The 144,179-nt window shown below is 42.1% G+C and overlaps 1 protein-coding gene across 1 annotated transcript; it reads right to left on the reverse strand.

Moving 5' to 3' along the window:
• Positions 1 to 858: 858 nt before the first annotated feature.
• LOC128323965 (mucin-5AC-like) lies at positions 859 to 71,520 on the reverse strand. The gene is made up of 49 exons (XM_053248022.1): positions 71,502 to 71,520; positions 70,473 to 70,616; positions 68,856 to 68,915; positions 64,392 to 64,653; positions 63,997 to 64,111; positions 63,278 to 63,368; positions 58,570 to 58,679; positions 58,137 to 58,353; positions 57,535 to 57,660; positions 56,995 to 57,112; positions 55,263 to 55,401; positions 53,090 to 53,204; positions 52,493 to 52,558; positions 50,789 to 50,926; positions 50,513 to 50,677; positions 49,471 to 49,565; positions 48,036 to 48,162; positions 46,786 to 47,038; positions 45,542 to 45,591; positions 43,851 to 43,951; positions 42,502 to 42,653; positions 42,221 to 42,359; positions 42,011 to 42,124; positions 41,157 to 41,336; positions 39,288 to 39,527; positions 37,677 to 37,833; positions 36,321 to 36,449; positions 35,718 to 35,865; positions 32,900 to 32,946; positions 32,596 to 32,799; positions 23,986 to 31,110; positions 23,587 to 23,786; positions 22,115 to 22,286; positions 21,705 to 21,955; positions 20,239 to 20,422; positions 18,667 to 18,859; positions 17,336 to 17,514; positions 16,451 to 16,520; positions 15,627 to 15,727; positions 14,482 to 14,513; positions 12,028 to 12,196; positions 11,556 to 11,660; positions 11,076 to 11,116; positions 8,738 to 8,860; positions 8,515 to 8,613; positions 7,124 to 7,252; positions 5,393 to 5,444; positions 3,286 to 3,403; positions 859 to 1,069 (listed from the first exon to the last, which is right to left on the reverse strand). The coding sequence occupies exons 1-49, from the start codon at positions 71,518 to 71,520 to the stop codon at positions 859 to 861; spliced, it is 13,575 nt and encodes a 4,524-aa protein (XP_053103997.1).
• Between the last annotated feature and the right edge of the window lie 72,659 nt (positions 71,521 to 144,179).

Here is a 144,179-nt window from a genome sequence, read left to right on the forward strand (position 1 = left end):
TATTACTGTGGTTTACAAAAGTTCTTTATATGACTGTTTGGCAAATATATATATCTATATATCTATATCCATTCTGTAAACAGTTATAATTCCCCCCTCACTCCAAAGTCCAAATCTTCATTCAATAACTATGCTGACAATAGCATGTAAACAGGGAGTCTTCTTCAGCAGCAGCATACTTCTTGGGGTATTTCTTTTACACGAGAATACATCTGCAAATAATCTCCTAGTATTATAGCCCCACAACCTTTGAAAGACTGAAGTATGTAGAAGGAGGAATTCAAAAAGAAAATTATGGATAGGACATTTACTACTGTGTGGTATTTGAATAAACAACCTTGCCAAATGAAGCTCAAGTGAAATTGAATGGGTCTTTACTAAAAGCTATTTTGCTCGAAAACAAAATAATGACTGGCCTGTGCCAACTGGTTGGGGAAGCTCTTGTGCCTGTGTAGAAATGTTACTGTCTAGTTAATATTGGAGCCATCACATCACGAGAGGAAAATCCAAGCCAAGTGCTTTTATATTGCAATCCTTTATTATTTAATCCAAGGCCCTCTTTCCGCAAGTTATCTGTAACTGGATAGTGTATTCTTGCTCAAGCCTAGCCCTAAGAAAGGTCATTTAAAGTAAGCTTCAGAATTTTGTTCTGTTTGACACCCAAAAAGAAAAGATATTTCTGCTGAGAGTAGATTTGGAATTAAAAGGGGGAGGGGGAATTCATCTGTATGTTCCAAGATGCTGCCTTTTCTATTTAAAACAAGATTTATTTTAATTTATTATCTGTTCATTCTTGATTTTGAACATTTTAAAAAACAAACTTTAGGCTTCGGTTTGCTGCTGCTGTTCATTCACTTGCTATTCTTCCTGCTGCTGCTCCTGCTGTTGGGAGGGGGGAGTAGGCGGGAGAACACATGGGTTGCCCACACAACCGCACTGGTCCACAGAGATGTAAGAATAATTGATAGTGGAGCCATCAGGACATGTTAGGACCACTTGCTTCTTGCTGGTCTTGATTTCCTTACAGCACTGGCATTCATGATTGATCATGTTATTCTCATAAGAATACCTGAGGGGTCACAAAGAGAAAATAAAAAACGGTTTAGAATGGTTACTACAAAATCAAGTCTACCACTCACACTCACTTTCTTCAAATCTCGGTCTTGAATGGAAGCAACCAGTTTGACTTTTTTTTAAAAAAAAACAATAGTATGGTTGAAGCTGTGAGTATGTTTTGACACTTCAGTAGCACAACACTGGTGTAGAATGTAGTGTTCTGAGAATTCCAGTTTCTAGTCCTTGTGATCATGAAAATATGTTTGGAAGTGTGTGGGTTATGTCTGCTGAAATGTCAGAAGCCGGAGTGGTGACTGAAAATTTCCACTAGTTTATAGTTTAGGAGAGGAGAGCTGGTCTTGTGGTAGCAAGCATGACTTGTCCCCATAGCTAAGCAGGGTCTGCCCTGGTTGCATATGAATGGGAGACTTGATGTGTGAGCACTGCAAGATATTCCCCCCAGGGGATGAAGCCGCTCTGGGAAGAGCAGAAGGTTCCAAGTTCCCTCCCTGGCTTCTCCAAGATAGGGCTGAGAGAGATTCCTGCCTGCAACCTTGGAGAAGCCTCTGCCAGGCTGTGAAGACAATACTGAGCTAGATAGACCAATGGTCTGACTCAGTATATGGCAGTTTCCTATGTTCCTATGTTCCTATAGTAAGACTTCAATGCCTTGCATCGTCCCATGTCCCTCTCTATGACTAGCAAAATCAGAATACATTATGCAAAATGAGATAAACTATGCACATTTGAATAATCTATGTAGGTTGTGGAATCTAGCTTTTCTTGCTGTAGAATTTTATTAATGATTTTAGAGCACAGTATTCACAGGCTTGACTGGGATGTGGCAAGGTTGGAAGCAGCCCTGGTGGAGGATTTAAGAATGGCTGGTTCCTCCTGCCTTCCCACTTGCTGCCTTCTTTGCCATCAGCCAGCTGGCCAACTGCCACCCCCATTGCTACTACCACTCATTATACTGGCAGCTTTTGTTGCCACCACACCTATGCATTGGCATGGCCTGCTGACATCCCTGAGCCGGCATGATGTGCAGTGACAAAATCAGGCTGTGTCGGTACATAGGCACAGCTGGGGTGAAGGTGGCCGGGTGGGCAGTGGTGGCAGTGAAGGCTGCCAGAACTGCAGGTGGTGGAACGTCTGATGTGGGCGGAGGTGTGCAAGGGAGGTGGCTGGTGGCCCCTAGGCTGTGGGCAGTGGGCATTGTTTCTATGACAATGCTGAAGTGGGAATTCAAAGACCACATTGGATTATTTAATGAGAGGCAAAATGTTCTTTCCTAATCTTCTTCAGCAATGGCTAACTATGTCAGGAAGAAGCATGATCCACTTTGGAGGGCCAAAAACCTAGTGTTGTGATCCAGCAAAGTGGTCCATATATTCAAATAGAAATTATCTACTATAGTTATGGAAAGAGAAAATGTTCTCTATGCTAGTAGAGTGCCACTGGGAAACAATGCAGGTTTGGGATTCTGGCTAATGGTCTTAAATTACAGAATGGTACTGTAAATTTGGGTCCTTGAAGAGGTTCAGGTGTGTGGAAGACAGGCAAGTGACAGGAATGCTTCAGGGTGCTTTATCCTGTTTTAGGGTAAGGGGTTAAACTAGATAACCTTTGGAATACCTTTCAACTACATATTCTGGAAGCACAAATATGCTGGAATCTGATATTGGATAAATCCAACATTATATTGGGTTCTATTTATATAAAGGTAAAGTGTGCCATCAAGTCGATTTCGACTCCTGGCGCCCACAGAGCCCTGTGGTTTTCTTTTGGTTGAATACAGGAGGGGTTTACCACTATCTCCTCCCATGCAGTATGAGATGATGCCTTTCAGCATCTTCCTATATCACTGCTGCCCGATATAGTACCAGCGGGGATTCGAACCGGCAACCTTCTGCTTGTTAGTCAAGCATATCTCCACTGCACCATTATGTGTCTGTTTATATAGTATGACTCTATTATCTTTGCAGTTTTTTTGGGCATACAACTACAGAGATGTTAAGTCAATTGCCTAAAGTCAACTGTCAAACCAGCACATCAATGAATTGCTCTGCTCCCACAACATAGTCCCCCACCATCATGCTAGTCTCAAATTTAACTGAAGGACTACTGGACTACTACTAGGTGCCAGTCATTAGAAACAAATAGGACTAAAGAGCCCATGAACGAAAGTCATGTACAAGGGAAACGAGTACTAATTTTGCCTCTACTTACTTGGAAGAACTTTCACAGCTGCCTTTACAGTATGTGAGCTGTACAGGTGAAGAAGCTTCACAGCCATTGTGTCTGATGACTTCTGATATATTATCTGGCTTGCAGTCTGGTACTATCACTATGAGCGGTAAAACAGAAACAAAACAGCATGATTATGTGATCACAAACATTATTTAATGGGTTGCTGAAGGAGGTGGTGTGTGCGTGTGCGTGTGTGCGCGCGCTTGTATGTATGTATGTGCAGAGTGCCAAGGGGAGGGGAATGGAAAGCCCATTGGTTTTAATTATTATTGTTTTATTATTTATTATTTAGAATAGTTATATACTACTCTTCAGCAAAAAACCATTATCAAAATGGTTTACATGGGAAAAAAGAGCAAGAAGATAGTTCCATGTCTCAAAGTGGTTCACAATCTAAAAACTGAATTATAGTCAGGCATATGCTTGATGTTTATGGATGAAAGAGAGGGAAAGACTACTTTGTTCTCTTTAGAAAAGAACCAGGCATACTTCCTAAGTGCAGTGATGGGACGTTTATTCTGACTGATGTCATTGGTGCTAAAGTTAGCATGTTCAGGAAAGCTGCTGGGCCCTGTCTTACTTGCAGGCCTGTTGATAACAACTAGGGATGTGCAAAACATTCCAACAGCATACTGTTCCAACTCTAAATGGGCTGTTTTGAGTGTTTCAAGCTCGAAACAGAACACCCTTTAAATAAAGGGCCTGTTTTGAGCTCGGAGAAGAACAACCCCCATTTAGATGTTTTAATGTTCTGTAGAATGTTTTAATGTTCTGAGTGACATTTTGTATGCCTGTTTCCACTTGCGGATTGGTTTTCTGGCACTGGCTTCCGATTGGCTTGTGATCCCCTTGCTTCGTTTGTCATCATATAAATCAAGTGTTGTGATGGGCAATTGTGTCCCCATTGGCTGGGGGGAGGGAGGGGGGAACACAAAAGGAGGGAATTTCAAAATGTATTCAAAGGGACTGGGAGGCAGAGAGAGCCCTTATGCCTCTCTTGAAGAGGATACATCAAGAGAGGAGGAAGGTAGCTTTGATTTTATGGTGGGTTTTTTTCTCAGCACTGAGTATAAGATGCTATTGCTGCTATAACTATCTGTTTTTGCTGGAGCTCAGATTGACAAAGGCAGACCTTGGATGCCTGCCTTGAACCTTGCTTAGGTTATGGTTTGTTTTGTTTGTGAGATAGTGTTGTGGTGAAAAATGGACATGATGGGCTCCGTCTTGAGACTAACGTGCATCTGCTCTGCAATCTGCATTGCAAGGTGTACTCCATCAAAATGTGGCTGAAGTTGCCCTAGTTGAGCTTATGGCTTTGCTTGCTGCTAAGTAAGGGTGCTGCTGTGGCAGCTGTTGCAATGCTAGGAAGTAATGTAAGGAGTCATAATTATGTGTGACTAGACTGCCCCACACATCAGGACTACACGACAGGCACCTGAGAATGATGTCAGGCAGGTGACGCCATCAGATGATGGGGATAGAAAGGATTGGGAAGTCAAGCAAGGAGGGGAAGGAGAGGAAGGAGAAAGGGATTGGGCAGTACAGGATGTTAAAACCTGATGTTGTTAAAAACTGCCTGCTTGCCCATTTCTTTTGTGGTGGGGTGATAGTTAGGAACCATCATGCCCTACTACTCAACCCACTTTGGTGTCCCTGGGAGCTACCCATAGGGCATAACGGGGTGTTTCAAATTCCCCATTGTTCTCTATGGCTGAAACACTCAAAAGCTTTTGAGTTGCTCTGTTGAAACAGCCGGCTCAACCACTGTTTTGATAGAACATTTCAGCCATTGTGTGTTTTGTTTCAAGCTTGAAACAGAATGCAAAATCTGTTCCGTGCACATCCCTAATAACAACTGGCAGTAGAGACAGGGATACCTGTGAATATATTTGAGCATGAGAACATATCTTTTCACAGTATTAGTTCAACTGCTCGCACCTATGCTGCTAAGGCACAGTGCTTCATGCATCCTCATTGTTCATCCTCTTTGTTCATCTTCATGTTATTTCCTCACTGCCTGCCCAAATGTGGCCAATAAGGTCAAAGGAATGTTTAATGCTTTATACTATTTTTGTATATGACTTACCGGGTGCGTTACATGATTTGCAGCAGCCATCTTTAGTTGTTATGATATATTCCTTAAAAAATAGAAAGTGATTTAGAATTGATTTACAAATGCCCAAACTATCACTTTTTCTGTTAGTAAACACTTTTTTTTTTTTTTTTTGGCTAGCGAGAGATCTACACTGGAGTCAGGATTCTTCAGCAGGACTGCACAAAGATCACCCAGTGCCCAGGGTAAAACATAGGTTTTTTTTACCCTGCTCCCCAGTAGATAACAATAGGTCTTGGGGCCTCAGTCTTGTAGAGCCCTAAGGCAGTGTGTGCCAAGATAAAACAACAACAACAATTTATATACTGCTTTTCAACAAACGTTTCCAAAGCAGTTTACATAGAGAAATAATAAATAAACAAATAAAAGATAGGAGTTCTTTTTTGCAGAGAGATGGAACCCAGAAACCAGCCAGATTTTCTAGAAGTCAACTTGGAAAAAGGGAGAGATGCAGACCGGAGTGGGGGGAAAAGATCCTGCTGACATGATCCTAAATTTACTCATGAGCAGCCAATTGGACTAACTTGCCCCATTAATTTCAGTGGAGCTACTCATGGGTAATATAGTTTGGATGTCAGCCCCTGTTCTTGCTGGAGTGTTCTGTCTCTTCCAGCCCTCCCCTGCAGTCTACCAGCAGGCAGTTCCTTGAGAAACACCAAGCTTCAATGCCAGGCTCAGCCCTTCCATGAGGTGAGGTGATGCAGTCACCTCAGGCCCACCCCACCCCACCTATCTGTATGGCTGCTGTCACTTCTCCTCTCATTCAACCCCCCTCTCCGTTTTCTCTATCCATTTTTCCTCCCCACCCTCACAATTGCCTGCCAGCAGCAGACCCACTGCTACTGTTCCTTGCCTCCTCCTCCTGAGTACTGAAGGGAGTGGAGAGCAAGTTCTGTCACCAGGGTCTTGGGTGGGCTGCACCAGTTCAGGTGCCAGGAGGGCTTGAGCTGGCCCTGTTCAAGTGTACCTGGAAATTAGCTTCTGACTTGGCTGGAGTTTTGTACCCCTTCATAAATATATAATGATAATTCCAAACTACGTAAGTAGCCTTGCTGGATCAGGCGCAAGGCCTATCTAATCCAGCATCCTGTTTCACACAGTGGCCCACCAATGCCTCTGAGAAGCCCACAGGCGAGGGCATGCCCTCTCTTCTACTGTTGATCCCCTGCAACTGGTATTGAGAGGCATCTTGCCTCTGAGGCTGGAGGTGGCCTACAACCACCAGACTTGTAGCCATTGATAGACCTGTTCTCCTAGCTAATCAATCAATCCCAAGTATGATTCACCCAGCATTTAAAATAAAAACTGATCTCACTTAACAATCTAAGAACAGCCCTGCTGGATCAGGCCCAAGGCCCATCTAGTCCGGCATCCTGTTTCACACAGCGGCCCACCAGATGCCACTGGAAGCCACAGGCAAGAGTTGAGGGCATGCCCCCTCTCTTGCTGTTACTCTCCTGCAACTGGTACTCAGAGGCATCCTGCCTTTGAAGCTGGAGGTGGCCTATAGCCCTCAGACTAGTAGCCGTTGATAGACCTCTCCTCCATGAAGTTATCCAAACCCCTCTTAAAGCCATCCAGGTTGTTGGCTGTCTCCACATCTTGTGGCAGTGAATTCCACAAGTTGATTATGCATTGTTTGAAAAAGTACTTGGTATCTAATTAGTCAGACAACAAGATGTACATTTGTTTGGGTAAACTTACAGGTGGGCAGTCAGGTGGGTATAGTTCAGAACAAGTTTTCTTGACAGTGACAAGAACAAACTGATCTTCAACAGCATCACACTGGTAGTAGGAACAGTTGTTTCCTGGAAGATGCCAGGTCTTTCCAGGCTGAAAACAGTTACAGTTGTAATCATATTGTTAGAAACTGACATCTGTTTGTGTTAAAGGACTTTAATCATATCACTAAGACAGTTTGGTTAAAGTGAAAAGGTGAGGGAAATATTTGAAAGATAAGTATAGAAAGTATTGTGGAGAACTTTTGAACAGTTAGAAATAGAGTTATCACAATATTCGCTGCATAGTTCTTTGTATTAAGAAAATGGGCGTGAGACGGTTCTTCTGCCTACATTTTCTAACGTTCCTAACTATAATGCACTTGCTGGTCTCCACTCAGTTCTTCTGAACTACCAACTACCATACTATAAAAGAGTATGTCTTTTGTTTTTGCCATCAGTATTCATTATTGTGCATTTCATGTCAGACAGAGGAAACAAACATGGCATTGAAATTGAGATCATTTCTTCTTTGCTTCTTGCTCTCCTTCTCAAAATCACATACCGGCCCTCACATATGTATTCTCCTTGCCTCCCCCCACTCACTCTATCTCTTGACAGTTTGCATTGAGAGACATATCTTAGACATTGTCAAATAATACAATTTCATGGGCTTCATAAACACAAGGATTTAGCCTTGTTAAGCTTTAGTTTACTTAGGAGCATACGTGTTGAGATCGAATTCTGCCCTCCAGCACATAAGAAGTTAGCCCACAGAGAGCAGTAGGCTCTGTGTTAGCATATCTGAAGGCAGAACCTGAGGACATGTGGCACCTGCATCATCTTTTTAACTTTTATTTGTGGCATGGGATGGGCCACAACAGTGTGGTTCAACCACTTGGAAAGTTTAAACTGCAAGGCTGGGATCTCTGGGATTTTAAGTTGCAGGGCTGGGGAGGACCTCCATTTGAGAATCTGTGAAGTCCCTGCCCATCAGAATAGGCAATACAGGGCTGGATGGACCAATGGTCTGATAAGGTAGCTTCATATGTTTATTTATTATTTATTCAGCACCATTAGTGCACACTGTGCTTTTCAGAATGACATAAACAAAGCACAGACCAGTTGCTGCCCCCAAGAAGTTTATATTCTAGACAATGAATGAAAGAAGGTGAAGGTTGAGAGGCAAGGATGGATGAATACAAGCATTCGTGCAGGACTATTATTTGTAGCTTCAGTTAAAACCTATACACTCTTGTGATCTGTAGTCTCTTTCCTAGTAAATGTCCATTCTAGCAAGATACATGAGTATGATAAAACATGAAGGAAGCAAGCATGAAGGCTGATGGTATTCACAAAACATCAGATGTTAGTTACCTGGATAACATGGACACCACTGGGTTCCAGTTTCAGAACACAAGCTGTTTGGATGCATTCACCACAACAATGTCCAGATTTTTCCTTGTAAGCATAGCCCTGTGATTGAGAAAATGCATAAGGCCATTCATAAGGTCATTTCCCCCTTTTATTGGAAAGCAAAATAAGTGGGTGGCTGGATGGCTGAAAAGCTGGGAAATTTCAAAAATGGTATGAAACTTACTGCTGTGCAATTTGTGTCACATGTTTCTGGCACACAGTTCACCTTGTGTGATTTAATTTCTGGATCTTCTTCGACAGAGCATTTGCATTTTTCACAGAGGCTTTTTGGAATGATATCTCCAGGCTAAAGAAGGATGAAGGAGAAATGGGGGAAAAATTCAACCCAATTCTACAAAATCAGAAATTACTATTCCAAATTATCTGATAATGCAGCTCCATTAAGGTGATTTATTTATTTATTTTGTATACCACCCCGAACCTACATCCCTGGGCAATTTACAACATAAAACAAATTCAAATTAAGACAAACATTAAAACAATTAAAAACCACAATTCTAGTGAAAAACTTGGGTGAACAAATGCACCTTTAAAGAATTTTTAAAAGCTGTCAGAGATGAGGAGGCTATTATTTCAACAGGGAGCACGTTCCAAAGTCTCAGGGTGGTAACAGAGAAGGTCTGTCCCTGAATAGCTACCAGATGAGCCAGTGGCAACCCCAGATGGAGCTCTCTGGATGATCTCAATCAGGGGCGGAGCCATCATTGAGGGAATGGGTTCAAAGAACCTGGGCCGCTGCCAATCAGGGGCTGTGCCTGACACCCCAGCCACATCCCCTGTGTCTGACATCAGATGCAGGAGGCACGGCTTTGCTTGCAAATGGGGCTGCACCATTTGGGAGCAAATATCAGCCAGTGCCATGTTCATAGCACAGCCAGGAATGCTCTCCCTGCCTTTAAATGAAGGCTTCCACCAGCTGGCTTCCTCCACCACTGATCTCAATGGGCAATGGGGCACATAATGAAGAAGAAATTCTCTCAGATATAATCATTCCAGAGTACTGGAATTCAAAATGAGAGTTGTCATCAAAATTTTGCCTAAAGAGCAATCCAAAGTGAATTTTAGGGATTCCTGTGCCAAAACATATGAAGAAGTCAAAAGAGTTTTGGTAAGACAACAACATGTCCTAGGGAGGAGTTCAGCACATCCCTAACTTATCCCCAGGTTTTGCAAAAAATGAAAACCAAAGTTTCCTTCTCAGGCAAAACATCTGAGGAATTCTGAGGATAGCCCAAAGAGTTTTGATAAAATTAGAAAATGTTTCATTGGTAGAAGGTGGCGGTGGAGAGCTGCAGAAACCTTAGTCCAAATATTTTACTTTTGGTCAGAAAACACACCTGTTGTTTAGAAGCAAAAGTGAAGAATGTTTAATGCTAGTGGATGTTATTAAATAAAGTCCTACATCAGAGGTGGATTGGTGTCTGTCTTGCATGGTCTTTAAAAAAAAATCCACGATCCATTGGAATGTTTTACATTTATCATTAAAGCAAGGATCTCATAACATTTGAGGAAAATCTGGCTCCAGATCTGAGGAGTTCCTCTACAAGAGGCCCTCTGAGGGCCCCCTTCCTCTGTGGGTGAGCCCCCTAAGGTACATGGGGGAACTTAAGTGGACAGTAGTAGAAACGGTAAATATTTTTTTAACCCTTTCAGCGTCTGCAGGATGCCCCTGATGTAAACATCATTCTAGGGCTTCTAGAGAAAAATGGTGGCTGACAGGAAAATGGCAGCTTGGCCCATTCCTCTCAGGGGTGACCAACGTGCCCTGCCAAAGTGGCAGTCATGACAGCTGCCAGAGGGTGCTGTGTGCTGGTATGGGTCCTGAGCTGAAGCATAACTAACCTGTTTTAAATTATTCTAATATTACCAGAGGTTCATGTTGCTGATGGACATAAGAATTGCCTGGCTGGATCAGAAGGTTAATCTAGCTGTGCATTCTTAGCAATCATAATACTAATCCTAGTGACCAGCAGGTACTAGGTGATCCGCTGGAAGTTGGTCATTGGTCCACTGATGGACCAAGGTCTACCTTCTTCCCAACCCTTTCTGCAATGATATAGTGATGTTTGCATAAAGAAGCGATGTTTTTCTATGGGCTGTGGAATGGGTTTTATATTGTTCATCTGAGATGAAAATCAATAAATAACTTTTAGTGCACTATCATGTTTGCAACTGAGAGCCCATTTAAAATAAACAGCACTGTATCTTTCTTACGATGGCTTCTGAGAATATGAGACCAACCTAACTATTTCCTGGGTAAACAAAACACTTTTGTTGGGATAGTTAGCTTACACTGCATAGTTTGAATCGACTGAAATTATGCAACATTTTATAGTAACATTATCATGAGGGATGGGTTGTGAAACATGCATGCACATTTTAAATCTTTACTTAAGTTAATTATAAAGTTAATTATACATTTGATTAATCAACCTTGGACAGCTGATTAGTCCTTCTAGCACTCAATTATTGTGATATTACTTATTAGCGAATGCACTTACTTTGTAAAATGTCTCTCCGAAAACACAGCCTGGTTTTTTCACTATGAAACAGAAAGATAATATATTGTGATCAATTTTTAACTTTCTCTTGAATGATCAGTAAAAAAAAATAGGAAGGCAAACAACAAAGACTAATAACATTTGCTATTCAAATGGGTTTTTTTAAAAATGTGTGCAATGGGCTTGGCAATAAATATTGTTTTGAATCTCTATACTGTCCGTGACTTGTCAGAACCATGCATGCACACAAGCAGTGAGGGTATTTCTTGGGGTTTAAAGTGGACCACTTGAGTCTTCTAGCAAACTTCACATTATGAAAATATGTTCTCCCTGAAGAAACTCCTTCTGACTTGCCAGCAAGCTAACATCAGACCTGGCACAGACCAAATTATGTTCTGCTTCAGTGCAAGCTCAGTGGTCTTATACCACCAAACAACTCTGTTAAATTTCATGGTTCTCTACTCATGGTTCTGTACTTACCACAAGTGGAGCTAGTGCAGCAATCTCCTGGTAGTTTTTGCTGTTTTAATTCATATCCTAGTGCACAGCTCTCAATGGATTTGGGACAATAAGTAGTGTTGCATCCTATATAAGACACGAAGACAAAAAAGAGAGAGCTCCAAATGAAGGTAAATTCAGAATATTTGGATTTTAAAAAAGAATCTGCAGTGAGTTATGCAATATTGGGACTCCCTGGTATAGAGAATGACTGAAACCCGTATTGCTGCTACTGTGCCTTTAGCACAGTTGTAGCAAAGGATAGATGAACCACTGTGCTAAATGTTTTACAGCACAGGACCGCATTCAAACTGGAGGACTTTTTGTAGTGTAATTAACTGGAATTTCTCAAAATGAAAAGGGTACCATTTTGAAAAGGTTGCTGAAAGTTTCTGAAACTATTCATAATACAGTGTATCACTTTTGTTTCAAGTATACAAGGGATTTTACTTACTGCATTCTTGATAAGGACAGCATCCTGAGGTCACTGTGACAGGTACAAAGCCTACAAACTGACAGTGCATGGGGACAGGGGCTGTACATGGCTTTGGTGTACACTGCACTGTAAGGGAATATGGCTCACAAGTACAATCCTGGCAGTTGCTGGTCCAGGTTGCCCCAGGCTGCGAAAAGAGATATAGAGAAGAAAATCACTCACCATCCCTAAAAGTCACAGATCATCTTAGAAAGAGCTGGACCAATATACATTAGGGCTACAATGTTTAGTCAGCTACCAGTTACATTAACTGATCAAAAACATCTTGATTAATTAAAAAGGCACTCCTGATTAATCGTCAGCAGAGATTTTATTATTAATAATAATTATTATTATTATTTAAATATCTTAAAAAAGGCACTCCCTGTAACAGGGACTTCCAGATATTGTTGACTACAACTCCCAGCATCCCAAACTGCAGTGGCCTTTGGCTGGAGATTATAGGAGTTTGAGGTCAACAACAGCTCTGAGAATGGTCTTCTGCAGCACATCTATGCATAATCTAAAAACAAAGAAAATGAATCTTTTTCTTAAGATCTATTGTGTGCATTATAAATATAATATTTAGTTACTGATTGACTAAAATGCAGTTAATCTTATAAGACTGGGTGACAGTATATATATATATGAAATATTACATTCTATGAAAGACAATTTATTTAATTTATTTATTTTTACATTTATACCCCACTCCCCCGAGGAGCTCAGAGTGGTGTACATGGTTATTTTTATCCTTGGTTGAATTGGGATTCGAACTCGGGTCTTCCCAGTCCTAGTCCAACACTCTAACCACTACGTTGTGCTGGTGCTCTGTTGTTGGTTTGCAATGTAGCTTCAGACATTCCCTGTTGTATTGCCCAATACAAGAGCCCTGTTCAAACATGAAAAAAGGGGGCACGGTAGAAGCAGCAAGAGTGTGGGAAGGGTGATGTTTCTTGACATGTCAGTGCCAGGGCGGGACTTCTGGGCATGCTCTGGTGGTGCTGTACACAAATACAGCATCCGCTTTTTTCATGCCTGAACTGGGCTCTTGTGTTGGGAAGTACAAGTCATGTTGTATTGTTTTGGTTTTTGCTTCTTTGTTAAAATCCACAGAATAAGTGCACATCATGCTGTGCATCATCATATCTTCAGAATCTAACAAAGTTTGTCTGATATTCAGGGACTTGCACAGAGCTCTGTGCAAGAACTCATCGCATAGTTGGGATGGGGTTGTAGCTCTGTCGTAGAAAACGTGCTTTGCATGCAGAAGGTCCCTCCTCCACGTGGGGCTGGGGAAAATCCTGTCTGAAACCCTGAAGAGTCAATGCCAATCCATGTAAACCAGGGCTGCTCAACTTCGGCCCTCCTACAGATGTTGGCCTACAACTCCCATAATCTCTGGCTATTGGCCACTGTGGCTGGGGATTATGGGAGTTGCAGTCCAAAAACAGCTTGGGGGGGGGCTAAGTTGAACAGGCCTGGTGTAGACAGTAACTAGATAGCCCAATAGTCTGACTCAGTATAAGGCAGCTTCCTTTGTTCCTATGAAGTTCCACAGAGCTTTGTTTCACAGGTGATCACCATAGCGGAGATGCATTATTTCCAGGCATGGGAATAGCTCATGCATCTCTCCACAGAGCAGATGGGATGCCTGTTTCAGAAGCATAATTCACCTATGCTTCCTGATCCCCTGCTTAAGATGTAATGCACAAAGCTACTCTGAACATGAGAGAATTTCCCACCACCACGACTGCTGCAGAAGGAGCTCCATGCAAATCCCTAGCATGGTGGCATCATCCTTCAAAGAAATGTTCAAGCTTCCCACATTTAATTATGTGGCAAACATATCTCATGTGACAGCATGGTGTGCACATATCATTACCACAATGGCATCCTCTGAGAGGCAAGTGAAGAGTGTCTTGTGCTGCTGCATATTCAGTCCAACAGTATTAAACCATGTTACATGTCCACCTACTGTATCTATATAAAAGCTACGTACTGTTGATCTAGTCAAGATAATTTTGTGACAAGTCTTTAGTACTGTGCATACCCGATGGAGCCTTGAACATATTGCCAGACTCTTGACATTGTTTTGATGTTGTTTTTATTAATCTGAAGTACAAATGTCTCAGAAGATCATATCCTACAGCTTCTTGACTTCCAAATCTAGACAACTGTGGATCAACATCTTACCTACACTCACACGTTACCCTCTCCCCTTTAATTTCTGTGCTGTATAAATGTGCAGCAAGTGGATTCTGATGGTGGCAGTGGCGGCTGTTAGTGTCCCAAAGGCATCCACCCTCCCCCCAGTCTCAAAAATCCCACCCAAAGTTGTAAAATGCTTGAAGAAGCCAGCACCCACCATGCTCAGCCTCTGAGATATTTTAACACATAGATATTTCACAACATAATTATGTTGATACTTACCATTTTGGGCAGCCCATCTGGTCCTGTGCAACCTGAAAAAAGCACAAAGATGAAGATTTTGCACTCATTCTACCAAAGAGAAGAGTCCGAGAGCTTAATATAGCAAGCTTAAGAGAATGGAACATTGGAATTATGGGGACACTGTAAAAATTGGCAGAGCTTTCATTATTTTGTAAGACAAAGGGCAGTGTAAAGGTACCAGAGCATGGAGTGCTGCTGAGATTCACAGCAATACAAGGAAGGTGAGTAAGGTAGTAGTATAGTCATGTTTGAGAGTTTCATGCTTTTGTAACAACGGAAGGTAATCCACCTATAAAGACCCCAATCCATTGCCTACTGACATGTGTGAAAAGATTACCATAAGCTATACAGTATTCTCCTGGAGCCCTGCCAGACTGCAGTTTTACTTTGGAATGGTAGGTGTGCGTTCACATGTCATTCAGATTTATGTCAAATTCCCTGTGAATTATCAGGGAGCACTCCATAAATGATTCAGATTTTTCATTGTGCATAGGAGCTTAACCTGATTTATGTCCAGGGTGAAAAATCCCACTTTTTGGTCAGGTTTTTAGGCAAATCCAAAATATGCGATATGCCCCGTAACTCACAGTATTTCACCCCTCTTGATCCCACAGTAAAGCCTGCTGTCTGGGAAAAAGCCCAGGTAAGAGAACACTTTGTAGAAGACTTCTATGAAGAAATGCCTCTGCGTTGAACAACACACTATTTGCTTATAACAACTCTATGTTGGCAGCTCTTACGTGTTATTCATGCTGTCTGGTTACAAACATGCCCTACTTGAAACCTCAAACGCATTCTTTAGCACTTGTCCCCTTCTGAGAGCTGAGAGCCACCAGCAGCTTATTTTAATTGTTTCATTGTGCAGGCCAGTAACTGATGTCAAGTATTATTTACTCGTGTAGAATTCTGCAAGCTATTACTTAGGTGATACTTGCAGTTTAATGAATAACTCATGGTGTTCTTGGTTGCTGGAAATCACTTCCCCTTTGTTTCTAAGTGTGTTTCCACAGCACTGCTGCAACTAAGATCAGGCTGAACTTGGCTGCAGCCTATTCTGCTGACTGTTCAGAAATCTTCTATACCATTCAATGTTGCCACAGTATCCTTAAAGTAAGAATACTTACCACAGTCAGTGACACAGATATCACTGTGGGAGTTGAAGAGTTGGGTTCCCTTACGACAGAAGCAGCCTTCAGTTATACCATTGCCACTATGTTGAATAGCTCTACAGTGGAAAAGAAGCATGGGTTACTGTGGTACTAGACCCTTGCAACGTGAAAATTCAGACTGTATCTTGGATCTTATCATTCTAATAATGGCTAAAGGGAGAGGGATATGGACTATATCAAAGTCTGTTAGTAACCTGTTTGCTCAAGAATAAAATCACTTGTATCCATCTTGACTTCAATTTTATGGTTTCATTTCAGTCAAGGGAAGGATGTGCCCGGCCCTGTTGTGTGGGAATTTCAGTTGTTGCAGCCTGAGGAAGTGGACAAGGTGTTTGCAGGGGTGTGGTCTACCACGCGGCAACTTGACCCCTGGCCATTTTAGCCTACAACATTGCTACCCTTCCTTCATGTAGCTCAGGATATTGTATATATGCTTAGTTCAGGATTATTAAGCATACTGCATTTACAGTATTCTGAGCGACATGAAGGAAGTATAGAGATGTAAATGTGATACATGAATACGGAGTGCCCGTAGCTACATGAAGAAAGGATAGAGATGTAAATGTAATAAATGAATAAGTTGTAATGTTGTGACATGCTCTCTAAGATATCGTATCCTTGCAACAGCCCTGGGAAGTAGGAACCACTGAGAGATGCTGACTAACAATGTCATCGAGTACATTTCCCCAGTCTAAATCCAGCATGCTACCTACTACACCACACTGGTTCTATCTAGTAGAATGAAACAGACCTAAGCTGCTTTTGTGCTCTTTCCTTACCTTGTATCACATGTGGGAGGGTTGAGAGGGCCGCATGGATCATATACTTTGCCATCAGTACAGCTGAATGCTGTAAGTGACATGAACCAAGGTAAACATAAAGATGCATTTCCATACATATTCATTACACTTTCAGATTGCTTCAGCATAATCATCCCCCCCCCCCGTTACTGAAGGAGTAATTGATTATATGGGGAGAATGAGTTTGCCAGCGCTCACTTCTGTGTACTAATTCACTGAAAATTGTTTGTAGGTTAAGTGGAAAACGTTACCAGGAAGTAGGAACGAACAAAAGAAATCTAAAATTCATAACCATCTGACATCTGCAGTGAAAAAAGTTTAGTTCAAATATATGTAATGTACAGGCTGATTTTTCACATAATTGTTATATTAATATTTTTTCAATGAATGTAGAAGTATCATGGCATACTCTGGTGATTAGTTTAAAAAGACTTGATAGTTAAACCAAACAGGTATTTTCTTTTCTAGTGACGCAAGCTCTGGTTATTATTTGCACATGTGCCATAGTAAGATCTCACTGAATTTGCACTTGAAAAGGCTATCAGCTGTGAGAATGTCTCCTCTGTGATGCTACACATTGCCACCAGTAGATGGGTGGAAGATCTCCTGTCTAATCTTGCCATATTTTATTCAGTAAACCGGTAACTATAAATATTCGGTAAACTGGTTAATATTTATGGGGTGTGAGTTTGTGTGTGTGTGTATATATATATAATCTCCCCTATTAGTATTTGTATTCATAACTATGCTGATAGAGTTGTCTGCTTCAAAAACATGAAATTGACAAGACTCAAGACATCTCATGAAGAAAGCTCCCATTATCCCATAACAGACAGTGGCACTGATTGATGTGCCAGTACTTACGGCATGAACCCTGGGTCTTCGCTCTCCAGTCAACACAAATGCCTCTGGAGGCACAGAGAGAAGCATATATCTCTAGGCCAGAACACTGCATAGAGATATTGGAGATGTGGCAAGCATCAAAGACACAACCTTGGAAGAAGGGTCTTGGGGGTATGATCTTATGGCACTCAGAGAAGATGCTGTAAAAACACCAGAAATGTTAGACATGAAAATCCATTTTTAATGAGTGTACATCCTTCTCATTTCATGAGCATTTCCTTGGGATTGTTGGGCTATTGTGAATGGACCCAAAATGAAGAGACTAGGAAGACAAGGAAACTGGAAATTGTCAGGATCGTATTCAATGCTCATATTATAGAATATCAGCAGAGTGAATATCAACTTCCACTAAGGCAAGGATACTTCAATATATTAAATACATTATGAAATATATTATTCCTTGCAAATACCCCTGCAGCAGTTTTGCACATTCTACAAAAACACTACAGAACAGACCATTAAGAAGACTCAGTTCAATATTTATTTTGTGGAGTGAAAGTGTGCAATAATAATTGACAATGTAATGAAACATGGGTTTATTTTTATTTTTTGTTTGTAAAATGAGAATTCTTTAATCACTTTTTTAAAAAGTGCTGCTTTCTGGAGGAAAGATATATTGTGTTAGCACAAATATGTTGGCATTTCTGCAACAAGATGTGCAACCATATTTTGCAGGGTAATTTTGCACAGTAGTGCACTTCCAAAAATCCCTGTTTCAGCGCAGTTACACAGTCTTCTTGCACTAGTGCAACTCTGTTTGCCTGCCAACATGTCCCTATTTTTCCATTCACCTGAATGGGAAAATAGGGACATGTTGGCAGGTATGTGTTTGCTGTGTAAGCATAGCATTAGTCAGAATGTTGGCCAATATGAAGGATAACAATAGGCAACAGACTTCTGACTTTCTTTCTCCTGCTTCTGTTTTTGTTGCCTAGATGTTCAACATGCAGATTTGAAAGAAAGGAAGAAATGTGACCCTAGTTTTCTTCATGTTAACTTTCTCTCCTTGATACTGGCCTTTGAAATTATAGTTAGGAGTATTCAGAGCCTGAGATTCAGAAGGTTATTTTTAAAACAGCTGTGCTCCTTTAGATTCCCTTGGGTTGACAACACAGAGTAAGACTCATAATGTAATTTCATCTATAGATCTGAGGTTCATGCAATTTCAGTACTACTTTACACAACACCTGACACTAAGTTGCCTTACCAAGATTAGAACTTTCTGCAAAACCTACAGAATTTTAACTCCCTCTTAGGCAGGAAAAATAAATTAAATTTGTTTTCCATCTTACTCGCTCATGATCATCTTGCAAAGAGAGGTCGGTTCACAGTGTGGTGGTGGAGTTGGTGTAGTCGAGACATTTGTTTGTGGTAGGCAGTGCTGCTTCTTGTCATGAACTCTCCAAAAGGGGGCCATGTGAGGACAATCAGTTATCTGGCCACTTGGCATGCGGCATTCATCTGATTTATTGTTTGTACATGTACCTGGATGAGACAATCGGAATGAGAGAACTCTGACATTTGCTTGTAATAGAATATTTCTTGCCAGCTCTAAATAAAATAGTTAAAATGTTCCATATGACTGTGATTCCTGCTCTACATTTGATCTGAACATATTTAATGTTGCATATTTTGTTATTCGTGGAAATAAATGCTTTTATTAATAATACTTTTATTAATAATACTTTTATTAATAATACTTACTATTTGTATAGTCCTTTTGAGTGTGCACAATGCTTCACATGTATTATAAGCAGCTGACCGGGCGCATAGTGTCTGCGCCATTAGTTCGACTCCCCCCCCCACTTCAGCCCCTTCTCCTTGACTCTGTCTTTGGGCGGGTGTCTCTGACACCCACCCAGCCCACTTCTCTCCCCACCCTCCGCCCATGGTTTCTCCTGCCTCCTGCTGGTTTCTCTGTCCCCTCCAGCCACCGCCTCCTCTTCCTGGCAGCCCAGCCGCCTCCTGACCCCAGTGGGCATGCAGGCCACCGCCTCACCACAGCTGGGGCTGCCTCCTCCTCCTCGCTGCTGCCACCATTCCCCCGCCCCTGGCAGCAGCTCAACGGCCTCCTGCCGCACGTGAGCCCCTGCCACCCATCTAATCCAGTGCCTCCGCCGCCCAGCCAATCTGCTGGGTGCCAGGATGCATCCCCATGGGCACGTTGCAAGGATTAATTATATAGATGCTGACAACAACCCTGTATATATCATTATTACCATACTGCAGATGTGGTGGGAGTGGGGTTTAGGTTGTGAAGGAGTGCATGCCTAAGGCTGTCTAGTGAATGCATGGCAGCATTAAGATTTAAACCATTCGGTTGTATTCTTCATATTATACAGCTCTGTTCTCATGTCAGAACAATTGCAGTTAAAGAGTTAACCACAATTGGCCAGCTCTGTACACTCCCATGAAACGTACTGTGAGAACCTGGAATTCCTGTGCAATCCCAGTTAAATTGCTGCAGTTAATCAGCACTCAACTGGGATTGCTAAGCAAAAGCTGATTCTGGTTCATGATCCTGCTTAAATGATAGTTAACCACAGTGATCTAACCAGGATTGCCTGGAAATTCTAGGTTCTCACAACATGCTCCGTGGGAGTGCACAAGGATCACCAATTGCAGTTAATGCTTTAACTGTGGTTGTTCTGGTTGTTAGAATGCAACCTGTAGAGGACAACTGTCTAGGACATGGATGAAAAAGAGAAATTTTGAGTAGGAAGTTTATAGCACACAACAGTACAAGTGTTTTCAATAATAAGAGTAAAAATAAAATTGAAAAGATTGTCATCTTAGCTTTAATAGCAGTAACTGTTTTGTTCCAAAGTCCGAAGAAATGTTTGATAGAACTACATTCTTCTTACCACATTGTCCTTCGGTATTGTTGCCAAATTTGCTATATGGAAGTTTCATTGAGAAGATTAAACCACTGAAGGTAATGGTAGCTCCAATTTCAGGTATTTCAACCACCATATTGACGCCAAGCATGGAGACAGAAATGCCATCTTTCTGGAAACCTGGGTTGACAACCCCACCATTGAAGTAAATCTGCATATGAGATGAATGTTGCATCAATGAGGAATTCCTTTTTATTTGATGTATACCTTTGTCTCTGCTACCCAAGCATCCGGTCTATGCTATAACCCCGCCTCAGAATGGGAGGTCGGTGAAGAGAAAGGCTTTTTTTGATGCCTGCCTTTTCCTCTTCTGCCACCTTCTATCAATTGTTTCCCCAGTTTTCTCCTCTCTTGGAAGACAGATCCATCAGTTTGTCAAGCCTCTCCTATCTGTCTTATTAAACAGCTGCTGATAGCATTGGAAGTCATGTACTGAGATGAGTGCAACTGTGTTGAGGTCTTGCAAGACCTCTCTGGGCTGCATTTCTAGATCCTTTGCCATGGCAACCTGGTTTCTCTTGTCTATGCTGCAAGAATATTATTATTCTCTATTCATCCGGCCCCACCTTCCAGCTCCAGCCTGAATCGATCTCCCTGCTCTGACCTGGCCATGATTGCAGCATTGGGTAAGTTGGGGACATCCCCAAAATGCAGTTTAAAAACACATATAATTATTTAAAAATATTTGTATACATTACCTGTACCTACACAATAATATCTACTGCACACACACAACCAGGGTGCATAGTGCCAATTTCCCCCTTCCAGCAATAGCCCCTTGTTCCCCATGGACTTTCTCTGCAAAGTGTCCCCTAGTAATCTGGGATGGCTTTTGGAGGAGAAATGGGACTATGGTAGGAAGGATGTGGATAAAAATCCCCTTTGGATCCTGGCCTTGCTATTTAATATATACATTGCTGCTTGTCATATCTGGCACTTGGATTCCTCACAATATGTGTTGATCATCTTTTAATTACCTCCTTGTGTCCCTGAGTTGAAAAGCAAGTGCAACATTATTATTATTTTAGTTGGCCATAACTATGCTGAACAAATTCTGTGCAAAAATGCATGGAGCTAAAGAGAAATAGTAAGGGCAATGACAATACTTACTTTATATATAGCTGCATTTCCTAATGAAAACAATAGGGCAGTGTTCTAACTTAAAAATATACATTTCTTATTTATTTAGCAATAATTTTATCTTTTCTCAGATTATATCATAAACTCAGGATGAGTTTGATGTCCCGGTCATCATGTAACCTCTGGGGCATGCATAAACAAGCTTTCTTGTTTGTGGGTCTCATCTTATATCTCTCTTTACATCCTAAAGTAAACTTGGTTCTTTTATTTCTCTCTCTCTCCGGCATAGATTTGCTAGACATCACTGTGCTAAGAGAAGTACTTTAAACATTGTATATACGTTTGGTTTTTACCTTATTGGCCTCAACCCCATTGAAGAGTTCACGGGTTAGCACTATTTTTGCAGAGTTATAGTTAATTATAATAGACTTGGGACAGGATAGTCCATCTTCTGCATCACAGAAGTAATTATCAATATGAACACTGAAGTTGCCGTATCTTGGGATGATCTGCTGCACCAGCACATAGGTGCAATTGTCCAAGAAGGTGTAGTAGGTTCCATCAAATGTGATATAGTGAGGATCGCCCCAACCGCTACAAACACCTGATAAATCAGAAGAAAAATGTTGACTGTTTAGACTCTATGGAAAATTTAGTCCGAGGATCAAAGAACAATACTGAGTCAAGTCTTGCTCTATGAAAAACTAATCCACATGTGATAATATTTTTATGCAGGCCACTGTAGGGATTCTTGTTCACTTACATTCACATTCATAGTGGTAACAACAGCCATCTTCACTTAAGACTTTTACTGGTGGGTATCCATTTGCACAGACAAGATTCTGCACTGGAGGGCACTTCACCTGGCTTATGACAATTTTGTTATTTCCCTCACAAGTTGATATGGTGCAGTTTGATATCCATTGCTCTCCTACCTGTGAAGAAAAGGGCATGGGATGGGTGCACAGAATCACAGACAGAGAGCCATCTTATTTATGTATTTATTTTTCTATGTAAAGTGCTTTGAGAATTTTGTTGAAGAGAGGTATATGAATATTCGTCGACATCATCATCGTAGTAGTAATAGAGGCAAGTTGCAACTCTTGCTGTTACATAAACATTTCTGCAAGAAATGTTATTATTATTACAGTATTATAACAGCTCAGTTCTATCGTCATTCTCATAGTTTCATTTGTGCAAGTCACAGAGACTCTTGTGTAACCTCTTGCACACACAAAAGAACACATTTGGATTAAATTCCATATTTCTTGCATAATGATCTAGTATGGGGTGTAAAACAATCCTTGAGCAGAAGACGCCATCTGATTGGAGGAAGACAGCTTTGGCTCCAACCCATCATTGCTGCAAAAGTTTTCAATTAGGCCACAGCTTTATGTACTTCCTTGTTGCATTACAACGTGATAAATATGTGCTATGACCAAAAGGAGGATAGTTTCATATCTGTACTTTCTAATAACAGATGCTTGGCTTTGAGATTTTGGGCCCCTGATTTTTTTCAGAAAAATGCTCCAGCTGCCTGCAGACAGCCCAGGACCTGGGTACTCAGGGGGAGGCGGAGCTGAGCTTGGCCCCAATCCCTGCGCTTCACACAAGCAGCCCTACCCAGTAGGGCTGGCCAAGCCTGGGTATGACCGCTTGTGTGGAGAGCCTCATTATGTAGCATTGCATGACATATATCAAATGCTGCCAAATACCAAGAATAATTCAGTGTCAATGATCAAATATGCTTCTCAATCTCGCTGTAAGTTTTGTTTTATTTCTTAAGAATCTCTGTGTTGAGGCTTTTATTATCTTTGTTCACTCGAGCAGATTCTACCTTTCTTAAATGTGCTGTATGTATCAGACAGGTTATGGGGGGGGAAGAGGAGGCAGATTTCAAAAAGGTGCAGAACACTTAAAAATATGATCTCCAAATGACAAATCCTTTTGCAAAAAGCCTTCTTCTAGGGAACAAACACAATTTATTTGGATGGCAGAGAATCCCACAAACAAGAATGGTGCTAGAACACACACAGTTGAAGAAGCTGTTGCAGTTTTGGGTACCTGTCTTCTTCCTTTGCTCCCAAAAGATTTTGCTAGATTCTTTAACAAGCACGGAGTGGTGAAGGGAGGCTGCACCTTACCACGCCGTGTACTTTTTTCCTCTCAACTTCTTACGATAAGGTATTTCCAGGGGAAAGAGCATTTCAAAGACAGATTAAAATAAAGCAGTACCTTCCGGGGTGGTGTAGCATCAGGACAACCAGATACTGGTGTTGTGCCAACTGTGGTGGGAGTAGTAATTGCATGAGTTGTCGTTGGTTTTGTTGTTGATGATGGGCAGGGCCCTTTCGATCTTTCAACAAAACAGGTTGCATTACACTTGGCAAAGAAAAGGCAGCCATCATGGTCTGTTGTGTTGTAAATTGTGTCACCTACAAAAATAAGCAATAAACATTTTATTTGAAATAGCATTAGGGTAAGATTTGGGCTAACACGTTAATAACAAAACGTAAAGAAATGTTGAAGAATATGGAGTCATGACATCAATAAATATTTACAAACAGGGAGGAAAATATCCCACAATGATCCCCTCCAGAACTGTTTAAGAACAATAAAAGGAAGAATGCATACCGGGTTGGTAAAGAATTTTTCCAATTTGGCAGAAACAAGGAGCAGTGCTTGATCCCAAGGAAGTTGCTGCTGTTATCGTGGTAGGACCAGGTAAAGTAGTAGTAATTGTTGTACTGGTAATTGGTATTGTAGTTGTTGGTTTACTAGTGGTGGTTGTTTGGGTGACTGTAGTTGGGCAGTTAAGATTTTCTTCACAGCACAACACCCGTATCTCATAATTGAAACACAGCTTGAATTTGCCAATTTGATCCTCGTTCTTGCAGACAAATCCATAGTTGATGTCACACTCTACGATCTGACCAACCTGGTGAATAGTCAGCTCAGGGTGATTTTCAGCTCTGCACTGGATATTTGCTGGCTTCCCGCAGATTTTGCCTCCTGCAGCCCGGATGTTGTTATACGTTTCTATATCTCCTCCCTTAGGTCCAGAAGTCGGGAAGTCAAAATCAAACCACTCTGTCCACTTGCAAATGGGAGCACAAGATGTTACTACAGAAGTGCTGGTTTGCTGTGTACTTGCAGTGGTTGGTGGCAACTGTGTAGTAGTAGTAGTAGTAGTAGTAGTAGTAGTAGTAGGCACGGTGGTTTTTATTTTGGGACTTGGGCTGGGGATTTTAGCAGTCGTGGCAGGAGTGGTTGTTTCAGTGGTAGTACTGGTGGTAGTTGCAGTTGTCTGTGGAGTGGTGGTTTGGGGGACTGGAGTGGTTGTTGGTGCAGTAGTTGTTGTGGTGACTGTCGTGGTGGGTTCTGTTACTGTAGAGCTTGGTTTACTAGTGGTGGTTGTTTGGGCGACTGGAGTTGGGCAGTTAAGATTTTCTTCACAGCACAACACCCGTATCTCATAATTGAAACACAGCTTGAATTTGCCAATTTGATCCTCGTTCTTGCAGACAAATCCATAGTTGATGTCACACTCTACGATCTGACCAACCTGGTGAATAGTCAGCCCAGGGTGATTTTCAGCTCTGCACTGGATATTTGCTGGCTTCCCACAGATTTTGCCTCCTGCAGCCCGGATGTTGTTATACGTTTCTATATCGCCTCCCTTAGGTCCAGAAGTCGGGAAGTCAACATCAAACCACTCCGTCCACTTGCAAATGGGAGCGCAAGTTGTTACTACAGAAGTGGTGGTTTGTGGTGTACTTGCAGTGGTTGGTGGCAACTGTGTAGTAGTAGTAGTAGTAGTAGTAGTAGTAGGCACAGTGGTTCTTATTTTGGGACTTGGGCTGGGGATTTTAGCAGTCGTAGCAGGAGTGGTTGTTTCAGTGGTGGTACTGGTGGTTGTTGCAGTTGTCCTTGGAGTGGTGGTTTGGGGTACTGGAGTGGTTGTTGGTGCAGTAGTTGTGGTGATTGTCGTGGTGGGTTCTGTTACTGTAGAGGTTGGTTTACTAGTGGTTTGCTGTGTACTTGTGGTTGTTGTTGGCAACTGTGTAGTAGTAGTAGTAGTAGTAGTAGTAGTAGGCACGGTGGTTTTTATTTTGGGACTTGGGCTGGGGATTTTAGCAGTCGTGGCAGGAGTGGTTGTTTCAATGGTGGTACTGGTGGTAGTTGCAGTTGTCCTTGGAGTGGTGGTTCTGGGTACTGGAGTGGTTGTTGGTGCAGTAGTTGTTGTGGTGACTGTCGTGGTGGGTTCTGTTACAGTAGAGCTTGGTTTACTAGTGGTGGTTATTTGGGCGACTGGAGTTGGGCAGTTAAGATTTTCTTCACAACACAACACCCGTATCTCATAATTGAAACATAGCTTGAATTTGCCAATTTGATCCTCGTTCTTGCAGACAAATCCATAGTTGATGTCACACTCTACGATCTGACCAACCTGGTGAATAGTCAGCCCAGGGTGATTTTCAGCTCTGCACTGGATATTTGCTGGCTTCCCACAGATTTTGCCTCCTGCAGCCCGGATGTTGTTATACGTTTCAATATCTCCTCCCTTAGGTCCAGAAGTCGGGAAGTCAACATCAAACCACTCCGTCCACTTGCAAATGGGAGCGCAAGATGTTACTACAGAAGTGCTGGTTTGCTGTGTACTTGCAGTTGTTGGTGACAACTGTGTAGTAGTAGTAGTAGTAGTAGTAGTAGGCACAGTGGTTCTTATTTTGGGACTTGGGCTGGGGATTTTAGCAGTCGTAGCAGGAGTGGTTGTTTCAGTGGTGGTACTGGTGGTTGTTCCAGTTGTCCTTGGAGTGGTGGTTTGGGGTACTGGAGTGGTTGTTGGTGCAGTAGTTGTGGTGATTGCCGTGGTTGGTTCTGTTACTGTAGAGGTTGGTTTACTAGTGGTTTGCTGTGTACTTGTGGTTGTTGTTGGCAACTGTGTAGTAGTAGTAGTAGTAGTAGGCACGGTGGTTTTTATTTTGGGACTTGGGCTGGGGATTTTAGCAGTCGTGGCAGGAGTGGTTGTTTCAGTGGTGGTACTGGTGGTAGTTGCAGTTGTTTGTGGAGTGGTGGTTTGGGGGCCTGGAGTAGTTGTTGGTGCAGTAGTTGTTGTGGTGACTGTCGTGGTGGGTTCTGTTACTGTAGAGGTTGGTTTACTAGTGGTGGTTGTTTGGGCGACTGGAGTTGGGCAGTTAAGATTTTCTTCACAGCACAACACCCGTATCTCATAATTGAAACACAGCTTGAATTTGCCAATTTGATCCTCGTTCTTGCAGACAAGTCCATAGTTGATGTTGCACTCTACGATCTGACCAACCTGGTAAATAGTCAGTCCAGGGTGATTTTCAGCTCTGCACTGGATATTTGCTGGCTTCCCACAGATTTTGCCTCCTGCAGCCCGGATGTTGTTATACGTTTCAATATCTCCTCCCTTAGGTCCAGAAGTCGGGAAGTCAACATCAAACCACTCCGTCCACTTGCAAATGGGAGCGCAAGATGTTACTACAGTAGTGCTGGTTTGTGCTGTACTTGCAGTGGTTGGTGGCAACTGTGTAGTAGTAGTAGTAGTAGTGGGCACCGTGGTTTTTATTGTGGGACTCGGACTGGGGATTGTAGTAGTTGTGGCAGGAGTGGTTGTTTCAGTGGTGGTACTGGTGGTTGTTGCAGTTGTCCTTGGAGTTGTGGTTTGGGGGACTGGAGTGGTTGTTGGTGCAGTAGTTGTGGTGATTGTCGTGGTCGGTTCTGTTACTGTAGAGGTTGGTTTACTAGTGGTTTGCTGTGTACTTGTGGTTGTTGTTGGCAACTGTGTAGTAGTAGTAGTAGTAGTAGTAGTAGTAGTAGGCACGGTGGTTTTTATTTTGGGACTTGGGCTGGGGATTTTAGCAGTCGTGGCAGGAGTGGTTGTTTCAGTGGTGGTACTGGTGGTAGTTGCAGTTGTTTGTGGAGTGGTGGTTTGGGGGCCTGGAGTAGTTGTTGGTGCAGTAGTTGTTGTGGTGACTGTCGTGGTGGGTTCTGTTACTGTAGAGGTTGGTTTACTAGTGGTGGTTGTTTGGGCGACTGGAGTTGGGCAGTTAAGATTTTCTTCACAGCACAACACCCGTATCTCATAATTGAAACACAGCTTGAATTTGCCAATTTGATCCTCGTTCTTGCAGACAAGTCCATAGTTGATGTTGCACTCTACGATCTGACCAACCTGGTAAATAGTCAGTCCAGGGTGATTTTCAGCTCTGCACTGGATATTTGCTGGCTTCCCACAGATTTTGCCTCCTGCAGCCCGGATGTTGTTATACGTTTCAATATCTCCTCCCTTAGGTCCAGAAGTCGGGAAGTCAACATCAAACCACTCCGTCCACTTGCAAATGGGAGCGCAAGTTGTTACTACAGTAGTGCTGGTTTGTGCTGTACTTGCAGTGGTTGGTGGCAACTGTGTAGTAGTAGTAGTAGTAGTAGTGGGCGCCGTGGTTTTTATTGTGGGACTCGGACTGGGGATTGTAGTAGTTGTGGCAGGAGTGGTTGTTTCAGTGGTGGTACTGGTGGTTGTTGCAGTTGTCTTTGGAGTTGTGGTTTGGGGGACTGGAGTGGTTGTTGGTGCAGTAGTTGTTGTGGTGATTGTCGTGGTGGGTTCTGTTCCTGTTGAGGTTGGTTTACTAGTGGTTTGCTGTGTACTTGCAGTGGTTGGTGGCAACTGTGTAGTAGTAGTAGTAGTAGTAGTAGTAGTAGGCACGGTGGTTTTTATTTTGGGACTTGGGCTGGGGATTTTAGCAGTCGTGGCAGGAGTGGTTGTTTCAATGGTGGTACTGGTGGTAGTTGCAGTTGTCCTTGGAGTGGTGATTTGGGGACCTGGAGTGGTTGTTGGTGCAGTAGTTGTTGTGGTGACTGTCGTGGTGGGTTCTGTTACTGTAGAGGTTGGTTTACTAGTGGTGGTTGTTTGGGCGACTGGAGTTGGGCAGTTAAGATTTTCTTCACAGCACAACACCCGTATCTCATAATTGAAACACAGCTTGAATTTGCCAATTTGATCCTCGTTCTTGCAGACAAATCCATAGTTGATGTCACACTCTACGATCTGACCAACCTGGTGAATAGTCAGCCCAGGGTGATTTTCAGCTCTGCACTGGATATTTGCTGGCTTCCCACAGATTTTGCCTCCTGCAGCCCGGATGTTGTTATACGTTTCGATATCTCCTCCCTTAGGCCCGGAAGTCGGGAAGTCGACATCAAACCACTCTGTCCACTTGCAAATGGGAGCGCAAGATGTTACTACAGAAGTGCTGGTTTGTGGTGTACTTGCAGTGGTTGGTGGCAACTGTGTAGTAGTAGTAGTAGTAGTGGGCGCTGTGGTTTTTATTGTGGGACTTGGACTGGGGATTGTAGTAGTTGTGGCAGGAGTGGTTGTTTCAGTGGTGGTACTGGTGGTAGTTGCAGTTGTCCTTGGAGTGGTGGTTCTGGGTACTGGAGTGGTTGTTGGTGCAGTAGTTCTTGTGGTGATTGTCGTGGTGGGTTCTGTTACTGTAGAGGTTGGTTTACTAGTGGTTTGCTGTGTACTTGCGGTTGTTGTTGGCAACTGTGTAGTAGTAGTAGTAGTAGTAGTAGTAGTAGTGGGCCCCGTGGTTTTTATTCTGGGACTCGGACTGGGGATTGTAGTAGTCGTGGCAGGAGCGGTTGTTTCAGTGGTGGTACTGGTGGTAGTTGTGGTTGTCTCTGGGCTGGTGGTTTTGGGTACTGGTGTGGTTGTTGGTTCACCAATCGTGGTGACTGTTGTAGCTGGTTTTGTGGTAGTTGGTTTACTAGTGGTGGTTGTACTTGATGTTGGTAACTGTGTGGTTGTAGTACTAAGAACAGGCATAGTAGTTTCTTTTTCTGGAGTTGTGGTGGGGGTAAGTTTAGTTGTTGTCGTGAGTGTGGTTTCTTCGACACTAGTACTTGTGGTAGCTGTAATTCCAGCTGTAGTTTCTAGATGTTTAGTTGTTTTGGCAGGTGTGGTTGTTTCAGTGGTGGTACTGGTGGTCGTTGTGGTTTTCTCTGTAGTTGTTGGCACGCTGGTTGTTTGTGCAGCTTTAGTGGTGACAGTGGTTGTGGCATTTAATTGTGCTGTGGGTAGTACTTGTGTTTTAGTTGTTTCTATTTTTGTAACAATAGTTTTTGCTGTAGTCGTTGCAGTTGTGATTTGTTCTGGGACCGTAGTTTTTGATGGTCTTATGGTGATTTTTTGGGTTGTAGTCAAAGGTTTTGTAGTAATTTGTGGTCTAGTTGTTGGGCATGGCACACTTATTCTTTTGCAGCATTCAATTCTTATCTCATAATTGTAACAAATTGGTGGAAGTTGATCTTTGTTATAACATATAAGTCCTTCTGTTTTACTGCATGTAACAGTTTGTTCTAATGCACTTAATGGTGTATTCGGATATCTTTCGGCTCTGCATTCAACAGCCTTTGGTGTTTTACAGACTTTATATCCTTTTGCTCTTATATTCTCAAATGTATCAAAATCACCATCATTAGGTGCAGGTCCTGGATAACTTATATCATACCATTCTGACCATTCACAAACTTCCTTAGTGCAGGATATGCCTGTTGAAGAAACTGTTGTTAAAGGTGTTGGTGTTTCTAAAGTTTTAGTTGTTGTTGAAGTAGTTGTTACTGTTGTTGTTGGATGAGTTACTATAGTTGGAGAAGGTGTTGTGGTTTCATGTTCAGTAGTAGAAGACATAATTGTTTGTGGAATGGTTTTTAGAGGGGTTGTAACTGGAATGGTTGTTAGTTTTGTAGTTTCTGGAAGAGAAGTTGTGGTTCTTGTTGTAGTGGTTTTTGGTTTAGTTGTAACTATTGATGTTGATGTTGTTTCAGAAGTTGTACTAGTAAGGGTCGAAGTTGCTGAAACCGTAGTTGGGCTCACAGTTGTAGTTCCTGGGGTTGTGGTCTTGCAGTTATCATCACAGCAATAGACTTTTATTTGATAGTTAAAGCACATTTGCAGCTCTCCCGACTGATCTTCATTTTTGCAGACAAAGCCAAATGACACGTTGCACTGGACAATCTGACCAATTTCATTGATTGATTTATCTGGGAATTTCTCAGCCCTGCATTCTATACGTTCAGGTTTTTGGCAGATATCTTTTCCTGCACTCTTAATAATATCATATGTTTCAAAATCCCCCTTATTGCCCAGTGTGGGAAAATGTACATCATACCATTCAGTCCATATGCATTTGGGTGTACAAGGAGTTGGGCTTGTGATTTCTGTTGTAGGAGATATGGTTTCTGTGGTAGAGCTGATAGTTGTTCTAGTGGATGAAGAAGTGGTCTCTGGAGTTGTACTTAAGGTGGTAGTTTTTTCTGAAACTGTAGTTGTGGAAGTAAGTGTAGTACTTAATGTGGTAGTTGGTTTTTCTGTAGTTGTGGGAGCTAGAGAGACTGTGGTAGTTTCATGGCATGGTACAAAGCTGCAGCATTGGATTCTGATTTGATAATTGTGGCAGCTCATTGGATGCTGGTCCTTATTGTAACAGATAAGTCCAACAGTTTTACTGCATTCCACGTTTTGGCCCAGTTCACTTAATGAAGTATTGGGGAATTTCTCTGCTCTGCACTCAACAGCCTTTGGAGCTTTGCAAACTTTATAACCCTCAATCCTTAGATTATCAAAAGTGTCGAAATCTCCATCGTCGCTTCCAGAACCAGGCTTACTCACATCATACCATTGTGACCAGTGGCATATTTCTTGAACACAAAGGGATGTAGATATTGGCACTATGGGGAAAATAAAACAGAAAAGGATAACTTAGTATAATTTGGACTTCCAATGAGAATTTATTTTTAATGAAGCTGAGCTTGTAAAATAGATGCCAGCTCTAAAAAGAAAGGTTTCAGAACATTTAACTAGATTAGACTAACTTCTTTTAAAAAGGGGGGGGGGAATGAACCACCCTGAATACTGCTATAATGTAAAAGGCATGCCTGAGATTATAACAAGAGCCTGCTTATTACTTTCTGTTTTTTCCTAGACTCAGGTAACTCTCCATATTTCTAAACTGGAGACCTGCATTATTATTTGTAAACCTAGGGGGAAACCTAGGGGGCAGCTATATATTAAATGTAGCTGCTTATGGTCAAACTACATGTGATGCTCAAATCATACAAAGATTTTCCCTTATGTTTTCCACTTTTATAAAATGCAGCAGTAGAGATGACTGTGTTGTTTCTCCTGTGAAAGGTAAAGAAACTTGGGGAGTGATTTTTAGTAGAAAAACTGTTAGTGAAATAAGGACTACAAAGCCCTTCCCTCACTGACGAATGCAGCTTTTATGGCTCAGTTTTGTAAAAGGAACAGATTAGGGGGAAAAGCTATACAAAGCCATGTGTTGCATTGTGTTGTGTTGTGGCAAGCAAATTTGTGTCAAGCATTTGGTTGATCTTTAATGATTTTTTTTTTTTAGTTTTTACTGATATTGTATATTTCCGCCATAGGAAACAATAGGGATTCAAAGTCGCCCTATTCTAACCCTAACATGGATCCCCAGCTTTAATTTTTTTAAAAGCTAATCTCTAGCCCTTGTAGAAGTGGAGTTATGGAGCAAAATGTGTGGTCACTATTTTTCAAGTGTTTGGATTATGTGGTGCATAATAACCTTTCCTCATAATGAATCCCTATGAAGATGCATTGCACACCTTCATTTCTTCTGTAAATTTTGACTGTCATTGGACAGTGCCAACTGCCATGCACCAACTACACCCCCTCCCCACCTGTAAGGCAGTAGGGTACTCAGTTTATTTTTTAGGAATAGTTAAGTGTTTGGATTCTTTGGTGTCTAATAACTTTTCCTCATAATGAATTCCTATGAGGATTCATTATACGTCTTCATTCCTTCTGTTCATTTTGACTGTCATTGGACAGTGCCAACTGTCAACTGCCATGTGTCAACTACCCCCCCCCCCAACACACACACTGGGGTACTCAGTTTATTTTATTTTTATTTTTCTGAATTTTTGAAGTGTTTAGATTCTTTTATGTCTTCATTACACACCTTCATTTCTTCTGTTCATTTTGACCCCACTGCTTTGTGGGTCCTACTATATATGCACCACAAACACATTAGAAATCTAAACATCAGGTCATTCCACAATAGTTTTAATCTTTTTGTTCCAATCACTAAAATTAACACCATGTTCCTAATCTGGAGATAAATTTCATTTATAAGTAAAAACATAAGATCATGGAATGATTAGAGTTTATACCTGTGGTAGTGGTTGCTGGTGAAGTTGTACTAAACACAAATGTAGTAGTAGGTGTTGTTGTGCTTGCTGGACATACAAAGATATTCCTTTCTATTGTTCCATTGTGACTGCAAGTTGCATTGATGCACCCTCCAATGCCATCTGTTGTGTCATACACAACATCTCCAGGTTTGAATTTCTTCCCTTCATAGATGCAGTAGCATTCTGTCATTCAAACAAATAATGATATTGTTAAGCATCTGAAAACAGAAAAGTCTGTATCAAATTATCCCAATTCTTATAAAAAGCTGTGTTGTCAACATACCGTTCAGATCATATCCACACTCAATTCTTCCTTCCATTGTGCATATACTAGAGGGGAACAAGGAACATTTTGAAGCAGTTAAAATTTCTAGAATGCAAGGAGGCAGCAACAACTAGTATATAAAAAATGGAAAAAGAACACGTGGTGCAGGCTCAGTTCATCATGGTATAGAGAGTATATAAAGAGAACATTCGACTCTCCAAAATAAAGTAGACTTCAAAGCAGATCAGATCTTTTATACAGAACTTCTTCCTCATCTGATTAAGACCTTCTTACAGTTCATAACATTTAGCACTTCTTATAATGGGATGTTGATGTATATACAACAAATTAAACTAGCTACTGTTCTGCATTTTCTCCCATTACTTAAAAGTCAAGGGCCCACATTTTGCACAGCGAGCCACCAAGCCAAGGGAGAGGTATTCTCACTGTTTCCAAGGCACTCTAAACCACATTTCTGATTGATCAAATTGTTTTGAATTGATTAAGCTAATAGATTAAGCAGCTCTACTGTCTATTCAGCCCAGGGTGTGGTTGAGGGGATCGTGTGCTTGGATCCCATGCTGTGCAGCAAGCTGCCAGTCTGCTTTGGAAGCACTCTGAACTGCACCCATGCTCTTCATGAAGGTGGCTACTAAGCAGTGCATCATTGCACTTCTGATGCTACTTCCACAATGCCCAATGGGAATAGCATCAGAAGTACAATGATGTACTGCTTAGTAGTCATGGAGCAGCCCCACTTTTGCGAAGAGCGCAGGTATGGTTCAGAGTGCTTCCAAAGCAGATTAGCGGCTCACTATGCAGTATGGTGGCCAAGTTCATGTTCCCCCTACTCATCTTATGCTGAATAGATTCTAGGGCTGCTTAATCAATTAATTGATTAGATTAATCAATTCAAAACATTTTGACCAATCAAAAAGGTGTCCAATTAATTGGGTAGGAGTTTGATTATTTTTTAGTAGAACATCTACACATTGTTGATGGCAGGTATCTTTCTCATTCCCATTCCATCCTGTGTGACAGAGAATACGATGCTTATTGTGACACATGCATGTACCATGTAAAACAAGGCAAGTATGCTTTTCCTTTTAGAACTATTTTGTCTCATAAGCAAATGTGCAGATTTAATTACCGTATTTTATGGACTATAAGACTCACTTTTTTCCTCGAAAAATATCCGCCAAAATTCAGGTGCGTCTTATATGTTTTAACAGTTTAATATGTTAAAACTCTGAAAAACTGGATTAAAATTAAGGTGCGTCTTATAGTCCGTAGCGTCTTATAGTCCGTAAAATACGGTAACTAACACAAGTTTTAGTTCATTAACCTACTAAGGTTTTTTTAAAGTTAAATGACAGCCCTGATTGATATTCATGGGAAGAATACAACTTTGATTAGGAAACATAGTGAAGATTAAAAAAAAGAAGCTGCTATAGCATGATCGAAAATTGTTCCTCACAAAAAGCTCATACTACAATATGAGCTGTGTCAGTCAGCTGAGACAGCAGCTTCTTGCATACTTGTTTCAAAAATGCATCATACAATAAGGAGAGCTGAAGTGTTCTGGGGGAAGGCAGAAGCTCTTTTCTCAGGACACTTCCATAATCATGATAGGACTTCACAGCTTGGATTGGTCTCATTCTTGTCCCTCTCAGCTGGATTGGTGGTGAATCAGTGCAGGCTGACATAGCTCACATGGACTACAGTATAGTGATCAGGTGCTCTGAAACATACCCAATTCACTCAAATAGCGACTTCTGGATATATTTGTAATCCTTGAGTTGCCGGAACAATTTTAGGATTTATTTCTAAACTTGCTGATAGCATGATCTGATGCATGCCTTTTCATAAGTCAGTCCCATTGTTATTCCAGAGGATTTACTCCCAGGTAAGCATGCATAGGATAGCAGCCTTACTTGGAAATAAATTCCATTGAAATGAATTTTTCAGTTGGAACTGAAGCATTAGTCATCATGGTTCAGCATTTATGACACCTTACTAGACTCTCATTCAAGAGATTTATATCCAAATCAAATGCATGTTTACTAAGAAGTACATCCAACTGAATTTGATGGGACTTAAGTAAATGGCTGACATGACAGGCAGGCCTGTTGATGTTAGAGACCTGCTGGGGCTGCTGCGCAACTTGAAAGGCAGCCCTGATGATGCAATGTATGCTGCGGAACAACTTAAAACCACTTCCAGACAGTTGAGCAGAGTCACACAACTGCCAAGAAGTGGTTTTAAGTTGTTCCGCAGCAGCCCTGTCATGCTCCACCATTGGTGCTGCCTTTCAAGTTGTGCAGTTGGCCGGGTGGGTCCATAACATCAACACAGTGCTACCCATCATAGTGCTACCCACAGTGTCTAGAACTGTAGACTTAATTGCAGGGGCCACAGTGTTATGCAGAGTTAATCAGAGTTAGTAATGTCACTAGGTTTAAGATTGCGTTGGGTTGAGGTCACTGAGTAAGTGCTCCAATACGAAATCAGAGTGCAAATGATCAGAACCGGCAGAAGAAGATAAACCAATCAGTTGATTGAGGATGAAAAAGAGCAGCTGTAATAATGTCATTAATGCCTTAAGCAAATGTTCTTCTTACTACAAGAGCAAATCATAGTGGTAGTGATGGGGATCCCATAGTATATGTGGTGAAACATGCTTCAGTCAATCACTCCTAAGGAGAACATGTCAAAACCTTCTAATTCAATTTTTGTTACCATATAATGGAATATAATTTTTTCACATGTTATGCCGCTGCCACAACTTTAAATTTACATCCTTAGCATTTTTTTCAGACAAGCAAGACATAATTACCATGATTTACAGTTCTGTTCTGAAGGGATTTTCTCTCCTGGCTTATAATATTTTCCTTTGTCATCAAAGCAGATGTGACAGTCATCAACACACTCCATATCATCTTCATCAAAATAGGGCTTATTTTCTGGACACTTTGGATAGCAGCCTGTGGTAATAAAAACAGACTGTTCTGATATTTGATCCTTTATAATACCCTGGATAATAATACCAGAGTTTAAACTGATTTCCTGTGGATTTTTGTTTTCCCACTGTCACTTTATAAACTGATCTCAGTTCTAGGACATATGTTGATCACAATAATTGCATGATAACAACCCATCTTTTTCTTCATAAGACATATTGTACTATTTCCCATTTTTGCCAGACTCCTATTCTGGGGTTCACCACCGCTGCATCTCATGAACCTATCTTCCAAACAGGGAATCGTATCCTTATCAATATCCCTAACCCAAGGATATCACTAATCCATAAACTTTCTAACCACTGATATCTCTAGGCGTCCCAGATTTCCAGGGTGACAAGCACTCTATTCTGAGACACGATCATGTAAATATCAATACTGAGTAATCAGATTTTCATTAAAGTTCATAATCCTTGTACCTTCCAAGCCTTGTAACTCATGTAGGCATCTTCCATCTGGATTTCTGCAGGTCTTCATACAAGGAGATCCACATGGCTTATAGTGCCACTCACACTCCCCTTGTGGATTGTAGTAATCACAGAATAGAGCTGGAAGAAAGGGAGAGAGAAATGGCAGTTTCAGACAAAATGCTGCCATTCTATACCACTTAATACCTATCCCTGCACAATGTAAAAATCCAGTGTTGTCTCATTCTTGTTTCTCATTCCAAGTCAGTATCCAGCTAGTACTGTACTACACCAGTTTGTTGGTGAACAAAGTTTGCAAATCCTTTTTGCAAATCAAATAGCTTTGCAAAAAATCTTTTGCAAAGATTGAGAATCAATAGATTTGTGCTGAAATCCTGCCAATATGAGCTTTCATTTTACAGAAATAAAAAATATTGAACATGATCAGAAGACAAAAATGTCAATAATTAAAAAACTATTAAGCATTGTTTTCTAAAGCCTCAAATCTATTTTGTTTTTAAGGCCTCATCCCTATTTACTTTGGGTATAATAAAGTGGCAATATTGTGACTTTTACTGATCGGACGGGGCAGGGGACATTTCTTCTGAATGTATGGTTCTGAGAGTAATGTGGTTGCTGATCACCCATGGCATCATCCAGTGTTGTTTCATTAACTTGAGAGTATGCAGGCAAGGCCAGTGACTGGATTACTTCCTTCTATACTGCCATCCCTACAGAGAAGCAGCATGGTTTGAGAAGTAATAGGCCCACAAGTTGTGCAGTGTTACGTGGGTGTTTCCAATTGGCCCGTGCTGCTACAGGTATCTAAGGAAGTGCCAGCAGTCTTGCACACAAATACTTCAAGTTGGGCACCTGAGCTTCAGGAGAGCAACTTATGTTGCAAACAGTGTAAGTTTCACTTCTGAAGTGCTGGTGTGGAGCTTCCACTACTTGCACACTTCTGCACTTGCACAAGACCACTGGCATTTCCTTAGATGCACACAACTGTGTGGGCTGATCAGAAACGCCCACGTAACGCTGCACAACATGTGGGACATTGTGTCATAGTCCCTCCAACCTGATCGTCAGGGTTCAAAGCTTACCAGAGCAATGTGAGATTGAGATATGAGGAAGCAGCAATCACATGATTGTTCAAACATAAGAACTGACCCTGAGATGGAGCACATCATTAATGTCTATGTCAGAGTATGTTGACAAAGAAAAAGCAATAATATGGTAGGTTTACCACATCAAGAATTAACATGAAAACTGGAATACAAAAATATGAAAATGTTGAGTATCTCCTTGACATAGGACATCAGAACTCAACAAGCTATTTATTCTTTAAAAGATATGGACAATACTCACGGCAGATGGATGGAGTTCTCCAGGATACACACACTCCAACTTCATTGCATGCCTGAGCATAGGCAGCTACAGCTGTACAGAAACATTCACAATCTCCCCCAGTATCACAAGCACAGGCATCGGATACACAGGCTTCATAATATTTAGTTGGTTCAACCTATTAGCAAAGTAACAGATTTAGTATAACTTGTTCCCCATACATTTTCAGTCTTAGCAAGGCTCAGCCAGAAAAGGATATTTCTTGATTTCCAGTTGCAGTTCGCTTTCTCTCCTATGACTTCAGCATGGAGAATCTGTGATATTAGTCAATGTTAACTTTTTATGGAATGTAATACTTTGTAGCAACAGAACTGTATATTAAAGCAATTGTAAAAATAAACATGAATATTTTTGAAACATCAAGTAGATATGAAAATGTTATGAATAATCAAGCATTAGTAGATGCCAAACAAGTAATTTATCACGGAAATAAAGAACTTATGTTATACATCCACTATAAAGATGCAATTGGTTGGCAAATCGCCTTCACATTAATAATGTATTGGATGTATTTTTATGTGCTGTATTTTTATGCATCATCATGACACTTGCTTATGACTTTAAATATATATAAATTATTAGCTAATATTATTTTAGTTTATAATAAAAAAATTTAAAAATAAAAAATAATCATGGCAATAGCTATTTAAATTACCAATATTCTTAATAGCCTATAAGTAATTAGCTCTAGCTTTAGTCTTGGAAATTTTTCTTAAGCTATGGTTGAAGGTAATACAAAATAATAAGGGACTTTATCCTATGTGTAGGAAGCTTTTTATGAATTGACTAGAGCCACCATTAAAGCTTCATAACACAGAGTGTCCAGAAATATGAAAAACAACGATTGACACTCCAACTCTCCTAGATTCTTTGTGCTGATGTTTTTTGAGCATGATGCAAGGACCTGGACCACCGGGATAGCTGTCCATGTCCTCAGCACTGTCAGTGAATCCAAATGCAACCTTTGGGATGGGACCATCTATTTCAAATACTACCAAGTTTCATGTTGCTAACTTTGCTACAGTGAAAGGACTTGCATCTGGTGACAAAGTGAGCAACTGCACTCGAACTGCTGTTTCATGTAGGCCAGAGAATGGGCATCTCCTTTAAAAGAAAGTTGTTAATTACAGATAATGTCCACGTCTGAGGGCTACAAGATCTTGGGACAAACTTAAGTATGTAGTATACTGCTCTGGGCTCTCTAGAGCAGGCATCCCCAAACTGCGGCCCTCCAGATGTTGCTGAACTACAATTCCCATCATCCCAGCCACAATACATTGTAGCTGGGGGTGATGGGAATTGTAGTTCTGCAACATCTGGAGGGCCGCAGTTTGGGGATGCCTGCTCTAGAGGAAGAGCAGGATATACAAATTCTGTCTGTCTATCTATCTATCTGACTGCGCTGTTATTGTACAGTCCCTGCAATGCCAGAATGGTATTATATTGTTATATTTATCTTGTGCAGTGGTTGGTGCACTCTGTCCTAAGTACTTATATGCAAGCACATCATGTCTTAGGATCAAGATCATTGTAGTATCCTATATACTCACTTGAAAAGACTTTTGTACGTACCTGAGAGTGGCAGGTAGCAAACACTTGGCTGTTAATGATGCTACATTGTTTCTGAGCCCAAGAATTCCTATATGGGTTTGCAGTACAAGGATCCCTGTTGTTTTTGGCATCTGGGCAAGTGGGAGACACCTTCCAGCTGTTACCAAATTCCAGCACATCTCCAACCACAGACTGGCTTCTGGTGGTGAAGTCATTAATGTCATTGCCATCATAGTTTCCACAGAGACCGCATACCTGACCCTATGCAGAAACAAGCACAAAGTAATGAGCAGTGGAAGATTTATTCTCTGTGATATATAGAGACCCTACATTTTCCAAACCATTCTGCCACATTTCAGCTTTTGTATACAATGACTGTAAATCCTGCAGTTTTCCCACAGTAAAGTGATGACTGAAATGTGTTGAATGTTGACGATTCCAAACAAATTTTGTGTCTGAAAACTCAGACAATGCACCACTTAACGATGGAAGTCATCATTCACTTGTTTATGTCCAAAGGCTGGGAAAATCCAAGCATTCACAACTCTATCTGGGATTATCAACATTAACATGTAAATGTTGACAGTCATTGAGGCTATTCACATGAGCATCTCTACCCAGGCTTTGGTGTGAAGCACTGGGGTCAGGACCGATCCCAGTGCTGTCGCACCCGGTAGCCTGGATTTTTATGCAGGCTTTTACCTGGGTTAGAGAGTGTGAGCACACCCTTTACCCCAGGTCTGGGGTTGTATATATCAGGGATTCTCAACGTTGGGTCCTCAGATGTTATTGGACCTCAACTCCCATAATCCCCAGCCTCAGTGGCCCTTGGCTGGGGATTATGGGAGTTGAAGTCCAATAACATCTGGGGACCCAATGTTGAGAATCCCTGGTATATATGCCCAGCAGCCCGAGCATATACAGAGCCAGGCGCCTATAACACCCGGCTTGAGGGGAAATCTTCACTGCTGTTTGTGCGATGCATTCAGGGATATCTGGAGGCTGGGACAACTCATTATTGCCTTTTTATTGTATGTTTTAACTTTTGTAAACTGCCTAGGGGTTGTCTTTTAACAAAAGGCGGTATATAAATGCATAAATAAATGAATGAATGAATGAATGAATGAATGAATGAATGAATTTTCCCAGCCTCCAGAGCTCCATGCTGCAGGGAGCACACAGATTGTGTGGGCATGTGAGCCACATGCCACACACAAGAAGACCAATCGTCTTGGGGGGAAGGTTAGCTCAGTCTTGCCTCTCCTTCCACCGCGCCCTCTCTGCCCACCACAAATGGTTGTGTCCATGACCTTACTGAAAGGTAATACAAGAAGTCTCCAACTTACAAATGGGTTGTGTTCCAAATGTTTGTTTGTAAGTTGGATGTTCATAATTCAGAACACAAGCGTGACCACTTGTTTGTATATGCAGATTGGTGTTTGTAAGCTGGCTGACTTCCTTAATGTAATATGTTATGGAGCTTTGTTTGTAAGTACAGGTGTTTGTAAGTCAGATGTTTGTAAGTTGGGGATTGCCTGTATATATTTATATACTCCTATTATCTTTTTTTAGAAAAATCCTCAATAAACTATAAAAAGCCAGCTGTGCACTAAGCATGAAATAGAAATGCTGCTAGTAGATCACACAATGAACAATCAGTGGTAATGACTGTATTTATCCTTACCCATAATACAACTTTTTGTGGTATTTTGTCAGCAATGACAAATTTCTCTTTGATATCAATGGCTCTTCAGACACACAAAGAATTTCTGTTAAATTGAATGTCAAATGGAGAAGCCAAGGGAATTCTTTTAATAAACCAACTGAAGAAACATTTTAAATGCTAAAGGGATGTCTATGGTCTCCAATGACTTGGCACCCACAGCTCACCTTAAATTCTGGGCTCAGTTTGATGAAGATGCTGGTTTTCTTATCCCACAGCAACACTAGTCCAGCGGTGGTGTCAATCACCATGTAGATGCCCATGTATCGGACCTTGTATGGTGCTTCACCTCCAGGGACTCTCTGTATCACTTCAAATTTTCCATCAGTGAGTATCAGCTCATAGTTCTGAAAGATGACAAATAACCAATAGGTGTGTCTCACTGGTATATTGTCTCTTAGGTATATTGGAATTCTTCACCAGAAGTTTTCCACAACAAAAAGTCTGGGCTAGATTAAATATTTGAAAAATTAATGGTGTATATTTATAATATGGCCTACTCTTTTAGACCTTACTGTAAGGTCTACAAAGATCTACAGGAACTGGTTTCCTAGAAAATACTGGTTGGCATTCAAAGTTCTATGTAAGTTTATCCTTTGTTTGTGCTTGTCCAGCTGAATATTTGACTCCCCCGCTCCCCGTCACTTTGAAGAACAGATCCTCATGTCACATCACAAACTGCTTTTTAAGTCCTCATTAGTGTTTTTTAAAAAAAAAAAAAAAAACAAACAGATTCCCATGCAGTGCAGTTTGGGGATGAGTGTGAACTCATTGGGCTCTCAGAATTAATTTAGCAGTTCTCTGGATTCTATCTGATAAAGTGCAATAAAACCTAGTCCATACCTGGGTCTTGCTATATGCTGAATGCAGTTATTAAAGCCTGCTTTTATCTAGCCTCTTTATGCTCCACCACTTCAAGATTTCCTCCTGTGATTTCACATATCCCACTGATTTCACATATCCCACCTTTAACGAGGTGCGTTATTCCTATTGAACATATGCCTTCAATGAAGCTACTTACTCCCATGAAGACTTTAATGGCCTTTGAACATGTAGTCCCGGTGGTGCCACAGGGAATATTCTCAGTGATAACTCTGAAAGATCCTGCACTTGTGCTATTTTTATTACAGTGATCCTGTGGAGAAGAGCATTACTTAGTCTTCATGAACGCAGCTTACCATATTAGAACTTTTAAGAACACAGTAACAGTGCTTGGGGGAAAGTTTAATACCTGGACGAGCGTGTATTCACAGTCTCCACTGAAGCTGTAGCGTTTGCCATCAAAGCTGATATAATGACCATCTCCATAAACAGAGCAGGTTGCCAGGCAGGGTTCATTGGAGCATTCCCACCTTCTGTTCTTACAAGTACTAGACAGACAGAAGCAAATGTCTGACTGTTTTTACAGTGCATTGGAGAGTTTGATACTTTTAGTTCATCTTGACACAGACAATGGAAGCACAACACATACACAATCACAATCACAAATGATGCTCATCAGCTTATACGTACCAAGTGTTACATTTCACCTTAATGGTTTCCCCTGGATTGAATGTGGCCTCATTGTGAACGCAAGGACATTCTTCAGCAGCTACACATCCACCTTTGCCATCAGATACCAGTTCATTAGGACATACACAACCTGAGAGGCACTCTGTATTGTACTGTAATAAAAGAGGGAGCAGCATACAATGTCACTTGACAAATCAGCAGGACAGAGGCAACATTACTAAGGAATTAGATATACCCTATTTACCTGAAAAAGGACTCTGAATTTAAGATGCCCCCACCATTTCTAACACCAAAGAACTTGGGGGGGGATGTAGTCTTGGATTCAGGTAAACATGACACTTAAGGGTATGTGTGTATAAATTTACAGCATCAGCATCAGCTTTCACGGGTGTGTCATGACTGAGAGTCCATTCATCCCACCATTTTTAATATGAGCGAAGTTGATTTACTTTTAGAAGTTTACTTTCTCAGGGAATGGTGAACTCTGCTTGACATGTCTGTCTGTCTGTCTGTCTGTCTGTCTGTCTGTCTATCTATCTATCTATCTATCTATCTATCTATCTATCTATCATATTTCTATACTGCTTAAAACTTGTATCTCTACAATTAAAATCATTTAAAACATCAAATCAATTAACAAATAAAATCATTTAACACATTAAAAACATTAAAAACCCAATATTAAAAATATTAAACTATAAATCGTAATAAAAGTCTGGGTGAATAAAGGTGTCTTCAGTGCCTTTTAAAAAGTTGCCAGAGATGGGGAGGCTCTTATTTCAATAGGGAGTGCCTTCCAAAGTCCAGGGGCAGCAATGGAGAAGAAGGCCCGTTCCTGAGTAGCCGCCAAATGCGTTTGCAGCAACTGTAGGGGAACCTATATGTTCCAATATATATTCAGATTGTGACTTGACTCATTCTTGGAAAACTTAGAGAAGTGGAATGAGCAAAGCTAAGTGGAATCACAATCCAGACATGTCTGTTAAAGTGGTTTTACCATATTGAAATCCATGCCTGGCCTCACGCAAACAACTTCTGGTGACTTATTCATATAAGAACGTATTCTGTTGGTCAGCCTTCATCATTGTCAGCATAGTTCTTATTTTGCAGTATTTGTCTGAGGTAATAAGACATCATGATATATGGTGCTAATAGTTCTATGTGTTTGGGTGAGATTAGTGATAACTGCAATTAGCATGGGGAACAATGAACCATTTTTGATATGAGCCATTTTTGGAAGGGTGGTATATCAATCAAATAAATAAATAAATACATACATACATACATACAACTTAAGGTGTTACAGGACACACAAGTAAGACAAGGTTATAATGTATCTCAACACTTACACATCCCATATCGAGTGTCTGACAGCTCTTCTGACACTCAGCACCAGTGCTGCCTATTGTGTTATTGGCACAATCAAAGTAAATCATGGGAGCATCACACACTGTTAAAAAGAAAGGCTAGATGAAATCTCAGTTTGAGATCAGTTATTGTAACAATGTTCATACTTTATGAAAGATCATTAAGACACACCACATTCTATTATTTGCTTTAAGTATTCTTCATATGTTACATTTGCCCATTTTTCTTATAAGTATCATCTGTATTGTGCCTTAAAATAAACCATTTATTTGTTCCAGTAATATTTCTGAGTCATATGCTGATTTGAGTGTATGTTTCTAACTGGTTTTAGTGTTCACTTGATAGAAGAAATGTTAGGGCACACCATTATCAACATTTCTAGCTGAACTCTGTATTATGCTAAACCTTATTTTTAAAAAATTCTAATCTTAATATGGACATCACTCTATGGCAATGTGGGCTATAGATGGTATTGATCAGAATGATCAATTGGTATCACTTTATTCAATGTTGCTCTTCATAGTTGTCATTTGGAGGAAACATATAGAATATTCTGAACTTATTTGTAGAGGCTGTTCTCATGAGCAGCCAAGACCAGGCTAGGGCAGCTAAGTCCAGGCTTGGCTGTCCGTGGGAACCTCCAGGAGCCAACCAGCTCCCTGCAGCACCTTGGTGGCAAACCCGGTGAAGAAGCCGGGCTCTTAAATGAGGTTAAAGGAGTGAGCGCTCCCCTAACCCCATTTATCTGACTCAGTGGTGCATCATGGGATTTCTGGGGGCTGGGACAACACATTCTGACCCCTGTACCTCCATACTGCCCATAGCAGCCATGGAGCATCTGGATGCACAATCGGAGTGCCCAGACCCACCTGGATCATCTGCGGGGAAGGCGGGTTTCCCTCTCACATGATCATGAGAAAGGACTCGAAGACTTTTCTTGATAAGTCCAATTCAATATTTGTTCTTTAATGTTACAAGTTTTGCTGAAACTATTGTATTTTTTATATTTGCAAATCAGATTTGTATATTGCATATATAAATCTAATTTGTATATGCAATATAATTTCACATGAATGTTGCAGGTTAGAAGTGCAACGGGTTGTTTATAGATCTTCATTTTAAATGATGAGCATTAACAGTACAGTACTGAAAAGATCTTGCAGCTCTTATAATAATCTTTCTTCCTCTCCCTCAATGACACAAGTGGATGTTACGTGTGAGGAAACATTCAAAGGCCAGATGCTCTGTTTTTAACAAACACTTTTGGTATAGAATTCATTATCAGTACTTGTCATATACCATTCCTTGCTTTATCCTTTTACAAATTTTGTTGAATGCTTTGCTCTCATGGGGCAATATTTTTTCCCTTTTCAGATAGTCTTCTCTTGCATTTTGAACAGTTTCTGTCTATTATCTGCATTTTTCATGTTTCAAAACAAAATAATTGAGTGCTATGCCAAGAGCTGTCAATCTCTTAGTTTCAGATTATATTGGTCCCACTCCAGTTCTAGTTGTATACAACTGGAACTGGTTTCTCTAATTCAGTGGTGCTTGCTTCCATGTGCAGATCTTGCTTGCTTGCTTGGAATGTCCATCCTAAAACTAAAGCATTTAGTAGAAAAAATATTACAAAAAACATTAAAACAAGAATGGAAATAAAATGGTGGTTTACCTGGTTGTGGTTTCACTCCAATGCACTGAAGCTTTCCTTGTGTACAAGTGCTGGAAGAGAGCAAGGACTTTTTTAAATTTGAAAATCTTTTTGAAAATTATGATCAGAACCAGTTATATTAAACCAGTTGTATCAAGAGCAGTTGTTCTTGACAGATAAAAGGCAACAAAAAGACTTTTCATCAGAGCATGGAATGCTGAAATGCCACTTTACAGTCTAAAGCAAAATATCTCCTTTTAAAATTACTTCTTAAATTGTTTGGTTTAAAGCTCTTGCCATATTGGCATGTTAAGTTCAACAAAGTACATTGTTCTGTGTACAGTATACGCATGTACAGATTTGCACGTACATACAACTATTCACACATTCAATGCATACAAAGATGTATACGCTCTATCTATATTCTGCATTTGGGAATGTCTGTACTCAGGTTCACTTCTAAAATGAACACATCTACAGTCATTCACACAGAAACATGTACATGTGCAAGACATCTGTATGCACGTACAACATAATGTTTGAATACGGCTTATATTTTCCATGGGTCTGAATGGTTTTGAGGAATGTTTAACAGGAGAGGACAGAATGCAAAGCTCCACAGTCCAACTATGCTGTTGCCACCCCTGTGACTAGTGCAGTGTTACAGAGGCCAGGGGGATCTCACAATGCACCATGCATTGAGCACCCATCTCTGTGAGCAACCTGCACTGACACGTGATCCCAGATCCTGGATTAGTGGAGTGCTCACTCCATTAACCCCAGTTAAAAGCCAGGCTTGAAAGACAGATCTGGTGCTACAGCAGCACTGGGATCCATGCTGATCCTGGCAGTTCTCCCTGGCAGCCAAGCCCTGACTTGGCTGCACATGAAAACAGCCTCAATATTTTGAGTTTTTAAAGCAGAAAGTTCTTGGCATTTTGAAATATGTTTTGAGGCACAACATAGCTCATCATCAGCCATTTTGAAATGAAAAGATTGCTGGAAAGTTCAATTTAATTTTTCATTCTTCCAATTTAATTAAGAACATTAAAAATGGCTACACTTGGTCAGCATCAAAGGTCCTTCTTAGCTAACTAGCACTTTGTCTTTGAGAGAAGCCAACCAGTTAACCCAGGGCAGCTCACAAACATGGCCAAATGCTCATAGCCTTCTTCTTCATTTCACAGTGCTGAATTTCCACAAACTAAATTGATATTCAGTATTGCAATAAGCTCACAACAACATTAATCCAAATAATCCCTTACCACATCATGCCATTTTCATGAACAACCTCTCCAGATGGTACCGGAGACCCTTTGTAATAACAAGGACAGCTAATAGCAGGGACACATTTGCCAGTGTCATCCATGTATGTCCCTTCTTCACATGTGCAGCCATCCACAGCAGTAAACTGAATGTTGCAGGTGACATCTGGCTCACTCAGAGATCGGCAGGTGGGTTGGCAGGAATCAATGTTATAACGGTAAGCCAGGGTTTTGGGACAGATTTGGTATTTTGCTTGAAAAAGGAGAAAGCAACACATTATTCTGGAGCCTCTAAAGGATAATGCGGGTAATAATGAAGAGCTAGGTGTGGCAACGTACAAAGTATATCCAAATGCATTAGCTGTGTGCATATCTATTAATATTCTGTTTTGTGAGAGCAATAGTTTGAATTAAAAAAAGCTCAAGAAAGGGGTGTTACTGTCCTCAATGTGGATTTAGACAAAGGCTGTTTCACTGTGATCATTCCATGTACTTGACTGGCTTTTGAATGAATGTGTGCGAATCTAGATTCATCTTTATGTACTTTCTATCTGCTCTGAAAATATGCTCTCATTTCTTGCCAAGATTACTTGGATGTAATTGTGCACATAGAAATGAGAACATAGTCATTTATTCATGCAGCATTATGGGAATTTATTGGATGTTGTCATTTGGTGCTAATCAAGAACCTTAGTTCATACTAGTCTCTTCTGCCTTTTACATAGGAACATAGGAAGCTGCCATATACTGAGTCAGACTATTGGTCTATCTAGCTCAGTATTGTCTTTACAGACTGGCAGCAGCTTCTCCAAGGTTGCAGGCAGGAATCTCTCTCAGCCTTATCTTGGAGAAGCCAGGGAGGGAACTTGAAACCTTCTGCTCTTCCCAGAGCAGCTGCATCCCTTGAGGGGAATATCTTGCAGTGCTCACACATCAAGTCTCCCATTCATATGCAACCAGGATGCTGCTTAGCTATGGGGACAAGTCATGCTTGCTATCACAAGACCAGCTCTCCTCTCCATACACCAGCTCTCCTCTCCTTTTCTGTATGACACATCTGCATGGCCAAACGCCATCACTGGGTTTATCTGGAAGAACTGTGGAAGTTACTGTAAGACTGCTAAGAAAATAGATGAGGCATGCCTAGGTGCCACAGATTTCCTCAGAGTCTTGTCCAGGATTGCTCTGAATTTGGTCTAAAAACTTTCTTCACCAATAAGTGTTTGGTTGGGGAGTCCCATCATACTTACTGCAGATACTGGTTCTCCATCCACTCAACAGGACTCCTTTGGCAGTACAGGCTCTGACATAAGAGGAGAGGGCAGCACACATACAATCCTCACTCTTTTCACAGTTACAGGTGTCAAACATGCAGTTCTAGAAATACAAAAAACACTCACTCTTATTCCCCCTTCAGTGACACTTTCTTTTAAGCCTTCAGATGCAGAGGTCATTGACTATTTGAGGCCTGGTCTCCACGTGCAGCAGAATAAACTGAAGAATCCTGAGCTGGTAGAGCAGACCATACCACTATATGGCAGGGGATCACATTATTTGAATGATCCACCATGTAAATGATCCATTGCAATTTAATAAACGCTCGAGCACATTAAAGAGAAAGGTTCAATCCCAACTTGTTCCTTTCTATGTTAGTTTTCTATCTGCTGGGTTTGTTTGTTTATGTAAAGAAACATTCAAATATGTCATTCCCACCTATGGTCTGAAGTGGTGTAGTGAATTTTATCACCTCAGAAATTTACTACCTCGTTCCTAAATATTCTATATATTTCTAGACCAGGTCTTAGTCTACATACATTGTTTTGGAGGGCCAAATTCCATTCTGTAAAAGAAATAACAGAAATAAACATACTTGTTGGAGGGTGGTGGATGAAATGGCTTTCCTTGTACAGATATACGGACCTAACTACACAGCCGTTATGTGGGATGACCAACATGTAGCTACTGACTAACATGCATATCTAATACAAGAAAAGCATGACGTGGCTTTTCAGTGTTACTTCACCCACACTTCAATTAATTGGGTGCCTCTTATAGAAGACATCACACATTTATTTTACAAGACTGTATTGGGGAGCCTTGTGGGGAAAACATGAATGGTTAGCAGCCATGAATCCCCCATGATGTCTGTCTAGGGCCTAACTTTGTTATAAATGAGTGAGGTGACTTGTAGTTTGCACAACTACTTGAGTAGCTATGTATGTATAGGCAAATAATATAAAAACAGGTGTATGTGTCTTTTTACTTTATTGGTTACTTTAAACTGTGCTGGGGGGGAGGCTGGGGCTGGGGCTGGGAGTGGTAGCAGAAGTTACCTTGGAATCAAGTTAAAATCACAGTATCTTTGCAAAGATATGCCAAAACCAGACATTTCATGCTGACATTTGATTGCTATCTGATATCTCAGAAACTGGCAAACAAAGTTGCCAAGCATGCAAAGAGGAATGGAATGAAGAAATGTTTGTATTTACTAGTGGAGCGAGAAATGTATATGTTGGATTACATGATATGGGGATTAATAATATACATTAATGATACTCAGGAAACTTGGCAAAAGGCAAATTAAGATCTTAGAGTAGCTTATCCAGTTTGGCCAGATTTCCTCCTCTCTAAGAGTTATTTGCAGCTTCTTATTGGCACTTCAAGGGAAGAGAATTTGAAAAGTACCGTGTGGTAAACAGCTGGATTTACTACAGAGTGGCATTTCTGAAAAGGTCCATTGCTATCTGTCAGCAGTCCGCACCAGTGTTGAGCATATTTTTCTGTGAATACAGAAGACAATATAATTTTATTTCACTTCCTCCTTGACTATATTTTTTCTGAGACAGCTTTTGTAATAAGCCTAATGAATTCAGTGGCCACTAGTGCCTTCACTAACCCCAGTTCTCTGACACAACTCTGGTTTCTAGAATGTAAAGCAGACTCTAGCACACAGTTTCAGACAATGGCCACGTAACATAACATGGAACCGCAGGTCCAATTGACCCACAGCCCCTCACCATGCTCTCCAGTCCCCATTCAGACATTCAGGAGAGCTGCTTCTCTGCAGTCAGTGAGATTGCAGAGAGACGGGGGAGCGGGCTGTGTGGGACCTGTCCTGTTCTTGAATGGACAGCCTGAACAGCCAATTGGACAGCCTGAACAGCCAATTGAGCTTCCTCCCTCAACTCCGGTTCAATGGGGGCGAAACTGTGGTGCCAGCACTGCAGAAATGGAATTTGCGGCACCCAAACTTCACTCTGAACCAAAGGTTCAGATTGGAATTTGTGGAAGGAAACCACAGGTCCCTTTCCCCCCGCAAACTCCATTTCCTTGAGTTTGGAAGTGTAGGTTAGGAAACCTGCATGTCCAAAAAAATCCAAATTCAGACATTCTTTCTATTTAACTCAGGTTAACATTTAACCCATTATGTACATTATTAACTTCTGGTATGTATTTCTTTCTTGTGTTTTTGTAGTGCACCATAATCTGTCAGGAAGATGTTGCCTGCTTGCAGGATATTAGTCTAATTTATCTTTATGTATCTATCTAAAAGATCTAGACATACAAGTTAATATTTCAAAGTCATCTTGGGTTTCTGCTTATTTTTGAAACCAAATGCTGAAGGTTTTCTCTTAAACAAGGTGTTTATCATTATTATTCTGATTCTTGATATTTACTGCAATGCACATATAATTGTGAGTCCAAGTATTTTCTGTAATGTACATACCATTTTCTATGCTGAGAGTACAAGGATTTTCAAATATGTTTTTGATGTTAGGGCAATCAGCCTGTGTTTTCCAGGTATTAGCAAAAGCAGCTGAAGTTCCTTCTACTACCCCACTGATGGCTTTGAAATCATCTGCCTGGACACTGTTGAAGTTTCCACAGAGTCCTAAGATGAAAATGGGAGAGTTTAAAATTTTCCATACAATATAAAAGTAATTTCAGTGAACATTTCCTCTATGTGGAAAGATTCTTGAGGCTTATTCATTAACCATCTTACCACATGTCTTTTCTTTGTGGGTTGGATCCAAGCGTACAAAGAGCTGCATGATAGGTACAAGCTGGACCTCTAACTGGAGGCCAAAATTTGTTTGTACAATGATGAAGAATGATGAAGGCCTGAACATGGTGATATTAGCTGTGGAAATAGAACATAATTAATTAGTTTTCAGACTGAATCAAACATTTCACCAGCTGACAACTGATAATGCATTTGGAAGTGGCAGTTGCTAGATGGCAGTGAGGAAAGAGAAGTTTGGTACACTCAGGGTATATTTTGCATGATTACAAAGGACAACTGCTTATACCATTTTCCTAATACCAGGAAAATTGTTCATTATTAACCATTTTCCATGAATAGTACAAAAATGCACTCCTACCATAGGAGAAGAAGCATGCTAAACTAAGATTTAAAAACCTATACAATGTTAATCTGCAACTAATGCTATTAGTTACAATGCTGACAAACAAGTAGATTTTGATGGAGTCTACAAAAACCCTAAACAAACAATAAGATCACCACCAAGCTAACCATATAATGAAAAGTAAACAAAAACTTAATCCAGTGTATTAAGTACGTAGCAAAGGAGGATAGGTAAAGTCCATGGTGTGGAGAATGATGTAATACAATACTAAGTCCACATATGCATCACGACAGTGACCTGGTGATCTCCATTTCAACGTAGATCTTTTTCAAGTGGAGAATGGTCTTCAGAAAGTAATACTAATTAATCATCATGCTCCAAAGTCCAATCTTTGTGTTTTCAGCCACCTTTACTACTTCTGGAAGATTCTCTCAAAACCCCAAGTTCTTATGAAGGTACAAAGGATGTCATTGGGTCACACATCTACAAGATGTGGGACTTATTTGTATTGTATTGCATCATTCTTTCCATTATATGGTTAGATAGTTTGGTGGGGATCTTATTGTTTGTTGTTGATTTGGTCTCAGAGATCCCAGTATACATTATTTGTCATCTTGTTGTCTACAAAACCCCATCATTACAAGTCTATACTAGTGGTAACTGCTGGCTGTAAGTAAACACAGTATTGTGAGTACCAAGGATGTGCTCCTCCATCAAATAATTATTTATCACAGCATCCCCAGCTATTCATTTTCATTGACAAGGAAAAGGTGTTTTCCTATGGCAGATTTTAAATTTAGACCATGTTTGCAGTGCTAGAAAAGCCTGGCTTTTAGTAATTGTTGAATGTTTTAAATTGTTTAAATGATTAAATTGTTTTAAATTGTTGTAATAGCTGTTTTATTTTTATTGTGTTTATTTATGTGAACTGCCTAGAGCCTTTGGAATCAGGCAGTATATACATACAATAAAATAACATAAAATAACATAACATAAAATAAAAAATAAGTCATCTCAATCTCACAGTTGTTTACTGGCATGAAACATCCAATGTCCACATGGACCTGCTCCATCCACATTACATTTAAATGCAAAATGGCATGTGCGCATAGGTCTCTCTTCTCTAATGTATTAGGAAATCTGTTTGAGCATGTAACTTACTGTATATATAGACCTCTGTGGCACCTTCCAAAAAGTACTTGAAGAGAATAGTCATTTGTAGAACCAGAACCAGAAAAAAATACCTTAAACAGAATTTCACCCTTATACTGAGTACAATAGTAGAATAAGAAAGCAAAGAATCAACAATGTCATAGGTTATTTCTGAAAGAGGAACCTACCCGCTGAGACCGGCAACTGGGTGAGGATCATATTCACATAGACAACCCCAGTAGATTTGATCACAACTACCTGGCAGACGAGAGAAGGCAAAGTGGTGATGGACAAGCAGCATTTTATCACAGAATTATCACAGACTGATTTTCATTACCAACAGTAGCCAATATGTGCTCGTTGCCCTTCGTCGTTTTAAAAAGACTCAGACCAGCTGTAAACAGAATCTACATTTTAAAGTATTGCATTTGTAATGGTGAAGTCTCTGACACTAGCTGGTTCAGGGACCTAAGCTGATAGGATATTTGCAGCTCATTTTCTGTGAGGGAGGCAAAAGCTGCTGATTAAAATATCATGTAGGAAACCGGAGTGGCTTTCTTTAGCAGGCTGAGGGACTGTTGTCCAGGTGAGATGAAACTTAGAAGGGAGCCCAGAGGCAACTTGGTTGAAGGAACGGCCAGTGCCAGGCAGACGGGTGAAGAAACAGTAGCTTGGGTGAAGCAATAATACCTGTAGTTCTGTTTCTACTTTGGTGAAAAAACAGCAGTTTCAGTGCACAATCAACATTTAAAATATACATTTCGACTTTTTTTTGTTTTCCATACTTACTGTCTGTCCTCCACCAATGCTGATGGCTATGCCTTTCAAGCAGGTCTCAGTGTCTGTCAGGCCACACTTTCGGATTTCTCCCAGGACAGTGAAGGCACTACTGTCACAGAGCTGGATACGAAGAAACAGAACATTAGAAGATTGAACTTTAGTTCAGTTGTCTTTCACATGAGCATCTGGGGGTAGTTTTTTTGGGGGAAGATATATTCTTGACAGATGAGCCCTCCATTGGGCTCTGCAAACCCTCCAACCGGATGAACACAGTAGCTGCAGACTCCAGTATGGAAACAGGGAGGTATCCCAGAATGAATTTCACTCCCAGCCCTCACTGCACCATTAGCGCTCTCTGCTTGACCCCTCTAGCTGCAGCACTTTATTTATTTACTTATTTATTTCATTTAACACATTTATATACCGCCCAAAATGCAAGCATCTCATAAGCATGGCTGCAGGCTGCCAGAGATTGCTAGAAATGATGATTTCACCCAAATGGTCAAACTCCAAGGTAGGATAGCTGCTGTGTTCATCCTACTTTGGTAAAAACAAAGGTACAAAAGTTGGGTTACCCAGGTTTGCATGAACTTGGAAGACAGGGTTCCTGTGGATTCTCCTGAGCAGCAATAGCTGAGTTTACTGTCTCCTGCCCTCTAATTCATGGTCATGTGAATGGGCTCAGTGTTTGAGCAAACTGGATTATTTATTTAAAATAATTATGATCTCTTTCCAATTGCTGACATCCACACTATGCTGCACTTGTGTAAACATGTTAGTGGATGTGAAGCTAGTCAGATGTGCTAAGTCAGGAGCTTGCATCCCACCTAGACTAGTTTTGTGTTAGCATGGGTCATGTGGGGGTGTGGTGGCATGCTGAAGATTTGCCAGAAGATTGTCTTGGGGGAAGGTAGGTGAAACCATGCCCTCCCCTGACCCCGCTGCCCTCCCTGCCCCAGCGACGATTGTGTACATAGCCTTAAATAAGAATAAAATACCACAGTTTTACAAATCAAAGATAGATTATGTTCAAGATCACATTCAACTTCTAGAAGAGCTTAAATGCTTGCTTAAATAAGCATATTTTGCCTTGCCTTTGAAAGGCACAGCAGGACATACAATAGTAAGTTTGTCTTGAAAGGCAGTTTCACAGAACAGGAGCCACTACAGTAAAGCTCCTTGCTCCTTGGCAAGGAGCTGGCGCCCTGAGCAGGGCCTTTCCCTAATTATCTTAGTAGTCAGGAGAGCTCATAAGATATAAAGATAAAAAATGGCAACCTCGATTATGCCTGAAAGCTAATTGGTAGTCAATTAAATTCAGTCAAAATATATAAATAGTGCCCTGTCCCAATTTAGAAATGAACTGCCACGCTTTGGAGTGTTATCTTTTGCCATTTCTGTTGCCCATTGTGTCTGTTATACCTGAGTATCTACAGGTAATAAAAGTTACAACTAGGATGCCAGAGTCTCCTCCCCTCTTAAGATCCCTCACAGTTGGATACCCAGTTGCCTCACAACAATGCCAAGGTAGGAATCTCAGGTTTATCTCAAGCCATAAACCACTTTGGCATGTGTCTACATAATCATGCTAATGTCAGTAACCAATGTTAAGCCTAGATTAGAACAATTGGGTGAACCAGGCCAAAACAAAAAGTATTCTACTGCCAGCCACATGCAGATTTGACAGGGAATATTTTAGGGGCCATGCACATTTCCAGATTAAAAGGGAAGTTAGCCCTGTTCACAAGTAATGTTCAATACTCATACAACAAGTGTACACAGGTAGAGATCTGTACACAGGTACAGTTATTCACACATTATATGAAATAACTTCCTTTCTGTCTCTTGCATTTGAGGGGCCACTACCTACAGTAGTTCCACTTTTAAATGAATGCATGTACAATCATTCACTCAAAACCATGTATGAGCCCTATGTCTAAATACGGCTATTGTTGAAGCACTGGATTGGTTCCAATGGTTTCCTTGATTTCCAGATTTCCACAAATCTAGCAACTAGAACACACTTTATATATTTGCATATTTGCTGTTTGTGAATAAGCTGAAGATGCCAGGGACTGGATCAAGACTCTTTTGTACACAGATCATGTATTCTATCACTGAACTATGCCCTCTTCCCATTCAAACCCTCCCCAAAGTTAGAGATTCCATTTTGATTACCTTTGTCAAGACATAGCTACAATCACCAAAGAAAGAATATTGTTTCTCATCGAATGTTGAGATGTGGGAGCCTCCTTCAATAGAGCACATTCCAGGGCATGAAAGGCTGACACAAGTCCACTGGCCTCCAGTGCAGGTACTAAAGAAAAGGCAGAGAGGTTCATCAGGTGACATAAGCCCTATTAAAAGGTTATTTTCATAGCATGTACAATCTGTGTACAGTTCACACATATACAAATCTATATATGCAGAGGTGCACCTAGGTGATTTTGGAGCCTGGACCTAAAGGCCTTTGGAGGCCCCCCCCCACCTGCAAATTAAGCATTATCATGCTCCGCCAGGCAACCACATCACCTGGGACAGACTAAAGAGGATCTGAGGGGCCCCAGGGGCTGTGGAGGCCCTGGACTTCGGCCCCAAAGAGCACCTCTGTATACAAGCATACAATATTCACACAGGTCCGATTCACATACAATAGTACATTCCCTATCTATGTCCCGTCTTTTGTATTCATGTTCACTTTTAAGATGAATGTGTATACAATCATTCATGCCAAAATATGCACATGTGTACAACCACCTGTATGCACATATAGCTTAATGTCAGGATACAGCTATGAACCAAAGGGAAACAAAACAATTAGTATAAAGAGTAGCCAGATTATTGGACTTTCACTTTAATAGGTTTATTCCCATTTATTTCACTGGTGGTGTGGATTGTGGTATTTGTTAGTAATGGCTTGCCCAGCTCCTCAGTGTGGAGAAAAGTGGCAGTCCAGCACCCTTTTGGAAAGAACAGTGTGAGATTAGCTACTAGTCAACTTTCTGAAGCCAAACAGAATGTTTTTACACTCTGCCAGATTGGCGAAAGAAACGTTGGGAGTGTTACCTATCTCACACTGTTCCTGAACAAATGTGGTTGAATAAGTAATTAGTTGGACATGTTCATTAGTGGCAAGGACAGTGCAGATTGGTAAGGAATAGTAAGTGAATATTGCTGAGTACCCTGAGGCAGCCGCATTCTAGCCATGAGGGGAGGATTATCCAAACAAACTCCTTGAGGATTAACAGCATGAGGGAAATTGAGATGGACTTTCCTTTAGCATTGGCAACATCACCAACCTCAAAGGCTGGGTGCCTTGAGGGGGGTAATGCTGCCAAGAGCTTCCTCAACCCTACAAAAGGGTTACTCATGAGGAGCAGAGATCAATTTCTAGCTGCCCGACTACTGCACGGAACCAGGCTCAGGTTCCCCAGCAGGTAGGACGGGGGGATTTCACCATCCTAGCTCCCAACTTGGTAGCAGGTGCCTGCGCTGTAAAAGGGGTGGAGTTTTGCAGAGCAGGTATGACATACTGCAGATATCAAAGTTGGACCAATAAAGGTATGGGCCCTTTTTCAGTCCAGCTAGTTTGCTCCATGTCTTCATGGGGGGGGGTGGGGGGGTGAGCAAAGAAAACAGAGATAGTAGGGGCATGAAGTAAAGCATTTCAGTTCAGCACTGCTCTTCATACGTGGCACTCGATGGACAGCAGCTCAGCAACATTTCCCAGAACAGGAGTCATTCTATCTTGATCAGGTTAAAGCAGTTAAGCTCTAGCCTTCAGCATTTTCACGCACATAATATATTCAGCCTTAGCAATTACATCTACCACATGCTTAGGCATTATGCATCCCATTAAACAATGCACAAAAAAGAAAAACAATGTCTGTGTTTCAAGTGGGCTGTTTACCATGAAGTGCACTGGGATGCAAAAGAAGCTCCAGGAGAATAGGTGTCCCCATTGTAAGTACAGTGACAGTCCTTAATGGGAATGCACCCGGAGTTGTTAATGTCATCAAACACCGTGCCTAAAAGAAGAGTGGAGAAAGTTATGCTACTTTATGAGGATCTCTCGATTTTTAAGAGCTGATTGAAGCACATGATGTCATTCCCCGGACTTTAACAGTATAGTGTCAGTGGTGGCTGTGTTCATGTCTCTGTCGGCAATCTAGTTTGTTATAATTTTCTAGTAACGAAAAAAGGCATAGTTGTGACAGCCATACAAATACCTCTGGGGCATGGCATACAAACAAAGACAATTAATGGCTCATTAATTTCAATGGGACTACTCATGAGTAACTTAGCCTGGGTGCTAGCTATGACTACCCCATTCAAAACTGTAACCAAGGAAGCTTTTTGCTAAAGAATGTTGTTTCTTAATACCACAGACATTTCAGTCAGTAGAATGCACAGGGCTGCAACAAGAAGGCATGGGTGGATGTTGATTTACCTGGGGGACAGAAGCAGCCATCTGTACAGTGCTCTTCACAGAGTTGGGACCTTTCAGGATTGGTGCAAGTATCAGCGCAGGCAGATCCACATTCCTGGTGCTGCATGTTGTAAGGACATGGCTTGCCTGAAAGTAGCAATAAATTATGAGATGTTACTGTTCTCCATATAGTGTTTTTCTTTTCCTGAGATGAAAAGAGCTTAAGCTGTTGCTTCCTGTTCTGGCCCACTGCATTTTTCATATAACATAGGAAGCTGCCATATACTGACTCATACCATTGGTCCATCTAGCTTAGTATTGTCTACACAGACTGGCAGCAGCTTCTCCAAGGTTGCAGGCAGGAATCTCTCTCAGCCCTATCTTGAAGTTACCAGGGAGGGAACTTGGAACCTAGATGCTCTTCCCAGAGCAGCTCCATCCTCTAAGGGGAATATCTTACAGTGCTCACACATGTAGTCTCCCATTCATATGCAACCAGGGCAGACCCTGCTTAGCTAAGGGGACAAATCATGCTTGCTATCACAAGACCAGCTCTCTTCCACACTGCATGTGATGCCTAAGCACTGAGCAGAGAGGTGAAAATATCTTCCACAGATACTTACCACATAGATCTGCAGATCTCCACTCAAGCGGTTGACCACCAGCATGGGAACATTGCCGGGAGTATTCAGCAAAGGTATTACAAATGCAGAATTCAGTCATAGACTTGTCACACTGGCACAAATCTTGTATGCATGCATCAATGTAATCTTGTACCTCAACCAGTGCATTGCAGGCCGTGAATGCTTCACTGGTCAATACAGTCTGGCAGATAGTACTCTGGAAGGAGGAAATCAACAGCATTAAGACAATGGGCTTTACAAAACACTGGTTAACTATTGAACTACAGATTTTGATGGATAGTATTTAATTTAGCACTTATTTCCAAGAGTTCATTGCTGTTGTTTCCCCCCCTCTTTCCCTGAAAATAGAGGGCAGGAAAGTAAGAATAGGCTTCACTTCTTTAAAAGTAGGTGCAAAAACAAAGATCCTTACAAACTCATGGCTGCAGTTGCTTGCGGCTGTAGGGGCAGGATCTTGGCATTGTTCTGTGGGTCCATCCATCTTTTGCATATTTCCAAACTGCACAGGAGTCAGCATGATATCTGCAATAAGCATTACATAACATATTTTCAAAATCATCATCCTAAAATTGTTTGTGCATGGAACAAGAACAAATAGAAGCAAAGATAGCCAATTCCCCAATTTGGGGAGAAAAGCTTTGTTTCATTCCCAAACTAGAGTTAGTCCTGTTATCTGTAAGACTCCATTTGTTGTAGGTAACTGGGGAATCAGGCATGCCCATTTCTGTATGTGGCAAGAAGTCACACGTGACCTAGCCAGTAGGGGTGTGCAATTTGGATTTTCGGTGTTTTGGTTCGGACCTGAACTGAAACACCCCTGTTCTGTACTGTGCCAGAATTTTGCCCACCCAAATTACCCCTGATTCGGTTAGGAGCCGAATTAATCCGAATCTGAATCTGAATCGATTCAGATTAGAAAAACGGGTCCTGGGGCCAAAAGAGTGGGGTGGGGTGGTATTTCCCAATGGGTGGAGGCTACCACCCAAATTTCAGGGGGATTGGGCAACGGGCTGATTTTTGGGGAATTTTTGAAGTTTTAGTGTCTTTGGGGCAGATTGGGGGCAGAAAGTGGGACCTGGGCCAGAAGAGTGAGGTGGGGTGGTAGTGCCTAATGGGTGGAGGCTACCACCCCAATTGCAGAGTGATTGGTCAGAGGGCTGATTTTTGGTGAATTTCTGAAGTTTACGCGTTTTTAAGGTTTTCCCCCATTAGGTAGAATGGAGGGTGTATCACTTCACGTCGGGGGGAAAGGGGTGGCCTAGAGCGGTGTGGGGTTGGTGGTAGTGCCGGGTAGGGGCAAGGAAGCTACCTGAATTTTTTCCAAAGGATTTGGGCAGAGGGCTGATTTTTGGTGAATTGTTGAAGTTCACATGTCTTTAAAGTTTAGATTCTATGATAGCAGATGAGAGTGGATTCATGGTGTGTCATTGAAAATCTCATTTGCTATCACAGAATCCACACTCAGAACACCTCAGAAGCAACAAAACTCCAACAAATGAAATCACCAAAAATCAGCCCTCTGCCTAAATCCTTCGAAAAAATTCAGGTAGCTTCCTTGCCCCTATCCCGCACCACCACCAACCCCACCCCACTCTAGGCCACCCCTTTCCCCCCGACGTGAAGCGATTATACCTAAAGGGGGGAAACCTTAAAAACGCTTAAACTTCAGAAATTCACCAAAAATCAGCCCTCTGCCCAATCCCCCTGGAATTTGGGTGGTAGCCTCCACCCATTGGTCACTACCACCCCACCCCACTCTTCTGCCCCAGATCCCACTTTCTGCCCCCAATCTGCCCCATAGACACTAAAACTCTCAAAAAATCACCAAAAATCAGCCCACTGCCCAATCACTCTGTAATTGGGGTGGTAGCCTCCACCCATTGGGCACTACCACCCCATTCCACTCTTTTGGCCCCAGGACCTTTTCAATTAAAGTGAAAGGAAAGCAATTTCTGCATTGAAATCAATGGAGGCAAAAAGGCGGGAAATTCAAAGAGACGTCAAACTGAAAACGGAGGGGGAAGAAGAAGACAAGGCTGGCACTTTTCTGGGGCACAAAATGGAGACCCGAAACACCCGAAAAATTCGGACCCGAAACAGGGGTGATTCGTTTCGGGTCCGAAATTTATCGGAACTCGTCAGGGGTGATTCGGTTCGGCTCCGAATTACCCGAAATTGGTCGTTTCGGGCACAGATCGTTCTGTGCCCGAAACGTTTCACACATCCCTACTGGCCAGTGCATTGCCAAAAAGACATCCTGAGGAGACATCAAGTTAGTCAATATAGATTAGCTAAAGGGCTTTGTTCCTGTTCTGAAAGTAAGAAATGATGATGGTAGAAGCTTCTTGATTATTTCCATGTCCCCAGATGCTTAACACATGCATATAAGACAACTTCCATACTAAGGGGAGAATTGTATTGATTACTGGAGCTGCCCCTGTACGTAGTCTGGAAACTACAGTTGGTCCAGAATGCGACAGCCAGGCTCGTCTCTGGGTCATCTAGGAGAGACCATATTACTCCTGTATTGAAGGAGTTACACTGGCTGCCAATATGTTTCCAGGCAAAATACAAGGTGTTGGTCATAACCTATAAAGCCCTAAACAGCTTGGGCCCTGGGTTTTTAAGAGAACAGCTTCTTCGTAATGAACCCTGCCGCCCACTGAGATCATCAGGAGAGGTCCGTCTGCATTTGCCACCGGCTCGTCTGGTGGTTACTCAGGGACGGGCCTTCTCCATTGCTGCCCTGAGGCTTTGGAATGCGCTCCCTAGTGTAATAAGAGCCTCCCCATCTCTGACATCCTTTAAAAAGTCCTTAAAGATGCATTTCTTCACCCAGGCTTTTAACTGATATTGTTTTGATTGTTTTGAATGTTGTTTTTAGAATATTGTTTTAAAAATTTTAAATTGTGTTTTACATTTCTTGCTTTTAAATTTTTGTTTTGTTTTGCTTTTGTTTTTAATTAATGTTTTACTTTTTAATCTTGTTGTAAACTGCCCAGAGACATAAGTTTTGGGTGGTGTAAAAATATGATAGATAGATAGATAGATAGATAGATAGATAGATAGATAGATAGATAGATAAATATTGTAACCAGCTGTCTTCCTGTATCTCAGGTGTGGTATTAGACAGAGCAGGATCAGCCAGATTTCCTATATACCAACCTCTCACCCTGCCCCAACCTTTGATGTTTTACTATAGGAGAAGAGAACTTGATAATCACTTCAGTTCGCTTCCTAGAGAGGAAATATTCATGGATAAACTTTTTGGCTAGGCTTTAGACTTTCTTTTTCCCCAGCTGGGACAAAGAACAGACATGCTTCTGAGAATAGCAAAGGACTTTAAATCCTTTTTTACAACCTTATGAAATCTGCTTTCTAATATATCAACAGCCATATCAAGTAATGTGTTAGAAATGTATCTTTTATTTTTGTGCTATTTTCCTGATTTTCCTCCTGAATCTTTTTTTGGCTGAAAACGCTATTGCCCTTTTAAAAAGATAATACAAAGCTTTTTGCCTTTTTATTTAACTTGACTGTGTTTGGTTTGATACTCTGCACCAGGGATGTGCATGAAACAGTATTTGCACTCCATTCTGAGCTCAGAATGGAACACAAATACCCAGAACATTCAGTCCGAACAACCGGTCGAGCCAGTTGTTCTGATGGAACACCCCCCACCCCCCTGTTCTGAGTCGAAAACATTCCAAGTGCTCTTCTGGCCTCTGAGCACACACAGCAGCCCTTTGCATGGTGTTGCTGACTACTGACCGCACAAATGGCTGCTGCACATGCATAGAGGCAAAAAAATGAGTCTAAAATGGTGCTCAGAATGGGGTTGTTCCATTCAAAGCTTGAAACAGACTCTTCAGTTGAAGGGCCTTCTTGGACATTCAAAACATCCCATTTTGAGTCAGAACATTCCACCAACAGAACGTTCTCCAGATCCCTACACTGCACCAGCCCTACTGACACCCTGTTTGGTTGTACATCACATAAAACATTTTTGTTTTAGAATATTTCTGAGACTCCAGGAGATTCCTTTTCAAATAGCTGAATGTCCCTCACATATTTTGGGGGTTCAAGCTTGAGTTGAAGAGGCATCCAGAATGGGCAGTGATGGGAGCAAAAAATTCTTTTGAAGGGTTTTCAAGCACATCTGGCATGAATTGAGTTCTGGAGGTGCAAACCTGGTATCCAGGTTGCAGCAGCAAAGCACCGAGCCCTCAGCCACAGCTCCACAGGTGTCTTTGCCCATTTACCTCTACAAAACCCAAGTCCTTGCCTCATGCCAATGCATCAGTATCTTACAAGTTGTGATAAATATACTAACCATAGCTGCTCTATATACATGAAGAGTCCTGGCTAAAATCATTGAAAGGAAGACCAAAACAACAAGAACCCTCCCCACCACCCAAAAATCAGGCCTCCATCAGATAACTGGCAAAAATTCCTTCCTGGCTCTATCAGTCAGCAACTGATTGAGATTCGCATGATTCCCCTGCTGGATGAATTGTCAGAAGTCTTCCTTTACAGAAGGGCAGGAAGAAGTGGCCAAAAATAGAATGTCAAGCTTTAGGCCCATCTTCTGCTAAACACTTATGAAGTGGAGTTGCTAGAAGGGGGTTTCATTGGCCATACTCAATCACTCCTGCCCCCAGAGTGTTGCTACAGTGTGACACTGGCCAGGGAGGGAGGTCTAGCTTAACGTGGACTGTGAGGTGGTGCAGCCTGGAGAAGGCTCCTCCCTTCCACATCACCATGGATCCAAGAATCCTATTCCCCCTTGGCACAAACTTCAGCCACCATGCAAAGAGGGGAGCCTCTAATTTACTATATAAAAAGAAAATCCACATTTTGAAGATGCGTAGACTTGTTGCATGATTATTTAAAACAAGATGGGAGAGTGAAAAGCAAAGGAAAAAACCAATGAGCTAACAATATTTAAAATACCAGTCCTTGTCCTTTAAAAATACTACTATACAGTTGTTAGATCAAATCTTTAGAAACAGTGTTTGCCAAAGTAAAGATTGTCACTTTACAAATGAAGTGAACTGGTAAGCATCTCATTTTAAAAAAACAATAAAAACTGAAGTGCCAGTGTTGCTTTTGTTACTTACTGTTTGAAACAAATTCATTGTATGTTGTGATTCCATTGAAGTCCCCACAAAGTCCACAGGTCTGATTAGCATATTTCTCATTCAGCTCCAACTAAAGATAGAAAAAGCAGCATGTAAATACACTTCACATCCCGTGTATTGAGCATTAGAAGTAATAACTATGTACTCTGAGCTCCTTGGAGGAAGAGTGGGATATAAATTTAATAAATAAATAAATAGTCAGACACATTAGGCTGATTTCTAATGGCTAATGTTAGGATGCTGTTTCCTTTCTGATTCTGAAATTTCCATTAGAATCTGCATGACACAATGACCCAATATAATGACCAAACAAAACAAAAGGTTCTAGTGTGCATGGAGTCAGCCAGAAATACTTAATAATGTTCACATTTTGATAGGTTCATACTGCACAACTGTGGCCCTCCTGAAGATGTTGGACCACAGCTCCCATCACCCCTGATTATTGGCCACTATGATTAGGGATGATGGGAGTTGTAGTCTAACAACAGCTAGAAGGCTGACATTTTGCAGCTCAGATCTATTCTCATGCTGCAACCACTGTTCCCACTAACAGGGATTCCCAGCTGTTGTTGACTACAACTCCCAGCATCCTCAACTGCAATGGCCTTTGGCTGGGGATTGCGGGAGTTGTAGTCAACAACATCTGGGAATCCCTGTTAGAGGGAACACTGGCTGCAACATATGGAACATATTCTTACCAGAAGGCCATCTTCTTCATTCCACATTAGCAGAAGGCCTAATTTGGCAGTGATTTTCAAGTAAACGGTGCTTCTCTCAATCAGGATTCCTGAGTGGCTATAAGGCAGCTGAACTCTAGAGGTAAAGAAATTGCAATTGAAAGCATATGTGACAATCTCTTATTTACAAATATCTAATTCAACTTTGTAAAATAAAATATTATATGGTGTCACTTCATTATTAGCAGATCTTTGTGATGGTTCAAAAACATGAGGCACATATTCTTGTAGATATTGAACCTGAAGACTGCTTTGATCTTTGTCATTCATTATGTCTTATTAACCTCTATTTTCTTATTTACAGGCTGCTATTGTGAAATAATGAATGAGATTGTTAATAAAATGATTGTACTTACCGGTCTCCATTGACAATAATGGAGCTTTGAGTCAGTTCAATGTCCATTCCACCAAGTTTCATGGTGACATCACTAATAAGGGTAGCATTCTGAACTACAGAGCGTCTTATCTGGATATTGAAGTCTTCATAGGCAGCTTTGCAGTGCGATGCAAATACATAATTGCATTGCCCAGGGAAGTAATAGATGTCTCCATCAAAGGTCTTGAAGTGGAAATTACCCCATGTGCTGCACACTTGCTTATTGTGAACAGGGTTTCCAGCTATGGATTCAAAGCAATTGTTAAAAGTTTGCTAAAAGTCCTCCATCTATCCATCCATCCAACCAACTACCGATTCATCCTTTCATCACAGTCTCAATTGAGCTCTCAGATCATGATCCATATAAAATATGGCTCCATAGTATGGCTCTATTCTACCATGAATGTATATCTGTCCATTAATTGCACTTGAACCACTTTATCCTGATTTCCCCATATCTAACGAATATTCTACAAAGCTTCAGGCTAGAGGTCCTAATCCTTCCCCCCCAGACAATAGTTGCTAAAGTTCCATTAAAGTGAATGGAACTACACTTGAGTCAGTGATTTGAAATTTATGGTTTGAAACTGAACTATGGGCAACTTACCCTTGACAGCCAGAGTTGTTCTCACTGGAGGGATGATGGTAACTGTAGAAGCTGATGTAATTAAAGGAAAGAAATAATGTTATAGCTCATACAAGCCCTTCTATAATAACGAGAGAGAGTCAATTGTCTCCAAATGCCTTTAATGATTACTGTTCTGAAGTTAAAGACACCCATGGCGCTAAACGGTGCTATGTTTCTCTTTTCACATTTTAGACAGTGTGATTATTAATGGAAATTTATTGCTCATTTCACATTATCTCAGAGAGTCCACTGAATCATCTGAGGATTCAAAGCTGGAGCCCAAATGACTGGGCCCAGATGTGGAAGGAAGGAACACAACCAGTGTAAAGATATTAACAGCCCAGCCCTGTCCTATGCATATTTATTGCAGTGGCTGACATCCCAGTGGCTGACATCCTGACTAATGGAGTACATATGCAAAGAGGCTCTGTGGGAACATGCCAGGACCCATGTGTAGCTCCCCGAGTCCTTCTATGTACATGATGCTGTGCCAGATGGCTAAGAGTGCTGAGTGCTATCTGTACTCTGGAAGTGCTCTGTAGGTCAGAAACACACTGCTGAGAACTTACAGAGTGATTCTGTAGCATAGGCAGCACTCAGAACTCTTAGCTCTCCAGTGCAACAGAACACATATAGGAGGACTAGGAGAGTTGCATGCGGGTTCCCGATATGTCACCATAGAGCGCTCTTCACAGAGCCCACTCGGTTAGTTTAGGATGTCGCCCACTGAGTTTAATGGGATTTCTTCCTCAGTAAGTATGCATAGGACTGAAGCAAAAACCCAAACCAAACAAACCAAAAACAAATTAAAAAAACCACTCTACTAATTCTGCCCCCCCGACAAAATGTTCTGAACATACAAATAGGGAATGTACTGATATCACACTACCACTTCCACACTCCTATTTTCTAGAGGGAAGAAAAATGTCAAAAGAATTGGCACTAAATACAACTCTACAATTTGAAATGTATCGAAGTTACCAAAATGGTGCTAATTTTCCTAATGTAATAAGTCTTTTCTTGCACGGAACCTATCTTGAAGCTGACACTTAAGCTCTCACCTAAACCCAGAAACTTTCATAATCAATCTGTGTAGTGCAAGAACCTCACAAAACTCCCTAGAAATCTAAATCCTTCCATCACCTTTGATTCTCATTACAAATTGCAGTGGAACACTATATTAGGATTTCAGTTGCTGACAAAAGGTGATTAAATTTTATGGAATATCTCATTGCTGAAAATGCACACAAAAGTTTTGGATTAAAAGTAGCCAACTCAGGGCATAACACACAGCAAAACAATGTCATTGTACTCTGTGTTGCCATACTGAGGCAGAGGATCACAGAATTTGGTGTGAGGAAAGGTGACAAGTCATCATGTCCTTACCCCAGAGGTTCCCAACTGTGGGTCCCCAGATGTTGTTGGACTTCAACTCTCATCATTTGTACCCACAATGGCCAACAACATATGGGGACTCAAGACTGAGAACTCCTGCCTTACACCATCACCAGAACCTGATTCAGGTTTAGCCCTGCTGCAAGGGAGAGGTTTTCAGCTCTCCTTGCACCAGTGCCTACCTCCTTAGAGGACATCACAAAATCTTCCCTCCTTAGACACGTTGTAACAAAAGGGCCACCACATTATTCAGGAAGGTGAAAGAATTTGAGCTGGCACCAGGTTGTACTAGGCTCTGGGGCAAAGACAGGCCATGGACCCCCTACCCTAATGGTGCCTTTTGGTGACTCCCTGAAGGGCTGACCAGTTGGACAACACTAGAAGCATCAGCTCTGCCTCCCCTCGCAACCTTGAAGAGTGGGGCCAAAGAGGAGACACTGCCAAAGCCTTTTGATGGCAACTCCCCTGCTCCCACTCCCAGAGGGTGGGGATAAAGAGGAGCTTCTGCCAAGACCTTTATGTGGTGATGCCTCAGGGAGGGAGGATTGCCACCAAAAGGTTTGTGAGCTAACGATTAGATAGGAGTTGCGGGGGAGAAGCTGTGTGTGAGGCAGGAGCTGGGGAGAAGAGTGCCAATTCTCTTACCCAGCATTTGACCAAAGTAGGAGGAAGAGCTGCCCTACCCAACTCCTGCATCACACACAATCCACTCCCCCTCCTCCTACTGTACACAGTTGTTTGCTCACACACAATCAAACAGCACAGCTGCCAAACCTGAGAAGGATACTTATCCTACCCAGTTTTCAATTTTGTGAACTGCCTCAGTTCTCTTAACTGTTCACGTACACCATATAAGAGTTATTTATAGGCATTTTCATAATGAGAAAAAATAAATGCTGTGCAGATGTACTAAAATCTCTCCAATTCTATGTTAGGAATGTAGTTAGTTAGTAAGAGCAGAAGCTGATATTACTCACTATTGTGGGTGTGCCACTTGTACATTGATACTCATAAAGTGTATTTGTACTTGCATACTGCGTAAATATAGTTCTAGATTAGATACCTACATGGTGTGAGTGTGTGTGTGTATTTGCATACTCCTTAACTGATGAAAACAAATATAATCTCAACATACATGGAATTTCATTCACCATATATCATCCAATAATCTGTTATCATCACCCTAAATGTTTAACCTAGGTAGAATCCTGAGAAACACAACTTTTGTTTTAAAACAGAAAACTATAGATGTCCCTTTTCTCAATATATAGTTAATACAGTTACTAAAACTAACTACAGTAAATTAGTGGTCATCATATGAGTTATTGCATTAACTAAATAGAAAGCAAATAAAAGTTAACTTTAACTTCAGTGGAGATTGACTGTACCAAGCCCATGCATTTTTACATTTTGTCTCTGTGTTTCAATTTTTCCACCTCAGTTACTGTACTTAGGTTTGTTTTTATTGAATTTGTTATTTAGATTTTAATATTGTAATCCCCTGTCGCGTGCCAGGGAATAGGCCTGGAAAGGGTCGAAGATGCCCAAACCACGTGATTTCTAATAGAAGAAGAGGGAGGGGGAACCTCCACAGCCCACATACACACACCCCCGCCACTTTGGAGAAGCCCCCCAGAGGGGATAAGTTAAAATTTTTTTAAAAAGTTCATCGAACCCCTGAACTGGGTGTGTGTGTGTTTGGTTTGGGGTTGAGCCGAACCGGGGGTGGTTGAGCTTGACCCCAAACTTTTGAACCGAACCAGTTCGATGTCAAACTGGTTCAGATTTGAGCCAGTTTGCACACCCCTAATTGTGACCTCGTGCCATTTCTGCTGCCAAATGACTAATTGACTCATGTGCCCTCATGCTAGCGTTGCTCATCTACAGGAGAGCAGTACTGACCAATATGCCCTTCACAGCTGCTGCCCACTTGAAGGAGACAGAAAGAGACTGCTCCCCTGCTTAGATGCTGCTGGCCTCTATCATGAGGAAGGTGCTTTTTGCCCTTTGAACCTGACAGAGGTTTCTAAAATGCTTTGTCAGGACCAAACTATACACTACATTAAGTCCATCATTCATGCTGACTAATGTAACTTTTCTTTTTAAAAATAGCCACTATTCCTACAGAGAACAATGGAAAACTAAAAATACATATAAATAAACATGAAATAAAAAATTCTGACTAAACAGATGCAAGGTGAGGTGGCATTGTTGTGCATGGTACCAGGGCTGTTGCAGACTTGTAAGGCAGCCAATGCTGAAGAGAATGCGTGGTTGTGCAATCAGGACTATCATGGTAACTCTCATTGTTGCAAAAGAAAGTAAAAGGTCGTTTACATGACCAGCCCTACCCAAGCTTGGACAGCCCTACCTTGGGTAGGGCTGGTCGTGTGGAGCACTGGGATCAGTCTCAATTCCGGCGCGCTGCACCAGGATAGACTAGGTTTTGTACCCAGGCTAATTGTGAAGTAGGTGATGTAGCTACTCAAGCAGGGAAATCTCCCAATGCATCATGCTTCTATCAGGGTGCATTGTGGGATGCTTGAGGACTTCCTCCTCTGGATCCCGGCTCTGCCTCTCACCGATTTACTGCTTATGTGGGCATGAGAGCAGCTGAGGGATGGGGAGTGGCAGGATTGTGTGCAGGGAGGCAGGGAGGAGTCTACCTCTCTGCCAGCCCACCCTAGACCCCGGTAAGTGGGTCATGTGTGAACGACCTTTAACTGTGATAGTGCTGCTTGCATAGTCACCCATTCTCTGCAGTGTTGGGGCTGTGTTATGAGTCCACAATAGCCCAGACATAGCATGCAGTGGTGTCATATCACTGTGCATCATGTTTGCTCATAAAACTAAAATTGAAATGCTACCTGCTGTATACCCCTTGCAATTCTGTATATCCCTAATAGTACCCCTATCCCCTGAACATCATCATCATCATCATCATTTATTTTAAAACAAATAACTATTCTGCATTCTGCACAATATTTCATAGATGCAATTACAACTAAAAAAAAGAGAAACTTGGTAGCAATGCTGAGGATGGTCATCTTTTCATGGATAGCAGCTTTGTGCAATAAACAGTTGCCTGACTGGCCACAATTCAGTAGATGGGAATTTCCTCTATTGCTGTATTTCTATGTTGGGAAGTTTCACTTTTTGATTTCTGCCGAGTCTACAGGCACAAAGCCTCTGTTCAGAGACTGGCAAGTACATAAGTTAATAAGCACACTTTGAGCCCTGCCTGATATGAGAGCATTTTCATATGTGGTGCATAAATCATTTTCAGTCCTCACTAGTCACACAGGGGGGAAACAACAACATTTTCAGCCTCAGTGTGAAAACACTTGAGAGGGAAAGGGAAAATATTTGAGGAAACTCAACAACTAAGAAACCAGAAGAAACAGTGCTCAAAGCATGAACATAATTTCAAGGATTAGTTCCAAACGAACAAATATCAGGACGAACAAGGAGGGACATAAAAACTGGTGAGAGATAGGGTTCTAAGAAGAGATGAACATCTATATACAAGAGGAACAGAAGAGGTATAGATCAGATATGGTGGGCTACATAAACCTACATGAGGTCAAGAAAGGGCTAGGAAAGACTTTATGAGGATGTGGAGGAATGGATAAATTCTAGGTTTGAAGTTTGGCATCCAGTAGCTATGGTAATATAGATCAGCAGGAATGGCTGGAATTCACTGAATTACTAGATATTCTGTACTGATTAGGAAAAACACATTTCTTTATTTCCTTAAAACAGTCATTCATTTAAAGAGGTCAACTTGAAGAATTTAAGCATAATTAACATTCTCTGGGTTGTACCTGGAGGGCAGGGAATGGCTGTTTTCAATTTGATTCATTGAAACACATTCAGATTTAGAGCTGTCATTATCTATTATTGAAAACAGGATTTAAAACAATGAAGTCAAAACTCTAGTCTGTACCTTTCCCAGTCAGAAACGTGCTGAGATGCAATCCTACCCATCGCCATCTCCACCTCCTTCCACTCAAATAAAGTTTTTTTAAAAATACCTACCTTCATTTGTCTGCTGCAAAGACTGATAATCATCATAATTTGATTGCTGCTGATCATACTGAGACTGCTGGTCATAGTACTGGGACTGCTGATCCTCATACTGGGATTGCTGGTCTGCATACTGGGGAGGGCCTATGGCTTGGACTGTGGTGAGAATTAAAATAATAAGCAAGAAAGAATTGTTGTGAACAGTGCTAAGTAACAATACTGTGAACTACCAAATAGTTAAGGTTCTAAATTCACCAACTTTTTAATGTATTCAATATTTTCATCCTACTTACCCGCTAAACTGTATTCAAGGCAGTAACAAAAATCAGTTTACCCAAAGTAGCTAACAATTACACATGACATCACAAAAATAGCAAACCATGAAATGTGAATGTTAAAACACAAAATAGAAAGCATAACACAACATCCTAAAACCATGTATCCCCTTTCTTTTTGAAAGGCAAACCAAAACAAAGGTTGGTTCACTTGCTGTATAAAACTGAGGAAGGAGGGACGGAGTCAGGTGAAGGTATTCTCTGGGTAGGGTGTTCCAGAGTGTAGGCATCTCTGCAGAAATTAGGGTTGCCAACTGTCCCTCATTACGCAGAACGTCTCTCATTTCAGGGATGAAATGTTGGTCCCTATAGGGACAGCACAGCATTTGTCCCTTATTTTGGTGGCGGGCGAACAGCTTCTTATTTTGAGAAGTTTTTGGTTGAAAAGTGGTATAATTTGAATATGTTCTAAATAATAACAGTGCTGGAACAATTCAATAGCATATTATTCAATTACATATACATCAATGATACTCAGGCTCTTGATTACCACTGCATGCACCTGCTGCCCACACCCAGCCCCCACAAACTTGTGTCCCTCATTCTGGCAATGAAATGCTGGCAACCCTAGCAGTAAGGGCCCTGACTCTGCCTGCCTAAGGGGTATCCCAAATTCTTGGAAGTGCGGCCCACACCAAATGCTGCCCCCTTATCTAGCAGGCAGTAATCTGATGAGCTCAGGCAGCAGTTGTGAATAGCCCCACACCTTTCTCTTCCATCTTCATCGGAACTGAAAACGAGAGGGGCAGAGTGGGAAAGGAAGTGGTGGAGAGGAGAGTGGCAAGCTAGAGCAGGAGTTCCCAACCAGTATCAATCACTCTGTCTTTATTATAGTCATAGACCAGCATAAAGTTTACATGTTAAAAGTGAGAGTAGATAAAAGTGATCATATGTGGAACGGTGCTTAAGGTACATAATAATACTAAAATTAGTAGAAAGTGCACCAGAAGCATGAGGGCATAAAAGCCTGAAAAGTCATATAAGTCATAAAAGTGCATAAAAGGCATAAAAAGGAGGGGGGCATAAATATGGATATAGAAAAATTAAAAGACAAGAGAAGACAGAAATACATAAAAGCCTGAGTAATAAAACTGGATAATGGCCAGACTATAAGGCTATATTGAGCAGGGGGTGGGGGTGGGTGGGAGGAAGGAGTGTAAGTCTTTCTACTGAATCAGTATTGAGTGAGCAATTGTAGAGCCCGCCTTGAGTCCCTGAGGGTCAGACTATGGCTGTTAAGACCTGCTGCCTCACCAAACCAGGCAGTGCTATATGTGATGGCAGGCTTAAAGTCAGAAAGCTGCAAGGAGCTGTAGAATTTGCTCAAACATCCTGGATACCTGAATAGCAAGCAATGGAAGGATGAGGGAGGTGCAAATGTCTCTATAGGAACAACAGTGGAGGAGGACATGCTCAGTAGTTTTGATCTGCCCTGAGCCACAGGGACATAGTCGCTCTGCAAATGGAGTCCTTCTATAATGGCCTTCTTCTAGCAATGCTGAAGGGAGGCCATGACAGTGAGCCAGAGTAAACATCCTTCTTTACTTTGGAACCTCCAGCTGGGTGAGATATGCTGCTGGAGAGGCAGAATATCTAAGCCCATCACTGATATGAAAGTTCGGGACCCTGCTGAGATTGGTTTGGTGTTCAGTGTCTATAATGCACTGCTTGATGGTGGCTTTCGCCTGGTTGTAAAGTAAAGTGAAATTGTGCTCTTGAGGCTGTGTCTACTCCTAGCCTGGGAAACAAAGCAGTGGGGATTCGAACCAGCAACCTCTTGCTATCTCGGCAAATTACTTCCCTGCTGTGCCATTAGGTGGCTTCGCCTGGTTGTAACCCATACTAAACAACCCAAGGGGGAAAGACCCAAGGTAGCTATTTTTGTCTTGATTGTCTGAATCCAGCTAGATTGGTAATCATCACGTAGGGTTAGCAGGGCAAGACCAACTGGGCAAAAGGATAGTCTGAGCCAGTAGTAGAGCACGGCCATCCACACCCTAGCCTCCAGCTTGATCAAGCCGGTCTCCAGGTGCAGAGTGGCATTGGAGACAACCCCACCAGTAGTATTCCATATGCTGTTAAACTATGACTCCCATAATCCCCAACTACAATTTAAGGGCAACTGGCTCATTGTGCATCCTCTCACCACATATGCAGTGTTGTATGTGGTGTGAGTGTGCGTACATACAAATATGCATATGCTTCCCTATGTTTCTGTAATTCCTACTACCCCCTTTTTGAGGTGTCATGGAAAAGATACTTCCATATATACCAGCGTGTACATAAACCAGCAATCATGTTATAGCATACATGTGTCTCATGATGTACTATGTATATATCTAGATTAGAGTATAATTATGGCAAGCATGGTGGCTGTAGTAGCTTGCTAATTTGTAGGCTGATGACCAAAAACTGGGTTACAAGAATATGTTTTGAGAAACGAAAGCACACATCCTGCAGGAATTAAATTATTACAACTAAGAGCATAAGACAAGTTGTTCTGGATCACTTAGGATTCAGCATCCTGTTTCCAAGAGTGGCAGCCAGATGTTTCTGGGAAGCCCACAAACAGACTTGAAGGTAAAAGCCCTCCTTCATGGCTTGCCTGATACTCATATTTATGTGGCATCTGTACACAGAGGGTCCATTTAGCAATCAAGCTTAACAGATATTTGATAGACTTATCTTCTGACCTCTGTGACTTTTTCTAAACCTTTTCTAAGCTCATCTAAAGCAGTGGCAATCACTTCACCATGATTTTAATAATGAATTATATGCCCACTATTTTGCTCTCCAAAAGGCTCCCAAAGCAGCTTACAAGGTTAAAAACACTAACATAAGCTTGTGGCATGAAATTCCATAGGTTTCTAATGTGCTGTGCAAATCTTTCTTTCTTTCTTTCTTTCTTTCTTTCTTTCTTTCTTTCTTTCTTTCTTTCTTTCTTTCTCTCTTCCTTTCTTGGTGTTTGTGTGTCTGTCCTGAATCTACTGCCAATCCATTTCTGGTATTACAAGAGAGGGAGAAAAATCCTGAAGTCATTCACACAACCAAAAACTGGTTAGGACAAGTGTCCTAACCAGGTTTGGGAGCTGTGCATGTTCCCAGTTTTCAGTTGTGTGGTTGAAAACAACTAGATAGGAGGAGGGAGGTGGGATTGTGTGGAATTGAGGTAAGAGGAAAAGCTGGGCAAGACAGTACTGTCCTATGCAGCTTTCATTCTTAGCATTGGTCCTACTCAGCTTTTCCTCCTACCTTGCTTTCACACAATCCCATCTGCTTCCTCCTACCTAGTTGTTTGCTCCCACACAACCGAAAATTGGGAACCCACACAGCTCCCAAACCTGAGTAGGACACTTGTCCTTCCAGTTTTGGGATGTGTGAATGATCTCTCTCTGTGTGTCCACTTTCTCCACACAATTCATAATTTTATACATCTCTTCCTGGTCCTCCCCCACCCAAACTGAAAAGCCTCAAGTGCCTTAGCCATCCCTTGTAGGGAAGGTGCTCCAATCTGCTGCTCATTTTAGTTGCCCTTTTCTGTACCTCTTCCAGCTCATGAGATGGCATTATGATGCTAGCCATTTTATTTTCAATCCCATTCTGAATATAGTGGAATCTGTCTTTTTCACTCTAACGCACCCTGTGTTGATATTTTCCTGATTCATCAATCACACATTAAGCCAGTGGAAAGGGACAGATAGGAGTCATTGGATTGGATCATTAGATCTTACAAAGTCCTGATGACAGTTGATTGCCAATAAATCAAAAATGAAAACTTGTTTGTACATACACTCACTGCAGTGATGTTTTTAAGTAGAATAATATCATATTGTGAGCTGAATCAATCTGTGACAGTTCTCTCTTCCAATACCTTCCAAGGGCTTTTATGACTCCTTTTCACATGTAAACTTAGTGTAAAGCACGTACAACTCATTTGAAATAGGTGCACTGAATTCTATGGGGTTTCCCCCCAGTATAAATGACAGGAGATGGTATCTTAACCAAAGCAGATTTTCAATGATAGTTATATAGTTCCTTCTGCATAGTTGTCATATAACACAGTACTGTTCATCATATTTATTGATGTACTCATAAACATAGACTATATTTATAGGTAGAATCATCATCTGTTTTCATCCAGCTAAGGAAATAATGGGCTCTGTTTGTTTGCTTGGTTAATAGCTGTGTTTTGTGCCATTTCAGCACCTGAAACTTCAATTTCTCAGCTCTAGAAAGTAAATGTGAATGAATCTGGTATAAGCCTGCTGAAATGGAACTCTGTATGAGATGCTAATAGGGGAAATGAAGCATTTATATGTGTGCTTGCCATATATGCATTCTTTTAGGGAATGTCCTTGGTGCGATCATTTCATTTTTCCAGAATATCTTGACTCCATAGATTGTAATGGGTGTTCCTTATTTTGGAATACTTTCATTCAGATGAAGGCTATTGAGCCCCAGTTGCTATAATATTTCTATTCTGGTGCCCCTACTTGTATGGTTGATTATCACAAATGTAACTAAGCTTAAAATGGAATACCAGCTCACTGAAGTCAACATGAGCTTTGCCATTGGCTTCAAATGGCTTAACAACACAGTCTGAGCATATCACAAGAAATCAACACCAATATAGTTTTTTTAATTCACCTTATTAACATATAATAAGTTTTAAACTTTTCAGTATTTCACAAACATAATTTATACTAACAGATAAATATCTAACAAAAGTGATGGAACTTTTTTTTAAAAACATATTTTATAAGCAGCTCCATTGACCATGGTTTTTAAAATCTATTAAATTAGTACTTCTGGCTGGGCTCTAGCATAATAAAACATAGACACATTGACATTAGAATGGGGCAATGGTGATAGGAAAGCACAAGGCAAGTATGCTTAAAGTCCTGATTAGATTTAATGAGGCAAAGCAAACAAAACTGTTAAAATCTGTCAGACCTTGGAGAAGCCAGGCAATAGCTAAATGGATAGGAAATGAAGTTCTGTTAAAGCTTCCTACCTTTGTGGTGTGTTAAGCCAATCACTAGAATGGGTATCCATAGTGGTATCCTTGCCCTCCAGCTTGTCCCCATCTTGGCTGGTTTTCGGCACCATGTACCGAACGACAGGGTTCTGGGGACGCACCTGTCTCTTGACGACTCTTTTATAGCCAGAGTGTGGACTTTGGCACAGTTCCCAGATTGTTTCACAAGTTCCCTTCGAGGTGGGGCTTCAGATATTTTAGCAGGTGCACAGGTAAACAGATGATGCTCTTTCATTCTATTAGGGGCTGGCCAAGTATTTGCATTCGGGGAGGAATATTATCTTTAGGAGCCCCTTTCCCCCTAAAGAAGGAACTCTAAGAAACCAGCAATGAAGAACATCCTTCTTTCTGGCTAATTTTCTTCCATTGTTTTTACAAAGCCTTGGAGCAAACATAAAAGCATCTTCGAGGAGGAGAAATTAGCTTATAATGAACTATTTTATTCTATTCTATTTTATTTTTAAATATCCTTTTGTACCAGGATGTGGAATTGGATCTTTTATGTTTGTGACTCATGTCTTTTCAGAAGAGATTTCGTGTTGGTTGCTCTGTTTGAGAGGGGAACATGATACCTGATTGCCACAGTGCTCACAGATGAACTAGCAGACTGGACTTATTTCTTTATAAAATTTCTGAGTCGCATTTTCCAGGTCAAAAAGAGTGCTCAGAGTGAGATCTGCTAAAATAGATTGCAAGCCCTTTGGGAACAGGGAACTATCTTATTTTTTTTTCTGTGTAAACCACTTTGAGAACTATTTTGTTGGGGGAAAGTATATAAATAGTAATAATAGTAATATCATAATGATAACTACGACAACAACAACGACTACTACTACCATAAACAAAAATTAAAATGCATGAGGATCAATGCCATTTCATAGCAACAGCAAGCTGGCAAATTGAAAATCAGCAGAGATTAGTGAACATCACAAAATATGGGAGGGGAAAACAGTTTTTAAATGATTGTGAAAGGTACAGAGAGAAGGAGCCAGTTGAAGCTTCGTTGGCATGGAGTTCCAGAGGACAGCCACCACAACCGAAAAAGTCCTGCTTTGGGCCTCCATGAAGCAGGGCTGGGCTATCTCTATGTCAAGGCATTGATACTGGAATGAGACATTCCAGCATATGAACCCCTCAGTTACATGTGTTTAACCATTCACATTCTTCCCATGAATTTTATTCTGTGTATTCCTTGTGATCCTCTCTGTGCTATTACTAAGCAGGCAGAAGGTACCATCCCCCAAATATTAAGATTTAGATAGTATATATTATCTACATTCAATATGTGGAAATGGACAGGGTCTTACTCCACCTCTTCTTTCCACATAAAATTTTATTAGCCCTTTCCCACGTTACACAGCAGAAATATTTTATCAGCTATGTCCTTTACAGGAATTTATTTAAGAAGGTCCCATTGTATCAAGAACAATGCAAAGGCCAGACAGTGAGCAGCCTTTTTGTAAGCAGGCCAGTGCTTTTAACTACAGAACTATTACCTTTACCTGGTTGATTCTTTGATACATTATATCCCTTAGTGCATAAAAATGTGCACTTATTCAGCAGATCTGGATTGTAGTATGTTCTGTATGCTGTATGTTCTAGTATGTTCTTCCTTAAGGAGATTCTGTTTATGCCTGTTGAATTTGTTTGAAGTGAGAGCAGGAGGTGGGAAATCAACCTCACCCATCTCTCTCTTTGCAAGGTGACAGAGAAGGTTATGTTTCCCTTGTACACTAATCAGCAGTATAATAAATATGCACAGCACATAAGCCAAGATCATCAATCACAGTTTGTGACATGAATCACAGCTCTGGGAAAACCCATTGGCTGGATTAGGGTTACATGGGAATTAGACCCAAATAAGTGTGAATATTGTCACAAATGTTCACACATAACACTAGAACCAGGGACCATCCCATGAAATTGGTTGCTAAGAAATTTAGGTCCAACAAACGGAAGCACTTTTTCACACAACGCATAATCAACTTGTGGAATTCTCTGCCACAAGATGTGGTGTTGGCTACTAGTTTGGATGGCTTTAAGAGGGGTTCGGATAACTTCATAGAGGAGACTTATATCAACGGCTACTAGTCAGAGGGCTATGGGCCACCTCCAGCCTCGTAAGCAGGATGCCTCTGAATACCAGTTGCAGGAGAGTAACAGCAGAAGAGAAGGCATGCCCTCAACTCCTGCCTGTAGGCTTCCAGTAGCATCTGGTGGGTCATTGTGTGAAACTGGATGCTGGACTAGATGGGCCTTGGGTCTGATCCAGCAGGGCTATTCTTCTATTCTTATGACAATGTGAACATTGTCATAAATGTTTAAAAGGTTCCGAATTAATAGAAAGGGGGTAAATTATAACACTATATTTTGTTGGAAATTACTAATTTAGTAAACAAGAAGAACAACCCAAGCCAAATATGTGAGCAATGCTACTGATTTCAGAGCAATCACTCACTTCAACCTGAGCAAAATTTAAACATTTGTCTGTCAGCTATACAAGACAAGATGATATACATGCTCTTTAACATCTGCATGAAACTGCTGAGGGAGATCATCTGGAGATTTGGAGCTCCAGGTCATCAGTACACTATGCTCTATCTCTCCTTTTCCTCAGATTTCAGGCACACTGTCAAAGTACTAAGCCAGTGCCTGGAGGCGGTGAAGGTCTGGATGCTGTCCAATAAACTGACAAAATACAGGAGCTCCTGGTCAAGGAGGATGCCAACTAGGGAACAGAAACAGCTGTTGTTGGATGGGGTAGCACTGTCTCTGAAAAGTCAGGTTTACAGTCTTTGGGGACTGCTTATGACCCTGGATGCTCCGGCCTCAGCTGTGGTAAGAAGTGCCTTTGTCCTACTTAGGCTGGTGTAATGACTGAAGTGACTGAGTGTACTGTACTGACTTTTCCTTAAGAAAGCAGACTTGACCATGGTGACACATGCTTCGTTCACCTTAAGGCTTGACTACTGTAATGTGCTTTATGTGGGGCTGCCCTTGAAGACTGTTTCAGTTAGTGCAGAATGTGTTAGGCAGGCTAATAGGTTGGGCTGGTGTGTTTCAGCACTGTTTCAGCACTGTTTCCAGCACTGCTTCAGCTGCACTGACTGCTGATTCATTTCCAGGCTCAATTGAAAGGTTATGACCTTTCAAGCTTTAAGTGGCTTACTTACATCCAAAACATCAGGAGGACAGCCTCCTCATTGCATGTTCCATCTCTTTTAGAAGGTTGGTTGGTGAGCGTGCAGGAGAGAGCCTTTGCTTTCACACTCCCATGCTCTAGAACATCCTCGCCTAGGACATCCATCTTGCCTCCCCAGTCTGTCGCTTCCTCAAAATTCACATGCTCAAAGCAGCTTTTCTCTTGCAATGATGGCTCTAAAATGACGTCTTATTTCTGCTATTTTTATCCTACTGTCTGTCATTTGGTCTCTGTTTTAACTGTTTATTGTAGTTTAATGTTTGATTGTTCTAACAAATTGTTGTACACTGACTTGAACATAGTTGGAAAGATGGGATATAATTAGTTGAAGTAAAAATAAACACATTGCATGTGATATTGAACTCAGTGGTGTGAGCTCATGTGGTTCAGAATCAAATGGTTGAGCTTTTCCATACAGAACCACCTCAAGTTGCTGGCGGCAGGGTGCTGCAGGGCTTATTAATAGACTAGAAGAGAAGACATAGGAATTGACCAATTCTTGCTTACAGAAAAATTGAAAGCTAGGGATAAATCTAGGTGGAACCTTTTCTTCCTGATGTGCCAAACAATTTGCTAATAGTGTCCACTGGCACTAACTAAGTAGGGTTGTGTTTGCAAAACCATCACCCTTTGCTTATAATGAATAATGCAAATTAAATCTGCATATGGCTTCTGCATAATTTAGTGTGCTGAGGCAAAAGTTTTCTTTTACTTTTTTGCCATACAAAGTCAATTTTTAATTTTTAATGGATTTCAATTGAATCATATCTTTCAGGTGGAACACAGCCCTGTCTCTCTGCTGCGTGAAGAAGGGTGACATGCAAAAGCCCTGTTTCAAAGGGCATTCTGATTCTGGGCATCAGTGTTGGAGGACGTGATGTGAACCAGTGGAACCAACGTGTGGCTTTGTGCTTGGCAGGCTCTTAGCCCCTCCTTTACTATTAGAAATGGCCATCACATATTTACACTCACATGTATAGCTCACATGCAGGGGCAGCCCTTTCATGAAGCAAGTTTAGGCAATCACCTCAAGAAAGATGGAATTTCAACAGGTCTAGCTTTTATTTTCCTTGCAAGACAAGCAGCATCTGCTGAAACTCCCTTTCCTGTGCATCTTTGAAAGGTACAGGATACCTCTTTTTTATATGCAGTTCATCTGCAGTTGCCACCAGCTAGTGGCTACTAAGGGAAGGGCCTTCTCCATTGCTGTCCCAAGGCTTTGGAATGTGCTCCTTGCTGAAATAAGAGCCTCCCCAGTTCTTACACTTTAAAAAAGTCTTTAAAGATGCATTTGTCACCCAGGCTTTTAATTAAATGTTGTTTTAATAGTTTTTAACATTGTTTTAAAATTTTAAATTGTTGTAATGTTTTAACCTTTTCATTCTGTTGTAATTTGTATTGTTTTACTGTAAACCACCCAGAGACATAAGTTTTGGATGGTATACAAATACGTTAAATAAATAAATAAATAAACAAACAAACACATAAATAAAAATATGGTAGCCCTAACCTTGAACATCAGCCACCTAATGGCACAGTGGGGAAGTAACTTGCCAAGGGAGCAAGAGGTTTTCAGTTGCTGGTTCGACTCCCTGCTGGTATGTTTCCCAGACTATGAGGAACACCTATATCGGGCAGCAACGATATAGAAAGATGCTGAAATGCATCATCTCATACTGCACGGGAGATGGCAATGGTAAACCCCTCCTGTATTCTACCAAAGAAAACCACATGGCTCTGTGGTCGCCAGGCATTGACACCAACTCGATGGCACAACTTTACTTTTATTTACCCTTGAACAGAAGGAGTCACATTCTGTTAGCAGCACCATGCCATCCCTTCTGAATGTAGCCCTTAAGCTCAGCCCTATGGAGATGGCACACTGTTTCATAGGATTGAGCTACAAGGCATTCCATGATGTAAAAAAAAATCACATCATTGATTGCCTTGCAGCTGGTGATTTTTATGTATTTTAAAATATTTTCCATTTAGTTTTGAAGTTTTAGCTATGTAATTTAGTGAGAGGCTTTCATTTATAAGTTTCTTTTCAAATAACTCAAAAACTACTTTAGTTCCACCATATGTAATCCACTCTCAAAAGCAATGCAGGTGGTGGGAATCCAGAAAAAAAGGGTTTCCATAGTGCTTTTAGGTGACTCAGACAATGAATTCATTCACCTCCTCCTTCCCCATATTTTCTACTACAGCTCAACACATTTCCGATGTCACACAACTCATCAACTATTGAAATGCATGCATTAAGCTACAAGATTGAAAGCTAGGGAGTATAACAGCCATAAGGTTCTTCAAGTGTCCCTCTTTTAATCTATATGGAAGGAAGCAGATAAATGTCAACAATGCTAGAAAACAAATATTGGACATACATGGTGCTGTGTAGATTTTGACCAGCACCACTGTGGCTCATAGTGAGCAAAGCTAAGTTCCACCTTTTAGGCTATATACATTGCTTTAAGTCCACGTAATAGATCAAAAGCAGAGGTAACCAAAGTAACTTAAAGAAAGTGCCTTCATTTTCCTTCTGCAATGGCTGAAGAGTGAGTCCAGAGACACTGGGGTATTATTATTCAGTAACTTCTGCAGAACTTCTGCATTGAACTTCCACTTCAATGTCTTCATTATCAATTCTGAGGCTGCTTGCTGTACTCATTGTAAGAACCGACAATGAAGACATTGAAGTGGTGGATAGCTGCTTTTTAGGATCGACGCTCAACAGTAAAGGATCCAGCAGTCAAGAAATATGCTGCAGACTAGCACTTGGTAGGGTTGCAGTGAAGGCCTTGGAAAGGATATTTAGATGCGGTGACGTGTCTATTCCTAAAAAGAGGAGAATCCTTCAAACAATGGTTTTTCCCGTGACACCCTATGGATGCGAAAGCTGGACTTTGAAGAAGCAAGATAGAAAAAGTATTGACGCGTTTGAACTTTGGTGGTGGAGAAGACTTTTGAGGATACCATGGACAGCCAGGAAAACAAACAAATGGATCATAGAACAAATCAAACCAGAATATTCACTCAAGGCACAAATGACCAGGCTCAAACTATCATACTTCGGACACATTATGCGAAGATCCATCTCCCTTGAGAAGTCCATAACGCTGGGAAAACTTAAAGGAAAGAGAATAAGAGGATGACCAGCAGCAAGGTGGATGGACTCGATTAGGACAGCATTGAATGCACCACCGAGAGACCTTAAAGGCCAAGTTGAAGACAGATCATCCTGGAGAGAAACTATCTATGTGGTCGCTAAGAGTCGGCACCATTTTGACGGCACTTAATGAATCAATCAAAAACCTCTGCAGAATTGTTACACCACCTACAGAAGATGCTTCTCCAAAGGCCTTTTGTAACTTTTTACTTGGGAACTAATGCCCAAGAAGGTTTGTTGCCCCTTTGACATGTAAAGAATCAAGAGCTCTTTTCAAATTCCGCTGAGAAAAACAGCAACTTAAACATGCACACACTATTTTCAGCTTATGCAAGCACATGTATTTTGTACCTAGGTATTGATATCCTAAGATAAATTCAAAGTGGAATTTTGGCCTTAGGCTCAACTAGCATTTCATCCATAATCCTTCTCATATATTTCAATGAAAAAACTAAATTGACAATTTCCCAAGCTTTCTGATGCATTGCCTTCTTTCTTTATATGAAATATATTCTTGAAAATCTCGTGGATGGTTTCCTTATATTTTATATGCTAGCAATGCAGATCAGAACTATTTAAAAAATAGAATATTAAATTGGTGGAATATTTGATCTTTCAGACTGGTTTTGTTTTTGTTTTTGTTTTTAAAAACTTGTTGTTTTGCTTGGAATTCAATTCCAAGGCATTTATATTGGGCAAAAATCATTTTTAAAAATCATGTTAATTCATAAGGAGGGAAAAGGTCTGACAAAGACTGGGTTATATAGAAACAAGCTGTTTGCTAAATCACAATTGTAACAGATGCACAGGACTATGAGCACAGAAGTAAAACAATGTTCTGATCTTGGATGAGTCTTCCAATATAGCAACTAGGCAGGTGCAGGTTTTTGTGTACACATCCCTTTATGGATCAGAAACTGTGTGCCTGAAGGACTACTATGGCAGCAAAAGTGCTGCTGTGCATGTGCATCTGCACACTGAGTCCTTCCTCGCTGTTCAATAGAGGTGCTGGCACAATCACAGATTTCCACTTGCACAGGATGAAGGGATTTTCACCTGCACAGCTCCAAGTGCAGGATCCAGTCATCCAAGCAGTGCATGTGGTGGTGGAGACTGTGCCTGCCATCTCTATTGTGTGACTAGGAAGGATTCAGTGTGCAGACACACATGCACAGCAATGCATGCACCATCTACAGCAGTATGCATATATCTTGGGCATGGGCCAATAGATAGAGACCAGACTGGATTTTTGATGGGAAGATAACATTAGAGGGGCACTAGTTAATACACTTTATCATTTCTACATAACAACCTCAACAGTTCTTATTATGAACAATTATATACTTATCATGTACATTCCCTTGGATCAACAGGCAAAATCAGAAAAATACTAATTGATATGTCATGCCTACTCCATTCTCATGGCTTTGAACAAATACCAACTGAAATTCAACGTTAGTATCTCACCTCTTGCTCTTGTAATACAAGATAAGTCTTGTAATCAGAATAGTTTTATACAAGTTCAATGGTTTAGTTCAAGTAAATAGAACAATATCTTTTGAAAAAACAATTGAGAGAAAAACAAAAGGAAAGAACATTGTTTCACTAATGGCTTCAGTCCAGAGATTTATACTCAGAGAACTGTGCCACCTTGCCCAAGAGATGTCCCCTCAACAGGAGGAAGTGCCTACTTTCAGCCCTCACCCCCAGCCTTTCAATGAGGGTTCATGCTCTCAAAAATCACTGTCCCAGCTATTATTCAGTAGTGTGCAATGGGTTCTCAATATGGCATCTAGCAAGAAAGTGCTATTTACTCAAGGTGAACCCAATATCACATGCTTTGCTTGTTAAATCCAACCATTTGGGGCCCAATTGCTTTTTCTTCTTTTAGATGCTTGGGAAGGAGGATATGAAGTTACATATCCTCAACTCTGAAGGACAGAAAAAACTTGTTGGCAGAGCAGCATGAGATTACTGTAGGTTTCCATTATTACTTAATACTTGAGTGTGTCTAAGTGCACTCCATGTTGGAATGAAAACTTCTCACCTTATTAAAACATTCCCACTCTTGATCTGCATTATTTTAGCCCATACCTATTTACACCTTTCTTCCCACTGTGGGGACAGTGCCAGAAATTTTCATTGCAAAACACATTTCATTTTCTTCTCTGTACCTCTACTTGTCCTGCTTCCTATGCATTTAGTTGCCCTTTACTCTGGCCTTTCCTTTCCCTAACACTAATAGATAATTCTATCATTCTTATTCCTCTTCCTTCCTTATTACTTCCTTATTTGACCTTATTATCTTGCGTTCTCAGTGTCGCAGTCTCTCTCTTTCTCTCTTTTTTGCAAGTTGTTATATGTTATTAGCCATACTAGTCAAATGTTACGAACTATTTGTAAAGAAATAGGTAGCATTCAGAGACTAACCAAAAGGATTATAAGATGGTTTAATATTGCATAAGCTTTTATGAGTGACAGTTCTTTTTGTCAAATGCTGAGTTTTTACCGGAGAAACACAGAAAAATGGGCAGTTGAAATCAGAGCATGGAAACATTCTAAGATTCTTAAAGGGACAGGGGTTAAATCAATCATTATAGTGTGACAGGAAACCATTGTCTCTATTTAATCCTTATCCACTACAATCAGACCTTCTGACAAATTCCTGTTCTGCTGTTTCCTGGTCCTTACAACTACCAGAGAGGATCTTTTTCAGTACAGACACTCTCAAGTCCACGACACTGTGAACATGCATGTTAAAAATTCATATGAACTGCCTAAAGCTATTTGGGTTAAGCAATATAGAAATTAATAAATGCTTAGTTATGGGTTTCTTGGACATCTGAAGTCAGATTTATCCCCATTCAGTCTTTGCCTAAGAGATAAAACTGTTTGCCCTATATAAATAGTGGATGGGCATTTGCTATAAGATATTTTGTGTGTGTGTGTGTGTGTGTGTGTGTGTATATATATATATATATATATATATATATATATATATACACACACATTTGTTGATGCATATGATTAGGAGCCTTGCATATGGTAGATGTTGCCATTGGGTCCATGTACAGAATTGTTTGTACTGATGAATGGGAAAAGCTGGCACCTAGGTTTGTTACATGATCTGTTGCCATGTAGTTACTTGATAGAATGGTGTGGTTGTTGGTGAGCATGAGATCCAGATTAAGCGTGGTTGTCTGTATGACACACTAATGGCATGCCCCCTATGAATTTGAGATAGGGATCACTCGCTATCATGGGTTGTAGTTCTTCTATGATGTTTTAAATTCTATAGGACCCAAGAGCTGTAAGTTATAACAAGAGGAATTATCTCTCTTAAATTTTTTTGGTGTCTATTGTGTGTGTCCAAGTAACATTTCCCTGGGTAACATTCTGGCTTTACGAAGTTGGTTGTCAACAGTACTGAGATTAGAATTCAAATTAATGAAATCTTGTCTGAGTTTATTTAATAGTTGATCATGATCCAGTGGGTCTGAACATATCTGGTTATATTGAATGTCCTGGTTGTACTGAATGCTATATACAATAGACAATTTAATATGGTCTGGGTAGAGACTGCTAGCATGTAGATACAAGTAACAATCAGTAAGTTTCCTATATAGTGCAGTTTGAGGGTGTCCATCCTATAAATGAACAGTGGTATCTAAGCAATTAACATCAGTGCTGGAATATGAAATGCTTAGATTGATTGTGGGGTGAAATGAAATTATGGTGGAATTCCTTAAGTGATCCCTCACCATATGTCCAGATAAGGAAAATATCATCAGTGAACCTGAAGTATAATTTGGGAACCTTTGAGCATGTAGCTAGCATGTGCATGCTTCATGGGGGTGGTTTGTGTGGAATAAAGGAGGAGACTTGTGATGGGTTTGGGGGACTGAAAGGTTAACTCTCCTTCCCACCTATCATGAGGTAGTGTGTGAGATAGGAAGATTTCAATATATAAGAGAACAGTGCCATTGTTGCCTCCTCTTTAGTGTGGAGGTGGTGGTTACAGTGGACCTGCATTCGTAGTTTCATAGGCTTGCACAGCTGTTTTCTTCCACTTTTGGAGCACAGGAACTGTCCACATGGGGTCAAAAGGACATAGAAGAGCTGGTGGCATAAAGTCCCCAGTGACCAAAGGAAGCTCCAGGCTCAAACATTTGGAGAGTGAGGATATTTGGAGACTGGTTTCAAATGTTTGGAGAGTGACGGAGAGCTCAAATTCCACCATTAGGGGGCAGCGGAGATGGCAAACCAATGCCAGCCGGCAACCTGCTGCCACACCTGGGGAAGCATCGCCACCACTCTCAGCAGAGAGGACAGACGAGGAGAGAACCCCATCTGAGAGTTTTCAGCTTTGTGGAGCCATCAAAGTGCTGGGTAAGCGAGTGGTGGCCATTGAGGGGAGGACGGTGAATCATTCCGAAGGCAATCTGCCCATGCTTGCCCTGGATCTGACTGCTCTGCAGGGCATTAATCCCCTTCTGCGGGCCTACTTCCATCCTGGCGTGGAAATCATGCCTCCACCTAGGTCCACCTTGTGGGACCCTAATGTATGGATGCCCCACTTTGTGCAGAGCAGGGGCACATGGCCCAGGCAGCTGATGATCCAGCTGCTATGGCCTTGCATACCCAAAGTTACATAGCTGGGGCTGTCCCCAGACAACCTTTCATCCACAGGTGCACAAGCAATCATGCAGGGTAGAAGGCCTGCTGTCGCTGTGCTTCACAATTGGGTGACCTCAATGGCACTAGCCCGGGCAATGGCCTTCCAAGGACACTCAGTGGCAGCAACCATGGGCAGTGGCCCAACCTCCCCTGACCAGCAGGCCAAGCCAGCAGCATGGCTCCCCTTATGTTGAAGTCCCCATGGTGACTGCCCAGCCTGACACAGCCCGCAACACAAGGGGTTTTTCAAGGCCCACTCCAGCCACCCCAAACATTCAAATACCAGAGTTCACAGGGCACTAGGGGTGTGTTGCAAGGGGCATGTGCATTGTACTGGAGGGTGGTCATGTGGGGGACTTGTGTCCTATCAAAGCCTTGCACAAATGCCTCCATAAGTCAGGCACTGCCACTATTCATGCGTGCAGATAGTTCCCTCTGACCCAATGGTAATTCAGCAAGATGTTCTTCAAAGCCATAGAAACATTGTGTCTGTCATCCCAGGGCTTTGGGACTTATTCTTTTCACATTGGAACCACTTCAGTAGCAGCCAATTGGGGTGTGCACAAAACCGGCTGGCCCGGTTTGGTTCAAGTCTGAACAGGACCCGAACAGGACTGGGCCAGTTCAATTTTGCCCCCCATCAAACCCCCCAGGTTCAGTTTGGTGTGGTGGTTTGTGAGTCAATGTTTTTAAAAAAATAAAATAAAATAAAATTAGTACTTACCCCCTCTGGGGGGCTTCTCTGAAGCCACATGGTGGAACCACGGATGTCCCCCATCCACCCCACTGGCCTTCCTCATGGCAAAAATTGCCTGATTTGAGTGTTCTTCTGCCCTTTCTGGGCCTTCCCCCCTTGTGGTGGCCATTTTGGAGGCTGCCGCACACACACAATGGGCCTCTGCATGGCCTGGGTCATTAGTAGCGTGTCATGGGTCATGAGTCAATTTTTAAAAACATTGTCTTGCAAACCCCTGAATGGACAGGGGATGTGGTGGTTCAGTCTGGCGTCATACCGAACAGGGAGTGCTTCAGTTCAACCCCGAACTATCAAACTGAATTGGTTTGATGTCACATCTATTTGCACTTCTCTAGCAGCTGAAGGGGGGGATTATGGCAGACAGCATAAAGGGCATACACTGATGGCACTCAGGGGCCTATAGGTCTAACATAAGAAGTAGGGTGGAGATGGGTGGGTGGGGAATCCTGGTTCACGCTCATGCCAACTCGCTCTCTCTTCCTAGTGGCCCTAAGTGGAGCACAGGCAGCAGCAGTGTGGACTGCTCGGCATAGCACCCCTACTGGGCCTCAGACCTTGTGAAAGACCCAGACCTTGGCATGGCACAGGAAGTGAGCATGCAATGGCTGGGAAGGGGAGAGATGAACTGGGAAGAGCTACTTTTCTCCTTGCATGAACTGGCAGCACAGGATGCATAGCTCGATGCATTAGTATGTAGTACACCGCTCTGGGCTCCTTAGAGGAAGAGCGGGATATAAAATGTAAATAATAAATAAATAAATTAGTGCTGCACGTGGGTGACTTAATCCAGGCCTCCAGGGTTGGGGTAACATTCTTCTTGGCACAGGACTCCATGGAGATAATCAAAATCTTTCCAAGGGTAACCTTTGACTTCATAGAAATGTTGTCTCATCTCCTCTGATGTGGTGCCAGGGAAAATGCAGCTCTAGACAGAGCCAGAGTCAAGGCCAACAAAGAGATGGCAAAAATCCTGGCCTGGAGGGACAGGTGTTTATATGCTGAGGCATGGCTGCTTGGCTCAGTCACCTAGTGGGCTCATGGCTGAAGTTAAACTTGAGCCAGGGCCTTTCTGGCTCATAGCTCATGCCTCAGCTATTATGGCACACCAGGTCTTTACTGGAATAAGCTTTGCAGCAGAATGTAATATTTGGAGCAGAGAGATTCAATTAAATGAACATGCCGCTGAACAAATGAATAGAAACAGAATTTTATTCAATAGATTCCTCTGATCTTTTAATGAAGCAAATGTTGTAATCAAATAAAATGTTTGAGTGAGTGAAACAAATTGCACACTTTGTGGGCAATTAGAATGTATGAGGAAAGGGAATTGATGTGGAATAATGCAGGAGTGCAGGGAGACCTTCTTGAGGCCAAACCTGGTATCTTCAATTCCCAAAACATATTCCACCTCCACCCCCAAATATCTTTTCTCTCCCCCACCAATATGTAAGGCTCCTCAAGATTTCCCTCTGTTTGCACTCCTGGAATAATGACTAACCTGTTGGTCTCAATGCAAGGAGAGTTGAATTCAAATGGCTGTGTTGTTGTGTGTTGTTCAGTAGCAACCAGTCTCTCTGGTTGAGACATGTCACCATTTTCAGCCACAGAAATGGATTTATAGGCCTCACTCAGCTCTGTTTTCCATGGTTAAAACTAATTTGTTAAATGTATTTTCAATAAGCATGCAGGGAAACAATTGCTGTTATAATTGGTAGATTATTGGGCAAATCCAATAATGCAGTAGTGAATCTTTATTAGTTTAAATTGCTTGAATAAACTAGCTATAATATAGGGGGGATAAAAAATGGAAAATTGAGATAAAGTTGCAGGAACTTTGTGAGAATTATATCCATGTCTAATTACTTAAAAGAGATAGTTCCACATATTGATATTACCAGAACGTTCAGCAGTGAAATGCATTTTTGTCATATGTAAAAATGGACTAAAGCCAAATAAAATGCCTGTGATTTGTATGCTCTAGCAGGCCCCCTCCTATGCTGGTGGCTGCTCCTGTCAGTGGCTGCGGGCCACTACTTTTCCTCACATTGCCCCCCCCACAGTGCTATTCATTTCCAGGGCCTTGTGGGGAAATGGCTGCCCCCACTAGTGGCCACTATTTTCTCCACAATGCCCTTGAATGATGCTTTATTGGGGAAATGGCAGGGGTGGGGGGGTCAGCAAGTGCCAGTACAGGCCAACCTTTTGCTGTTATGGCTGAAGGGTAGGTTCGGGCAGATATCAGCAATGAGCTCTTCAAGAGGGTAGTCATGGACAGACATCAAGGTGTTGCCTCCTGACAACAGACCTGTAAGAACCTGTCAGAAATGTAGCATTGTGAACTATTTTATCTATGTTCCCTGGTCCAAAAGGGCTCTCCAGAATTCCCAGAGGATCTGCCTGGCCCCTCTGCCTCTACCTTTCCCCTATCTCCACCCATCTGTTTATCTTGCTACTGCAACAATTCTTATTATATGTTCTGGCCTTTTAAACCCAGCACGAAAAGTCATCTATGGGCCAGTTCAGATGAAACTTTCAGCACGTGATTAGATTCCTCTACATGTGTACACATGACAGGGGCGTAACAAGGCTGGAGTGGGCCCAGAGACAAAAATTTAAAATGGGCCCCTCGCTGATACACACACACACTTCACATGTGACTTGCCTCTGGGGGGCCCCTCGAGGCGGGGGGGCCCTAGGCAGCCGCCTCCTCTTGCCCAATGGTAGTTACGCCCCTGACACATGATCATCCAAACTGAAAAACATATGTTTTCTACCCAGGATTTAAATACTAGATATAAAGTACAATTTAAAATGTGGGTTAGTTACTGTCATTTGATTAGATGATTATCCTAATTGCTAAATGGTGTTTTCCCCAAGTAACCATTGATTTCAAATTGTAAACACAACAGAGCCCATGATAGGATCATTCACTCTACCCACATTCATCTGTTCATTGGTTTGTTCATCTGAATTTGTTTTCCAAGTGGGTATAAAAAACCACAGATATACTAATTGTGTGTTTAAAAGTATCATCCAAACTGGCCCTATACTGTACTTCAGAGCAGCGGAAGCAGCAGCACTAGCAGTGCAGTGAATTTTCATGGCGCTTAGGGTTACTGCATTTGTCAGAGAGAATTCCTGGACACAAACATCAGGGGTGTGTGTGCAAATTCTAAAACCCTCCTTCTTTTTGTAGGGATGTGCAAATCGATTTGAATCTGAATAGATTTGACTCGAATCTGAGTGATTTGAGTGATTCAAATTCAAATTCAAATTCAAACTGAACTACCCCTTAAAAGGGCAATTCAATTCAAATTTGAATGAAATTTTTGAAATTCAATTCAAATTTGATTGATATCAATTTGGCACTTTTAAAAAACCATACAGGCCCCCTGATTGGTTAAAAAATGGTGCCAAAACAGCATCAAATCAATTTGAATTTGAATCGAATTTTTGGACCAGATTCGAACTTGATTCAAATTTGAAACACATTTTTGGAATTGAAAAATTTGTTTCATGCACATCTCTAATTTTTTTGACTTGGATTGGAAAGAGTGCCTGATAGCAGGGGCATAGCTAGGGGAGAGGGGGGGCCCGTGTTCACCCCTCTCTCTGGCAGCCCCTTAGAGTGAGGAAGATAATGAAGAAAATATGGAGAGGTGGAGCTGGGGGGCCCTCAGGAGCTGGGGGCCAGTGTTCTTTGAACCCATCCAATTATAGCTACACCCCTGCTTGATGGTGGAGCTTGGCAGTTTCACACATTTTTCTCTTTTGAATTCTTTGCATAAGAAAGGGTTAGGAGCATTTCATCTTACTAAAAACAATCAAATATGCAAAATAAATATGGTGGCAGTAACCCAAGTGTGGGTAAAAATGAAAGAAACCTGTATTAAGTGTTTACTTTTGTTTAATACCAGTTTATAAACGGTTATAAAACCATGAGTCTTTTAAAAAGAAGTGAGACCCCCAACAATCCCACTAGTGAAAAGAGGATCTTCTTTGTCCATATACTTCTTGACTAAACACAGAAGCTCATGGCCACCCTCACTAACTCTAGAGATGACCCAGAAATGAGGGGAAGGGGCTTATTGAGCCATATATGGAGAGTCAACCTAGCCTGTCAGAAACACTGGTGTCAAAGAAAAAGAAGACTGTGGGACTTTAAATACTGACACTGAGTCTGTTTACATGATTGGGCAGGCAGGGTGGCAGATGGGTATGGGGGAAGGATGGTCAAATTCACACACACACACACACACACACACACACACCCTGACAAGCACGTGTCTGTTGCTGGGAGTGCGGATCATGCCCCCAGACGATCTGCACTGTGTGCTGCAGAGTGGAGCTCCAGAGGCCAGGACGACATGTCCTGGCCTCCTGATATCCTAAATGCACTGCACGACATGCACAATGCACTGGGGGATTTCCCCAGGTGATAGGAGCTCTAGGCGCCAGTCTCTGTGACTGTTGGGTCTGAACATAGCCCCAGGTCACACATGCTCCAAGAGCCTGGGACAAAGGCTTGCTCTAGCCCTAAACCCCAGCTAAGAGCCGGGTTTCTATGTGGGGCTACGTGGCCCTGCCCTGCCATGATCGGGCCTGATCCTGGCTGTTCCCACACACAGCCTAATCCAGGCTGCAGGGATGTGCGAGACAGCTCGACGGGTTTGGGGTTAAAATGTGTGAAATAGTGGAAGGTAGTAATTTTGTCAAGATTCTCATGACTCCCATGGCAACCTTCACAACAAATGGAATGCCATTAGGGTTGCCACATGTCTGGGATTGACCTGGACATGTGATGACATATCCAACATGACCTGGACATGTCCTGCATCTTGGAGATCCTATCCAGGGGTGGCTCCCCCCCAAACCCCCCACCAGCCTCCCTCTGGGTAGCCCAGGCTGGTTCAGGCCTGGTTTGGGCCTCTTCACAGGCATGGTGGTCACTAAAATGGCCTCCATGCAAGTGCAAAGAATGTTTGCATGACGATGCAAATTGCAGGTAGGCCAGAGGGAGGCTGGTGGGAATGGGGTGAGCTGCTGTGGGCCCCTGCAGCCGTCCCTGGCAACAGCACTAAGGTACTTATTTAGTCCCCTCCCATCCAATCCACCTTTAGAGAAGCCCCTGCCCCCCACCCCCTTTTACTGGTAAAGAGGATGCCACACAGGATTTTACTTTACCAGTAGAGTTCTGAGCCAGTTTGGTTTCGAACTGGGCCCGGTTTGGTTCGATCTCCAAACTTTGGTTCAATCTTCCCGCTCAGTTTCTTGGCATTTCATATTCAGTACATCACTTTTCCTGCATCCCAGATAGGACATATCGAAGATGCAGGGACATGTCCAGGTCATTTTGGACATGTTGTCACATGTCCAGGTCAATCCCGGACACGTGACAATCCTAATGGAATTCCATTTGTGGTGAAAGTTGCCATGTGGGGTCATGAAAATGTTTATGGAATTACTAACTCCCACTATTTCACACATTTTGCCACCTCTTCACAGATGTTGTTACCCCAATCTTCTGCTGCTGCTTTTTGGTGAGCAGGAGGAAGAAGAGGGATCTTATTCTCTTTCCTGAGGCAATTGACCCAATGCTCCTTAACACTGGGATGCAGTCAGTGTCCATTGAAAATAATGCAGAGTAGAGGAACAGGAACCAAATGTAAGTGTCACTCTTGTGCACAGTATTACTTTCAATGGAGTGAGCATTTGCATGGGTATCCCTTGTGAAGGAGCATAGGCTTGGTTGATGTGGCAACAGGGCACATTCTCTTTTTCTTGTGGCACTCACTTCCATGCAAACTGTTGCACACTCTTTCACCAAGTCAAGTGAAAAATTGCCAAATCAGATGTTTTGGCATGGATTAGGCATGTATCGGGCAGAAACCTGATCATTTCTCAGATGATGCTTTTGTAAATTTTGGCAAGCGAAAAAAAAATCAGTTTAAAACACATTTATAACTGATATGAGTTTATGAGGCGAGTCTCATGATCAGTAAGACTTGCTGGGAAGAGGTTTACGGGGAGAGCGGGATTAGGCCACTCTCTCCACAGACGAGCAGGCAGGAAGCCCTGGGTGGCCGAAGCGGACACCCACACAACTGCCAGCTCCATTACAGAGCCGGCAGGGCCTGCGGGGATAACTTGCAGCCTCCCGGCTGGGGGGTCTCCTCGTGTGTTGCTGTGGCACAGAGCCACACCATGGCAACACATGACCAAAAATCCCAGGTTAGCAGAGTGCTCGCTCCGCTAACCTGGGCTAAGGGGAGGGGGAATTAGTGGGGTTCGCTGCTGGGAGCTGCACGGCTCTCATTGCAGCACACAACTGCCAAAAAGTGGGCTAGGCTCCCTTAGCCCGCATTTTGGCGGTCATGAGAATCGCCTCTTTATTTTGTTCTTGGATCTCTGTACCCAAACACAGAAAGTAAAGAATGAACTGACCCTTAATTCCCCTTCTACAAAATGGTGGCCTACTAGACAGGACTGTTGTGCAGGTCAACACGTTAATGACTGTAAAGCACTTTGTACATTAAAAACACTCCATGGATGTTTAACAGTGCTACAGTTCTCAAAGAGCCAGTAAACTCCATGAGACCAATATAGGGGGGGAAAGCACCAAGATGTGTTAGGCAAATTTTTAAAATACAGTTTATTCCAGCTTTTGATAATGTCATAGTGCATATATATGTGTCTTCAAAAAATGATTTTACCACATAAAGACATTTTATGTATATGCATATTCTGCTTGAGTTCAATATGACATCCTAATCCTATGATTCTCTTACTATTTCATGTGTGCCTCTCTAACAGGAAGTCTGATTATCGTAGACGATATCTTCATGGCAGAGAGACTCTGAGGAATGAAATAAAGAGATTGCTCAAGACACACCAATCTTTAATGATTCAATGAAAGCATATAGCTAACAGTACTAAAATAAACTGGCACAGGAATGATATTTTCATATTGAGCAGTAAAAATACCTAGGTTATTATGGAGCATCTGGTGTGTTTGACATTAGACTGCCTTATGTATTAGATGCTCTTCTGCCATAAGTTTGCTTGTACATAGCACCAACAACATGCTAGGCACTATACAGGCCACCAAGTAAAATGGTTTACTCAGAGCTAGACCTATAGACTTCCTATTTCAGCTCTCCCACCCCTCTCTCTGTTGTATTGCATAATACAATTTACTTCATGAAAAAAGCCTATTACGCCATGAGTTTCTCAACTTCTGCTGGCAAATGCTGTTGATGTGCATTGTGCGTAACATCATGTTCCCCTCTCTTTCTCACACTGAACCACATTTGCCATTTTGTTGCCCAGTCACACAGTTTGGAGAGATCCTTTTGGAGCTCCTCACAATCTGTTTTGCATTTCACTACCCTAAATAGTTTAGTGTCATCTTCAAATCAGGTCACTTTGCTGCTTACCCCAACTTCTAGATCATTTATGAATAAGTTAAAGAGCACTGGTGGTTCAAATAAAGATCCCCGGGGGACCCCGCTTCTTACTTCCCTCCATTGTGAAAACTGTCAGCTTATTCCTTCCCTATGTTTCCTGTCCTTCAATCAGTTACCAACCCACGCATGGACCTGTCCCCTTATCCCACAACTGCTAGGTTTACTCAATAGGCTTTGGTGAGGAACTTTGTCAAAAGTCTTAGTCCAACCAAGTTAAGACTACTTTGTGTTTATGAGGGAAGCAGCTATATAATAGAATTGTCACCATGTTTATCTTCTATGCTTTTAAGTTAGTCACAAAGTTAGCCCCCTTGCAGTTCTTGCCTTTTGACCAATGTTCCCTCTAACAGGGATTCCCAGATGTTGTGGACTACAAGTCCCATAATCCCCAGCCGAAGGCCATTACAGCTGGGTATGCTGGGAGCTGTAGTGAACAACATCTGGGAATCCCTGTCAGAGGAACAGTGCTTTTGACACCTGTTTTCATTCATATATATATATAACCTCTGTATATATATATATAACCTGTTTTCATATATATATATATAGAGAGAGAGAGAGAGAGAGAGAGAGAGAGAGAGAGAGAGAGAGAGAGATTGTGCATCTGGTGAAGTGAATTGTAGTCCACAAAAACGTATGCTACCATAAATGTGTTAGTCTTGAAAGTGCCACAAGTCTCTTCTGTTTTAGCTTGACTTCATCCAGGTGATTTCAATGGAAGAGTTTAACATGTGTTTAAGTCTCCTATTGACTTGAAAGTGCTTAACTGTGGATGGATCATGCCCATTATTTGTAAAGGGAGTATTGTTTCCCTTCCCACAGGGAAGGCATATCCTTTTTTGCTTAAAACAATTTCCTATCTTTTATCCCCAAAGAGTTCCCAAACTGCACTATAGAACCAACAGGAAATGTAAAACCTAATCAGACAGTTGTAGATAAAACACTGAAGAGTGTAATGGGACAAAAGCAACATTGTAATTTAAACACTGTTCGGCAGGTATTTAGATTTTAGGTGTGGCTGCAAATGTTAATGGAGACCCCTCTTGGGCTTCCTTATCAATTTCCTTCAAATGTTAGCATTTATTATATACCACAGGCACTGGACTGCTCTGATATTTTCCCTGCTAATACTATAACAAAGATAAGAGAAGTTAAGGGAAGAGAGCTGGTCTTGTGGTAGCAAGCACGGACTTGTCCCTTTAGCTAAGCAGAGTTTGCTCTGGTTGCACATGAATGGGAGAATAGAAGTGTGAGCACTATGAGATATTCCCTCAGGAGATGGAGCTGCTCTGGGAAGAGCATCTAGGTTCCAAATTCCTTCCTTGGCATCTCCAAGATAGGGCTGAGAGAGATTTCTGCGTGCAACCTTGGAGACTGGCCACTGCCAGTCTGTGTAGACAATACTGAGCAAGATGGACCAAGGGTCTGACTCAGTATATGGCAGCTTCCTATGTTCCTAAAGATACATGCAGTGAGTCATTCAGCTGCCATTGAACATGGAAGTAGAGATATGGACTTCAACATATTAGTGATGGGGTATAGGATGTTGTTTAATAGAGATTTGCATGAGCCATTTGTGCACCCACCTGCAGGGCGAGGAGCAGTTCCCTTAAAAAGCAAGTGCACACCGACCATGTGCATGCCGACGCCATGCAGAGGCTGCAGACCAGAGCCCTGCGCAACTGTTTGGAGAGCAGGCACCATAGGCAGAAAAGCGGCAGGGCAGGGATAAGCAGGTAAGGAGCTCCTTACCTGTAAGGGAACTGCTCCCTGCTCTGTTGAGCCAGTTGGTGCCCAAGCTGGTTTGGCGATTCCAGGCACTGAACTGGCTTGTGCATATCCCTGTTGTTTAAGTAGTAAGGAAACTATTTATTTTATCATCTATATTTATCCCACTTTTCAGCCAAAAAGCTTCAAAAGAGGCTCATAACAATGGTTTATATCCCAATGGGTTGTATTCCTCCTTTGGAGGAAGAAGGCCTTGCTTCAGATCAAAAAGGGAGAAAAAGAGCCCTACATCAGAGGAAGACGCCAAGCCCTTTCTCATGACCAGTCAGAAAGGGCAATAGGGTTAGTGGGGTGGAAGCCCTGAAGAGCTTACCTCCCCAGAGATGAGCTGTTTCCTTTCCTTGGGCAGGCAGATCACCCACCCAGACGGGCACCAGCTGCTGCCAGGAGCTCCAAAGGTTGGGTGCCAGGATGTTTTGCCCTCCATTACCCTGAGTGAGTGCAGGGTACATTACGGGGATCCCCCCTCCCTGAGAGTGCTGCAGCCTGCTAGCCACAGCAGCTGCAGCTGACAGACAATTGAAAAAGGGAAGCTCCATAGAGGGAGGCTCCATAGGTGGGTTTGCCGCTCTGGTGCCACTGGGATCAGGCCCGATCCCAGCAGTACACACGTACGTGCACAACCAGGCTGTGCTTCCTTCTCCCAGTTTTGCATGCATGTGTGAATAGCCTCTCCATCTTGCAGGCTGAGGAAGCTACTTTCCTTCAGAGGACGGAAACCTTATAATACAACCCAATTTAAATGCTGCTGAGGGACTTGGGTTCAGGTCTAGGCATATTGAAAAGGTGCCAGGCTGTTGCCTTTCCTATCTCTGATAGCCACTGGTAACCAGGAGGAGGAGAGTTCTCCGCTGCTGCCTTGCTGGGCCACCTCATGTCCTTTGAGGGCTTGGGCTGGGCCTGCCATGCTGTAAGAAAGGTCCCTGAGGTGCCTTTACAGGAGAATTATTTGGATTCGGAAATACTCAGGGACATGAGCAAACATCACCGCATCCCAGGCACCACTGCAGTGCCATGCCTTTCAGCTCCAAGTGCCACTCGCTCTTAGTTCCCTCTGTATGCTGTGATTGAAAGGCAGCACAACATTGGTGGGGAAGACGGTGGGCGGGGGTATGTTCTGGCTAGTGCCTTATTGTCAATTGATTGGATTTGGGAATTTTATTTTATTTTATTTTATTTTATTTATTCGATTTCTATACTGCCCTTCCAAAAATGGCTCAGGGTGGTTTACACAGAGAAATAATAAACAAATAAGATGGAACCCTGTCCCCAAAGGGCTCATAATCTAAAAAGAAACATCAGATAGACACCAGCAACAGTCACTGGAGGTCCTGTGCTGGGGGTAGAGAGGGCCAGTTATTCTCCCCCTGCTAAATAAAGAGAAGCACCACGTTGAAAAGGTGCCTCTTTGCCCAGTTAGCAGGAATACTTTCTCTTTTGTGCGGAAACCACTTTTACAGATTTGTTTTGAGGACTGAGTTGTGGGGTTTTAACTTTTGTAGAGACCAGTGAGAAAGGGCAATGGCTTTAGCGGGGATGGGGAGGAAGCCATGAAGAGCATCGCCCTGTCCCCCGGAGCTCCAGTAAAGCACAGCGGAAGTGCACGGTACATTATGGGGATCCCTCCATCCCTCCCCGAGAGCACTGCAGTTTGCTAGCCATGACAGACAATTGAAAAACTGAGGTTAAGGGAGAGCTTCCTCCCTTAACCTCATTTTAGAGGGAGACTTCATAGGCGGTTTTGCTGCCACGGTGCTGCTGGGATAGGGCCCGATCCTGGTGGTTCACATGCACGTGCAGAACCAGACTGGACTTCCTTCGCTTGGTTCTGCACACACATGTGAATAGCCTCATTATCTTGGTTTTAGCAGGGTTCTGTTTTTAAGAGTATTTTGTAAGTTGACTTTAGTACTTTTTATGTGTTCTATTCTTTTATTTTACAGGGAACTGCCCTGAGCAGTATTGTATGGGAGGGATGAGATAAACATATGTGGTTTCTTAAAAAAATTACAATAAGATTACAACAGTGCATATAACTAAATCAAGGATGGCAATTATATATGTAAGTATAACTTTTTTTAAAAAAAGGGGAAGAGAAGAAAAAGAAAGAAGATCCCTTAAACATAACTTTAACATAACAAGATACAGCCTACCTAGGAAAAAAGAAAGGGAAGGTAGAGGGTAATCCACCTTCTTCTAAGGATAAATATTTTTTGCCCTCAAAGCATAAACAATTCATTAAAATTTGTCCACATTTTAACATTCTTCTTCTTTAACTTTATCTTGGTGGGTGGCGGGTGGCGGGGGAGCAGTTCAAATGCTGACAAGGAACACATGTTGGTTAGCCAAAGTTGCATTTCAGGAGTAAATTTGTCCTTCCAGTGCTATATTATAATCATTTTGGTGACCCCCACCCCCAAGCACGAAGAATCCACAATTCTTGCTGTAATGCTAGATTCCATATGCTGGGGATATACCCCAACAAAACAAGAATGTCCTTGACAGGCAATGATTGCTGCAATGTGATATTAAAAACCTTATGAATTTCAAGCCAAAATGGCACAGTAACTGGACAGGACCCAACCTTATGTGTTACACATATGTTGAATGCATATATGAATGAATGAATGAATGAATGAATAAGAGTCTTCAAAGATATGGAATCTAGGGGAACAAATGGTGCATTATGTTGTGCAAACAGTTGCAAAAACAGGAGGGCATCTGTGGATTTCAATTAACTTTTCTCATGGAACACTCTTTTGCTAAATTAGAAACAGGACTTCTGGAAGTGGAAGTTGCTTTCTGCTTGGAAGGCTCCTTTGGATTTAAGCTGTGGTAAAGTACGTAAGACATTGATCAGGTACAGATGCTGCATACATTACACAAACCTGCTTCTGAGACTCTTGTATACATCAGGATAACAATTAGGATAACAATGACTTGCTTCCCAACTATTGTCATGTTTTATAAACTAATACTTCTGGGCATACAAAAAGTGCTCTGTGAGCTTATAAGGTACTGCTCCCTCCTGCTTTCCTTTGACCTACGTCTGGTTGAAATCTTGACTAACAAAGCACAGAAGCACTAGTGCAATGGAAGAAGCACTGGTGCAGGCTTCCCCAAACTGCGGCCCTCCAGATGTTGCTGAACTACAACTACCAACATCCCAAGCCACAATTGTGGCTAGGGATGTTGGTAGTTGTAGTTCAGCAACATCTGGAGGGCCACAGTTTGGGGAAGCCTGCACTTATGCTTTTGATAATTTCAGCTAACTCAGGTCCACTGTTGGTTCAGCAGTCGGGGCAAATTTCGACAACCTTCTTTCCATTGGAAGTGCTCTGTGCCATCCAAAATATGTCCCTATGGGTTATGTAGACTTCAGAGACTTAATTTTGGATGACACAAAATGCTTCCAGGGGAAGGTAAGATCATTGAACTGCCCCCCTCCATATACTAGCACCAGTGTTAGTATGGAGCTATTTAGAAACACTGGTGCTACGCTGGAGCTTCTCCTGTTGCACCAGTGCTTCATTAGTCAGGATGTCAGCCCATGACTCAAAAGGATATTCTGTTGTGAGCCAAGCCTGATTTGCACTCTATATGCTCCAGAGCTAGCAATGAGAATGAGGCTTGTTCACTCTAGCCAAAAATTGGCTTAGTTCTTTTTGTGGCGGCCGTGTATGATCTGGATTCGGTGGTAGAAAGAAAGAAGACACATTCCACTCATAAAGTTCAACTGGCTTTATTAAAGCAAATTGGTCACAGAGGCATGAATGCCAATCCAGTAAATCAAACAAATCAATCATATTTCTAGCCATAGTGTAGCGTAAAAATTCCTATCATATATGTTGCGTGCATGTGATCTCAGTAATTACTCTACCTAACAAGAGATAGAGAGACTGGAAAGAAGAAGGGAGAGGGAGTTGCTTGGAAGGGTGATGGTAGAAAGCCAGGATTTAGTAGTGAGAAGGAGGAGCAAAGGCTGAATCTTCTCGGGCAGGTTTATCACTGGATCTAGATGTGGTCAAATGGATGTGAGCATAGCTTGGGTTCATTGCCAGTAAGTGTTGCAGATAACTTCAAGCAGGTATGTTGAGTTCTAGTCTAGATGTGTCTAGGCAGAGATAATCATGTTTCCTTATCCCACAACAGGAATCACTGACAATCTCTTGCCTAGCTGGAGAGAACTTCTGTTTTGCTCCATAGCTCAGACAGCAAGTTCTTAGGTGAACAGGGTTTGCTTGTTAGGCAAAAGATTGCTGAAGCCCTGTCTGGAGAGCTGTATTCTTATAATTGCTGGAACATTTGATCTCAACATCAGGTTCTTTCAAGATAGCAAACATCCAACATGACTATCCAACGTGTCAATGGCTTGTGCCATAAAACTTCTCACATGTGACAATTGTTTGTTTGCCAGGGGAAGAGTGGATGAGATGAGGGCCATCTCCTGTGTAGTGTCAGTCAGTGTTATCAGGAAACATTGTATTCTTGTATTTTTTAAAAAAACAATCTGTATTTCTGAGCCTTGTAGATGGATGGTTTCTCTTGTCAGCAGATTCCTGGCGCCTTTGACCCAAAGGGTTGTTAGAAATCAAAGGTGTTTGAGAAGGAAGAAGCTAAGCTATATGTGTGAGACAGCAGTTAAATAACTTCTTGTGTAAATCTATCTAGTGTACATTTCTAAAACATTCAAAATTAGCAGCAATTGGATATATGTGAGGCCACTAATCAAAATATCTGATTAAGACAAATATTGTGGGTTACATATTCTTCCATAGGAAATGCAGGATTATCTCCTGTCTTTCCCAAGGCAATCACCAGAGTACAAAGCACAAGCAATCGGGCCTGTTCCTTTAAGAATGGCCAGGTCACTCATGGTTCTGAGACTCCTTTCAGCAGGGAATCTCTTAATGGAGTTGCTTGACAAAGATGCAGGCCTTACGTCTGGTCCGCTAGGCTCTGAGTTATGGTCCAAGATGAGTGTCCTGGGCTATAAGAATTCACTACGTGGAAAAGCAGGAAAGGAGGAAAATGTTTATATGTGAAGGCCACTGGTTTCTGTTATGCAAAGTGATGTAAAGAAAATGGTGGGTGAAATGATTTTTGTTGTTGTTTAGTTGTATGAGTCTTTGGGGTTACCCTTGAACAATAAGCTCAGTATTTACCCTGATCTGGCCCCTGCCCTTTCCCACTGCACTTTGGTGAGCTTCTGTTGAACCCTTATGCTGCTTACATGGATCCCAAACTTTCATCTTTCTTCCAACACCATTTTTAATGTCTAAGGCAAAGATGCACCCAAATCTTAACTGTTTCATCAGCCTCACACAAAAAGTGAGACAAAACTTTTTATGTGAACCAAATATGGTTTAAAACATTTTACTTGAGAATTCATACACCAAAGTACACTGACCCTTTCATCATGCTAATAAATGTGAAGGATTGGTGTTGTGTGTTTTTGAACAAAGTGCCGTCAATTTGTGTTGGGGGAAGATTTGATGGCAAATGCATCCCAGTTTCCATGCCTTCTGCTTCCTCTTAGCAAGCTCCTTTTTTGAATAGTTGAATTTTCTATCCTTCCTAAAAGATCAAAGACTTAGTAGCCATACTAGTACATCCAGTTATGGGAAATAGGAAGTGTACAGTAAGGATAACATACGGATAGAGTTCACATGTGTATATTCATTAACAGCATCAAATGACAATCTGCATGTGTAAAATAGCCAGAGCAGGTAGAGCTGTTATATCACCAAACATCAACAAAAAATGCTCTTCAGTGGAAGCAACTCATGCATTCAGCTGTGAGTTGACAAGTGATGGCATATTACACTTATGCTGGTGTACTGCCAGTGAACAGAAGAAGGAAGTGGGATCTTACCTATAGTTGCATCCCCTTCCCATAACTTGTTAGGCATTCAACATGAAGTTATTCAACATACAACATGAAGTTATACATTCAACATGTGATGGCATCTACATGTGTATCCGAAGTATTCACATAGACATTTTCTGTGTAATCAGAGACCCAGAAAAAAGGCTGAATCCTCACTCATGCATACAGACGCCATGTACAAACAGTTTGCACATGTATAGGATTTTTCACAGGTTATTCTGAGTGCACATAGGGAGGAGGTGGGCAGCATGTGTGATTCCACTCACCTCTCTATTTACACTGAATCCTTGCCAATGCAACATGTATACAGTCCTCATGAATGCTATGTTATCAAGTGGTATATTGCAATGTGTGAATCAGCCCTCACCTCTGCTGGTGATCCTGTTGATGCCCTGGTTGAGAACTGGAACAACTTGCTCACCAGGGCAGTAGACACGATTGCTCCTAAGCGTCCCCTCCAACCTGCTTCAAAATTGGCTCCATGGTATACGGAAGATCTACGGGGGCTGAAGCGGCAAGGTAGGCGACTGGAGCGCAAGTGGAGAAAAACTCGACTCGAATCCGACAGATTACGATATGGAGCACATTTAAAGAGCTATGCTCAGGCGATACGTGCAGTAAAGAAGCGGTTCTTTTCTGCCCGTATTGCCTCTGCGAGTTCACATCCAGCGGAGTTGTTCAGGGTTGTGAGGGGACTAGTATCTGCCCCCTCTCCCTTGAACCAGAATTTGGAAGCATCGGTTACCCACTGTGGTGTGTTGAATGAATTTTTCACAGACAAAATCTCTCAGATTTGGGCCGACTTAGATGGAGACCCCACAATTAATTTGATGTCTGAACTGGAGGTGTCCGACAACTCCTCTTATATGATTCAACTGGATCAATTTCAGTTTGTGACTCCTGATGATGGGGACAAGCTGCTTGGATCGGTGAGGCCTACCACCTGTTCCCTTGACCCTTGTCCAACATGGCTTATTCTATCTAGCAGGGAGGCTGTTGTAGGCGGCCTGGTGGAAATCATAAATGCTTCTCTGAGGGAGAGCAGGATGCCTCCTTGTTTTAAGGAGGCAATTATTAGACCTCTTCTAAAGAAGCCTGCATTAGATCCCTCAGAGTTGAGCAATTATAGGCCAGTTTCCAATCTCCCATGGCTGGGCAGGGTAATTGAGAGGGTGGTGCCAGGCGGTCTTGGAGGAAACTGATTATACAGACCCATTTCAAACTGGTTTTCAGGCGGGCTATGGGGTGGAGACTGCCTTGGTCGGCCTGATGGATGTTCTCCAATTGGTAATTGACAGAGGAAGTGTGACTCTGTTGGTCCTCTTGGATCTCTTGGCAGCTTTCAATACAATTGACCATAGTATCCTTCTGGAACGTATGAGGGTGTTGGGGTTTTTACAGTGGTTTGTTTTACAGTGGTTCCGCTCCTACCTCTCAGACAGATTCCAGATGGTGTTGATTGGAGATTGTTGCTCTTCAAAATCTGAGCTTAAGTATGGTGTCCCTCAAGGCTCCATTCTCTCTCCAATGCTTTTTAATATCTACATGAAACCACTGGGAGAGATCATCAGGGGATTTGGAGCTGGGTGTTACCAGTATGCTGATGACACCCAGATCTACTTCTCCATGTCAACTTCTTCAGGAGTTGGTATATCCTCCCTAAATGCCTGCCTGGAAGCAGTAATGGGCTGGATGAGGGAGAATAAACTGAAGCTGAATCCAGATAAGACGGAGGTACTTATTGTGCGGGGTCAGAACTCTAGAGATGATTTTGATCCACCTGTTCTAGACAGGGTCATACTTCTCCAAAAGGAACAGGTTTGCAGTCTGTGAGTACTTCTGGATCAATGTCTCTCCTTGGTTTCTCAGGTGGAGGCGGTGGCCAGGAGTGCCTTCTATCAGCTCCAGCTGATATGCCAGCTGTGCCCATTTCTTGAGATCAGTGACCTCAAAACAGTGGTACATCTGTTGGTAACCTCCAGACTGGCCTTCTGTAATGCGCTCTACGTGGGGCTGCCTTTGTATGTAGTCCGGAAACTTCAGTTGGTTCAGAATGTGGCAGCCAGGTTGGTCTCTTTGTCATCTCGGAGAGACCACATTACTCTTCTGTTGATGGAGCTACACTGGCTGCCAATAGGTTTTTGGGCAAAATACAAAGTGTTAGTTATAACTTATAAAGCCCTAAACGGCTTAGGCCCTGGGTATTTAAGAGAGTGTCTTCTTCGTTATGAGCCCCATCGCCCATTGAAGTCACTTGAGGAGGTCCGTCTCCAGTTGCCACCAACTCGTTTGGTGGCTACACAAAGACGGGCCTTCTCGGCTGCTGCCCCGAGATTGTGGAATGTGCTCCCTGCTGCGATATGAGCCTCCCCATCTCTGGCAATTTAAAAAAAATACCTAAAAACACATCTCTTCAACCAGGATTTCTCAGCTTTTTAAAACTTGTTTTTAAATTGTTCTGATTATTTAATTGCTGTTTTACAATGTTTTTAATTGTTAATCATTTTATGCTTTATAATTTTTGTTTTAATTATTAACTGATTTTAATGGTGTTTTAATGTAAACCGCCCTGAGCCTTTTGGAAGGGCGGTATAAAAGTTTTAATAATAAATAATAAATAAAAGGTTCAAATAGACTTAGCTCCATGGATGTAATTCACTCCAACCCTCAACATTAAAAATTTATTCATGTTACATTTAGAACCAGCCTTTCTTCTATCAAGGAGCTCAGAGCAGCATACATGGGGTGTCCAGATGGCTATCCATTTAGGCACTGACCAGACTTAGACCTGCTTAGCCTCAGCAAGATGGCCACACATGTTCCCTCAGACCATGCCTCATCACTTAAAGAGATATTTTTAATCTAAAAAGAGAAACACAAATATTATTCATAATGCCCATATTTTGTAGGAAAATAAAGAGAAGCAGCCTTCTCTAATATTTATTTTATTTTATTTTTTTGCTTTATATAGAGTACCTTCCACTGCTGAACTCCAAGGTGTTGCACAGTATAAAATATCCAATCATCTAAAATACAAGAAGAATGTAGTATAGGACCAAAATAATGAAACAGATAGAGCAGTTCCCCCCACACACCTGGCCAATGAAACCCCTACTTTCTGAAGGCCTAGTGAAAACATGGGCTTCAACCATCAATGGTAGGCTGGGAGTGTAGAGAGAGAACAGATATCTCCAGGGAGGGCATTCCACAATCTGGGGACAATAACGGAGAAGGCCCTGTCCCACATGCATAACAGATTAGCTTCATCCAGCATTGGCATACAGAGTCCAGCCCCGAGAAGTCTTTGCAGGGTGGATAGATTCAATGGGGAGTAGGTGATTCTTCAGGTAAATAGGGTCCAAACTATTTAGGACTTTAAAAGTAATAACCAGGACCTTGAATTAAACCTGGAAGCAAACTGGCAATTGGTGCTGTTCTTTCAAGATAGAGATGATATGCTCACCCCATGCAGCACCCAATATTAACCTGACTGCTACATGTTGCACAAGCTGTAGTTTCTGAATATTCTTTAAGAGCAGCCCTACGCAGAGTGCATTGCGGTAATAATATCACAGAGATACAGAAGAGAGTGCTTTCATAGATATGAATGGATTCACTCTTGTAACATAGACATTTAATACGACTTAGGGAAAATTCATTGGCATTATCGTCTAAACATCTATCCTGCTTTGTCTGATGTGCTAATGTAACGCCATAGTTTGTGACACTGTACTTGTATAGCTGTTGAGACTCTCTAAGCAGCATGTGTTAGTACAGCATTTCAGTACTTTCCTTGAAGAGTACTTCCCATGAAGTACTTCCCTTCATTACACTGCAAGGATGAAATGCTGATAAGCAAATACATTTATTTATTTGTTTAATCACTCAATCAATCATATTTATATACTGTCTAATATATTCTACATGAAATATAATAACTCTACATGAAATAGGTGCCCCACATTAGTCTTCATCTTAGGTGCTCTATATGCACCCCCAGCCAAATGGGAATTGCTATTCTGTGATGCACTCCCATGCTGCTGAGGATAGGGAAAGACCTACATGATTGGCCTTGCTTGTGTGTATACATGATTCTCCTGCAACCCTCAGATGTAGGGGAACAGATCCCAGAAAAGTGGCCCTTATGTCATCGTGGGTAGTTTGAGGGTGAGACGTTGTTACATTTCTATGGTTAATTTTTGAAAATGTCAGAAAATTCCAGAATTGGTTCCTGTGAAAAGCTGGCTTTCTTGGTAATTGCCAGTTACTGAGTATTGTTGTGTGCCAATAGCCATTAATGACAAATTTATCTCATATTAATATTGACAAAAAGGGCTGGTTGGGGTGGATGGCCTTATCAACACAATGCCTTTCTTGATAAAACTCCCAAAGGTGGCTGTAAGCATTCCAGTGTTTCACCACCTTTGCAGAGATGTGCGTAGGTATAATCATGAATTGAACTCTAGACTATTTCACAGAAAGAAAATCAGGAAAATTTAAATAAATGTCATATTAGAAAATTTGGGCCATGGGGTGAGTGGGTTGAGATCACAGTGGCCCACTGATCTCACCATTCTTCTGTTTCTTAGCATCTAGGAGAGAATGGGAAAAGGTAAATTTGCTTTTATGGTGTGCGTCTAGAGGGTTTGGAGCACCTTTGTATGCTCACTCATTCACTCTGAATCATTAAAGCAAATGGGTGGGAATGTCTTTCTGTTGTAACAATGTTTGGATTCCCATACCTTTGAGAAGCTTATTCTCATAGAATGGTATAAATCCAAACTATTTCCTTAATATTTGTTACTTCCAGGGGAACAAATGTGACATTTCTTGACTCACATCTGGAAGGTACAGTGTTCCTAGGTTTGGGGGCTAGGCTCCCTAAATTGTGCTTTTCTAGAAATATGTTTCAAATGACTTTGTTTGAATAGTTTACAGAGACTGTTGTGCAATTTATTCAGTGAAGTATAACACAATTTGCTTTCCCCTCTTCAATGTTTCACCAGCCCCAAGACTTCAACTAGATTATAGCTCTTAGAATTGCAGTGGAATCTAATTCACATGAATGGCCAGGGTCTAACACAAACACTCAGTGGCTGACATACTGTGCAGCCACCCACACATGTTCAGTGCTCTGTGGGTGCTGATGTGTCTTCCTAATGGTAGTTGCGAAATGCACACTTGCAGAAATGCTGAAGGTGTGCAAGAGAGTTGTGCAGTTGAATGGCCAATATTTCCAATGGCTGTGCAATCATGTAACTCCTTTGCACAATTTCAGCAACTGCCATTAGGAAGATGATGCAGTGCCCATGGGTGCACTAAATGCTCAAGGAAGGCTGTCAGCCAGTAATCAGAAATTCAACAAATTGTAAGTTATTTATTAGACCTGTCATCAAATTAAAAATAAAATGGAGTCAGTCATGAGGTTTAATTATTTAATCTGCTTATATTTGCATATAACAATAGCTCAGAAGCAACAATATTTTTTAGATGTTGCATGTGTGTGTCATAACAAGCATTATCTTACAACAGGGGTCTCAAACTGTGGCCGTCTTGCAGATGTTGGCCTACAGTTCCCATTATCTTTGTCTCCTGGCCACTGTGAGTGGATGATGGTAGTTGCAGTCCAAAAAGAGCTAGTGGGGGCAGATTAAGACCCTGTCTTAGAAAATGGGATTCCCTTCTGTGTCTGAGAAAAGAGGGAATGCCTTTTGTAAAGTGGTGTTTCCATCTGCTGCTTTTCTAATCTGTAAAAATAATGGGCAAGAACCAGACTAAGTTAGTAATGAGTGCCATAGAAATAAATTAGACTGGCTAACTTAAGTCCTTTTAATTTCAATGGGTCTTAGTCATGGCCAACTTAGTTTGCCTCCTGTCCATTTAAAAAAACAACACTACCGATCACTTAATTGATTAAAGAATGCGCCCTCCTATTTATATAAGTGATATATCTCTATGCAAGGAGGCATACAATAAAATTGGATAGCTAGAAATTTGAGATGGCCATTTGGGTGGTGTGTGGTTAGCGAGCGATGATATAGCATAGTGGTTGAGAGACTGCATTAGGAATCAGGACTTCTCTGGTTCGGACTTGTCCAACAGGACTTGTCTCTGCCATCAATTCACTAGGTGGCCTTAGGCAAGCCACTTTCAACCTCAGCTGCAATATAGGAAAATAATACTTCTCTTTCAGGACTGTTATAAAGCTTGCAACAAGATAATGCACTTGCAAATACAAATCCGATGTATTATTAGTGGGGAGGGTAGATGTGAGAGTACCTTGAAAATATAATGCCCGAACCATTGCAACAACTGCAGTCTAATAAATGTAGCAATGTTCCCTCCCTCATCATCTCCCTTTTCTCCAGGGTTAGATATGTGCCACCGGCACCTTTGCTCAGCACTGTGGAAATGTTTTATCCAAGGAGGGGCAATTTATGCCGGTTCCCACCTAGGCAAACAGAGCTAGTAAACACAAGAAACCTGGTCAAAACCCACACTGCAAAAAGATTAATAAATAAAGAGATTGAAGGACACTCAATGTTCCTGTATAACCAGCAACGACTGATTCACACTGTAAAGTATGAACAGAGGTGATTAGCCAGGGCAAACCTTAATAACCTCTTAAGCACACAATCAGTTCTGGGCAATGTTTGGAACAGCACCCAAGAGATCTGAGCAGTCTGTCATATAATACAAATGGTTGTGGGTTGAACTTCAATAGAGGGTGGGAGCTTGAGCAGAGATGACTATTGTCACAGCCCACTTTAGCTACTGGAGGGCAAGTCACTTCCGTTCTTGCTGTATACTCAGAACAAGGCACTTAAGCTGCTAGCTGTGTTGCATGGTGTGAAAGCAGTCCTTGATGAAATATTGGGCATTTGAGACAATGCTTGTGTTGGCTGGCATCAATCTGTACTTTGTACAATCTGTGAAAGAAACTTCTACTAAGTGTGCTGAAATAGGTCAAGATAAGGATCTCCTTATGCTGTGTTCCCCCTCTGTCCCACATTTTCATTCCAATAACTTCAAAGTATAAAAGTCTACACTTCATGCAAGTACTAATTGAAAATGAACCTGCACAGGAATGCAAAGGAAACTTTTCTAAACAGCAATGAGCACAGATACTGCTTGACTGCACACACAGCCAATTCTCTCAGCCACTTTAGAGGCCTAAGTTAATCCATGGAATTTTGGGATGCTTTCCAGCAAAGGCTGAATGTGTATGTCATTTTTCTGTCACATAGGTGGCCAGACTGCAGCACAGGTGCCATAAGCAGAACATGCAGTAGGGGTTTGTGACACCCCAGGATAGGAACAGGAGGACCTCTACAAGATAAAATGAGACCTGCACGCTTGCCTGTCTCTCCTGTGTTGCACTGCTACCTGCTCTGCACCTCGTTATACTAAAGAAAAGGCATTCCAAGGCACAGGGGACTGCATTAGTGCCATAATGCACATTGGAGTAGCTCTCTCTTACAATTTGCAGGTGGCATGCTTGTCGAAAGATCAACACACCATTTTAATAATATGGGGTAAGTCAGGAACAGTAGCTAATGTTTGAATTTATATAGCCTGTTCGGAAAAGGTTGTTCAAACAACAGGCTCATTCACCTGATGATTAGCTGACAATTTGCGGGATCTCTGCACTCCTGAATTTTGATTATCTGTGAGGGGAAAACAATGTACGATGCACTGACAGAGATTGTCAGCTAGCCTCTCACTGGGTAGGAAGGCTTTGTCTTACCCAGCAGTTCTGCCTAGCTGCTAAAAGAGGTAGAAGGAGAAGCCCTCCTACTCAACGGGAAGCCAGCTGATGACCACTGTCGGCACCACCCACCTTGTGTGTGGATAATCAAAGATCAGGAGTACACACAGCTCCCCAAACTGGATAGGGTTCTTGTCCTAGCCAGCTAATCATCATGCGAATGAGCCTAACTGCTTCCAAGGCTTAATTCAAGCCACTAAACTCTCTTCCACTCTCTCTGTATTTCTGGCATAGACTGCAGATGTGGCATATTGGTTGCATGATCAGCCTTCCCCAAGTTTTTTTTTTAAAAAAGCTTGCATGTCTTTCCTGAGCTGGGTGACAAAATCTGCGCAGCTGGTTGCAGGCACACGAGTAATATAGTATGTGTGTCAGCCTTACACATATAACCAGTCTGCTATAGCCCATGTTGAATCTATATGAGTGCAAAACACAGCCAGGTGAATTGGCCCATATTGTTCATTCATTCATTCATTCAATTTCTATACCGCCCTTCCAAAAATGGCTCAGGGTGGTTTACACAGAGAAATAACAAACCAATAAGATGGAACCCTGTCCCCAAAGGGCTCACATTCTAAAAAGAAACATAAGACACACACCAGCAACAGTCACTGGAAGTACTGTGCTGGGGGTGGATAGGGCCAGTTACTCTCCCCCTGCTAAATAAAGAGAATCACCACATTAAAAGGTGCCTCTTTGCCAAGTTAGCAGGGGTTTGTTGCCAGAATCCAGACAACATTTGATAACATGTAAATCTGTTGATTGATGTCTTCATGGTTATATATTTATTTGTTAATCCACTCTTTATAGTGAGCTGTGTGCAGTGTAATCTGCTAGTTTACATTAGTTGCACATCTAATTTGGGGCTTATTTTGTGCGCCTCACAAGACATGCAAAGTAGGATAGCACATTTTATTGTGTGAACACACTTCCATTAAAATTGCCAGGAACAGGATATGGGGTGGGTATGGTGTTGTACTTAATTTTAAAAAATCATTTGGAATATCCCAGAACTAGGGTTTTGCTCATGGTTAGGTTCTCATTGCCATATGCGGGGCTGAGAAAAATATTTCTCCTGAGAGTAGATTGCCTGGAGTCCCTGTGCTTTTCTCCTTCTGCCTTCCACTGCAGCAAGTGATGCCTCACTTGAATAAGTCAACCCGAGTCTGCAAGAGGTTTGTACTCTGCTTGTGACACACGGCAATCCAAATTTCTTAGGTTGAACCATGTATCATAGTCGAAGATTGGAACTCATGGGTAGATCATTTCTTTATTTATTTTATTAAATAAATAATGAAAAGTATAAGCATGCATATGTATTCAGTACTTGGTTTGGGCCCCTTTTGCAGCAATTACTGCCTCAGTGCGGCGTGGCATGGATGCTATCAGCCTGTGGCACTGATGAGGTATTATGGAAGACCAGGATGCTTCATTAGCGGCCTTCAGCTCTTCTGCATTGTTTGGTCTCATGTCTCTCATCCTTCTCTTGGCAATGCCCCATAGATTCTCTATGGGATCAGGTCAGGCGAGTTTGCTGGCCAATCAAGCACAGTACACTGTATACTTTTCAGAGGTCCGATATTGTTCTATTCTACAATCCTTGTCTTCTTGGTTCCATGTAATATTCTGATTTTCTGAGATTGTGGATTTGGGGTTTTCATGAGCTGTACGCCATGATCATCACAATTATAACAAATTAAGGCTTGACTTATCTCGCTTTGCATGTAATGCGTCTGTCTCATATATCAGTTTCACCTTTTAATTTGCATTACTGAAATTAATGGACTTTTGCACGATATTCTAATTTTCCGAGTTTCACCTGTAGTACTATTGGCAGATGAAATGAGCCGAGTTGGGCAAGGGTCAAGAGAACAGGTGGTAGGGTGTACAGTCTGAAGCATCTAGTCCACATCCTCAGGAGTAACAAAATGAAAGTGATCTAATCTGATCCCATAAGAGGAATTGCTGGACACCTCCCTAAAAGACTCTGCAATTAATGTGGAAACCAGTGTGGCCTGAATATGAGGTATTTTATCCACCAAAAAATCATTTAAAACATTACACCGGGTGATCAAAGGTTCCAAATTCAAGTTCAAGGGGAAGGGGGCATGTACTAGCCCTCTTGGAACACTAGGCAACTCTGCTGGATGTGAACTTGCAGAAGCAATGTAGGCAGAAAATAATCGCTTCTTTGCCACCCACATTCCCAGAGCATAGATCTTCAAATGTGCTCTGTGTTGTAATCTATTGGAGTCATGCCGAGTCTTTCTTTGCTTGTGCTCTAGTTGTCTACCTTGCCACTTCATCTCCCATAATCCTTCTGAATACCACAGGGCTAATTTTGAAACAGTTCGGAAAGGACACTTAGGGGTGATTGTGTCAACTGCTTTAGTGAGTTCATTTATCCATGTTTGCACCAGGGTGTCGCCAGAATCATTGGCAGAGACTACTCGAAACCCTTCCAAGGCTTCTTTGAATCCTATTGGATCCAATAACCTTCTTGGGTGGATCAGCCTAATAGGTCCTTCACCTTTGCAGAGGTGGGTTGTGGCTGCAAATCCTACCTTAACCAGATGATGGTCCGTCCATGACAATGTGGAAATAACCTACGGAACACCACCCTGAGATGCAACTATTCTACTTGTATTTTGGAGCACATGCACATCCCTGTGGAAATATGTGCAGGAAGTTCTATTCACTTTCATTCCCTGTATTTGTGTATGTCATTACCACTCTAAGCCACATGGTATATGTATAATAATACCTTTAAACTGAAAGTCCTGAGTTGCATTAGTTGCTTTCTTCCTTATCTCATAGCTCATGAAGTGGCTACTCTAGCAGAACTATATCAACATTTATTGCCGTTTTTCAGTCATCTCCAGACCATTGATTTTGTACCCAGTTATCCCACTCTGATACTGGCTACATATATTTAATATTAGTTCACAACTGCAGCTTCAGACATATCAGACCACTGATCAGCTCTTAAGAACTATTGTTAAATGAGTGACCAATGACACAGAGGGGGAAAATCCCTTGAAAATTAGAATGTTTTGCAAGATGCCATTCTGAGTTCAGGCTTTACATTAGTTCACCATGCTCACCTTTTCCAGGAAATGCAGCTGAGAAAGATTTATTTAACTTGTTTAATCATGCCTCAAACATGAATCTAAGCATCTAAGATGCAAATACACTTATTAGGGTTTGAATTCCCCTTAATGATGTGAGGCTTGTTTCTAAATATCATACACAGGAGCTTGAAAGTCATTAGAATTTGGTTATATAGTGGAACAATCAGAGGCAGATATTTGTTAGATAAAACATATATAATCTTAAATAGAAGGATTTGGACTAGATAATCTTTATTCACCCCATATTAAATGTCCTGTTGGGTATTTGACAGCAGGATTGAGATCTGAAAAAGATTAGTCTTCAGTGGCTTCCACAGGCTTGTATAACTGCCCCCCCCCCCGCCACCGTATAGAGAGGCAAACAAGTTGCTCAGTCAGCATTTGGCTTAAGGCTATATCTATCCTGAAGATTATTTTGTTTCTGTTTGAAGGGGATTTATTTCTCATTGCTCTTCTTTTCTTTTTTCCAGGATAAAAATTATTGATTTTTAAATTTGATTTTTAAAGCTGTTTTTAAAAAAGTTTTTAAATTGTTTTGTATTTTTTTGGAGAGGGGAAGGTACAGAGTATGAGTTCTATTATTAACCAGAGATAATGGGCACCCCACATACTGAGCCCCTGTATTTGGAAATCCCACCTCATGAGAGTGCAGTCCAATGGAGAGCTGAAGCACATGGTGCCTCCATTTTTCTCCAGTGACCTAGCCCTCTTATGAGGGGGTGGGTGTAATCCCTGGCCAGCAAGCCAGCATGGGGGCAAGAGTGTGTTGGGGCTTCCTGGACTTTTTGGCCTGGGTCTGCAATTCCAAAAGCACCCTTTGTTACAGTGGACCAAATCCCAGGATCCTTTGCCTGCCCTCATATACATATTCCCTCCTCATAAGTCATCATGATCCCTTTCCAGAGTAACAGAAAACTAGTGCCTCTCGCCATACCCCAGGATCAATAATTGCGCTTGTGCTAAATTTTATAGCTGCAGAGCTCTTGCAAGGGCAGTGGTGCAAGTGGTGTGAGGAAAGGGTTAAAATGACTTTTCTCTGCCATGGGTGGGTGATTGATGCCGAAAAGGCATGATCGCACTGGGCACATGCCCTCAAAGATTGTGGGCTAATGGTTGCCACTTTACTGACATCCTGATGCCCTGTCCACAGGTTGGTGACACGTGGGGTACAGAACTTGCTGGGATGCAAGCTCAGTGGACCAGGGAGTAGGGATGTGTGAGCAGTTTCAGAATTGAACCGATTCGATCTCGAACCATTTCGGTTCAAAGCTTTGGGGTCGAGCCGAACCACCCATGATTCAGTTTGACCCCAGACCCCCACTCCGGCAGTTCGGGGTGTGTGTGGACCTTCTACTAAAAAAAGGTCACGCAGGCCACACAAAGGCCTGTCTTCAACATCTGTGCTTCAAAGATAGGGAATACACAGTGTATTCAGTCAATCCTAACATAAATGTACCCAAACCTCAAATTAAAATACAGGACATAATAATAAGCAGCACTATAAAAATAGTGATGACAATAGATCTCATATTTTTCTTGGTTGTAATGTTGGTTTGGGTGAGGATTACTAAACTCTGTAGAAGAGTTATGGCAACTATTAATTATAGCTAAATGTTCAGTGACAGACTGACTTGCGTAACTATCTGAACAATGGTCAAGATTAGCTGAGCTGTATGTTTTTAAATATATATGCTCAAATCTAGCTAGCTAGCTAGCTAGCTATCATATTTTTATACCACCTGATATGTACATCTCTAGGTGGAGTACAAAATTTAAAACAATATTTAAAATCAGCACAGATTAAAATTCAACACAATTAAAACAGTAGCATAAAAACACAAATAAAAACAGTAACATAAAGCAATTATTAAAACAAATTACTAAAATTAATTCTAATTAAAAGCTTGCGAGAACAGGAGAGTCTTGAGGGTCTTCCTGAAAACAAACAGAGAAGCTGATGTTCTTATTTCAGCAGGGAGCATCTTCCAAAGCCCTGGGGTAGCCACAGAGAAAGCCCAGTTCTGAGTCGCCACTTGATGAGCTGGTGGCAACTGCAACCAGACCTCTCCAGAAGATCATAACAGTCAGCAGGGTTCATGACAAAGTAGGCACCCTCTTAAATACCCTGGACCCAGTTTATAGGTAATAACCAGCACTTTGTATTTCACCCAGAAACATACTAGCAGCCAATGCAGTTCTTTTAAAACCGATGCTATGTGGTCCCTTCAAGTTGTCCCAGAGACCAAACTGGCTGCCACATTCTGTACCAATTGTAGTTTCCGGACTATGTACAAAGGCAGCCCCACATAGAACACATTACAGTAGTCAAGCCTGGAGGTTACCAGCATATGTACCACTTTTTAAAGGTAATTTATCTTCAGAAATGGATGTAGCTGTCGTATCAGCCCAAGCTGATAAAAAGTGGTCCTGGCCACTGCCTCAACCTGAGAAATCAGGGAGATCTTTGGGTCCAGGAACACTCCCAAACTATGTAACTGATCTTTCAGGGGGAGTGTAATCCCATCCAGAACAGGCAGATCTAAACCATCTCTCGGATCCCGACCACCCACAGTCAGTACCCCCATCTTATTTTGATTCAACTTCAGTTTGATATCCCTCATGCAGCCCATCACTGCCTCCAGGCAGGCATTTAGAGAAGATATGCAATTTCCTGATGAGGTTGACATGGAGAAATAGACCGGGTGTCATCAGCATATTTATAATACCCAGCACCACACCTCCTGATAATCTCTCCCAGTGGTTTCATGTAGATGTTAAAAATACTACGGGACTGTCTTTAAAGCAAGTTGGAGAGGATGCTTAAGAGCGACAGTGTCTAGCACTCTAGTGAGTTTATTATTCCATGTTTGCACCAGAGCATCAACAGAATCACTAGCAGAGCCAACCCTAAACCCTTCTAAGGCTTCTTGGAATCCTATTGGATCCAATAACCTCCTCAGGCGTACCAATCTAATAGATCCTTCACCTTTGCAGAAGTGGTTGTGGCTGTAAGTTCTAATTTAACCAGATGGTGATCCATCAATGACAATGGGGAGGTGACAGGAGTCTCCACACACGGAACACCACCCTGATCAGAGCAAAAGACCAAATTGAGCATGTGACCAGCATTATGTGTTGGTCCAGAGACCAATTTGGATAGGCCCACAGTTGTCATGGCCACTATGAACTCTTGAGCTGCACCTGACAACCCAGTCCCAAAATAAACATTGAAGTTCGCCCCCTCCCACCAGCAACTTTGGCCACTCCAATGCCAACTCAGCAACCAGGTCCATCAGCTCAATTAGGGACTCCGCTGGACAGTGGGGTGATCGGTACACCAGCAAAAGTTCCAGTCTATCCCTGGTCCCTAGACTTAGGTACACACATTCAATATAGGCCAAATTACTGACAGGGATCCTGGTAAGGGAGATGATATTGTTATAGACCACAGCCACCCCACCTCCCTGCCAAAATAATCTCACCTGTTCCACCATGGAGTAACCCTCTGGGACAAGCTGGGTCCAAACCAGACCACTAGCCTCTCCTGACCGGGTCTCCATAATACATACCAAGTTGGCTCCTTCATCCATAATCAAGTCATGGACTACCTCAGATTTATTTTGAACTGACCTGGCATTACAGAGTAATAAAGTGAGGTTCTGTGGGTAGTTGGCATTGCTCTCTGAGGTCAATGTAGTGGTAGACCTGCTGGAAGGGGCAACAGCAATTACATTTCTGAATTCCCTTCCCTTGCAACTGGCAGCTGACCTACTAACGTCATATCTTCATCAATTCCCCTCCACCACTGGTATAAAGGTAAAGTGTGCTGTTGAGTTGATTTCGACTCCTGGTGCCCACAGAGCTCTGTGGTTTTCTTTGGTAGACTACAGGAGGGGTTTACCATTGCCTCCTCACACGCAGTATGAGATGATGCCTTTCAGCATCTTCCTATATTGCTGCTGCCCGATATAGTACCAGAGGAGATTCAAACCAGCATCCTTCTGCTTGTTAGTCAGGCATTTCCCAGAATCGTCCCCCACCTCCCCATCTCTGTTCAACCCAAGACACATACCTGTACTAGGCCTAACTAAATACTAGGCAACAATGAAGTGACTGCTTCCTTCCAGCAGTCCAAGACAACAGGTTGGCCCCAGCCCTTAGTCCCACCCCTGAAGGCACCTCCAAAGGCCAGCTGTCTTTGGCAGCCGGCCTTGGTGGCCGCCTGCCGACAACACGCACCAAGAGCTGCTCTTCGGTGCTGCTCACCCTTATAAGGGCCAGGAGTTCAAAAGCCAAATGCTGGAATGCTGTGTAGGATCCCTGGTATGCAAACAGAGTTCCATTTCTCTATTTTTAAGGATGCTTAGTTCACGTCAGGGGACAGGATGGCTGGCTGTCCAGGTTCAACAAGCTTTAAGAGGGGTTTGGATAAATTCATGGAGGAGAGATCTATCAACAGGTATTAATATGAGGGCAATAGACCACCTCCAGCCTCAGAGGCAAGGTTCCTCTGAATACCAGTTACAGGTTTGTTAAGCTTAACTTCCTGCAGATGAGCAATGTGAAGAGCCTGGGCTCGCGGACTGCATACCCACACAACACGTGACTGCCCCAGACAGGATAGAAGTGTAGGGCCCAGAATGTGTCATCATATGTCATGATCATTTTTTGGTATTCAGAGCCCCCCTGTGATGAGTGAGGCATGAACCATTTCTAAGCCCAGCATACTAACCATTATATGACACTGGCTCAGTAGTTTAAAAATAAAATAAAAGGGAATTAAGTTGTGTTCAACTAGGAAAACATTGAACTATTTTCACCCTCTCATGCTTTATATTCTGCAACAGTTATTTGCAGAATAAAAAGAACCAGAGTGGAATTATTTGTGTTATTCATTCATTCATCAACTGGTTATGTTTCTCCATAATTCCTATGGGAAAGAAATTTGGGTGAAAACATGGGTGAAATTTTCCATTTACCAAATCAAGTTAAAATTGGTTTAAAATGGTTTAAAATTTTAATGCTGATTTTAAATGATTTTAATGTGAATGTTTAATGTTTAAATGATTTTAATCGTTTGATTGATTTAGTTTTGATTTTAACTGTTAAATGATTTAATTGTTTTTATTTGTTGTAAACCACCCTGAGCCATTTTTGGAGGGGCAGTATAAAAATCAAATAAATAAAAATAAAATAATAAAATAATTTAAAGGTCACAAACCTTCCACAAAGAACCATTTTCCTTCACTGGACCAAACAATTGAAAAACATAGTCCCCTGAGATTTTAGTAACGAGTAACTACACCAAGAACACCAGTATATTATTATTTCTTGTTTGCACAGTCAGACAGGTGTTATTGACTGGTTTGTTTTATCCAGACATCGAGTCCTTCCCAAGGAACAGGGATGGCTGAATTTTATTATCAATGTTGTTGCTGTTATTATAGATATTGTCGCAGAATATAGGCTGTTCCCAGTAAAGCTGCTTTTTGTAATTGGCTGATGGTGATTTCTGTGGCCCCTGTGGTGTTGAGGTGCTCTTCAAGGTGTTTTGGAATTGTACCTAGGATGCCAATTACTACTGGATTATTTTTGTCTTCTTCTGCCACAGCCTTTCAATTTCAATTTGTAGATCTTTGTATTTTTTTATTTTTTCCTATTTATTTTTCTTCTGTTCTGCTCTCACCTGGTATTGCTGTGTCGATTATTTTAACTTGCTTTTCTTTCTTCTCAACTACAGTTATATCTGGTGTATTGTGTGGCAGATGTTTGTCTGTTTGTAGTCGGAAGTCCCATAATATAAATCTTCATTTCCCACAACTTTTTCAATTTTATGGTCCCACCAATTTTTGGCTACAGGTAGCTTGTATTTTTTGGCAGATGTTCCAGTGTATCATCCCTGCTACCTTGTCATGCCTTTGTTTGTAGTCAGTCTGTGCGATCTTTTTACAACAGCTGATTAGGTGGTCCACTGTTTCATCTGCTTCTTTACAAAGGCGGCACTTGCTGTTGTTGATTTTTCAACTTTTGCTCTTATTGCATTTGTTCTTAGTGCCTATTCTTGTGTAGCCAGTATGACACTCTCTGTTTCTTTCTTCAAGTTGCCATTCATAAGCCACTGCCAGCTCTTCGTGATATTTGATTTTCCAGTTATATTGTGCAAATACTGACCATGCAGTGGCTTATTCTTCCATTTTTCTGCTCGGTTCTTGACTTGTTCTTTCTTGTAGGCCTGCATTGTTTCATTGGCATTTAATAGTTTCTCGTTATTGACCATTTTAAGTGCATCTTCTTCACTGTCCTTGAGATATTCTGCAAGGCCTCTTTTCTCCTCCTCTACTGTTTGATGGACTTGCAGCATTCCTCTTCCACCTGATGATGATGATGATGATTACATTTATATATTGCCCAACTCACAACAACTCTGGGCAGTGCACAAACCATATCAAAATAACAAAATTTAACAAACTCTCAATAAAGTCATAATAAAATCACAACAAAATCACAATTTTACTAATGGAGTAGTAATGACCACACAGACTGGTAACTAGACTGCATGAACAGAAGCAGAAATAGAAACCACAGCCTAAGCTGAGGCTGATGGGCCTAACCTGGAGTTACCAGTAAAGTTTGCACTCCCTGCTATACTGCAGTACTGTTGCTCATTACTAGCTGCATACATTATTATCCAAATCCAAAGGTGAAACAAACAACAGTATTACAGCTGAGGCAGAACTGAGGAACAGCCTCAAGTTGACCAAAGGCCTATCTAAACTGTAAAAGATAGCTAGTGAGCAGGCCTCTTTAGGCAACAGGAAGGGCTTCTGGTTGTTGGGGGTTGGCAAAATCTGACTGTTATGGAATCATGTCAGCTAATACAGGTACTCCCCGACTTACGAACACCTGACCCATACTTAAAAACAAAGCTCCATAACATACTAAACTAATGAAAACCTTGACTTACACACAAACACCAATACACACATACAAACAGGTCATCCCTCATAGGAACTATATGTGTTCTGAATTATGAACATCCAACTTACAAACAAACTTTTGGAACATCCAACTTACAAACAAACTAGTAGAAACATTGGGAAATAGTGACCATAATGTGATCGAATTCAACTTATATGCAAGTGGAGCACTGCCAAGGAAGTCCAACACAGATGCGTTGGACTTCAGAAGAGGAAACTTCTCAAAAATGAGAGGACTGGTAAAACGGAAGCTAAAAAGGAAAGTCAGGAAGGTCAAATCATTCCAGAAAGCATGGAACTTATTCAAAACCACAATAATAGAAGCTCAGTTGGAATGTATACCAAGAAGTGAGAAAGGCACCACCAAGTTCAGGAGGACACCAGCGTGGCTAACAAGTAGGGAAGCTATAAAAGGGAAGAAGACTCCCATCAGAAAATAGAGCCCTGCCCCAAAGAGCAGAACAGAAAGGAATATAAACTCTTGCCAAAAAAAAAAAAAAAAAAAAAAGCAAGATAATAATAAGGGATGCAAAAAGTAAGTCTGAGGAACATATAACTGGAAGGGGAATAACAAAACAAAAACTGCCAGGGAGGCAGTTGGAGCCAATGAGGTTGTGAAAAGAATTATTTAGGAGGTGTCAGGGGCCTGCCAAAGATCTCTTGGGCCTACTTGGCTTTGGGGTGTGTGTGTGGCCACATCCGCCACCCCCATTGGGCCTCTAACTAAAGCACCAATCAAAATTTGGCCTGGATCAAGGAATGGATTAATGAAAAAATACCACATTTAACACCAAAGTCTCTTGAGTAAACTTAACAGTCATGGGGCAGGTTCATAGTAGATTGGTAACTGGTTGAAGGACAGGAAACAGAGGGTAGGAATAAATGGACAATTTTCACAATGGAGGGAAGTAAGAAGTGGGGTTTCCCAGGGATCTGTATGAGGACCAGTACTCTTTAACTTGTTAATAAATGATCTAGAAGTTGGGGTAAAAAGCAAAGCGGCCAAATTTGCCAATGACACTAAACTATTTAGGGTAGTGAAATCCAAAACAGATTGTGAGGAGATCCAAAAGGATATCTTCAAACTGGGTGAGTGGACAACAAAATGGCATGCGGTTCAATGTAAAAAAGTGTAAAGTAATGCATATTGGGGCTTAGACAAATTCACAGAGGACAGGCCTATCAATGGCTACTAGTCTGGTGGCTATAGGCCACCTCCAGCCTCAGAGGCAAGATGCCTCTAAATTCCAGTTGCAGGGGAGCAACAGCAAGGGAGATGGCATACCCTCACCTCTTAATTGTAGGCTTCTCAGGGGCATCTGGTGGGCCACGATGTGAAACAGGATGCTGGACTGGATGGGCCTTGGTCTTGATCCAGCAGGGCTGTTCTTATGTTCTTAACATAACCCATTTGTAAGATGGATGTTATTAGGGAGCTGTAAATAAGAAATCAGGATAGCAGTATGGCTAGACTTAGGGAAGGAAAAGCTGGGCCATCACCCAGTTTGGTACAATTGCAGTGAGTAACACATAGGGTCACTTCAACGGCACAGTCTGTGATGATGTCATCCACCCCAATTCAAGATGGTGGATGCATGAACATTTGACATGCTAGTGGGCTAACTTGTGAGCATGGAAATTATCAATTAAGATGATAGTGAAAAGAAAATAGGCAGATTAGTTCTTACCAGAACAACTTGTTTTAAAAAGAAATGCTGTTTTAAAATGCTTCTCTCTCTCTCTCTCTCTCTCTCTCTCTCTCTCTCTCTCTCTCTCTCGAAGGGATAGGGAAGTCATAAAAATGAAATGGAAAACAAGGAAGGGTAAAAGTTAAATGGAAATCTGATCTGAAATTATTCTTAAAAACACCGAAGGAAGGAAGGAAGGAAGGAAGGAAGGAAGGAAGGAAGGAAGGAAGGAAGGAAGGAAGGAAGGGTACCTAAGGAAATATGCAACTAAAGAATGGGGGAAAAATGTGAACTCAGAAAAATATGAAATACATATCTTCAGAGTGGAACATCGATGAGAAAGAACTTGGACCATAACTTTGGAATTGCTTCTTCTCTTATGTTGGCAATTTTTGTGGTGAACTGAGAGTGGTCTCTTGATAGCTTTTCAAGAAATGATTGCATTATACCCAGCTCTGAGATGCTTGGAATATCAGTTCTGTAAATCTATCCCACAAGTCAATCCACGCAAAGGAGTGGGTGGCTATAGGAAAAGATGCAGAATAGCAATCAATTTTGGGTCAGACCAGTGGTCCATCTTTTCCCTTCAAAAATATGCAATGAATTCTTCAAAAGAACCATGTAGCTCGAGACCCTATAGGGAGAACTGAATTCCCAGTATTCACTCAGATTTCTGATCGAAGGAATATCTAATATTTTCCTTAATATCTCCTCTCACCATAATACAGTTAGGTCGCCATCCTGCACACAGTTTTGCTTACATTCCATTGAAATCAGTTGAATAATTATAGGATTGCAACCTTAGTCTTTATACATAACTCAGATTTGGATGGCTAATTAGTCCAACACTTGCTTAGCAAACATTATATCAGATGTATTGCTTTACTCAGTAAGCCTCTTCACATGAGCAGCTAAACTAGAGTTGCATGCTCCTGTTAAAGACCTGGTAGTTCGAATCTGGGTAACCCTATTTCCAACTCTGGAAAGGAAAGAGTGGGAGCCTCAATATCTCAGGTTGTCGATTGTGTGTCCACTTTTCCCAGGATTTACAGGTCCTGGCAGGTGGCTGCCATGTTTGTCAGGGAGTGCTGTGGCTAAATGGGCTGTGATCTGTGAATGTGCCACTCTGCACAGCACACTCTGATCGCTTGTTCAAAATGGCTTGAATATGGCTTGTCCCATCTCTTTCCCCCTTGTGGCCAATGAGAGGGCAGCTGATGATATCAGGTTTCCCCTTCTACTGGCAGTGTGGAGCACACTGGGTGTGTGGAGCCCCCCTCCCCCCTCCGTGCTCCTCGCTACAGCAATGGGGTACACAGCTGCACTGCTCACTTGGGAGCAGGGCTTGCAGAGATGACTGAAGGTTCTTCTCATCTGTCTTAAATAGGGTGAGAAACCTTCCCAGCCCCCAAACACCCCCTTCTGGTGATGTGTAAGAGCCCAGTGTTTTTATCTTTTCTTTTAACTAACAATGAATTAAGTCACATTTTACTCAAATAACTTATGTCAGTGAAGAAGCAATTGTATTAGGAATGGGGAAAAATATATTGGCCAAATTCAGATGTAACATGAAACCGGAGTTAAACAGGGCAGAGGTTGGAAATCTATTATGTCCAAATTCATGCAACCATGGTTCTGAGCTGCGGTTTGGCTCACCAAACTCCAGTTTGAAACTTGGGTTTGCACAAAGGTTCACTGCCAAGACCTCCAGTTTGTCCACCGCCAAAGCATTACATCTGATCCTGAACGCCACTATAAATGCAGTTTGGGGCCGATTTTCAAACTGCAATCATAGAGATGGCAGCACAAACCTACCTTGGAATGTAGCCACTTCATGGCTATGGTACTTCTTGCAGGCCCCCTCTCCAAGCAGCAGCCCCTCCCATCACCTATCCAGTTATGGAGTTGCCTGGCAACAGAGATGCCACCGCCTTGTCCCATCCCAAACTTGTCAGCCTATCAAGCGGCATAGTCACACCTCTTCCTAATCTGTCCCTTTCTCCCCCCACCCGGCAAGCAATAAGGCAAGGGGATGGGATCACAGGATGTGCACTAAGTACTTTGCTCCCTGAGAATGAAGCAACAATGATGTATTGAAGCAACAATGAAGCACAAACACTGCAGGTGGCAACATAAGCAGGGCACCCCACCACGCTGCCAGGAGAGGAACAAATGGCTGGGGGTGTGTTCCCAGGGTCAGGTTTAAAAGGCAGCCCCAACCAGGGATTTTTGAGCAGACAAGTACTATTTTTTTCACATAAAGGTTAGGGGACAGGGACCCAGCCCCTTCCCCTTGGGAGTTTGTGCTCCCTAAGTTTGCTCATGAGCAGGGCTAGTCACCAGAGTCAGCAGTGCTCCAGTAAAAGGAGGAATGAGACCTATGTGATGATGACAGATGATGACCTGGAGCATACCGTGCTTGCTCAAGAGACTGCCAGGTCATAGGGACACCCCCTCACAACTCATGTGGGGAAAAACCCATCAGAAGGGAGGGAAGAGAACTGCTGAGCAAGATCTCTAATAATTTGTGATCCTTTCTCCCACGGACCACCCTTTCATGAGAGTGCCATGCCATTGGGGCTCTGTACTGAGCCAGGTCAATGGCTCAATACAGAGTGTGCATTTGCTTGCATGAGCTTTCTGGATCTTTTGTAAGCACTAGTTATCGGTTTGTGGTACATTCTAATCTGGCTCATATGAGTTGACCTGTGGGTGGCTGGTTGATTGATTGATGGGCTCATCTTTGGCTAGAACATGGACTAGATGGTCTTTTGCTTCCTTCCCCATCACATCCTAAATGCCTGAAGGTCTGTGCTTCCACTCATCAGTTCCCCGGCCACACATGCTAAATTCCCTTTGTGGTGGTAAAGCCCTCCAGCCAACAGCACAAGCATGACAAAGGCTCAGAGAATGGAGTGATATTTTATAATTAGCCAAATGGCACAAACTTGCAAATTGACACATACACACAGTTACTCTATTTAACGATAAGCCTAAGAAAATAGAAACAGCAGTACTCCTGCAGGCCTGGTCCTATCTGGCTGTATAATAGAAGATCTTATAACTTATAATAGAAGATCAAAGGTCCAATTGCATTACACATGTAAAAGAGCAAAATCAGAAATGGGCCCTGTTTTGTTTTGTTTTTTACTGTAGTGGAAAAAGAATTACCTATTTGAAATGAAAGCTTCACATGTTGTTTTTAAAGACATCTAGTTTTTCTCACCTGCTTTCTTCTCCAGGGGATCATGTTTCACATTTGCTTTTTGCCACATTTGTAAATGTAATTTTAGATGTAGTTAGGCAGCACATTATGTACTGAAGCTTTAAAAGGCTGGAAGCTGACAATGGATCATAACTCATTGTAAGGAAACACTGGGGGATAATATATGAACATTTTCTTACACTTCGGAATTCTGGTATTTAAGCTACAAGATGTTGTAATTCATATTTACCCTCACACCCAGGGGTAGATTAAGCCTTTTGCCACCCCCGCCACTGCAGCAAAGGTATGGGTGGAGGGAGAAAGCCCCCCCCCCTTTTTCTCCTTAAAAACTGCCGCTGTGCATGGAAGGATAAGATTGGCAAAGGCCACAAAGTAGTGGCTGCAGGGAGGGGGGAGTCCCCCCCTTACCTTTAAAACACTGTTTTAACAACACAGGTGATGGGGCTGCAGCGGCTGCAGCAGAGAGGGTGGTAGTAGGCCAAGGGGAAAGTTCCCCCTTTTAGCAATGCCGCTGCTTGGGCAGCGAGGGAGAGCTCCTTCCATCTCCCCTCCTCCCTCTCAAATGACTGCATGCCCTGTCTGCTGTCTGTGATGATGGGCCTTTCTCAGCATGGTCATTTGGGAGGGAGGGAGGGAGGGAGATGGAAGGAGCTCTCGCTGCCACCTCCACTTTCCCCAGGATGACGGACGTGGCAGTGAGAGCTCCCTCCATCTCCCCTCCACCCTCCCAAATGACTGCATGGCCCATCACACATGGAGAAAGGCCCATAACTGACTGCTGATGGGCCATGCAGTCATTTGGGAGGGAGGAAAGGAAATGGAAGGAGCACTCCCTTGCTGCTCTCACCACCCACTCAGTGGCATTGCTATCAGGGGGGACTTTCCCCTTGGCCCACTATCACTCTCCCTGCTGCCGCCGCCGCCGCCAGTCTGTTGCCTGTGCAGTGTTTTAAAGGTAAAGGTGGGGACTTTCCCATTGCCCCCTCCCTGGAGCCATGGCTAGGAAGGCCATGGTGGCAGCAGAACTCTTTTCCCAGTGGCCACTTGTTTCCCCACAATGCTTTGGCGAAATGTTTTTCTGTGACATTGAGAGAGAGAGAAAAGGCAGCTACCACCCCTCTGCAAAGGTAGCTGCCATTTCCCCCACAATGCCCCCAAACAACACTACACCTAGGGCATTGTGGGAAAAGGTTTAGCATCCATGATAGCAGCTGTGCTGCTTCTGTTGCCTACTTAAAGTGAGAAAAATAAAAGTAAAAAAGACCACTACTGCTTCCATGCTATAAGTTAAGTTTCTCTTTACAAAAACAAGTGGGGTTTAGGGAAACAAATGATTTCCCTCCCCCCAAATGATTAATGAAACAAATGAAGGGTTAAACCATGGAAATGAATGCTGTAATCAAACAAAAGAAATTATTGCACATCGTTGTTATTCTTCCTTCCCCTATTTCTACAATGAAATTAGCCAAAATAATCTGAAAAATAGCAATTATTATATATTGTTAATATTAACAATGATAATATAGTAAGAAACTGCTTTTTTGAAGAAATGTGGAAATGCCTTTGTTTTTCAGAGCTAGTCAAATTATTGCTTTTAAAATTATTTGAGGCAGCTAATGAAAATTTGTTGCTGCTTCCCTTTTTTGCAGACTGCAGCCTCCTGAAATTAAGTTGCAGGTTTCTCAATAGACCTTAGGAACATAGGAACATAGGAAGCTGCCATATACTGAGTCAGACCATTGGTCCATCTAGCTCAGTATTATCTACACAGACTGGCAGTGGCAGGCAGGTTGCAGGCAAGAATCTTTCAAAATGAAATCTCTGTAATACTAGACCTCTTCTGGGAATATGGCAAGATCTCGGGCTCAGAATTAAATGCTGACAAAAGTATATTTGTTAAAATGGACCACAGACACCAGCAACTCTCGTGCCTACCCATCTCTGAATGTAAAAGCGAAGGGGCCCCAGCATCCAAACTGAAGTGGGTAGATACAGTAAACATTCTGGGGATTGAATATGGGATTAAGGAAAAAGTCTGGGGGGAAAATTGGACAGATTGGGAAGAAAAAGTAGTGCTTAAAATCACCATGTGGAAAAAAATGGAGCCTTGCCATGTACCAGAAAGCGGTTTACATAAGGACTTACCTGATACCCCCGGTGCATAACCTGGCGGTAGTCTATCCTCCCCCACTCGATCTCCTTCGGAGAGTTGAAAGCCAGGTCTTCCATCTAGTATGGCAGACAGCGTCCTTCCCTTTGGCCCGTGCAGTAGCATTTAAGGAGGTTGAGCGGGGATGCCTAGCCCTACCTGCCCTGCAACCCTATTTTATAACTGAATTCATGTCCTACAATTTTGGAAATTGGATTTTCGTGAATGTCCATAATATGTCCAACCTCCTGCAAAAAACCTGGGTCTCGCTTTTGGCTCTGCGTTGGCGCAAGTCAGCATGGGGCATAGCATGGTGGGGGAAAGGATCTTTCAATGGTAATATCACACAAGTATTAAAAAGAGAACACCCGGACTACTTGAGAGATTTGTTATTCACACTTAAAAAATGGAAGGTTGGACCGGATCTATTTAAAGGATCCTCCTCAGTTAAGCAGCTAAGGAAAACAATTTATGGAGAGATTCTAGAAATGGGTTTCTTAAAACCTGATTTAGAACGTAAACGCTACAAACACCGCACTTCACAGTACTTGTTGCAACTCGATCACCCTATCGCACTCTTTAAAGAGAAAAAAGTCCCTTTCCTTGCTGAAAGAGAACCAGCATGGCTTCTGCAAGGGCATGTCTTGCCTCACTAACCTTTTGGAGTTCTTTGAGAGTGTCAACAGGCATGTGGATAAAGGTGATCCAGTTGATATAGTATACTTGGACTTCCAAAAAGCTTTTGACAAAGTTCTTCACCAAAGACTCTTGAGTAAACTTAACAGTCATGGAATAAGGGGACAGGTGCAGGTTTGGATAGTAACTGGTTGAAGGACAGGAAACAGAGAGTAGGAATAAATGGACAGTTCTGTAAATGGAGCAAAGTAAAAAGTGGTGTCCCTCAGGGATCGGTACTGGGACTAGTGCTCTTTAACTTGTTCATAAATGATCTAGAAGTTGGGGTACGCAGCGAAGTGGCCACATTTCATTCATTCATTCATTCATTCATTCATTCATTCGATTTCTATACCGCCCTTCCAAAAATGGCTCAGGGTGGTTTACACAGAGAAATAATAAATAAATAAAATAAATCCCTGTCCCCAAAGGGCTCACAATCTAAAAAGAAACATAAGAAAGCTCCAGCAACAGTCACTGGAGGTACTGTGCTGGGGGTGGATAATAGTTTAGGGTCATCATTTGCAGATGACTCTAAACTATTTAGGGTAGTGAAATAAATTCAAAAGAGATTGTGAGGAGCTCCAAAAGGATCTCAATAAACTGGTTGAGTGGCTGACAAAATAGCAAATGTGATTCAATGTAAGCAAGTGTAAAGTGATGCACATTGGGGAAACACCCCCCCCCACACACACACACACTTCAAAGATACACTGATGGGGTCTGAGCTTTCAGTGACTGATGAGGAAAGAGATTTTGGAGTCTACGTTCTTTTCACTTTTTCTACAACTGGACTAAATTTTGTGCAAATCGAGGTCCACCAGTTAGATCTCTTGAGCCATCTTGAATTGTGGTGGATGTCATCATTACAAACAGGACTATTGAGGTGTCCCTATGTGTCACTCACTATAGCTGTTCCAAATTTGGTTCTAATCGGTTAGGCAATCCTCAAGTTAGTGCACTTGTGCCTCAAAAGTTTATGCATCCGCCATCTTGGATCAGGGTGGGTGACATTATTGCAAACTACACCATTGGGGCATCCCTATGTGGGCATCCCATCGGGTATCCATATGCTACCATTGGGGCATCCCTATCCCTATGCCATTGGGGCATCCCTATCCCCTTCCATTTTGGAAGGGTGGTATAAAAATTGAATAAATAAATAAATAAATAAATTCAACTGTAGCAAATATGGTTCAAATTGGTTAGACTGTGCACAAGTTAGTGCACTTGTGCCTCCCAAGTTTACGTGTCCACCATCTTGAATTGGAGTGGATGACATCATCACAAACTTCACCATTGAGGTATCCCTACAGCTGTAGCAAATTTGGTTCAAATCAGTTAAGCAGTTCAAAGGTTAGCTCACTTGCACCTCAAAAGTTTATGGTTTTGAATCAGGGTGGATGACATCATCACCAACTACACCACTGCGGTGTCCTTGTGTGTTACTCACTACAACTGTAGGTAATTTGGTTCAAATCAGTTATGACAGTCCACAAGTTAGCCCACTTGCACCTCAAAAGTTTATGCGTCCGCCATCTTGAATTGGAATGGAGGACCTCATCACACAACATGCTATGTGTCCCTACAGCTGCAGCAAATTTGGTTCAAATCGGTTAAGCGGTTCACAAGTTAGCCCACTTGTGCTTCAAAAGTTTATGTGTCTGCCATCTTATTTATTTTTTATTTAACTTATTTCTATACTGCCCAAAACACAAGCTCTCCGGGCGGCCCACAAAACAATAAAAACAACCAACAAAAAGATCAACACATTTCAACAACAAAAAGTCAAAAAGTCAAAACCACCAAAACAAAATTAAAACACAATTAAAACAATATCTAATTAAAAGTCTGGGTAAACAAATGCATCTTGACTGCCCTTTTAAAAGCTGTTAGAGATGGAGAGGCTCTTATTTCAGCAGGAAGTGTGTTCCAAAGCCTTGGGCAGCAATGGAGAAGGCCCGTCCCTGAATAGCTACCAGATGAGCCAGTGGCAACTGCAGACAGACCACTCCAGATGATCTCAATGGGTGGTGTGGTTCATAGCAAAGAAGGCGTTATCTTAAATACCCAGGGCCCATGCTGTTTAGGGCTTTATAGGTTATAACCAAAACCTTGTACTTTGCCCGGAAACTTATCGGCAGCCAGTGTAGATCTTTTAAGATAGGAGTGATATGGTCTCTCTGAGATGACCCAGAGGCCAACCTGGCTGCCACATTCTGGACTAACTGCAGTTTTCAGACTATGTACAAAGGCAGCCCCACATAGATCTCATTGTAGTAGTCAAATCTCTTGAATTGGAGCTGATGACGTCATCACAGACCACGCCATTTGGGCATCCCTATGTGTCCCTACAGCTGTAGCAAATTTGGTTCAAATCGGTTATTTATTTATTACTTATTTTATTTTATTTATTAAACTTCTATACCGCCGAAACTTTCATCTCTGGGTAGTTAACAAGTTTTCCCACTTGCGCCTCAAAAGTTTACATGTCCGCCATTGTGGATCGGAGTGGATGACATTGTCACAAACTATGTTGTTGAGGTGTCCCTGTGTGGCACTCACTGAAACTGTACGTACTTTGGTTTAAATTGGTTGGACAGTCCACACATTAGCCTGCTTGCACCTCAGATGTTCATGCAGCTGCCAGCTTGAATTGGAGTGGATGACATCACCATACATCATGCCACTTGGGCATCCTTATTTGTCCCTACAGCTGTAGCAAGTTTGGTTCAAATCGGTTAGGCGCTTCACAAGTTAGCCCACTTGCATCTCAAAAGTTTATGCGTCCACCATCTTGGATTGGGGTGGATGACATCATCACAAACTATGCAGTTGATTTGTCCCACTGTGTCCCTACAACTGTATCCAATTTGGTTCATATTGGTCCAGGTGTTGTAAAGTTGATGGGGGGGGGGGACAAACAGACACATGGACACACATGCAGAATGCTGGGTGATCTCAAAAGTCTAATGGAAAGTAGGCTAATCATGGTCTTTGTCAGAAAGCCAAATATCCACTCTTGGTGGATTGAGGGGTATAAGATCAAGCAAGTTTCACGCTTCAAATACTTGGGGGTAGTTTTTCATTCTGGCAGCTCTAGGAAAGCTCATGGGGAACATGTGGCTCTAAATGCTCTGAGAAGCTCCTCTGCCATTCTCAAATTCCTGCTGACGAGAGAAGGCCATTAGGTACCCGCAGCTCTTGAACTGTTAGCAGCCAAGCCGCTAGCTCAGCTCCTCTATTGTGCCCAATTGGGCCCCTTCACCAACTCTGCAACGCTGGAACTTGTACAATCGAAATTCCTGTGGGCAGTGCTCCAAGTACCAAGACGTGTCTCCCATGCCACTCTGCGCCTGGAAACAAGCCTGATCAAGCTGGAGGCTAGGTTGTGAGTGGCCATCCTCTGCTATTGGTTCAGACTGTCCTTTGGCCCAGTTGGTCGTGCCCGCCTAACCCTATGTGATGATTACCAATCTAGCTGGATTTGGACAATTGAGACAAAAATAGCTACCCTGGGTCTTTCCCCCTTGATCTTGTTTAGTATGCGTTACAACCAGGCAAAAGCCACCATCAAGCAGCACATTATAGACATTGAGCACCAAACCAGTCTCAGCAGGGTCCCAGACTTTCATATCAGTAATGGGCTTAGATATTCTGCCTCTCCAGCAGCATACTTCACCCAGCTGGAGGTTCTAAAGCGCAGAAGGGCGTTCACTCTGGCTCGCTGTCATAGCCTCCCTTCAGCAGTGCCAGAAGAAGGCCCTTACAGAAGGACTCCATTTGCAGAGCAACTATGCCCTTGTTGCTCAGGGCAGATTGAAACTACCAAGCATGTTCTCCTCTACTGTTTGTTTTGTAGAGACATTCGCGCCTCGCTTATCATTCCATTGCTATGCAAGTATCTGAGATGTTCGAGCCAATTCTACAGCTCCTTGCTGCTCTCTGACTCTAAGCCTGCCATCACATATAGCCTTGCCAGGTACTGTGCAGCTGCAATCAACATTCGTGGGCAGATGGTAGGCAGTGAGTCCTATCAACCTCAATCTGACCCTCGGTGACTCAGGGCGGGCTCTACAATTGTTCACTCAATAATGATTCAATAGAAACACTTACGCTCCTCCCTTCTTCTTTTTTTACTGCTCCTTATAGCCTTATAGTCTGGTTGTTATTCAGTTCTATTACTTAGGCTTTTATGTATTTCTATCTTCTCATGCTTTTTAATTGTTTTACATCTGTTTTTATGCATGCCCCCTTTTATGACTTTTATGCACTTTTATGACTTTTATGACTTTTCAGGCTTTTATGTCCTTATGCTTCTGGTGTACTTTCTACTATTTTTTGCGTCATTAGGTACCTTAAGTACCGTTCCATATATAATAACTTTTTATCTACTCTCACTTTTAACATGTAATCACCCTTATACTTTATGCTGGTCTATGACTGTAATATGACTGTAATAGATTGATTGATTGAGAAAGAGAATGGACAGGCTCATTAAAGGAAGTCTGAAGATATGTGCATAGGTGCCTTCTATGATTTCTGAAATAACTGCGTACATGGTGGTTGTAGGGTTTTTTCCCCTGAGATGTAGATATAGCTATCACAACCCTTGAGATGTGAACATTAGATGTATGATTCACTGTTGAAGGTCATATTAAAGATTTGCAAGGATAAATATTTGTGAAATGCTGACCCTCTGCTGGAATTTGCATATAACCAGAGCTATAACAGTATGAGGGAACAGACTCTTCGAGCCCATGACTAAAATCTATCCAGTAAAGTCTCCCATGCTCAGATGTATTGCTCCTTTGACCTCCAGTTCTTTTATTACCTCAAGGACCTATTTCTGGAAAGTCCCATTTCCATCCTATGAAATGGTGAGCAAACATTGATGCATTGGTAAAACAGGAACTTCAAGATTCTTAAAATGTTTGTCAGTTCTCTGAATTCTCTTTACTGATATAAGTATTATTACATAGCACTTTCTATTCAAAGAGGGCTAAGTAGTTCTGATTACCAGCAGTAGGCCAGGAAAAGAAACTTGTGTACTGATATCCTGTTTCCTTTCCAGTGCACACACTTCTAGACTTTCACAATGCCCTTTTGGGGTGTGGGGGTGATAGAAAAGATGCCAAGCCTCTGTTTACTTAGTAAGAAGATTAAACAGTTTAGTACTATCCTTGTCCAAAATATTTACTTGCTACATTGTATCCACATTTCCTGCAAAAAGCTTTGCTTTCCAGACAGACTCCCAGGTAGGTACTAACTAAGACTAAACCTACTTAGTTCTAAAGGTGGGGCCCAGGGGCGGGGCCACTATTGCATGGGAGGTGTGGTTCAAAGAACTTGGGCTGTCATGCTCAGGGGTTGTGCCTGGCACCCCAGCCATACCTCCTGTGTCTGACATCAGATACATGGGGCATGGCAACGTTAGGAAATAGGGCTGCATGCCCTGTTTGAAAGTAAATTTCGGCCAGCGCATTCGCAGCATGGCTGGGAGTGCCTCTCCCTGCTTGCAAAAGCAGAGAGACACTTTCCTGGCCAGCAGGGCCGGATTAAGCTAGTGTGGGGCCTGTAGCATATGTTATGAAGGGCCCCCAAATTAAAAAAAAAAAGCAAATAAATATTGAAACATAAATTATTTACTTGCACAGTAAAGTAATTCAATTTTTTCATTTGCCTAGTGCGCCCCCACCAACCGCCCCATGCCTCCACTCAGCTGAGCCAGCCAGTCAACAAACTTTGCAACACCCCCCCCCACACACACACACACACTTTTGTGACTCCTGACCATGGGTTCTCCTTTGGAGTTATTTTCACAAAGAGAAAGGGGGTGGGGAACAAAACTCTGAATGTTTAAATTAAAAGGTTCTCAGGAATTCTGTACTTTGAGAAATCTGAACTTATTAGCAATTTTGGCACACAACAGTGGATGTTTGATTCCAATGTGTGCAGATCATATTGGATCCCAGCAGCCATCACATTAAAAGGGCCATTTGACAATATTAAGAATATATGTTTAACCTCTTGTGCAAGCCTGACAGGAAAGCAGATGTATATTTAAAATAGTTGATGCATTGCAAATGAATGTGATTATGATGAGGTTCATTAGCAACTTCCATGAAAACAGAAGTATCCAAAAGACAATCTTTTGGCAGGAGGCATAGCCTCTTTCAATCTAAATTACACTAACATGCTTAATATTAAAAGGAGGAAATGCACAAATCATTCAGTGCAACCCTAAGCATGTTTACTCAGAAGTAAGTCCCACGGAACTCAATGAGCCTTACTCTCTAGTAAGTGTGTTTAGGTTTGCAGCTTCCGTTTATCTTTGGACAATTTCAACGGGCATCCCAATGTAAAGCTAATGAAGTTGGCAACACAGAAGTAGCTATTTCAGTTCTAGAGGAGAGGAAAGGAGCTCACCTTAAATTTGGCAGTTCCTTGAAAAGCAATGATGACAAATTCCCTCCCAACAGCACTAGATACTAAAGGAGGATATAAGTGACCTTACCCAACAAGAGCATAATATAATCTCCCTCCAAGCTCCCCTCAATTGATCCACTAAACTTTGAGACTCCTCTTGCCGTGCATCTTACTTCCGGCTTTCTTTTTCCTCTTAAAGTTACACGTTCTCATTGTTTATCTTTACCTTCTCCCAGTCAGTCGGAAAATGCTGGCAACATTCAACTAGCATCTTCTTTAGCTTCCTTTCTTCCGCCCAGCATTAATAGTTGGTTGTTTTTTAATCTAAACTGCTTTTATTTCTTTTACAATCTGTGTGTATGTTTTTAAAAACTTTTACAGTTTAAACAAATAAGGACCAACTCCCTGGCGATTAAGTTATCTTTGAGACCCCTTTGCAAGCTGTCTGTTCCTATTGTTGTTCTTACTACTCCCTCCCGTGCTGCTTAACATAACAGATAACCCAATCAACACCATGGTGCCAGGAAGACCTTGCTTAAATGCCCTTGAGCAAGGCGAGAGAATGGACAGCAGCAGGTAATGAGGAGAGTCAGCAGAGAGCACCAAATAGAGAGCAAAAGAAGTGGCAGACATTCAAGCCAGGCATGCGGGGCCCTAGAAAATGCGGGGCCCGTAGCAAATGCTACATTTGCTACTATGTTAATCTGACCCTGCTGGCCAGGCTGGGATCCCAGCGCTGGCTGAAGCCTTTCAAAAATAGAGCTACGCAGTGTGTCTGATGTCAGATGCTGGGGTTACTGAGGCCACTGATGATGAGCTGGACAGGGGCCGCCGGCGTCCACACTCTGCTATGATGGGGCTACTTCAGTAAGCTCTAGACTATTTGGTAGTCTACATGTCATTTTTGGTCCATTTTTAAGTGGGCTCCATTTGCTTATATTTTTGAATTCTGAGGAAAGTGCTTGACAATGAAATAGGTGCTTAATCTGAACTTGAGTTAACCTGCAATGAAACCATGGGTGATTTCACACATAGTGTGGAACCTATTTGCAAAGCTGGTAACTGACTTGTCTGTGACTGTCTGAACCAATGCCAAAGCAAGGACCTGAGGTTCACTTGGGGCCTCAAACTGAAATATGCAACCAAGATTTGAAGTTGGCTTGCCAAAGCAAGTGTTTCTCCTACCGAGATGTGTGTTATGTCTGAACCAATGCTCTTCATGAATCTCTGGTTCATTCCAGGTAAGCCTGCCCCCTTTGCTATCAGGACCAATGGCTGCAAGATGGTGCAAGGCAAGCTGGGATAGCATCCAGGGCCTTAATGGGAGGCCCAACTAATGATTATACATCTAGCTCAATTCAGCTACTTCAAACAAACCATGATATATGATTATCTGCAGCACTACCTTCAGGTTCCCTCCGTATCTTGGACTGTGAGAACCTCAGGTTATGTCTTATCCTGGCCTATGTCTCACTCTCTAAGGTTATTCACATGGCTGGGTAGGTGGGTGGTGGGGAAGGCAGGGTCCAACTCACCTTCCCCCCAGACAATCAAGATAATACTGTGTGGGGCAAGGCTCATGCTCCCAGATGAGCAGCACAGATCTCTGGAGGCAGGGATAATGCGTCCCGGCCTCCAGATATCCCACAATGCACCACACAATGAGTGCAATCTTTGGGGGCATACCCCCATGAGATGGATGCTCTAGGCCCTAGCCTGGGTTAGGCTGCTCATGAGAATAGCCTCACTGTCTTGCGTTCTGGGCTATGCCATGAGGTCAGAGTGCAGTATTGATCAAACAGGTGTGTAGGTTCAGCTGCAGAAGGGCTTATATCTGTACTCAGATGGTCAGCCATTGCTGAGATGACCAACTTCTGCACTCCTGCCCCCAATTCAATTACCTTTCAATAGACTCCTTGGGGCTATTCTGATGATCACAAAAATCAGGCTAGGAAAGCCTAGCTCGGTTTTTGTGGGTCATCAGAACCACCAGGCTCGCAGCCGAGCCCGGTGGTTCTGGAGCCACTATCCCGCTCCTGTAGCCCACCCCTTGGCCCGGGTTTGCGGAGCGAGTGCTCCGCAAACCCGGGCTATCTGCTCGTGCTGAGCTACTTGTAAGTAGACCCCTGGCCGAGAGGCTTAAAAGCAGCCTCCCGGCTCGGGGGTCTCCCCAGTATGCCCTGCACACTCGCGCAGGGCATACTGGGGCTTCCGGGGGCCGCGCAGTCCCCGAGCTCCCCAGCCCCCGCCGGCTCCGGCTCAGAGCTGGCCATCGTGTGGGCGGCCGATCTGGCCACCCAGGGCTCCCTGCCCGCTCGTGAGCGGGGAGAGTGGGCTTAGCCCACTCTTCCTGCTCACTTCCCCAAACTGGGTCTCACGGATCGTGAGACACGGTCCCTTGTCTTCTCTGGGATTGCTATGCTGAATCAAGGCAAATTATGGACAGTTCTACTGTCCACTGTGGCATCCATAGAAAAATTTAGTAAGACATGTAAAAGCTTGCAATAGACATGCTATACTAGGGGTGTCAAACACAATGGGAGGTGGGTCAGATTTTATTCTGAAACACTTCCCAAGGGGCCACACATAGCCTCGTGCCACTTTCTGTTGCATCGCACCCACCTGATGCTACCGTCTGTCTTCCTCCTCCTCTGTCTTTCTCTTACTATCTTCCTTCCTGCCTGCCTGCCTTTCCCTGCATCCTAAATTAGCTGAATGCACTACTTTTTACATTGGAATATACTTGGTGAAAACGTAATATTTATTTTTGACAGTTCTTTGAAGAAATTCTGAATATCATACTTCCCAGTTACCTGCAGATACCAAATATTCCATGAACAATCCTGCCACTTAAGTTAGCTGAATGCACCACTTTTCACACCAGAATATGCTAAAAAAATATTTTCACCTTTCTCAGAAAAAATTCAGAATATATCACATTTTAACTGCTATTTAAGTGATAGATAAACTTTATTACGGTCTTTGGCCAGTACAGAAGCAAGCAGAAAAAACACAACATCAAACACATGCAGTATCGCAACAGCATACTTCACAAATATACAGTGGCATGATAAATTATTCCACTACAGTGGCCATTAGTTGTTGTTGTATATTCATTGCTATTAAATAAAACCTAGCCACGTTATGAGTAATGTGGGCTTGATGATCTGATAAAAGAAATAAAATGTATGCTTCATCTCTTCTGCCTGGTAAATCCTTAATCAAGGGTAAAACTAATGATTCATGTGAATCCTTGTAAAAATTACAATATAATGAAACATGACCCATATCCTCTCTGGCCTGTGTACTACAGGGACAGTAGCGTTCAGAGTAGGGAGTCCCACCATATTCGCCATATAGCACTGCTGAGGGCAATACATCAAAGCAGGCCAACGCAAATGCTCTATGATATTTAGAAACTATTAGGGCTTGACAGTAATCAGCTGGCTTGGTGCGAAAGGCATGTCTCCATAATTTAAGTCATTTTGGGGCCTTGCTTAACTCCTGTTGCCATCCCATGTCCAATATTTGTTTAACAGCCCTTTTCGCTTGCTCATGGCCCATGGACTGCAGCACTTCAGGAGAAAAGCCACAAGAGGCGAGTTTTTTTTTTAACAGCTGACTCCCACTGCATCTGATAACTGTCTTCAAGCATCAGTGGGGCCAGGCCTATTGGTGCAAATTCTACCTTCAGCCAGTAGTTAAGGGTGGTAATCCACACTAGGGATTCCACTCGCGTGACTCCCTTGCATAATTGATCTTAGAAACTTAGATTGTATTGTCTCTATACGCGTAAGGTTGGAGTAAGGGCCCAATTGTGCACCATATAGCAGCTGCGCCATTACTTTTGCCTCAAATAATTTCAAAGCCGCTGGGACATATCACCCTCCCTTGGAAAAATAGTAGGACATGATGGCCGAAGCACTCCTCTGTGCTACTTGTGAAACGTAATCTAGGTGTGCATCTCTTTGACCTGAAGAGTGAAAAACTATTCCTAGATAGTTAAAACAGTGGACCTGGGCTATTGTATTACCATTAATGTACCAGCCATTATCTTTAACTCTCCTGGCAAAGGTCATTATTTTTGTCTTTTGGTAGTTTATCAACAACTTTTCCTCCTCACAAAATTGCACAAAAGATTTTAGGGTTCTTTTTAGCCCTATGATAGACCGTGAAAAAATAACCATGTCATCGGCATATAGAAGAAGTGAGACATGCCTATGTGCTAGTTTAGGTGGGTTAGCTGTTATTGTTCTCAACAGATTTTTAACACTCAATAATCATCTCCAAACTCCAAAATAATATAATGCCCAAGCAAAGCAGGACCTGTCTTCCCACCCCCCTTACCCTCCACTCACTCTATTCATTCCAGGGAAGGCACCTCCTGCCGTCTTCTTTCTTGTTTTTGCTTTCCCCCCTTCCTCCCTTCCTTGCTCCCCTCTTCCTGCCTCCCTTGCAGAGAGAAAGCCTCCCTCTTTCTCTCACTTTCTTCCTCACCTGTGGCAGTGGAGGGAAGGGAGGAGCAGCTCAGCATGGCAGGAGAAGGTTCAGTTCACCTCCCTCCACCCCCAACATGTCATTGGCACATCGGATGGTGGGAGGGGAGAAAATAAGGGGAAAGGAAGGAGAGCTGAGGAGGGAAGGAAGGAGCAGCTTGCCCATCATGCAGCGGGGGAAGGTTCAGTTCACCTTACCCCCGTCCCAGGCATTCCATCGATGTGCCATGTGGCTGGAGGAGGGAAGTAAAGGAAATGTAAGGGTGGCTCAGCATCACATGGCATGGGGGGAAAGGAAGGAGTAGCTTGCCCATGGTGGGGGTTGTCATAGGCTTGGGGGCTAGAGGAAGGATCTCCATGGACTGTGGGACTTGACACCCCCCACTATGCACATGGGCATTTACATCATTTTTACTGTTCTGATTAAACATATCAGTCATCTCCTTAGTATCTTGCACAGCATTTTCAGATTTCAGAGCAACAAAACAACAGTACTATGATGTTTATAAAATAACCTTCACTTATTTTTTTAAAAGATTATCTATCTATCTATCTATCTATCTATCTATCTATCTATCTATCTATCTATCATATTTTTATACCACCTGATACGTACATCTCTAGGCGGTGTATAAAATTTAAAATATTTTAAAGTTACAGATTAAAATACATAACAATAAAAATAGAATACAAGAGTTATGTTTTTAAAATTATTAAAATTAATTCTAATTAAAAGCCTGCAAAAACCGGAGAGTCTTGAGGTTCTTCCTGAAAACAAACTGAGAAGGAGATGCTCCAGTAGGGAGCATATTCCAAAGCCCTGGGGCACCCACAGAGAAAGCCCGGTCATGGGTTGCCACCAAACGAGACAGTGGCATCCGTAACCAGACCTCTCCAGAAGATCGTAACAGGCGGCAGGGTTTATGACAAAGGAGGCACTCTCTTAAATAGCCTGGACCCAAGCCATTAAGGGCTTTAGAGGTAAGAACCAGCACTTTGTATTTCACCCGGAAACATATCGGCACCCAGTGCTGTTCTTTCAAAATGGTATTATGTGGTCCCTTCATGTTGTCCCAGAGACCAATCTGGCTGCCACATTCTGTACCAATTGTAGTTTAAAGGCGTAGAACACATTACAGAAGTCAAGCCTGGAGGATACCAGCTCATGCCTTTTTACCCAGGTTAAAGCCTGGGGTAAATTCCTGGGCTTACGGCTCAGGCAGCACCGGAATCAGCATCAATCCTGGTACTTCACACGATTGGGCAGCCAAACCCAGGCAGGGCTGCCCAAGCCTAGGTTTGGCTGCTCACCGAAACACCCTCACTCACTACGTTCTCATCCACTTTGCCAGTCCCTCACCTTCATCAGCCAGGAATGGCAAAGGTCAAGCATGCAAGTGGCCATCCTCAACCTCCCAAGAGTCCTTATCCACATCCTCAGGTCACAATAACTGAAAGGCATCCAGGCACAGAGCCTGACTGCTGGTGGCCTGTGTGTAGCTGTGGCGGCAGCCCCGCTGACCCACCACCTGCATCTGACGTCAGACATGGAGGGGGTGGTCTGACTCCCGAATGGAGCCTTGAGGCTCCGTTCGGGAGTTGGAGCTCAACTCCTCAAGGGGCCGCATGGCCCCTTCAGGAGCTAAACTAAGGCTGGCGCTGCTTTCACCACTTTGACCTTGACTCCATGAATGCAGCAGCAGCCTTTTAACTTCTGAAGGGGCCGCACGGCCCCTTCAGGAGCTACTTAGGCTGGCGCTGCATTCACAGCGCAGCCAGGAGCAGCTCTTCTCTGCCTCTGCTGGGAAGAGCCAGTCTTGGCTGCACTGCGAACATAGCGGCAGCCTTAGTTCAGCTCCCAAAGGGGCCCCGCGGCCCCGCTCAGGAACTAAAACAGCACCCCCACATCTAACATCAGACGCAGGAGTGTGTGTTGGGGCCGCGAGGCGCGGCCCGTGATTGGGCATGGCCCAGGTTCTTTGAACCCATTGTCTCAATGGTAGCTCTGCCCCTGAAGGCATCCCAAGAGAAGGACAGAGTTGCTGCCATCGTTTCACTTGGAATTACATTCAGGGAGTCAAGGTCGAAGTGGATATCAGCAATTTTATCTGTGAAATATCTTGCAAAGTGGTTGCAGTGAGTAATCAAGAGTTTCTTTATCCTGACTTGAGGACCTGACTATAATAGCCTTTGAACCACCCAAAATAATTCTGCTGGGTGACTCTGTGCTGACACAGAGGAGGCAAAAAAGAAAGCTTTCTTGCCACCTCCAGTGCCACAGAATGGGTTCTAAATTGGGGTCTGTTCCATATTTTGTAGGATTCAACTCAAGTTTCTCTTCATCATCACTCTACTCATTATTATTTCAGTAACTTGCCAGCCAGATCTATAATTCTCTAGGAGTGGACCATTTTAATAGGTCTTCCATCTCCACAAAGGTTATGTGCCATTGTCAGCCTAAAGCATATCAGCTAGTGATCTGGCCATGACAAAGGAGTTGATCGATGTCAGTTCCTCCACCTCACTCATTCTCACTCAGTAGTAAACCCGAAGCCCAAGATATATCCTGCAATATGAATTGGACTGCTTGTTAATTGGGAGAGATGCATAATTACCATGGTGTCCATGAAATTAGGGGTGCAGACAGAGGGAAAGCTTGAGAAGCAACTCCTTGCTTAAATTTTGTGGGGGAGGAGAAGGCAGATATTTTTGTGTGGAATTAAAATAAGCTTGAAAACAAAGATTATTAGGTTTAGTGAGGGAAGGATCAGTGGAATGAGGAGGGAACTCTTCAGATCCTTGTCGAGGGTGGGTGGGTTGGTTGGTTGGTTGTGTGGATCTGTACTCACCACACCAGATAGGCAAACCTCATTCAATAGGCCCCATTCCCATTGTTGACTTTATGCTATGTGTAAATGTTCCAGAGCTGTGAAATTTTTCCTGCTTGATGACAGGAACTTCTTAATAGAACCTGACAATTAATAATGGGTTCAGCAAAATATGTATGGCAAAATATACTTCCATATCCCAGACCAATTGCTAGCATTGCCTTTGAGAGCATAGAAGTTGGCTATCTGTTGTCTAGATTGTCATGCCCCACTGTGTAAAATGACCTTTATTTTCTATGTTGTGTTGACAGAGTGACTCATTCCATGGCCTTATAGAGAAGATAAAATCCTGGGTTTCCAAATGCTTATAACAATGAGGGAAAGATCTCTTTTTCTGAGAACTTGATTAAAAGGTTAGTACTTAGGGTGAGGTTTTGCGCTTCTCAGTTTCTAATCACTTCTGGCTTTTTGCTATACTGCTTTGTGGAATTATCTGGCCTTCAGCAAACTTTCAGTGCAAGAGATTCTGAAAGTATCTGAAGATAATTTGCCATTTATTTGTCTACCCTGTTGCCAGGTAATCCTCTGTTTGTAAGATTCAGTTTTCTAAAGGCTGATAAGGTGTTTTGTTTTCTCTTTAGATGCCCTTTATAAAGTTGGTGTATTCTTGCAGTCTGTCTAGATAATCAGGAAGGAATCACAGGTTGCCAAAAATTGAAGCACGAAGTGCCTAAGTCTACAAGAACTTTCCTTGTCAAAGCACTTTTAGGTCCTATTGATTTCAGTGGGAGAGATTTAAGCCCGTGCTTAATTCTGGGGATCTGGAACTACATTCCACACAAAAAGTTGCTTTCTGAGATATGTGCTTCCAGTTTCAGCAATAATTGGGAAGAGGTCTGAAATATGACAAACCTATTCTCCCATTCAGAAGGCCTTGCCCTCACTCTGATTTGGCTTCATGATATTGTTGTCATACAACAATATCTGACTGGCTTTGTACCATGATGCCTACATGATCCACAACTGGCTGGATTGCATGGTCAGCAAATCAAGAACACCTATTTGTCAAATCAAAAGGTGTTCCTGCACAAGAATGCCTTGTCAACAAACAAACAAAAAACAGCAGCTGCCATTATAATTCCCTGAAACTTTTAAAATATTTGACAAGGAGGTCATTCACAGAATCAAAAACTGTATTCTACCTGGGTTTGGGAGCTGTGTGTGCTCTCAATTTTTGCTTGTTTGAAAGCAAGGTTAGAGGAAAACCTGGGTAGAAGTGATTGTGTGGAAGCAAGGTAGGAGAAAAAGTTACCCAGGTTTTCCTCTAACTGTGCTTCCACATAACCAAAAATTGGGAACAGACACAGCTCCCAAACCTGGGTAGAACACAGTTTTTGATTGTCTGGGTAACCTCAAGGTATTCTTGTGCAAGAGCACCTTGTCAAGCAAGCAAACAAGCAAGCAAGCAAGCAAGCTTCAGGAACCAAACTGACAGCTGCTGGTTTTTTTGCTTTGACAAAAAGATGTTCCTGTGCAAGAAAACAGGATTCTGGACTAGATGGGCCTTGGGTCTGATCCAGCAAGGCTGTTCTTATGTTCTTAAAATCCTTGTATTTAGAGCATCATATGGAAAAGAGGACAGCTCTCCAGCACTTTTAAGAGATGCACAGAAGAGTTAATTTCAGCAGCACCATTCACAGACAGCAGATTTACTTTGAAAAATCCCAGGAATGGTGGGTGGGTGTTTGCACATCAGAGAAATTATTATTTATTATTTATTTATTACATTTATAAACCGCCCCATCCAGAGGCTCTGTGTGGTGTACAACAACTTTTTAAAAGACATAAAACCCACAATTAAAACAATGCTAAAAACAATATTAAAACAATTCAAAAATGATTGAAACTATTTAAAACAAATTAAAATACATTTAAAAACAACAACACTTTACAAGCCTTGGAAGGCCAGGCCAAATAAATCGGTTTTTAGGGCTCTCTTAAAAGCTGACCGTAAGCCTAAACAGCGGATATCT

The sequence above is a fragment of the Hemicordylus capensis genome, chromosome 1 (genome assembly GCF_027244095.1).
Source record: "Hemicordylus capensis ecotype Gifberg chromosome 1, rHemCap1.1.pri, whole genome shotgun sequence".
In the NCBI taxonomy this organism is placed as follows: domain Eukaryota; kingdom Metazoa; phylum Chordata; class Lepidosauria; order Squamata; family Cordylidae; genus Hemicordylus; species Hemicordylus capensis.

Coding starts and splice junctions, on each gene's coding strand:
- LOC128323965 (XM_053248022.1), bottom strand. Junction 39,528..41,156: donor AACTGAGCCCAGAATTTAAG/GTGAGCTGTGGG, acceptor GTTTCTGCATAG/GGTCAGGTATGCGGTCTCTG. Junction 22,287..23,586: donor ATGCTACACCACCCCGGAAG/GTACTGCTTTAT, acceptor TTTTCTTCACAG/GTAGGAGAGCAATGGATATC.